The 122244-nt window shown below is 57.3% G+C and overlaps 4 protein-coding genes and 1 non-coding gene across 12 annotated transcripts; 3 read left to right on the forward strand and 2 right to left on the reverse strand.

The window, feature by feature from the left end:
• Positions 1 to 6583: 6583 nt before the first annotated feature.
• On the forward strand, positions 6584 to 49561 carry SCRIB (scribble planar cell polarity protein). Of its 7 annotated transcripts, none has more exons than XM_038744953.1 (41): positions 6584 to 6767; positions 9128 to 9245; positions 9449 to 9527; positions 9668 to 9757; positions 9982 to 10038; positions 10667 to 10730; positions 10823 to 10897; positions 11080 to 11224; positions 11322 to 11440; positions 11611 to 11810; positions 12131 to 12297; positions 12386 to 12507; positions 12599 to 12733; positions 13487 to 13732; positions 14264 to 14758; positions 19318 to 19380; positions 27174 to 27263; positions 27682 to 27759; positions 28109 to 28423; positions 29064 to 29144; positions 29571 to 29816; positions 30746 to 30856; positions 31141 to 31317; positions 31432 to 31548; positions 31683 to 31871; positions 32138 to 32257; positions 33090 to 33146; positions 35638 to 35721; positions 42086 to 42139; positions 43458 to 43508; positions 44081 to 44122; positions 44618 to 44737; positions 45065 to 45224; positions 45328 to 45502; positions 45720 to 45902; positions 46626 to 46746; positions 47128 to 47269; positions 47412 to 47449; positions 48445 to 48519; positions 48899 to 48950; positions 49178 to 49561. In XM_038744953.1, the coding sequence occupies exons 1-41, from the start codon at positions 6609 to 6611 to the stop codon at positions 49306 to 49308; spliced, it is 5343 nt and encodes a 1780-aa protein (XP_038600881.1). In that variant the 5' UTR covers positions 6584 to 6608; the 3' UTR covers positions 49309 to 49561. The 7 variants fall into 7 exon arrangements, with proteins under 7 accessions (XP_038600881.1, XP_038600882.1, XP_038600884.1 ...); XM_038744954.1 differs by having other exon boundaries at positions 12602 to 12733; XM_038744956.1 differs by lacking the exon at positions 48445 to 48519.
• Positions 49562 to 50522: 961 nt separating this feature from the next.
• On the reverse strand, positions 50523 to 73846 carry IQANK1 (IQ motif and ankyrin repeat containing 1). Its single transcript, XM_038745673.1, is given in 14 exon segments — positions 50523 to 50769; positions 50771 to 50810; positions 50933 to 51061; positions 51246 to 51380; positions 54181 to 54277; positions 54675 to 54807; positions 54918 to 55010; positions 55237 to 55291; positions 55497 to 55636; positions 55778 to 55903; positions 56614 to 56826; positions 56964 to 57128; positions 59700 to 59818; positions 73770 to 73846. Coding segments are annotated over 14 exon segments (1674 nt in total). The 5' UTR covers position 73846; the 3' UTR covers positions 50523 to 50616.
• LOC119927704 lies at positions 70430 to 70566 on the forward strand. Its single transcript, XR_005450682.1, has one exon. It is a non-coding gene; the product is annotated as a small nucleolar RNA SNORA7 (small nucleolar RNA).
• A 1332-nt stretch (positions 73847 to 75178) lies between the features above and the next one.
• FAM83H (family with sequence similarity 83 member H) lies at positions 75179 to 89251 on the forward strand. 2 transcript variants are annotated; one of them, XM_038745672.1, is made up of 5 exons: positions 75179 to 75210; positions 85046 to 85525; positions 85635 to 85799; positions 85970 to 86094; positions 86289 to 89251. In XM_038745672.1, exons 2-5 carry the CDS (start codon positions 85064 to 85066, stop codon positions 88903 to 88905), a joined length of 3369 nt encoding a protein of 1122 aa, XP_038601600.1. In that variant the 5' UTR covers positions 75179 to 75210; positions 85046 to 85063; the 3' UTR covers positions 88906 to 89251. The 2 variants fall into 2 exon arrangements, with proteins under 2 accessions (XP_038601600.1, XP_038601599.1); XM_038745671.1 differs by lacking the exon at positions 75179 to 75210 and adding an exon at positions 75528 to 75617.
• Positions 89252 to 94622: 5371 nt separating this feature from the next.
• Positions 94623 to 117138, reverse strand: MAPK15 (mitogen-activated protein kinase 15). The gene is made up of 14 exons (XM_038745989.1): positions 116992 to 117138; positions 113970 to 114068; positions 112282 to 112311; positions 111464 to 111554; positions 110264 to 110394; positions 108595 to 108758; positions 107119 to 107258; positions 100724 to 100781; positions 100293 to 100430; positions 100068 to 100173; positions 99544 to 99835; positions 98453 to 98619; positions 95664 to 95816; positions 94623 to 95428 (listed from the first exon to the last, which is right to left on the reverse strand). Exons 1-14 carry the CDS (start codon positions 117058 to 117060, stop codon positions 95201 to 95203), a joined length of 1866 nt encoding a protein of 621 aa, XP_038601917.1. The 5' UTR covers positions 117061 to 117138; the 3' UTR covers positions 94623 to 95200.
• Positions 117139 to 122244: the final 5106 nt, after the last annotated feature.

Raw genomic sequence — 122244 nt, forward strand, 5'->3', positions numbered from 1 at the left:
CTCCTCCTCCTCCCCTGCCCCCTCCTTCTTTCCCTCCCGCTCTCCTGTCCAGGAGCAGGGAGGGGGCTGACACCAGAGAAACAGCTTTTGCAGCAGGGAGAGCCACCTCCTTCTTCTTCTCGTCCTCGTCCTCCTTTTCCTCTTCTTCCTCCCCATTTTCCTCCTTCTCCTCCTCTTTCTTCTCCTCCTTTTCCTCCTCCTCTTTCTTCTCCTCCTTTTCCTCCTCCTCCTCCTTTTCCTCCTCCTCTTCCTCCTTTTCCTCCTCTTCTACCCCTTTTCCTCCTCCTCCTCTTCCTTCTCCTTTTCCTCTTCTTCCTCTCCTTTTCCTCTGTCTCCTCTTCCTTCTCCTTTTCCTCTTATTCCTCCCCTTTTCCTCCTCCTCTTCCTTCTTTTCCTCCTCTTCCTCTTCTCCTTTTCCTCCTCTTCTTTTCCTTCTTCTTTTCCTTCTCCTCCTCCTTTCCTTCCTACACCCTCTACTTCCCCCTTCTAGACTGTGAGCCCGCTGTTGGGTAGGGACCGTCTCTATATGTTGCCAACTTGTACTTCCCAAGCGCTTAGTACAGTGCTCTGCACACAGTAAGCGCTCAATAAATACGGTTGAATGAATGAATTCCGCAGGAAGCGGCTCGTGCGGCGAGGCAGGGTCCGAACCCTGTCTGCCAGCGAATAGGTGAGCCGGCCCCCCTCCCCTTGAGTATACACCCTGTATGGGGAGGAGAGGGCCATTCTGTGTGGCTTGCGGTTGGCAGTCCCTTAATAGAGCTGAAATTCGGGACGAGCCCTTCTGGGCTGGCATCGTGGGGCGAGCCCTGCCCCCATCAACCCTGAATCTGAGATCCGGGCAGGGAGGGGGCCCAAGATGTTTAGGGACCGCTGTTTGTTGGCTCAGGTCCCCGGCAGGGTTCAACTCTCCTGTGGAGATAGGTCTTCCCTTTCCCATCCTCCCCCAGACTGTGGCCGCAGGCCGGAGCTACTATAGAAACCTCGACCCATAGCGTCACGGAGCACAGAGAAGCAGCGTGGCTTTAGTGGATAGAACGGGCCTGGGAAGTCAGAAGGACCTGGGTTGTAATTCCGGCCCCACCCCAGGTCTGTTGTGTGACCTTGGACAAGTCTCTTATCTTCCGTGCCTCGGATACCTCATCTGTAAAATCGGCACGTGTGTCAGCCCCGTGTCAGATAGGGATCGTGTCCAACCTGATCAGTTTGTATCTACCCCGGTGCTTAGAATGATGCTTGGCACACAGTGCTTAACAAGTACCATTATTATTATCAGTGGCCTAGTGCACGGAGCCTGGGCCTGGGCGTCAGAAGGACCTGAGTTCTAATCCCACCCCGCCACTTGTCTACTGGGTGACCTTGGGGAAGTTGCTTCACTTCTCTGTGCCTCAGTTACCTCGAAATGTAAAAGGGGGATTAAGACTGAGCCCCTCGTGGGACAGGTACTGTGTCCTATGTGATGTGCTTCTATCCGCCCCAGCACTTAGAACGGTGCCTGCCACGTCGTCAGCGCTTAGCAAATAATATCACAATTATTATTACTGTTATTATCTCCGGGGGGGGCGGGGGGGGGGGGAGGCCTGGACCTCAGAACCCCTGTGGAGGACATGCTCCGGTCAGCCAATCAGTCCCGTAGGCAGTGTTCTCTGGAAGGACGGTGGCAGCCGGGGGTTGGGGCGGGCGTGTTCTGGCCCAGCCTGCTCCAACCTGTTAGGGCCGGGCAGAGGGAGGATGGGGAAGGAGGTAGACCTGGCTCCCTTTGGCATGACCCCTCTGCCCTCCCTGCTTCTCACACTGTCCTGACCCTGCAAACCCTGACTCCCCTTCCCTGCTCTTCTCTCTGGTCCGTCCGTCCCCCCACCTCTTTCTCTTCCTCCAGCATTTTCTGCCCAGTCTTCCCCCACCATGCCATTCTGCCTGTTTGTCATTCCTCAAATTCCTGACCCACAGAGGCGTGGGCAGACCCTGGCCTTCCGAGGGGTAAGGGTGGGGATTCCTGGCCCTTCCTCCTGATCCCTCCTCTCCCTTTTCCCCCCTCGTTCACTGAGATGGTGGCTTTGCTCTATTCCCGGTATGAGATAGGGAGGCCACTTAGAGACGCTCGAGAATCCCAGCAGGCACGCGCGCGCACACACACGTATAGGATGGGACACAACGGGTAAAATGATCGTTTGGTAGATAAATGGGCTTCGTAGTATGGGGGTGTTTATTGTACGGTACTTTCCCAAGCGCTTAGTACAGCGATCTGCGCCCGGTAAGTGCTCAATAAATATGATTTGAAGGTGCGATGGCCAAACGTAGCACCTTAGGGGGTTGGGAGAGGGACAGGTAGAAGATGGGGTCTACCCCGGATCTTTGACAGTCCGACGGGGGTGACGGGTGGCACTGAGGTGGTGTGACAGAAGGCACGGCCCTGGACTCAAGGGGGTGGCAGCCTGAAGGGTTACACCACCTGCACACCCACAACTGGGTCTTACGCTGTCAAGTCGCTTCCGACCCGTAGCAACTCCATGGACACATCTCTCCCGGAATGCTCCACCTCCATCTGTAATCGCTCTGGCGATGTATCCATAGAGTTTTTGTAGGAAAAAAATACACAAGTGGCTTACTGTGGCCTTCTTCCGCTCGGTAAACTTGAGCCTGCGCCTTCGACTCTCTCCCATGCTGCCACTGCCCAGCGTAGGTGAGTTTTGTCATGTAGCAGATTGCCGTCCACTCACTAGCCACTGCCCAAGGTAGGAATGGAATGGATATGCTTCCGCTTGACGTTGTCGAGACTGATAGAGCACTGGAAACTCTCCAGGAGCGATCCTGAGGGGCGCTACTGGTTTTGGTTTTCTTCATGGTATGTGCCCTGCACTGTACCGGGCACGGGAGTAAATTCAAGGTAACCACGTTGGACGCAGTCCTTGACCCATATGGGGCTCAGGGTCTTAATTCCCATTTTACAGATGGGGGGGATTGAGGCCCAGAGAAGTGAAGTGACTTGCCTAAGGTCACACAGCAGACAAGTGGCAGCACTGGGATTAGAACCAGGTCCTTGTGGGGAGTTCGTTTGGCCGGGGGCAGGCATGGAATCAGTCACTGCCGTCAAAGAAATGAACGGTGTGACGGGAGAAGACCGGAGTGAGGGCTACAGTAGGACCCCAAATGTCAGGGTGGGTGGGCAGGGACTTTGTCGGAAACCTTCAGAACTGGGGGCTCTTTCAGTGGGAATCTATATTCCCACTACGTTACGCCTATGCTTGTTGGGGAGAGCCGGTGGGATTGAAGACATCCTATAGGTCAGGGTTATTGTCGGGAGGGGGAGTAAATAATAAATAAATAATGATGGCATTTATTAAGCGCTTACTATGTGCAAAGCACTGTTCTAAGCGCTGGGGAGGATACAAGGTGATCAGGTTATCCCACGGGGGGCCCACAGTCTTAATCCCCATTTTACAGATGAGGGAACTCAGGCCCAGAGAAGTTAAGTGACTTGCCCAAAGTCACACAGCTGACAATTGGCGGAGTCAGGATTAGAACCCATGACCTCTGACTCCAAAGCCCGGGCTCTTTCCACTGAGCCACGCTGCTTCTCCTAAGCAGTAGGAGTAGCCAAGTTCATTGCAGGGAAATAGTATTCATTCATTCAGTTGTATTTACTGAGCGCTGACCGTGTGAAGAGTAGCGTACTAAGCATTTGGGAGAGTAGAATACAACGGTAAACAGATGCATTCCGTGCCCACAGTGAGTTTATAATGTATCGTGGTATTTGTTATGCACTGTGTGCCAAGTACCGGAATAGATATAAGATCATCTGATCCCACATGGGGCTCACAGTCTAAGTAGGAGGGAGAACAGATAGTGAATTCCCATGTTGCAGAGGAGGGAGCTGAGGCGCAGAGAGGTGAAGCGATTTGCCCAAGGTCACCCAGCGGGTAGGTGGCGGCGGTGGAGTTGGAACCCAGGTCTTCTGGCTTTACGCTGGGCCACGCCTAAAGGGGATTGTGGAAAGAGCGTGGGCTTGGGATCCAGAGAAGCTACTTAGGCAAGAAGAGCCTGGGCTTGGGGGTCAGAGGGCATGGGTTCAAATCCCATTCCGCCGCTCGATAATAATAATGGTATTTGTTAAGCGCTTCCTGTGTGCCGCGCGCTGTTCTAAGCGCTGGGGAGGTTACAAGGTGATCAGGTTGGGCTCAGTCTTCATCCCCATTTTACAGATGAGGGAACTGAGGCCCAGAGAAGTGAAGTGACTTGCCCAAAGTCACACGGCTGACAATTGGAGGAGCTGGGATTTGAACCCATGACCTTCTAGACTGTGAGCCCACTGTTGGGTAGGGACTGTCTCTATATGTTGCCAACTTGTACTTCCCAAGCGCTTAGTACAGTGCTCTGCACACAGTAAGCGCTCAATAAATACGATTGATTGGTTGATAGATTGATTGACCTCTGACCCCAGAGCCCATGCTCTTTCCACTGAGCCCCGCTACTTGTCAGCTGTGTGACCTTGGGCAAGCCACTTCACCTCTCTGTGCCTCAGTCCCCTCATCTGTCAAATGGGGCTGAAGACTGTGAGCCCCCCACCGTGGGACAACCTGATCACCTGGTATCCCAAGCGCTCAGTACAGTGCTCTGCACACAGTAGGCACTCAATAAATACGATTGATTGACCTCTGACCCCAGAGCCCATGGGCTTTCCAGAGTCCCGCTACTTGTCAGCTGTGTGACCTTGGGCAAGCCACTTCACTTCTCTGTGCCTCAGTCCCCTCATCTGTCAAATAGGGATGAAGACTGTGAGCCCCCCACCGTGGGACAACCTGATCACCTGGTATCCCAAGCGCTCAGTACAGTGCTCTGCACACAGTAAGCACTCAATAAATACAATTGATTGATTGACCTCTGACCCCAGAGCCCATGCTCTTTCCACTGAGCCCCGCTACTTGTCAGCTGTGTGACCTTGGGAAAGCCACTTCACTTCTCTGTGCCTCAGTCCCCTCATCTGTCAAATGGGGCTGAAGACTGTGAGCCCCCCACCGTGGGACAACCTGATCACCTGGTATCCCAAGCGCTCAGTACAGTGCTCTGCACACAGTAGGCACTCAATAAATACAATTGATTGATTGTAGCCCCCCAGCACTCAGAACAGGGCTTCACACATAGTAAGCGCAAAAGAGCCTGGGCTTTGGAGTCAGAGGTCACGGGTTCAAATCCCGGCTCCGCCAGTTTTCAGCTGTGTGACTTTGGGCAAGTCACTTCACTTCTCTGTGCCTCAGTTCCCTCATCTGTAAAATGGAGATTAAGACTGTGAGCCCCCTGTGGGACAACCTGATCACCTTGTAATAATAATAATAATGGCACTTATTCATTCAATCGTATTTATTGAGCACTTACTGTGTGCAGAGCACTGTACTAAGCGCTTGGGAAGTACAAGTAGGCAACATATGGAGACGGTCCCTACCCAACAGCGGGCTCACAGTCTAGGAGGGGGAGACAGAGAACTACGTGCAAAGCACTGTTCTAAGCGCTGGGGAGGTTACAAGGTGATCAGGTTGTCCCACGGGGGGGCTCACAGTCTTCATCCCCATTTTCCAGATGAGGTCACTGAGGCCCAGAGAAGTGAAGCGACTCGCCCAAAGTCACCCAGCTGACAATGGGCAGAGCCGGGATTTGGACCCCTGATCTCTGACTCATCATCATCATCATCATCAATCGTATTTATTGAGCGGTTACCGTGTGCAGAGCACTGTACTGAGCGCTTGGGAAGTACAAGTTGGCAACATAGAGAGACGGTCCCTCCCCAACGGTGGGCTCCCAGTTCTCCTCAGTGTCTCCGCCTGTCCGCGGCTCGGTCGCCTCACCTGTCGATTGCACGTAGTAAGCGCATGGTAAATGCCATCATTATTATTATTATTATTACTCTATTTATTTTACTTGTCCATCTCTATTCTATTTATTTTATTTTGTTAGTATGTTTGGTTTTGTTCTCTGTCTCCCCCTTCTAGACTGTGAGCCCACTGTTGGGTAGGGACCGTCTCTCTAGGTTGCCGACTTGTACTTCCCAAGCGCTTAGTCCAGTGCTCTGCACACAGTAAGCGCTCGATAAATACGATCGATGATGATGTCGAATGGCGGGGGGCGGGGGGGGGGGGTTAGACTGGGAGCCCCCCGTGGGGCAGCCCGAGGCCCCGGCGCCTCCCTTAGCACGGCGCCCAGCGAGGGCGGCGGGACTCCACTTCCCAGCGGGCAGCGCGGAGGGGGGGGACGGACTACAGCTCCCGGCAGGCAACGCGCGCGGGGCCCGGACTCGCTTTCCCGGCGGGCAGCGCGGCGGAGGAGTGCGTGTGCGCGTGCGCGCGCGCCGCCGGGGGAGCCAGCGCCGGCGTTCGGACGGACGGACACCGGAGATCCGAGCGCGCGTGCGCGCCGCCCGCCCCCCCCCTCCTCCCCGGCGGTGCCCATGCCCCGGGCACGCCCCCCTGCGGCGGGTCCGCGCCCCGCGCCGCCCCGGCCCGTCCTCCGCCGCCGCCGCCCGCCGCCGCCGCCGCCCGCCCGTCTCCGCCGCCTCCTGTCCGTGAGCGGGCCCGGGGCCCGGCGGCGGGGGCCCCCCGGGGTCCCCGGGGGCCGCCATGCTCCGCTGCATGCCCCTGTGGCGCTGCAACCGGCAGGTGGAGGCGGTGGACCGGCGCCACAGCTCGCTGCAGGCCGTGCCCGAGGAGGTGTACCGCTACAGCCGCAGCCTGGAGGAGCTGCTGCTCGACGCCAACCAGCTCAGGGAGCTGCCCAAGGTGAGACCCCCCCCCCCACCCCGCGCCCCCCGGGAGCACCGCCACCGCCACGAGGGAGAAGGGGCCGGGCGCCCACTCGATCGATCAATCAGTCAATCAATCGGATTTATTGAGCGCTTACTGTGTGCAGAGCACTGGAAGTACGAGTTGGCGACGGATAGAGACGGTCCCTACCCCACCTGACACCTTCCCTCGCGGCTAGGGAGGCACCAGCCGCCCGCCCCCCTCGGCTCCGTCTCCTCTAATCAATCAGTCAATCAGTCGTATTTATTGAGCGCTTACTGTGTGCAGAGCGCCGGACTAAGCGCTTGGGAAGTACAAGTTGGTAACAGATAGAGACGGTCCCTACCCTACAGTGGGCTCACAGTCTAGAAGACTCTAATCAATCAATCAATCAATCGTATTTAATGAGCGCTTACTGTGTGCAGAGCACTGGACTAAGCGCTTGGGAAGTGCAAGTTGGCAACATATAGAGACGGTCCCTACCCAACGGTGGGCTCACAGTCTAGAGGACTCCAATCAGTCAATCAATCGTATTTATTGAGCACTTACTGTGTGCAGAGCGCTGGACTAAGCGCTTGGGAAGTGCAAGTTGGCAGCATATAGAGACGGGCCCTACCCAACGGTGGGCTCACAGTCTAGAAGACTCTAATAATAACGAGGGTATGCGTGAAGCGCTCACTAGGTGCCAAGCGCTGGAGTAGATCCATCCCCGGATTCGGGTGACCTCCCCCTTAGACCCTCCCAGCGTCCCGCGGGGAGGGGGGGTCCCGTGTTGGCATCGGATGGGCAGCACTGGGCCTGGCGGGGGGGGAGAGATGCTGCGCCCCGACCTTCTCACCCGCCCCTCCGCTGCCAGCTCCAGGCCCATCCCCTCTCCGCCTGCGGCTCAGCAGGCCGCCGACCCCCCGCCACCCATCGTCTGGGCAAGGCCGAGCCGGACCGGGTTGTTGGCGGGACCCGGGCCGGGCCTGGCAGCGGGCCTTCCGTGCCCGGCCGCATCATCTGCCCCTTCCCGAGGAGGGGAGACGTTATGGGAGCTGGCGCCGGGGTCGGGGGGAGGCCATCAGATCCACACTGGCCTCACGGCGAGCCCCCATTTTACAACCGAGGGATCGGAGGCCCAGAGAAGTGGTCCCGATTGGGACTCGAGTCACGGTGGTCTCGGCTGCCCGGCATGTAATGACAACAGTGATGGTGGCATTTGTTAAGCGCTTACTATGTGCAAAGCACTGTTCTGAGCGCTGGGCGGGGATACAAGGTGATCAGGTTTGCCCCCCCCGGGGGTTCACAGTCTTCATCCCCATTTTACAGATGATGCAGCTGAGGCGCAGAGAAGCGAAGTGACTTGCCTCATCCCACCCAGCTGGGATTAGAACCCCTGACTTCTTGACTCCCGAGCCCGGGCTCTTTCCACTGAGCCACTGTATGGACCCGGGCCTCTGCTCCCGCCTTCCCCCAACTCCCGAGGGGCTGGATGCCGGACCGGCGGCCCTAGCAGAGCCCGCCCGCCCGGGTCGGGGTGGGGCGGGGTTCCCCTTCTTCAGATGCTGGAATGCAGATTTCCGGCCCCCATGGGCCAGGGTGGGCTGTGGTCCAGATGTCGGCCCCTCCCCCGGTGACCTCCACCGCCCCCGTTCCTCCAGGCTCAATGAACTAATGCCTTCATGCGAGGGTCACGTCCTCCCCCCGCCCCAAACCTCCAAGCAGGGATGTGATCCTGGGGTGGGGTCTGGCCGGATGAGAGGCAAAGGACCCCGGCCCCTACGGGGTCCCGGTTCTTTTGGGCTCTGGGCTGAGGGCAGCACCTGCCGATTGCTCGGGTGCCAGGGCATCCCTGTAGACTGCGAGCCCGTTTTTGGGTAGGGACCGCCTCTATATGTTGCCCACTTGTACTTCCCAAGCGCTTAGTTCAGTACTCTGCACACAGTAAGCGCCCAATAAATACGATTGAATGAATGAATGAGATGCGTCCCCGGGGAGCTGCAGAGTCAGTCTCCCTGACCTCCGAAGGCTTGGGGTTGGTTGGGGAGGGTGGCGTGGCAGCGTGGGAGAACCTGTTGGGTGGCTGGCAGGGCAGGGGCAAGGACACAGGTTCAAAACCGGTTTCTCCAGGGAGCGCGGAGGGGAGCCGTCCCCGGTGGCCTGGAGTCCCGCCGGGCGGGGGCCGGGGGAGGACATCACGGTGGTGGAGGTTCCCTATACGGTTGGAAAGCGGCACCCGCTCCCTCCCCACCAGCCCCGGCGTCCTTGGTCCGACCTGCAGTCCGTACTCCGTCCCAAGCCCCCAGCTTCTTTCCTACCTCTATCCCCTCTCTGCCCCCAACTTCTCCTCTGACCGCTTCTCTCTCGGGTCCCAGCCCTTTTTCCGCCTGCTGAACCTACGTAAGCTGGGTCTGAGTGACAATGAGATCCAGAGACTTCCGCCTGAGGTGGCCAACTTCATGCAGCTGGTGGAGCTGGACATTTCCCGCAATGGTGAGGGGGCCCCCACCCCTACACCCGAGATGGGCTGGGTTGGGGACAGACAGGGATCCCATGCCCGCCCTGGGGGTGGGCTCTCGTTTCCTTCCCTGGTGCTGGGCCGGACCCTGGCTAGGAGTGGTCGGGGTTGGGGGGGGGGGTCCAGGCTGAAGGCTAATGGACCGTCCGCTTTTGTCTCGTCCTTCAACTCTGTGCAGACATCCCAGAAATCCCAGAGAGCATCAAGTTCTGCAAGTCCCTGGAGATCGCAGACTTCAGCGGGAACCCTCTGTCCCGGTCAGAGGCTGGGGGGCGTGCCGGGGGTGAAGGGAGGAGCGCGGGGCCGACGCCCTGCACGCTGGGGCACTCGCGGGCCGGGGGAGAGGCAGAGGGCCACTCTGAGGCTCCCGTGTCGTCGTCCCCCACCCCCCCTCCAGGCTCCCCGACGGCTTCACCCAACTGCGCAGCCTGGCCCATCTGGCACTGAATGATGTGTCATTGCAGACCCTGCCGGGGGACGTGGGCAAGTGAGTGACCGGGACCCAGAGGGGTGCGGGGCCCTCCCCCTCCGAGGCGGGCTCGGTTCCGGCCCATACCGCTTGACCCGCGGTCGACCCAGCCCGGCCCTGGCCCTGCCCGGCCTGGACGGGATGGAGGAGCGGCGGGCAGACGGGAGGGGAAGTCCTCTCCCCGAAACGTGGGAACGCCGGGCCGAACTTCTAGTCCTGACTCCAGCCTGTTTCTGTTGAAGTTTGGCCAACCTGGTGACTCTGGAGCTGAGGGAAAACCTGCTCAAGACCCTCCCCACGTGAGTGATCGGTGGTGGTCTGTCTCGGGTCTGGTCTGCTCCCGGGTTCATCTTCCTGGGCCATCCTCCACTACCCCCCACAGTCATTCTCATCCCATCTAGGAGCCGGAGTCTCCATCAGTGTGACCCGCCACCGGTCCCAGGGCTGAAAGGGTCATTGAGAGGTCATCAGGGAAAGCCCCCTGCTTTAGGCCAACCTGCCCCTACCCACCTTGCCCCGGCAGCTCCAGGGATGTTGTGTTCGTCTCTGATGGGGGAAGGCAGTGACGGATGCGTTCCTTCTCCCGTTTGATCTCCCGAGGGCACCGGCCTTCACTTCCCCCCGCTCCCACTGGCCCTCCTCCCTCCCGCCTCCCGGCCCTGCCGCCTGCTTTGGGAAAGGGGATGGGCGGGTAGGGGTGCTGGCGGGGCTGGGCGGGTAGGGGTGCTGGCGGGGCTGGGGGAAAAGGACCCGCATGGAAGCGCTCCTGTCAGCGAGACCTGGCCCGCTCCTCCCCGCACTGCCGCACTGTCATCCTCAGCCTCAGACACTTGATCTAGGGGGGTTGGGGGTCCCCGCCTGTGGTCCCCAGGCCCCTCTGGCACAGCGTGGTCTGTGGCTCTAGGGGTCCCGCTCTCCCCCTCGCAGCTCCCTCTCCTTCCTCGTCAAACTGGAGCAGCTCGATCTGGGGAGCAATGACCTGGAAGTGCTGGTGAGGAGGGCCGAGTCTCGGGTGGCGGGCGGTGGGGGACTCCCGTGGGTGGGAGGGTGGGGGGATCAGGACCCGGTCTCTCCCTGGCACAGCCGGACACCCTGGGTGCGCTGCCCAACCTGCGGGAGCTGTGGCTCGACAGGAACCAGCTGTCCACTCTGCCCCCGGTGAGCAGGGTGGGTGGGGAAGCGGCCGCCGTGAGGAGCCTGGGAGGACGCGGGGGCCGGGTCGGGCCCGGGGGTCACGGGTGCTGGGTCGGGCCGCCCGGGTCTAGTTGTCCTGCCCCCAGGGATTGAACTGTGGTGCCTCTGCCCCGGGTTGCGTCCCTCGGTCCGGGCCGCCCGCACAGGAGCTGGGGAACCTGCGGCGCCTGGTCTGCCTGGATGTGTCCGAGAACAAGCTGGAGCGCCTGCCGGCGGAGGTCAGCGGCCTGGCCGTGCTCACGGACCTGCTGCTCTCCCAGAACCTGCTGGAGCGCATCCCCGACGGCATCGGTCAGTGGGGCTCCGGGAGGGCCGCCGCCGCTGACTGCCCCCCCCCGCCACGCCCCGGACTGGGCCCCCACCACTCTCTTCCTCCTCTCCCCTGCAGGGCAGCTGAAGCAGCTGTCCATCTTGAAGGTGGACCAGAACCGCCTGGCGGAGGTGACCGAGGCCATCGGGGACTGTGAGAACCTGTCGGAGCTGATCCTCACCGAGAACCTACTCACGGTACACGGCCGCCCCCCCCCCCCACCCTCACCTCATCCGCCCGGCCAGAGGCTACCCTCTAAGGGGCAGTTTTGGGGTGCAGTCTCCAGGGAGAGGGGTTGACCTTGGGGGCTGGCCTTGGTGGGGGAGGTGGCCGCGGGAAGGTCGGCGAGCTGGTCCCCGTCTGCCAGGTGCTGCCCCGCTCCCTGGGGAAGCTGCACAAGCTGACCAACCTGAACGTGGACCGGAACCGGCTGGTGGCGCTGCCTGCTGAGGTGGGCGGCTGTGCCAGCCTGAACGTCCTGTCCCTGCGTGACAACCGGCTGACCGCCCTGCCCTCCGAGCTGGCTCACAGCGCCGAGCTGCACGTGCTGGATGTCGCGGGAAACCGGTGAGGGGCCGCGGTCCTTCTTTGCCCTGTTCGGGGATTGAGGGGGCTGGGGAAAGGAAAGACTTACGAGGAGTTAGCCTGGGGAGGCTCCCTGCCCACCTCTCCCCACCCCCACCCTCCATTCAGCTCTCCCCAGCTCCCCCCAGGCCCAGCTCCCCCGGCCCCCCTCTCCCCCTCTCCCCTTCCAGCTCCCCGAGCTCAGACGCTCCCCACCAGGCCCAGCTCCCCCCAGTTCAGCTCCCCCCGGCCCAGTTTCCTCCCCGTCCCCACCCCTGGCACCCGGCCCAGCCTCCCCCGCAGCTCAGCCCCCTGCTCCGCAGCCTGCAGAACCTGCCGCTGGCGCTGACGACGCTGAACCTGAAAGCCCTGTGGCTGGCGGAGAACCAGTCGCAGCCGATGCTCAAGTTCCAGACGGAGGAGGACGAGGCCACGGGCCAGAAAGTGCTCACCTGCTACCTGCTGCCCCAGCAGCCCTCGGCCAGCCTGGGTGAGCCGGGGGTCCCGTGGGCCGAACCCCCAACAGCCGTCGCCCCGGCCCGGGCCGACGATCCCTCCCTCCTCCTTTCTCTCTCCAGAAAACCTTCTCCAGAGTAGTGTGGATGACAGCTGGACAGATGCCAACCTCAATCGGGTCAGCGTAATCCAGTTCTTGGAGGAGCCTCACGCGGCCGAGGATGAGGAGGGGGCCGAACGGCGGGTGAGGCCCCGGCCCCGGGGGCCTTGGGAAGTGGCGTTTGGGGCTCGGGGGCCCCAGAGCAGACTAACCCCGACTCCTCCCCCTGCCCCAGCAGGGTCTGCAACGCAGAGCCACCCCTCACCCCAGTGAACTGAAGGTCATGAAGAAAGTGATCGAGGTGCGGCGCCACGAGGCCTTCCCCGCGCCCTCGTCCCCCGCGGACCCACCGGACTCTCCCGCCGCCCAGGTGAGGACCGCCCACTGCCCAGCTGCCTTGGGCCACATCCCTGCCTGTGGTTTCCCCACACCCCCTGCTCCCCCACGGGCCCTTCCCCAAACCCGCAAACCCGCTGCCCAGGTGAGGCCCGCCCTCCCCCTGGCAGCCTTGGGCCACAGCCTCACCTACGGCTTCCCCTTGCTCCCCCACTCTCCTCTTCCCTGTTCCCCGCCTGTGAGGGGCCTTTCTTAGCTGAGCCTTTCCCCAGGACCCTGCTCCCCTCTCCCTCCCTTTCCGTTCTCCTTTCAGCTCTCCTTCCTCCCCTAACTCCCCTGTCCTCCCTTCCTCCTTTCCTTCCCTCTCCTCCCTTCCCATCTTCCTCATCTCTTGCTTCCCTCCATGCTTTCCTGGCTTTCTTTCTCTCTCTTTCTCTCTGTCTCCTTACCTGTCTCTGTCTCCCTGTTTCTCCCTTCCCTTCTCCTTTTGCTTTCTCTACCCACCCTTCCCCTGATTCCTCTCTTTCTTTTTCCTTCTTTGCTCTCCCTGTCCCACTTTCCCCGGTCAGAAGGGTCCAAGCCCGTCTCCCCAAAGATTTCGTGAGCGCTGTCGTTTTCCTTCCCAGGATCCCCTTGGGGATGAGAGGCAGGCTTTTTGCCCCCACCCTGCTGCTTTGACTCGGCCAGCAGCCCCCAGACGTGGCGGGTGGTGGCCCCACTTCCTCTCTGGTACCCAGACCACGCTGTCCCGGGGCGCCCCACGTGACCCCCAACCCCTTTACGGCAGGGCAAGAGACTCAGTGCCGGCTCCCAGCAGAGCCAGGACTCCCGGGGCTCTAGCTCCAGCACCGTCTCTGCGGGTGGCCTCGGGGAGCCCGAGGAGCCCAGGAGCAGGAAGTGGGGCCCGAACGGGAGCCCCGCGCCGGCCGGCAGCCACAGGAGGGAGGCGAGCCCCAGCGCCCAGCCGCCGGAGCCGGACGAGGTTGCTGGTCACCGGGAGGAAGAGGAGGAGCAGGAGATGGAATACGACGAGGTGGGGCTGCCAGGGGCGGGGCCGGTGGGGGCCCGGGAACCACCAGGGGCCAGAGGATTTCTGTCCTGAGTCCGGAGCCCTAGGGAGGACAGCAGGGGCCGGGGTGGGAGCCGCATCTCCCAGCCAAAGGCCCACAGGTTAGCCCCTTTCTGGCCCGGAGGGTGAGAGCGGCCTGTCTCCTGGCTGCCTCCATCTCCCTCCCAGAAAGCCGTGGGGGCCGAGCTAACGTCTCGTCCTCCTCGGGGCCCGTCCCATGGGGACAAGGGCCTTCCCTCATCCCCCCGGGGAGGTCAGGGGAGGTGCTCCCGTTTGTCCCCCGTGGGCTGCAGGAGGCAGGGAGGGAAGGAATGCAGCTGCTCTCCTGGGTCCGGGGAACGAGGGAGGAGCTGCTGTGGGAAGCCTTGCCGGAGGAAGGGATCCGGAGCCAGTCCCTGCCCCGGCTCCCTGCCCGTGCCCCTCTCCCCGCCACCGCCTGCCATCGGCAGCGCGGGCTCGGGAAGAACGGTGCTCTCCGGCCCTGTACCCTCCCAGCCCACGGTGCACTTCGCCGAGGACACCCTGCTGCCCGGCGCCGATCCGACGGGTGCGGCCGGAGAGCGGGAGCTGCACGAGCAGGAGCAAGAAGGAGGAGGGGGCGGGGCGCTGCTGGCGGCCGGCCAGCGCCAGAGACTCATCCGCAAGGACACCCCGCACTACAAGAAGCATTTCCGGATCACCAAGCTGCCCAGGCCCGAGGCCGTGGCCGCCCTGCTGCAGGGGCTGCGCCCCGACGGGACCCCGCAGGAGGGGGCCTTTCCTGTCGCCGGCGGGGGCCTGTGTACCAATGGCCCCCGCCCCCAGGACCAGCCGCCGGCCCCCTGGGGCCTGCAGGGGGCCGAGGAGGAGGAAGAGGAAGAAGAGGAGGGCCGAGATGAAGAGGAGGAGGAGGAGAACCGGGAGGAAGAGGAGGAGGAGGAGATGGAGGAAGATGACGACGACGAAGACGAGGGGAGGAACGGGGCTCAGGCCGCTCAGCCCGCCACCAAGGTAGGGTCCGTCGGTCGGGTCGGGGTAGGGGGAGCAGAGCGTCACTTTGCGGGGCCCCCGGCCCCCTGCGGCCACCCCCCGGGTGGTTTGCGTGAGGCCGACCAACGCCCCCCGACCCCCACGCACGCACGCACGCACGCACGCACACATGCACACCCCCAGTCTTTACAGGCTGAAGCCTCTGGAGGGTGGCGGAGAGGGGCCCGGCTGGGCTCCCCGCCCCCACGTTGGCAAGCATCAAGAGGGGGTGGGTCGTCCTGCACACCATCTGGCTCCGGGCTGACCACTCTCACAAGGGCATTCGGGAGAAAACCAGAGCTGTGTCCCAGCCCCAGGGTCATTGCCCCTCGCCCCCCGCCGGCACGTTGCTGCTGTCGTTCTCCTCCTGGCCTCCCGGCCCTCAGCTCGGGTGCCTCCCTCAGCTCTTAGTCTCTGGGCTCTGCTGGATGCCGGTAGTGCTCGTCCCCATCCATCCCTCCTCACCTCCCCGATACTCCTGCCTTCACAGGTGGGACCGGGGGTCCGGCGGGGAGGCTCCAGGTAGACACGGGTAACTGCCATGGAAGCTTCCCGAGCGGGAGGCTAGGTCCTAGCCTGGCCTGGACCAGAGCAGGTCCTGCAGATCCCCACCTCCCCTCCTCCCCTTGGGGCTGGGGGAAGAAGGGCACTGACCTACCGCCTCCTGGCTATGGTCTGTCCGTGGCAGGATCCCTTGCCACAGCCACCAAAGCAGGCTGTACCCAGGCTGGGTGCCGCCTGGTAGAGAGGGAGGCCCGGTTGGGTGCAAGAGGGGAAAGTGGCATGTCACCTGGGCCCTGTCGGCTGAGGAGGTCACGGGCAGGGGCCTCTGCTACCGCAGACAGAGGCCCCAGGGGTTCGGCTCTGGGGGACAGGGCACCCTTTCCATCGGGGTTGGGGTTACCTATCACTCCCACAGGGTCAGCACCGTGGGCGTGTAGACTTTGGCTCTTTTGGATCAGGGCGGGCAGCCGGAGCTTGCCTTGTCCATGTCGGCGGGCCACGGTTCCTCCCATGGGTTTCCTCTGCCCCGCTGGGTTCGGGTCTGACCCGGAAGCTCCTCTGCTCCCCGGGCCGCCTGGGCAACCCAGCCAGGTCCAGGGTGGGGTGGGGATCCGAGGATGGGAGCCCCATTCCTGCGGTTTGCTCGGCTCCCGGCCAGCAGAGCCGTGTCCACCGCCTCCTTGGGCCGAGCTGTGGCTCAGCCAGCTCGCTCCGGCCGGGAGACGGGCCCTCTGCCATTTGGCCGGTGCGGGGTGCCGGGATCCAGTGGACACTCTCCACGTCCTCTCGTCTGCCCCTCTGCCTCCTCACCCTCCTGCCTCATCCTGGCACCTACTTCCTCAGGCCCCAGAAAGGAGCCAGGGCTCTCCCTGCCGCTAGGGATCCTGACCCTGCTATGGGGGTGATGCCTCCTGGCTCCAAGCGGGAGCCAGACCCCGTGGAGACCCTGCCGGGCCCCACCCACATCGGGGCATCTCCTCTTTCCCAGCAGCCCCTGGGCCGACCTGGCCTTTTTGGGTAATACTCAAAATGAATTCTCCACTGGCTCAAAGCTCGGTCGTCTGTGGGCATCTCCTGGAGGCGGGGCGGAGAGAGCAGCAGTGTGGCTAGTGGAAACAGCTTGAGTCTGGGAGTCAAGGGGACCTGGGTTCTGATTATGCTCTGCCACTTGTCCACTCTGTGACCTCAGGCAAGCTACTTAACTTCTGTGCCTCAGTTACCCCATCTGTGAAATGGGGATACGATGCCCGTTCTCCTTCGTACTTAAACTGAGCCCCATGTGGAACCTGGTGATCTTTTATCTACCCCAGCGCTTAGTACAGTGCTTGGCACAAAGTAAGTGCTTAACAGTGCTTAACAGATAACATTAATTTTATTGTAATAAAATGGGGATCCAACACCTGTTCTCCCTCTAGACTGTGAGCTCCCTGTGGGCAGGGACCGTGTTAACCAACTGTGCAATATCATACTCTCCCAAGCGGTTAACACAGTGTTCTCCGCACAGTAAATGCTCAGTAAATGCCACTGATTACTTAAACTGCGAGCTCCGTGTGGAACAGAGACTGTGTCTGACTTGATTATCTTTTGTCCATCTCAGTGCACTTAGTAGTGCTTAACAAACAACCCGCGCTTTATTGTTAGGGGACTTCTGCCCTCAGAAGCCATGTCCCCGTGGACACCTCCCTGTGATGCCCTTCTGCTCTCCGGGCTGACAGTATGTCCCCTCGTCCCTCCCAACCAGCCAAGGGTGGGGGGGCCGCAGCATCTTATCTTCAACTAGAGCAACTCCTAGGCTATCCCCCAAGCTCCAGCCGGGGTCCAGGACCCCCCTCTGCCCTTTGAGGGGACCCATTGGAATTTCTGCAGCCTCCCTGAGACCCTCCTCTCTGGTCGCTGATGACCTTGTCATTGACCATTCCTCCCTCCGCCAATCTGTCTGGCCATGCAGACACCCCCCAGGGTCCTCTGTCGCAGACCCCCGTCCGCATGTGCCTTAACCCCTTGGGCCCTGTGTCTCAGGAGTCCCCTGGGTGACTGGAGTTCGTGCGGCCATGGTGCTGGGTTGCTTTGGGCCTTGGACAAAGGAGGAGGCGCAGGCTGGTTGGAGATTGGGAGCCCGGGGACGGAAGCCAGCACTCTGCCCCTCCGTCCTCCCACCCCCATCGTCCAAGGGATCAGGGTCACCGAGGCCAAATGTCCAGCCCTTCTCTGCGCCCGTCGAGCCCGTTCTGTCTCCAGGGCCGCCATTTCTGCTGCCCGTCAGTTGGCAGGGACCCTTCTCCCCGATGGCCGGCGGCTCAGCTGGGCTCGCGGTCCGGCTCCCACCGCTTCCAGCCGGGACCAGACACTTGTGTCCGTGGAGGTTCCTGCTCCTCCGAGTCGGGCCCGGAACCCAGACCCTGGCCCTTCACTCCCCTGCCGCCCGACCCGCATGCTTTTCCTGTACCCAGAATAGCTCCAGGGCATTGGGTTGGAAAGAGGGATGGACAGAAAGGCGCACCGGGCCAGCAGCGCCAACTAGTTGCCAGGATTGCCGGATCCAGAATGGCAGCCAGTCCCTGCCCCTACCCGGCCCATTCCTCCCGTGCCCTCCGGAGCGCGTTCCTCACTCCCTCACCCGTGCCCTTTCCTTTCCTTTCCTTGTCCCTCTGTCTCCCCCATCGATCCCCCTCCTCCCTGCAGTGGAAAGTCTTCCTCTACACCTGTCCAACACCCATTCTCTGTTCCCCCTGTTCCCCACCTGCTTTAACAACCTTCCAGGTTGGTGGCAAGGGTCTGTGTTTCGTCGAGGGAGAGTGCCTGTGGCCCGTCCCTTCCCTCTTTCGGGGCTGAGGCCTCCCTTCAAGGCTCCCCCAGTTTGGCGTCCATCCCTGCCCCCTCCAGGGCTGGGGCCTCCCTTCAGGACCCCACCAATCAGCCCTCTTGACCAGCTGCTGGCTTACTCCGCCTTGGAAGGCTGGCCGGGGCTGCCTCATTCTCTCATCTGCCCCGCTGGCCACGGCCGGGATCCTGAGCAACCCCTTTTGTGGCCCATTACCCGGTGGCGGTGACCTTCTGGCCTCCGTGCACAACCGGCTACTCTGCTTTAGTCTGGGGCGGGCCACCGCCGGGAGGGCTCCTAAGCCCCCTTCCCATCCAGTGGATCCATCTAATGGATGGGAATCCAATCCAATCCCATCCCATCCAGCGGACCCTAAAGTGGGAAGCCTCTCTGGTGACTGATGTTGGGGACACCCAACTGGGGTCCGGCTGAGACGTTTGTGGTTTCTAGCTAAGCGCTGTTATGTGTCAAGCACTGAACTGAGCACTGGGGTGACTGCAAGCCGATCGGGTCCCACGCCTTCTCTGTCCCACATGAGGCTTGCAGTCTAAGTAGAAGGGAGAACAGGAATTTAAACCCCATTTTTACAGACGAGGAAACCCGAGACCCAGCAGAGTGAAGTGGCTTGCCCAGGGTCCCCCAGAGGCACGTGGCCGAGCTGGGATGAGAACTCTGGTGGTCCACTGACTGGTGGCCGGGCTCTTTCCACTAGGTCTCACTGCTTCTGCTAGGCCCGGAAATGGCGGGGCTTCCTCACCTGCCCCTTTCCTTCAGCTGACAGAGGGCCCAGCTGGGCTCCATGGGGTGACAGGTTGTCCTCATCCCCCACCGGCGGGCAGCGCCGGGGGCTGCAGAGCTGGATGCGGGCGCTCTGCGGGAACTGGTGCCTCTCACTGGGCCTCCGGGCCTCCTGCTCTCACCTGCTTTCCTCACCTGCTCCGCCAGCCCCCGTCTCTCCCGGGGGAACGGGCTATGTGGGGGCCCCTTCGGGCAGGCTCAGCCCCGCTTCGGACCTCTTGGGACCCGTCTTGGGCGGGAGCCAGGGGCGTGCCGCCCCTCCCGCCCCCCTGCGTCTCTCTCGAGGTGACCGGCGAGGACGGCGTCCGCGGCGCCGACTCCAGACGTGGCACTTGCGCGGCTGCGGGCTGGGCTGGTGGCGGTGGTGGCGGTCTGGCTCCACTAACCTGCATGCCTCTGCCGGTTCCTGTCCTAACAGGGGGTGTCGTTTGATCAAGCCAATAACCTGCTGATTGAACCTGCTCGAATTGAGGAGGAAGAGGTGTGTACGGGGTCCCTGTCGCCGGCTTTTCTCTGCACGCTTCCCTGCTGCCGCTTGCCTTCTCCGTCTCCGCCTTCCCCTTCTCCCCCTGCCCCCCGGCCTGCCCTCCCCTCTCTGCTCCGTGCCCTCCCTTTGTCCAAAGCCAGTGGAGCTGAGGCTGTGGCAGAGTTTGAGGGGGAGGGGAGACAGAGCCGTATCCGTGGAGCAAGGAGAAGGGTAGGGAGAGAGAGAGAGAGGGAGAGGAGAGAAGTGTTTGGTTGGGAAAACAGCTGCCTCGTGGTTCAGGGCTGTCCTTTACTGGCCTGGGGCTGCCGTGCCTGGCTCAGGCCTAGGCCCCAGTACTAGCCTGGGACTGCTGGGACTGTGGCTCAGAGCTCTACCCTGGCACTGGTCTGGAACCGTTGTGGTGTGGGTCAGGGCTGGGCCCCCGCCCTGACCTGGAACTTTTATGGCTGTAGTTCAGAGCAAGATGCTGGCATTGGTCTGGGACTGTTGTGGCTGTGGCTTAGGCCTGGGTCCTGGCACTGACCCGGTACCGTCGTGGTTCATGGCTGGGCCCCGGCACTGGCCCGGGACTTTTGAGGCTGTGATTTGTAGCTGGGCCCTGGTGCTGGCCTGGGACTGTGGTCGGTCATGGCTGGGCTCTGGCACTGGCCTGGAATTTACGTGGCTGTGGGGATCATGGCTACGTCCTGGCTCTGGCCTGGGTTTGTTGTGACTGTGCTTCGTGGCTGGGCCCCGGCACTGGCCTGGGACTGTTGTGTCTGTAGCTCGTGGCTGGATTCTGGCACTGGCCTGGATCGTCTGTGACCGTGGTTCATAGCTGGGGCCTGACGCTGCTGAGGGACCGTTGTGGCTGTGGCTCATGGCTGGGCCCCGACGCTGGCCTGGGACCGTTTTGGCTGTGGCTCAGGGCATGGTCTAAGACTGCCACAACTGGAGCTAAGGACAGGACTTTAGTGTTTGGCTTGTACTGAGAAAACCCTCGGCAGCACATACTGTGTTGGGTGAGATCTCTTGGGAGGTGTGGGCATTGGAGCCTGGAGACTCAGGGGTCTTTGGGGAGAACCTCGAGAGCTGTCCTGCTGCCCGTGACCCTTCCGGACGTAACCAAAGGGAAGCCAAGACGCAAGAAGTCAGTTCAGGGTTTGTCCGTCCACCCGCCTGGACCAGCTGTCCCACCTCCGCCCCCGCCCCAAACCCACCCACCCTTCTGTGGGAGAGGGCGACCATGGAGAGCTGGCTGGGAGGGGGAAGAGGAGGGGGCTTCTTCTGGGCAGATAGGGGGGAGGGGACCTGGGGGCGAAGGAGTGGTAGGAGGTCGGGAAGTCTTGGAGGAAGGCAGTAATATTTTTATTGTCACTATTATTATATTCGTTAGGCGTTTACTCTGTGTCAAGCACCATTCCAAGTGTGCTAGGCTAGATAGCAGTTAATCGGATCGGACACGGTCCCTGTCCCGTATTGGAGCTCACAGTCTAAGTAGCCCCTTGCCCATATCAATCAATCAATCGATCGTATTTATTGAGCGCTTACTGTGTGCAGAGCACCGTACTAAGCGCTTGGGAAGTACAAGTTGGTACAAGTACAAGTTGGTCCCATCCAGTGCTGAATGGCACCGAGTGCGAGGTTAGTCTGATCCTGGCGGGACCAGGGAGTGTGCTTACCAACTCCGTTGTATCACTGGGAAGCAGCCGCGGCCTGCCGGAAAGAGCGTGAGCCTGGGAGTCTTCTAATCCCAGCCCTGCCACTTGTCTAATGTCTGACATTAGGCAGGTCACTTCATTTCTCCGTGCCTCAGTTTCCTCATCTGTAAAATGGTGGTGATTAAGATTGTGAGCCCCCTGAGGGTCAGGGACTGGGTCTAACCTGATTAGCGTGAATCTACCCCAGCACTTAATAATAATAGTAGTAATAATAATGATGGCATTTGTTAAGCGCTTACTATGTGCAAAGCACTGTTCTGAGCGCTAGTACAGTGCCTGGCACATAATAAGCACTTTACAAATACCACAGTTTTTACAATTATTACTCTCCCTAGTGCTCAGTACAGTGCTTTGCACATAAGCCCTCAACAATATGCCACTAATTGATAAAAAATACAGGTAATTGACCAGCTTAGTGTTTGTTCCAGAATGAACCAGCGTTCCTAGCGGACAAAGCGCAGGCTTTGGAGTCCAAAGGACTTGCGTTCTAATCCTGAATGTGCTACTTGTCTGCTATGAGACCTTGGACAAGTCACTCAACTTTTCTGTGCCTCAGTTCCCTCATCCGTAAAATGGAGATTAAGACTGTGAGCCCTTTGTGGGACAGGGACTGTGTCCAACCTGATTATTTTGTAACTACCCCGGTGCTTAGAACTTTGTGCCTGGCACATAGAAAGCGATGGACAAATACCACAATTATTATTATTATTATTAATAATAACTATCGGTTAGTCGTGGACGAGGACTGGTCAGCTTATCCAGTGGGACAGCTCAAGCTCTCAGCAGGGTTTGGGAATGGAATCCCAAGGGTTTGGCAGCAGTCCACAACCCAGAAACCTGGAAGATCGTCTGCAAACCTGAGGGGTTTCCCTGCACGCCCCCTCAGTTTAGGTCGGATGCCCCCGGGCCTGCCTCCTCAGCTGCCTTCCCGCAACATCGGTGGGAGTGTGGCTGGGGAGGGGACAGGTCACCCCAGAGTGACAGAAGGCAATAACCAGACGAGGAGGGTCCACCCTCTCGGTCAGTCAATCGGTGGTATGTAATGAGCGCTCACCGTGTGCGGAGCACCGTACTAAGCGCTTGAAAGAGTCCAATACAACAGAGTCAGTAGACACGTTCCCTGCCCACAGTGCGCTTACAGTCTAGGGGTCAGAGCTGGAGGGCACTGGGTCAGTTGGTCTAGGCCCGAGGATCAAACTGACTCTCCTTGAAGCAGGGTCCCTTTCTCCTCCACCCCCTGGCCTGCCCCTATCCCTGGCTGGGTCGGTAGAACTGTCCACCTGGGGCAGGGGGAAGACCTGGCCGAACTCCCACTCGGCCCGGTCCCAGACAGTGGACACTCCTCCCGGCATCTGGGATGGGCTTCAGCTGGGCAGTCCAGAGGGGTCAGCCAGGCCCGGCCAACCAGACCCCCAAGCCCCGGAAGGTAGGTAGGTCAGTCAAAGCAGGATCTCCGCTTTCAGCCCCGCCGCTCTGAACGAGGCTGTGTGCTGAGACAGCCTCCGATCCCACAACCGATGGCAGAGCCACCCGGCTCCGTGCCCCTCCCAGATCGGGAAGCGCGTGGTACCGTAGGAGACCCGGAGCTTTTCCTGGAGGAGCACGGCTGGACCCGCTGAGGTTGTGCTTGGTGGAACGGCGACCCAAAGCACACCGCCCGGATGGCTGGCTCAGAGCCGGCAGTCCCCGCTCAGGAGAGGCCTCGCAGTTGTCCTTCTCACCCAGGCTCCATCCAGAAGGGGAAACAAAGGCACGGAGTTGCCCCAGTGGAGAGTCAAGGGTAGGCCCAGATCTGGAACTCAGGGGGTGGTTGTGGCCGCTGCGCCTCAGGACGGACACAACGGAGCTGGAGGCGGCTCGGGGAAGGGCCACGGTGATGGCCAGGAGAATGGACGGAGGATCATCTGAGGAGAAGCTGAAAAGATCAGCCCTCCGCAGTCTGGGGAGAGGCTGGTGGGAGACCTACATAACCGTGAAGGGCGTGGATGGGCGAATGCAGAATTGTTCCCCAAGATAAGGGGACCCTTACAGAGCCTTGAAGGTGACAGGTTCAATTTGGTCAGAAGCAGTTATCTGCCGACCAGAATGTGAAAAGGAATGACCAAAATGAAGAAAGTGCCTAAAGCACGGTTGAGGACGCTAGGGATGCTAGATGCTAAGAAGCTGCCTGGCTTAGTGGAAAGAGCACAGGCTTGGGAGTCGGAGATCGTGGGTTCTAATCCAAGCTCTGCCACTTGTCAGCTGTGTGACTTTGGGCAAGTCACTTCACTTATCTATTCCTCAGTTACCTCATCTGTAAAATGGGGATTAAGGCTGTGAACCCCCTGTGGGACAACCCGATTACCTTGTATCTACCTCAGCGCTTAGAACAGTGCATGGAACATAGTAAGCGCTTAACAAATACCGTCAGTATTATTAGTATTATTATTAGATCCTCTTCCAGTAGAGGCAGAGATTGGTGCAGAGAATGTCCAGATCCTCGGTTTCCAGAACATTCCACAGTTTTCCAAGCAGCGTAGGGTGGTTAAGAGGATAGAATCCACTTCTACAGGAAACTGGGAGGAAGAAAATGCCGGCAGATTCAAGAGGGGTTCAGATAGGGTTGTGGTCAAATGATCCACCGTGGGGCTACTGGAGGGAGAGGGAGAGTGTTCGATGATCCATCCTTAGTCACGTGACCAGGGCCCAGGAGGGGCCACTCCCCCTCTGGGCTAAGTAACCCAGGGGCCAGAGATGGGATATTAGGCCAGAGGGCATCATTTAACGTTCTCTCCAGTGTCCCATTGACCTTTAGATATCCCCACCACCACCGGCAGGCCTGAAGGCAAGATGGTCTAACAAGTGGATGGGAATGGACAATCGGTCAAGTGTGTTTCTTGAGTGCTGACTGTGTGCAGAGCACTACAATAATAGTAATGGTATTTAATAATAATGGCATTTATTAAGCGCTTACTGCGTACAAAGCACTGTTCTGGGCACTGGGGAGGTTCCAAGTTGATCCGGTTGTCCCACGGGGGGCTCACAGTCTTAATCCCCATTTTACAGATGAGGTAACTGAGGCACAGAGAAGTGAAGTGACTTGCCCAAAGTCACACAGCTAAGTGGCGGAGCTGGGATTTGAACCCGTGACCTCTGACTCCAAAGCCCTTTCCACTGAGTGCTCTGAGCTCTGAAAGTGCTCATTCCACTGAGTCACGCTGCTTCTCATTTGTTAATTTGTTAATCAGTTAATTTCTCATTTGTATTTGTTAAGCACTTACTATGGACCAGGGACTGTACTAAGCGCTGGGGTGGATCCAAGCAAATCAGGTTGGACACAGTCCTTGTCCCATGTGGGGCTCACAGTCTCAGTCCCCATTTTACAGGTGAGGGAACTGAGGCGCAGAGAAGTGAAATGACCTGCCCGAGGTCACACAGCAGATAAGTGGCGGGGCCGGGATTAGAACCCATGACCTCTGACTCCCGGGAACGTGCTCTATCCACCCTGCCGTGCTTGGGAGAGTCCAGTATAACAGAGTTGGTAGACAAATTCTTTGCCCGCAACAAGCGTGCGGTCTAGAATGGACATTAGGAAAGGGGACACTGAGCCAGGCTAGTCAGTGAGGTGGAGGCTTCAGCCAGAGGGGTATTTGAGGACACGTTGCACCACGGCCGGAGCTTGGCTGGATGCCCAGCTTTGACGGGGGATTAGGAAAGTGATGGTGGAAACTCATCATCGTCCAGGTCGGGATTTGGTGAACACCTGAGAGCAGAGCGCTCTCCTAGGTAGGTGGGGGCAAACCCAATAGTTTGTACTGAGTCTGGCACTTAGTAAGCGCTTAACAAGTGCCCTAAAAAAAAAAAAGTAGGTGACACCACCCCCACCCTCAAGGAGTAGGGGAGACAGATACAAATTGCACAGTGGGAACGAGAGGGAAAACAAATGATGGGTAATATGAAAGTCAGCAAAAAAAAAAAAAATGAGCACATACTTGGAATGCATGAATGAGGTAGGACGCTAAGGATGAGAACAAAGAACAAGAGCAAGCTTGTGGGGATAAAATCAGGAAAGCTCCCATACCACTTGCTGGAGACAAAGGCCAGTTGAAGCCCCTTATATATTCCACACCCAAAGAGGGAGGGCAGGGCCCATTATCGCTTACTAATCATTCAGTTGTATTTATGGAGTGCTTAGGTGTTCAAAGCACAGTACTAAAGGCTTGGAACAGTAGAATATAACAATAAACAGACACATTCCCTGCCCAGAATGAGCTCACAGTCTACAGGGGGAGACATATTAAGATACATACATAAACATACATAAACAAACAAATAAGTAGTATATACATAAGTGTTGTGGGATTGGAAGGGGAGATGAATGAAGGGAGCAAGTCAGGCTGATGCAGAAGGGAGTGGGAGAAGAGGAGGGCTTTGTGAGGGAAGGCTTCTTGGTGGAGATGTGCCTTTAATAAGGCTTTAATATGGGGAAGAACAATTGTCTGAAATGAAGAGAAAAGCAGCGTGGCTTAATGTAAAGAGCATGGGCCGAGGTCATGGGTTCAAATCCCGGCTCCGCCAATTATCAGCTGTGTGACTTTGGGCAAGTCACTTCACTTCTCTGTGTCTCAGTTCCCTCATCTGTAAAATGGGGGTGAAGACTGTGAGCCCCACATTGGGCAATCTGATCACCTTGTATCCTTCCCAGCGCTTAGAACAGGTGCTTAACAAATGCCATTATTATTATTATTATTACTATTATTATAAGAGGGAGGGGTTAAAGGCCATTGGCAGGATGTGGGCAAGAGGTCGACTGCGAGATAGACAAGATCGAGGTACAGTGAGGTAAGCCGTAGAGAAATGAAGTGTGTGGTCTGGGTTCTGATAGGAGAGTAGCAAGGTGAGGTAGGAGGGGGCAAGGTGATTGAGTGCTTTAAAGCCAACGGTGAGGAGTTTTTCTAGACAGTATCTCTTTGCAAGCCCTGAAATAATAAGATAGGCAAGGGAGCAGTCATGGAGAAGTCCACCGTTGTAGTTTATTTTTATAAACGGGGCTTTACAGGGAGAAAGTCCCAACCATCCAAAGCCTGTGGCACGCAAGATGCGTGAGTGGGAACCCTGTGCTGAGACCACAGCTTCCAGAGTGGTCGGTGCCGCTGATCTAGGGTCAAGACTCCCTCCCCAAGCCCCTGCGGTAGTTTTCTGTCTCTAGAGGTGCCCCAGATGGTAACGAGGGACTCTGACCCGTAGGGTGAAGCTAGGACAAGACAGAGAGTTGGGTCAGGCCTCTTGGGGAAGCCCTGGGGCCGGGCCACTTGGGGAAGTGGAAGGGAGACAGGGCCAACTGGCCCCGGGAGGGCTTGGGAGCCTGGAGAGGGAGACAGGGCCGACTGCCCCCGATAGCCTGGTGGTGGTGGGCCTGCCCCTGCCCTTGCCCCCTGTGGTCTGCCCGCTCCCGCCCCCCGGGGTCTTGAGTTGGACCTCTAGCCTGGAGGCGCGCTTCTCTCTGCCCCCCTGGTTTGGAGGTGGGCCTGCCTCCGTCTTCCTGGCCTGGAGGTGGGCCTGCACCCGTCCCCGTGGTTTGGGAGGGGCGGGAACAGTTGTTAACCTTTGCAGCAGCCTCCAAGCCAGGCCCCCTGGAGTCCTCTGACTCGCCCTGTGTTGCCTGCCAGTGCTCTGCTTTGCCCTGTGCCGCCCTGTCCCCAGCCCTCTTCTCAGTGTCCCCCCTCCTCTCCGTCTCTCTCTCCTCCCCCGGCCCTGGGCCCAACAGCCACCCACTGCACTCACTAAGAGGGATCAGTCTCTATAAACAGCCCCCGTGGGAGTTCTGGGCCAGCTGCCCAGCCCTCCCGCCCAAGTGGCCAAAGAATTCCCGCACGCTGCTCCGGGGTTGGGGCCCGAGGGGAGGAGGGGCCGCGCCGGAGCCGTGGCGGGGGTCCGCCGTTGCCCGATCCCGAGGCATCTGGGGGTCCCAGGGTGGGGAGGAGAAGGGGACCGGAGGACGCTTTCATCTCTGTGCATCTCGGGGGCTGGGCTGCAGAGGCCTGGTCCCGCCCTGCGTCCCACCCTCGCCTCGAGCCCCTGTGTAACCTGTTTCCGTTCTGCTTCCAGCTCACACTAACCATCCTGAGGCAGACAGGGGGTCTGGGCATCAGCATCGCAGGGGGGAAGGGGTCCACGCCCTACAAGGGAGATGATGAGGTAAGGGGTGGGCGGACCCGGCCTCCCTTCCCTACCTTCCTTCCCTCACTCCCCATCCCCTCCACCGGCAGGCAGGGCCAGGCCCCCTAGGGAGGCAGGGAAGGGCTGTCGGGCCAGGCTTTGCAGGTCTGTGGTCCCTGCCCAGTTCCCCTTGCCTGGTGGCCCGTGCAAGCCAGGATGGGGGAGGAGGCTCAAGGCTCCGTCCCTTCCGCAGTGTCGCTTGACCGACCCAAATGGGCTGCCTTGTTTGCAGGCTGCCTCGGGCTGTGGGGGTGGGATAGGGGGATGAAAATCAGGCCTGCTCCATCCCCACCCTCACTTCCCTCCTCACTCTCCCCACTGCCCCTGTCGCCATCCTCGCTACCCCGCACCCCCAACCAGCCCTGGGTGCCCTCACCCCTCCTCTCTCCTCCCCCAGGGCATATTCATCTCTCGAGTGTCCGAGGAAGGTCCCGCAGCCCGCGCTGGGGTCCGTGTGGGAGACAAGCTGCTGGAGGTGAGAGCCCAGATGGGGAAGGGGTTTCTCAGCTCTGCTCTTGCCCTATTCCTGGCCCTGGCCGCTCAGCCACTGGAGGGGTAAAGGAGATCCATTTTCTTTCCACCTCTGACAGGGCCCCCCACCCCCATACACACGGAGACACACGCACGCACACAATCACACTGTGCTGGAGAAGGAGAAGAGGGAGGAGGAGACACAGAACTCCTTCCCGGTTCCTGGCTGGGCCTGGGGAGGAGGCCCTGGGGTTCCAGGGTGGGCAGGGGGCTCTTCCAGAGGTCCAGTTTGGGAGCCACCCCTGCCCTCCCCCCACACCACACACACCCGACCCCCACCCCCGGTTCCCCAGGTCAATGGCGTAGCCCTGCGGGGCGCAGAGCACCAGCAGGCCGTGGAGGCGCTACGCGGGTCCGGCCCGGCGGTGGCCATGACCGTCCTGCGGGAGCGGATGGTGGAGCCGGAGAACGCCATCACCGTCACCCCGCTGCGGCCCGAGGACGACTACAGCCCCCGAGGGGCCCGAGGCGGGCTACGCTTCCCCCTGCCCGCCTCGCCCAGCCCCGGCTGCCAGCGCTTCACCGCCTGCCTGATGCGCGATGAGAAGGGCTTGGGGTTCAGCATCGCCGGTGGAAAAGGCTCCACGCCCTACCGGGCTGGCGATGGGGTGAGAAGGGGGCCCTGCTGCCCGGGGGAGGCCGGGGGGACTCAGCCCGCTGTACGTTTGGAGGGTGGAGCCGAGCCCGTGGCCGGCTGGAAGGGACAGTCGGAGGCCCCTAGGACGTTGGGGAAGTGGGGGCAGGCTGGGGACCGGGAGCGAGGGAGAGATGGCCCGGCCAGGGGGACGTCGGTGCTGACCAGGGTGGCGGGTGGAGGAGTGGGCCTGGGGGGGTCTCCGGCTGAGTCTGGGCACTCCGAGACCTGTCCGTCTGTCCCTCTCCTCTCGGCCCGGTTGGCCGTCCTGCCTGGGAGCCGGAAGGAAGGGCGTGTCGTTCCCTGAGCCAGGCAGCGTGTGCAGGCAGTGCCCGGAATAGTCAAACTTAGGGACATCGGATCCGGGCCTTCCCCCCAGCCCGGCCCCTTGGGAGAGTTTTGGCCTGGAGTCTGATTGGCCTCTTCGGAGGCCCAGGCGGGGGTCCGGGAGCGAAGTGCCATGGTGGGGGAGGGTGGGCCGGGCCGGGCTGAGAAGTCCAGAGGGGCCCTTCTGGGCGAGTCAGCTCTTGGGGAGGGGTCAGTCTCAGAGTGGAACGCCCGGCGGGGCCTGAGGTTTGGGGCCGGGGGCCTGACTCGCTGCCCGACTCCCCTAGGGCATCTTCATCTCCAGAATCGCAGAGGGCGGTGTAGCCCATCGGGCGGGGACGCTGCAGGTTGGGGACCGGGTCATCTCGGTGAGCGGCACCCTTCCCGACTCCAAGCTTGGGCTTTGGGGGAGCTGGCTGTTTGGGGGCGGAGGGCATGGAGGCTGGGCTCCTGGGGGCCGCAGGGGTCTTGCCCACCACCGACAGGACTGGGCCAGGGGCAGGCAGTGTCGGGCTCCCCTCAGCGGTAGTCTCTCCCTTTATGGGATCCCTTCCCTGGCCCTCCACGGAGCTAGGGGGTGCCCCCCGGGGCGAGGCTGGATCTGCCTCAGTAGGAGCCAGGGTGGGCCGAGGGGGTCTTGGGATCCCACACGCAAGTGTCCCTGCCTCGGGATGAGCCCTCTGCAAGATCTTGCTAGTGGGGTGGGGCAGGGCGTGGGGGTAGTTCGCCCGAGGAGGGGCCTGAGCCTCACTGGCCAGTCAGTGTGGTGGTTTGGGTCGGGGGTGTCATTCCAGATCAGCGGCGTGGACATGACAGAGGCCAGACACGATCAGGCAGTGTCCCTGCTGACTTCCTCGACGGCCACCGTGGCTCTGCTGCTGGAGCGGGAATCTGACGGGGAGCCGGGAGCACCCGTCCGCCCCCGCTCTCCTCCCCCTCCCGCTGGCTCCCCTCTGGTTGGGGAGGTGGGGCCACTGGAGGCAAGTCCGATGCCCCGGAGCCACGACCCCCAGGTCCTGGAGGATGAGTACCCCGTCGAGGTGAGCCTCCCCGCCGGTCAACACGCGTGATCCATCGGCCCATCGGCTCATATCCCTGAAGCCGGGGCACCTCGGGGCCCAGTTTCCTCAGTCCAGCGGCTGCGCGTCCTAGGGCAGCATGAGGCTCGTCCCTGCCGACCCCCACTGGGCTGTGTACTGGTCAAGCCCCCGGGCCCGGGGTCCTTGTGACCGCTGACCCAGAGCCCAGCGGGGCCCTAAAGGGGAGGCGGACCTCGAGGCGTGGGAGAGGGATGCCGCTGGAAGGAAAGTGGCCCTGCAAGTGACCCAGGATAGAGGAAGATGCCCAGAAACCTCCGGAGAGGGAAGGGTTGTCAGCCGGGTCCCCCGTGCCAGGGGTTTGGGGAACGGATGTGGGATGCCCACCCGGCGCAAGGGTGGGGTGACATCCTCCGTCCCTCTCTCCGTGCCCCGGCCCGGCCGTTTCCAAGGTAGTGGCCGGGTGCTCCCACAAGCCTAAAGCGAAGCCCAGCCCTCCAGGGTTCCTTGTGCCGGGGAAGGGTTGAGCAGGGAGTCCCAGGTAGGGTGGGGTGGGCAGGGCGATTAGCTGCAATATGGGGGGTGTAGGGTCCAGTGATTTGGGGGTTCCTTAGGCCGGGCGAGGGGTTGATCAGGGAGCCCCAGGTAGGGCAGGGCAGGCGGGGTCCTGTGGTCTTGGCCGGGGCTGAGAGACTTCTGCCTCACCCCCTGTCATGCTCCTGAGCCTACTCCTCCCATGACAAACTGAGATCTGGCACCCCCACCACACACACGCACACACACAAACGTACGTACGCGTGCATGTGTGCATGCCTTCAATGGTCAGGGGAGAGACTCCAGGTGAGGATGGGCAAGGAGGCTCCCCTGGGCATTGGGAGTCCTGAGGAGCCGGGGAGTGCCCTCCTTCAGCTCTGGTGCCGGCCCCCCAACAGGAGATCTGCCTGGTGAAGGCTGGGGGCCCCCTGGGCCTGAGCATCGTGGGCGGCAGCGACCACTCCAGCCACCCGTTTGGCATCAACGAACCGGGGGTCTTCATTTCCAAGGTAGTGGCCCGTGGCGGGGTCAGGGGCTGTGAGGGCCGGAAGGGTCACTGCGCTGGGCTCAGCCGTGACCCCAAGGCCCGACACCCACCCCCACCCCATCTCTCACACACGCACACACACTCACGCACACACACCTGCGGGTCAGGTGGCAGAGTGACTGCTGGGAAGGGAGGGGAGGGCCCAGGGGCAGGGAGGGAGAGGGGCCGAACCCCAGTTGGGACATTTCCCTCTGGGTCCCCGGCGTGTCTGTCCCCGGGGCCACCACCTCCCCACCCCCCCACCAGGTGCTGCCGCGGGGGCTGGCACTGCGCAGCGGCCTGAGGGTCGGCGACCGCATCCTGGCAGCCAACGGCACAGACCTGCGCCACGCCACGCACCAGGAGGCCGTCAGCGCCCTGCTCGCCCCCACCCCCGAGCTGCGCCTGCTGGTCCGCCGGGACCCCCCGCCGCCGGGCATGCAGGTAGGGGCCGGGGAAGGTGGCAGTCGGTGGGGGGCGGACCACCGGGCCCCCACCACGGGGCCGGGCCCGACCCCGCTATCCGGGGACCCGCGCCCCATCTCTCTCGGCCTCCAGGAGCTCTCCATCGAGAAGGCCCCAGGCGAGAAGCTGGGCATCAGCATCCGCGGAGGTGCCAAGGGCCATGCGGGAAACCCCCTCGACCCCACTGATGAGGGCATCTTCATCTCCAAGGTGAGCGAGCCTTCCTACGCCCCCCTCCCCCACTAGCCCCAGGCCCCCGCCGGGAAGGGTGGCCGCATCTCCCTCCCAAGTTCGCTCCCTATTCTGCCGACCCCTGGCTGATCCCCGCCCTTTTTCTGCCCCAGGTCAGCGCAGTGGGTGCCGCGGGACGGGATGGGCGGCTGCGCGTGGGGCTGCGCCTGCTGGAGGTGAACGGGCAGAGCCTGCTGGGACTGACGCATCCGGAGGCCGTGCAGCTGCTCCGCGCCGTGGGAGACAGTGCTCTCACCGTGCTCGTGTGTGAAGGCTTCGACCCGCACACCGCCGCCGTCGAGGTCAGCCCGCCGCTCGCCCCCGCGGGATTTAGTCTGCCCTGTTTGGCCCCCAGGCTCCGCAGGCTGGGTGAAGACGAAGATCGGACACCCTCCCACCCCCCTCCTCTTGCCGGGCACCCTGCCTTGCCTCCCACCATGGGCAAAGCCTCTCCCCAGACACTCCCTAGACCCTCCCCAGTTAGTCCCCACCCGCCCCGGCCCCCTGACTTCATCCCCACCCGGCAGTCTCCAGTCCTGAGAGTCCTTTCCACCCCACCCCCACCCAGCTGTCCCCCGGCGTCATCGCTAACCCCTGTGCCGTCGGGCTCGGGCGGAGGAACAGCCTGGAGAGTGTCTCATCCATCGACCGGGACCTCAGCCCTGAGGAGCTGGACGCGCTGCAGAAGGTCAGCCCGCTGCCACTCCCTCCTCTTCCTGCTCCCCCTCCTCCTTCCCTTCCTGTCCCTCTTCGTACCTCTTCTGCTCCCTGACCTCAGTGTCCAGCGCCAGCCTGTGCCCTCCCTAAAACCAACCATCCCAGGCCGAGCGGTCAGGGCTGCCAGGCCGAGTGCCCAGTCCTTCTCCTCCCATCAAGGTAGCCCCGGCTCCGGTTCTGCCATCCCCGCTGCCCACTGGGCAAGGGCACGTCGTCCCCGGTGGCTGGGGGTTCAGCTGTGCTTGTGGCCCGGTCCCGGCCCCTTCTCGCTGGGACCGGCCACTTGTGTCCATAGAGATTTCTGCTCTTCAGAGCCGGGCCCGGGACTCTTTGGGGCGTAATCCAGACCCCAACCTTTCTCTCCCTCCACCCAGCCCACACTGGTTTCCCCAAAATCGCTCCGGGACATTTAACTGGAAAGATGACAGACTGACCGCTGGACCAATAAGCTACAAGCGTTGACCGGCCCAGCCTGTGGTCCTGTATACCAGGGCATGCCGGATCCAAAATGGCAGCCATTCCTGCCCCAGCCCCCACCGCAGCCCATTCTTCCCGGGCTTCAGCAACTCACTCCCTTCCCGTCCAGGCCTCCCCGCTTCCCACTGTCCGCATCCCCTGGGGCCCTTAGGACAGGGACTTCCCCAGCCCGGTCCAGTGCGCCAGTGCTTGGGGCAGCAGTCCCCACCTAGCTCGGGGACTCCTTCCCCTAGGCTCTGGCCCCCGTCTGATGACAGGGTACCTGTCACTGGTGGGGTTGAGAATGCTCCCCAGGCCACACTGATTTGCCTCCCACCTTCCACCAGGAGTTGGATTTGAAGAAAGAGACGACCCAGCGGGAGAGGGAAGACAGAGACCAAGTGGTGAGTGGCTCTGAGTGAGTCTGCCCCTCTTCTCCCCACCTGTCCCACGCCACCATCCCCCTAATCCTGGAGCGGGGCTCGCTCGTTCGAAGCCTTCCCAAGTCCGTAGCCTGGTCAGGACTATCAATCAATCTATCAATGGTATTTATTGAGCATGTAGTGTAGGTAGAGTACTGTACTAAGCACTTGGGAAAATATAATGTAATGAATTTGTAGGCCCCCATTCCTGCTCACAAGGAGCTTACAGCTTGCAGGGGAAGACAGGCAACAAAATAAATACCGAGTAGCAGCATGGCTAAGTGGAAAGAGCACAGGCGTCAGAGTCAGAGGACCTGGGTTCTGATTCCAGCTCTGCCACCTGCCTGCTGTGTGACCTTGGGCAAGTCGCTTCACTTCCTTAGGCCTCAGTTTCCTTATCTGTAAATTGTGGGTTCAATACCCCTTCCCCATCGTGCTCAGACTGATTGACTTGTTTCTACCCTAGCACTTAGTACAGTGTATGGCTTGTAGTAAGTGCTTAATCGATACAATAATAATAATAATGCTGATGAAAAAGGAGAAATGGGGGATTACATGGATATGGACATAACTGCTGTAGGCCTGGGGTGGGCCACCGTTCATTCATTCATTCAGTCGTATTTGTTGAGCACTTACTGACCCTACACCCTTCTAGGCCCTGCTGACCCCCTTTTAATGGCAGTATTTAGAGCTCACATTCTCCCCACTCCTCCTCCCCCTCCCCCTTCAAAACTCCCAGTCCTGGTCCTGGTGTCCTGAGGGTTATAGAGAAGAAGGAGGGTCAGACAGCCTGGCGTTGTCCACCCAGCCCATAGCTGCTAATGCCACTGTCCTTGCCCCACCCCTCATCCTGCCCACTGGTCAGTGTCGCAGGTAAGGACAGCAGCAGTTGTCTGGAGATCTGACTCAGGGCCTTTGGCCAAGATTGTGGTCTAGGGCTCCATGGTCATCTCCCCTGACACACTGCCAAGGGGCAGCAGCACCCAGGGGGTGGGGAGGCCCTGGTGTCCAGAAGAGCACTAGAAAGATCGGAACCGAGGTGGGGGGATTTATGGGATGGGGTAACTTGGGCATGAGACTTCCCCCTACCTAGGGGTGAGCATAGGGACTCTGATCCTACAGAGGGAATGTGGCAGCTGGAAGCACCAGTAGGCCCCAGGGGTTTAGGACAGAGCTCGGGGTGAGCAGTCCATGCTGGGGCAGCGGAGGGACGGTTTGGAGTGGAGGGGGGAGTCGGAGGTGTGGTACCCCCTCCCTTCTTGCTGGTCACAGAAGGGAGAGTCAGGGATGGAGTGGGAAGAGTTGGGGGTGTGCGCTGGGTCACTGGAGGGAGCCAGGGATGGAGAGGAGAGAGTTGGGGGTATGGAATGATCTGTGCCGGGTCACTGGATGGAGAGTGGGGGAGAGGGGAGAGTCCAAGGTATTGGATGATCCGTGCTGGTCATAGAGGAGAGAGTCAGTGATGGAATACGGAGAGTTGGGGTGTGGGATGGTCCGTGCTAGTCACAGAGGTGAAAGTTGGGGATGGAGAGGGGAAAGTCAGGGGCGTGGGGTATCTATTCTGGGTCACTGGAGGGAGAGTCAGAGGGAGTCAGGGATGGAGAGGGAAGATTCAGGGGTGTGGGATGGTCCAACCCTAGTCTTGAGGGTGGGTGCGCAGGAGGGCAGCTCACACACGGTTCCTCCGCGTGTCTCTGTGCCCCTGTTGGTGCTGAGTCCCACGCTGGACAGAGCCTGGACTGGTGGAGCCGGGCTGAGCCGGGGCACTATGTTCAGTGACTGCTGGGCTCTTGCCACCTGTGCTGTCCGCCTTCACTGACCCTCCGGCCCCCCAGTCACCTGGGCCGGCCTGTTTCTCCGGGGAAGGGAGTGCAGAGTCAGCTGGGTCAGTTGTCATCTGAACGTGCCCGGGAGTGGGGGAATGTCATCAGTAGCCCCATCTCCCTCCGACTCCCCAGGGCACACTAGAAGTTTTATTCACTCCATCCGCGGCCCCACAGCCCTTAGGTACGAATCCATAATTAATATTTAATGCCTGTCTCCCTCTATAAACTGTGGGCTCCTTGTGGACAGAGACTTCATAATAATAATAATAATAATAATGGCATTTGTTAAGCACTTACTACGTGCAAAGCACTGTTCTAAGCGCTGGGGAGGTTACAAGGTGATCAGGTTGTCCCACAGGGGGCTCACTGTACTCTCCCAAGTGCTCATTCATTCATTCATCCATTCAGTAGTATTTATTGGGCGCTTACTGGGTGCAGAGCAAATACAATGTAACTATAAACAGACACATTCTCCACCGGCAGTGAGCTCTGCACACAATAGCACTCAATAAATACAGTTGATGGATTGAGGGGGCTCTGGGTTGATTGGAGAGTCGCGCCCCCACCCATTCATTGCCACGAGGGTCCGGCCGAGCCAGTTGTCCTCGTTGGTTCTGGGCCCGGGCTGACGGTGGGTTCCTTTCCAGCCCCCGCCCTCGGAGCCCCTGAAGCTGGATTACCGCACTCTGGCAGCCCTCCCGAGCAGCAGCATCCAGCGGGTCAGCCCTCGGGTAAGCCTTCTCCCCCGCCTCCCAAGCCCCTAGGGCCTGTCGTGGCTGTCTGCCTCCACCGTCCCCCTTGGCCCGGCTGGAGCTCACTGGGCCCCGGAGTCTGAGCGGGGGGTTCTGCTGGCAGAGTCGTGATGGGCTCGGGCAGTCTGGGGATCCCCTCGGGGGGGACTGGGCCAAGACAGTGGGTACCAGGTACGGCAGAGGTGATTGTGGGGCGGTCCCTGGCTCCCCCGGGCTTGGCAAGGGGTCTGGGAGATCCTGAGCAGTGTGGGGTGGGAGAAGCAGCTGGAAATTGGGGGGAACCGGTGTCTCCTGAAGCGGTGTCTCTGTCCCCCTTCACTGTTTCCCTCTTCCATCCCTGATCCCCTTCCCCCTCTACCCACCTGAGGCTCCAGAAATCTTGCTGGATAAGGGGAATATGTAGGCGGTTTTGTGGGAGCGGGTGCTGTCCTTGGGTCTCCTAGTGGGTGATGCGTCCCGGCGGTCGGGGGTAGCCAGGTGTGAGTGAGGGGCGGGTTCGGGGAACTGCTGGCCACCTCTGTGTCTGAATGTGTGTGATGGGCTAAGTAAGCTCAGTTGGAGGGGAGTAAAAGTCTAAATAGTTTTCCTGTTAATATGGTCCTTGAGATCTTGTTCCAAAGTGGATTTTTTTTTGTATGGTATTTGTGAAAACACTATTTTAAGCACTCGGGTAGATAAAAGTGAATCAGATTGGACACAACCCCTGTCCTACATGGGGTTCATAGTCTGAGTAAGAGGAAGAACAGGAGGACTGAAGCACAGAGAAGTTAAGTGACTTGTCCACGGTCACATAGCATGGTTTAGTGGGAAGAGCATGGGTTTGGGAGTCAGAGGTCATGGGTTCTAATCCCGACTCCGCCACTTGTCAGCTGTGTGACTTTGGGCAAGTCACTTAACTTCTCTGGGCCTCAGTTACCTCATCTGTAAAATGGGGATTAAGGCTGTGAGCCCCACGTGGGACAACCTGATGACCATGTATCTGCCCCAGCGCTTAGAACAGTGCTTGGCACACAGTAGGCGCTTAACAAAATACCAACATTATTATTATAGCAAGCATTTGGAAGATCCAGGATTAGAACTCAAGTCCTCTGAAGGCCGTTGCTCTCTCTACTAGGCCATGCTGCTCTGTGACCTAATTCCAATTGATCTGTGGGCAGGGAGCACACCAAACTGGGACTGTAAAATCTCATTAATTTGAGTCCCCCACCCGAATCTGGAATTAGAGATCCTTTCCATGCTAAGATCTCCTTCTGTTTGCTCCCTTCCCCTTTTTCTCGTTGCCTAAGCCTAAGCAGGCAAGGTTTAATATAAGTAATGAAGGCGTTGATCTGCCTTGGGGAGTTTCCAAACCTCTTTTGCCCAGGAGTAGGAGCTAGGGGGAGGGGCTCCCTCAGTGGGGTGAAAACAGAGCACTTTTGTCAATGCAGCCACTCAAAGATAGATTGAAAAAGTCAGCCAGAGAAAGACCCCAGGAAGGTAAGACATAAAGTGTGTGACACACGCACGCACACACACACACACACATTACTGTAGTCCAACGTTATTCAAACAGAGAATGTAAGCCATACCATTATTTTATTTTACTTTTTAATGGCATTTGTTAAGCGTTTACTATGTACCAGGCACTGTACCCAGTCTTCTGACAGATTAAAGACAATCAGGTTGTCCCACTTGGGGCTCACAATCACATTTGGAGGGAGGAAGATTTAATCCCCGTTTTTCAGATGAGGTAACTGAGGCACAAAAAGTCAAGTGATTTGCCCAAGGTCCCTCAGCAAGCAGGTGGCAGGGCTGAGATTAGAACCCAGGACCTGACTCCCCAGGCCCGTGCTCTTTCCACTAGACCACGCTGCTTCCCGTTACTAGGGCCGTTTGCGATCCACTGGCCTGGTGTTCAGTTTCTGCCTGCGGTGACTGTTGGAGGAACTGCATGGTGGTGTATCCCTGGGAAAGACAACGGAGAGTGTTTTGGGGGTTCACCTGTTGGGTAACCTCCTAAATCCAACCCTTAGTGCCACAAAACAAGCCACCCTATCAGAATTTAGGAGGCAAGAAATCACTCTCCTGTTCTGCACTATCAATCAGTGGTATTTATTGAACACCTACTGTGTTCAGAGCACTGTACTAAGTACTTGGGAGAGTACGATGATAATAATAATAATAATAATGGCATTTGTTAAATGCTTACTATGTGCCAAGCACTGTTCTAAGTGCTGGGGTAGATATAGGGTAATAATCATAATAATAATGATGGCATTTATTAAGCGCTTACTATGTGTAAAGCACTGTTCTAAGCACTGGGGAGGATACAAGATGATCAGGTTGTCCCATATGGGGCTCACAGTTTTAATCCACATTTTACAGATGAGGGAACTGAGGCGCAGAGTGACTTGCCCAAGTTCACACAGTCGTTAAGTTGCGGAGCCGGAATTAGAACTCACGACCTCTGACTCCTAAGCCCGTGCTCATTCCACTGAGCCACGCTGCTTCTCTACACCGTAGGTATACACATTCCCTGCCTCTGAGGAGCTTACAGTCTAGAGCAGGAGACAGACGTTACTATAAAGAAGTAACTGAGGGATGCTGGGCAAAATTACTGATTCAGCCCACGCTCTCCCGGATTGCTCCAGTCCATCGATAACTGGGCTTTAGCGAGTTCCAGTGGGGTGCCAGAGCCCTGTGCTGAACACCCAGCAGCGGAGCCTCCCACTGAGGCGGACGAAAGAGGCTCAGACTGAGATTCCAGGACCGAGAGCCCCCACTGTACTAAGCACTTCGGAAAGTATAATGTAACATAATTGGTAGACCCCTTCTCTGCCCACAGTGAGCTTCCGGTTTAGAAGGGGGCTTGCCATTTAGAAGAAATGAGAGGATGTGATTTGAGGAGCAGAGCATTCATTAAGGAGGGCTTCCTGGAGGAAATCCAGGCTCCACCACATGTCTGCTGTGTGACTATGAGCAAGTCACTTCACTTCTCTGTGCCTTTTACCTCATCTGTAAAATGGAGATCGAGGCTGTGAGCCCCATGTGGGACAGGGACTGTGTTCAACCCAATTTGCTTGTATACGCCTCTGCACTTAGTACAGTGCTTGACAGGTATTAAGTGCTTAACAAATACTATTTATTATTATTAATAATAATATTAATGGGTTGACCGGAGGGCTTTGAAGATGAGAGAGCTGAGGTCTGACAGATTTGAAGTGGGGAGATGAAACCAACCATCTGAATGTGAAGGTTAAGAGATAGTAAGAAATCCAAGAGGACACCACGGCGTCAAGTTTCCAGGGCAGGGAGTATGCTGGGGGAGTGTTATCGAGAGGGATGCGGAAAGTTAGGAGGTGGGCGGGGAGAGGAGAAGTTCTGTTTCAGACACCGTCAAGTTTGACAGGATAGAGGATCATCTAGATGGAGATGTCAAGGAGGTAGGATAAAGTGATCAGGAGGAGAGAAGTTGGGGCTGGTGAGGTAGATTTGGGGTCCCCACGGGGTGTTGGGAGCTGAAACCACTGACAGAGTGAGGGCAGAGCTAGAATCAATCGATTGATCATATTTATTGAGTGCTTACTGTGTGCAGAGCACTGTACCAAGCACTTGGGAGAGCAAAATATTAGACTATAACAGACACATTCTCTACCCACAGTGAGCTTAGAATCTAGAGAAGGGGCCTCTGAGCCGAGCCTTGTGAGACACCCCCTCGGCCCCCCACCCTGGCTGGGGGGGTGAGAGGTGGAAGAGGAGCAAGAGGGAGGGGGTGAGAGATGACTCCTTCAGCCCTGACAAGGTTTCATTGTCATTGGTCTGGGCTCTGCGGGCATGGATGCTGGGAGCTTTGACCACTGGCAGAGGTTGGGGGTGGAGGGGGAGTGGGGAGGGTCCCTGGATGGGGTCGCGGGGGTGTCCAGGGCGGTGCCTGTCCGTCCTTCCCAGGGAAGGAAATAGGGAGGGGGCTGGGAGGTTTTCTTGCTGCTGGTTTGGAATGTGAAGAAGCCCTGGGTGGGGAGGGGTGGCCATGGCTGCACCCTCTCCCCCCGCTTCCCCCATGTGCCTCTCCGTGCGTCAGCTGCCGGGTGAGAAGTGACCAGCAGCCTGGAGCCCCCTCTGAGATCTGCTGCTCCAGGTCATGGTCCTCGTCACCCTCAACTGCCTCCAGGAGCTTGCTTTTACGGTGTTTGTTTTTTTTTTTTAAAAAATGGCATTTGTTTAGCACTTATTATGTGCCAAGCACTGTTCTAAGCACTGGAGCAGATCCAGGTTAATGAGGTTGGACACAGTCTCTGTCCCACGTGGGGCTCATAATCCAAGGTGGAGGGAGAACAGTTTTGGGTCCTCATTTTATAGGTGAGGGAATTGAGGCAGAGAGAAATGAAGTGATTTGTCCAAGGTCACACAGCAGGCAGTTGGCGGAGCCGGGAGTAGAACCCAGGTCCTCTTACTACCAGACCTGTGCTCTTTCTACTAGACCATGCTGCTGCTTAGATGGGGGCCGCACATTGGGTGTGGTGGTATAGTGGGGGCTCTGACCGGATCCAATTACATGATTCCCGGGGGTGGGGAACTGATGCAGAATCTCTCCCTCCCTTCAACCCTTAGGGTTTCTCTGACTCTCATCCCCTTCCCCTTTGGTCCCTTTCCCCCTCTTTTCCCATTCTTCCCCTCCCCCTCTTCTTCCCTGTCCATTCTCCCCCGTCCCCCTGCCCCACCACCGTGGTCCCAGCCCCCAACGGGAATGCGTCTCCTGCCTGGTTCCCTGGAAGCCCGGCCCAGGGATGGGGAGGGTCTGGAGGGGCCGGGCACATTGTTGCCGAGGGTTGTGTGGGTCCTCAGCTGCTGGGGCCGCCGTGCACTCCCGCGGATGGGGCTATTTTTAGGGGCGGGGTGGGGGTGGGGTGGGGGAGAGCTCTGGGGAGCCAGAGGCAGAACTCGAGCTGGTTTCTGAGCGGAGGAGGTAAGGCGGCCAGGGGTCTCTCCTGGCAGATTGGGGGTGGCCAGGTTGTGGGGGTGACCAGGACACAGTTGTTGAGAGGGCTTGATCGTGTGTTGTGTGTGTGTGTGTGGAGGTGTGCGGTGTGTGCCTGATTGAGGTGGCGGAGATGTCGATGGGTTTTGTAGTCAGGACCCCTGAGGGTGTGAGGAGGCACGAGCCCATGTTCACATGCTTAGTATTGAGTCGGGAAAGACGTCGGTAGCCGGGGAGGGCCAGGTGGGAGGTGGACGGAGAGGGGAGGAAAGCCATGTGGGTCGGCGGGATGGGGAGGAGGGCCACACGGGTGGGGTGCGGGATGAGGGTGAGAGCCAGGTGGGTGGTCGGGGGGCACCAGGGAGTGGGATGGTGGGAGCCCAGTGAGTACTGGAGGGTTGCGGAGTTGGGGGTGAATTGGGGAACGCTTCCTGTTCTGCCCCAGAACAGCCCCTGGCTTTTCCTTTCTTCCCTCCTCCCTCCCAACTCTCCCTCGCCATCCCCACTGCCTCTGCCTCCTCCTCCTCACCCCTCATTCAACTCTCTTTGTCTCTCTCTGTCTGTCTGTCTCTGTCTGGGCCCTGATGTTCTCCTTTCTCGGTCTCCCTCCCGGTCTGTTGGGAACAGGGAGGGATGGATAGGTCACGGGAGGTGCTGGGGGGCCTTGACTCCGGTGTGGACCAGGCAACGGCCCCTAGCCCTGGCTCCGAGGCCCCCTCCCGCCATGAGGCCGCATCAGCCCACCTGGCCCCTGGGCCACCGAAGACCCTGACCCCCGCCGCGGAGGCGGAGGCGGAAGTAGAGGAGCGGCTTGTGGTGTCCGAGCCGATCCCGTTCGACGAAAACCCCTTCGTGCTGGCCAACCGGCGGGGGGCGGGGCGGGGCTCGGAGCGGGGCGGAGCGCGGTTGGGGGGGCCTCCACTCGGCTACGGCCAGGGAGGGGTCCTGAAGACCCAGCTGGGTGTTCCTCAGGCAAGCCTCCCCAGCCCAGACCGCATGGAATCTGCATGCGGTCACCCCACGGGGGCCTGGAGGGAGGAGAGGGCCCGGCGGCACACCTCACCCTGGGTGGAGTTGCCGTGACCTTCCGAGTGCTGTGACCTCTAACCTTCCGAGTGACTTTGCCGTGCCGTGTGATCTCTAACGTTCCAAACATTTTCCCCACACCTTCCTTCCTTCCCCGCTCCCCCGGCCCTCGCCGCTAATGCTGCCCGAACCTTTTCCCCCTCGCTGTCTTGTGTGTGCGTGTGGTTGTGCACACGATCTAGTTAGTGTGTGTGACTGTGTCTCTCTGGGTGGGGGAACGGGGTTGGCGACCTGTGTGTCGCCGGCACTGCCCACTCCTCTCCACCTCACTGTCGGTTCGCTCTTTGCTGTTTCTTCCAGGCTGCTCCAGGGGGAGGCTTGCCCGGAGCCCGGCTCTCTCCCAGAGGTCAACAGGTAAGGGCTGCGTGGGGTGAGGGAGAGGGGAGGACTGGACCGGGCCACTGGGCTTGTGTCCCGGAAGTCCGGGTGTCCCCAGATGGGGACCAGTGCGGTCCCGGGTCAGTCCCTCCCTGAGCAGCCCCTTTTCTCAGGCAGCTGAGTACCCGGTTCCACGTTCCTCTCCCACCCACTGTTCCCCTCTCACCGGGGGCAGAGTCTGGTTGGGCCGAGGTTTGAGGTTGGGAGCTGAGGTGGACCAGGCGGCAGAAGACCATGAGCCACCAGCACTCTAGGCGAGCCCCGGGGTCCATCCGGCCCAGGACTCTGGCCCCGAAAGCAGGCCCCGGGGTCTCAGGAAGAGCCGTAGGCGGATTGCCCTCCTGGACGTCTGACCTCATGGCCATGGAGTGACCATCTGACCCTCCCTGTCTCCATCCTTGACTTCCCCCCGTGGCCCCCACTATAACCTGCCTGATCCACTGATAATGGGGACACAAGAACCCCAGGAATCAGCGTGGTCTAGTGGATAGAGCCCGGGCCTGGGAGTTGGAAGGATCTGGGTTCTAACCCCAGCTCTACCACATGTCTGGTGTGGGACCTTGGGCAAGTCACTTCACTTCTATCCCTCAGTTTCCTCATCTGTAAAATAGAGATTAAGTCTGTGAGCCTTATGTGGGTCATGGACCCTGTCCATCCTGGACTAGGTTGTATCTACCCCAGCGCTTAGTACAGTGCTAGGCACATGGCATAAACACTTAACAGATATAATAAAAAAAGGCCCCCTCCTGTTCTGCATTCCCCACCACCACCCCAGGGAAAGTGCAGATGATACCTAGAGACCCGATGGTGGGGGTGGTCAGTCAAGAAAGGTGCCCCAGGGGAAGAGGCTTTGACTAGGGAGCTAGAGGAGCCAGAGGGCTCCCGATTGGAAGGGGAGGGGAGGCGTTGGAACGACCCTTACGCATCTGGGCTGGGATGGAGGCAGGTTAGATAGGAGAAGACTATGTGCCTGTCCACCTACCCCATCTCCCTTTTCTGGGCTGGAGTGAATTTAGGATTTCTGAAACCCTCTCTCTCCCTCCTGCTTTCCCTCTCTGCCCTCCCCACCCCATTTGGCTTTGGCCCTGTCTCTCCTTGTCAACGCTCTCCCCCTTCCCTCCTCCGCCCCCCGCCCCCACACACTCCCCCAAACACTCCCACCCACCTGTCTTTTTGGGAGTCATCTAGTAGTGAGGGTCTGAGGCCCCGAGCAGCGACTGTGTTCTCTGATGTGCTCCTCTCTGCCACTGTCCCTGTCCCTGTCTCTCTGTCTGTCTGTCCTCTGTGCCCACAGCCGGCTGCATCTCCCCGGCCCAGCCACCTGGCGGGTAGAGAGACCCGCTTTGTGAGTGTCTGTTGGCGTGGGGAAGAGGGCGCGTGAGGGCCGCTGCCCCTGCTTGGGCTTTTCTGCAAAGCACTGGCACGGCACGGCCCACTCCCACCCCTCCCTACCCTTCCGTAGCCATTCCCTCCTACTCCCTCCAAGTCTCCCCCTTCCCTACTCACTCCCACCCCGCTCTTCCTCCCCCCTTCCCATTCCCATCCATTCCCACTCGTTCCCACCCACTTCTCCTCGTCTCCCGTTCCCACCTCTCCTGCCTCTGTCTGTCCAAGTATCTCCTTTCTGTCCTTTTCCTGCTCTGAGCCTCTGGGTGTCTGTCTGTCTCCGACGCCGGGGTGATGAGGAGCCCCTAAGAATTTGGTGGATGTCTCCGCCCCCAGCTGTGGTGTGAGCGCTTGTGGGGCGGGGCTGCTCCTTGCTCTGGGCAGTTTGGTTCATTAGCTCTGCTGACTGCTGACCCCGGGCCATTGAAGAGGGGGGAATTGGGGAGGGCAGGGACTGGCGTGGGCGCAGCTCCTGGAATTCCTTGGCCTCTTGCCCATCACCCACTTCCCCCTCTGTCTCCTTTCTTCTAGGCCTCCATCGGTTTCTTGCCCTGCCAGGAGCTTCCCAAGCCTGTGAGTACATTCTCCCCTCTCCCCGCCCTCACCCCCCACCTCTTCAGGAAGAGCACAGCATCCATCCTGCTTCTGGGCACGGGGTCTCACCCAATTCCTGTTTCCTCTCTGCCCCTCCACACAGCCTCTCAGTGTGTGGGTGTCACAGGCGAGGTCGGGGCAAAGCAGTGGAGGGGAGGGGAGCTCTCTCCTAAGAGGAGCTGGGCCTCTTGCCCACCGCCCCCAGAATAGGGAGCCCCCCCCCACACATCCCTCATCAATCAGTCCACCAAACAACCAACAAGTCAGGGGTATTTATTGAACACCTGCTGAGTGCAGAACACTTACTAAGTGCTTGGGAGAGTGCAATGGAGATAAACACACGGACTCACCCTTCACCTCCACTGTTCAATCAGGTCTCTCTTCCCTCAGCCTTCCCCAAGCTCAGCCCCTTGTTCCTGGTTTGAATTTCCCCACTAACATCTCTCTCACCATCTCTGTCTCCTCTTCCCTCAGGGAGGCCCCCCTGCTTTCTCCAACTCCTCACTGCCCCACCATGAGGTCCCAGGCAGCATCAAGCAGGTGGATAAAGAATCGGCCGCTGGGCCGGTGCCCCCTCCGCTGAGCGATCCAGAGGTAATGGGGTGGCCGGGCACGGGATTCAGACACGGGGCAAAGTCACGCCCTACCCCTAGGAGGCCCAGAGTGCGTGTCCATCCGTCTGTCTATCTGCCTGTTTGACTGTCTGTCTCTCTGTGTTTCCTGGGCCAGAGGAGGAGTGGTCTCAGTGGCAACCTTTCATCCCTAAGTCAGGTGCTGCTCTCTGCTCACCTTGTTCCAATCCCCCAGGTGCTTTGGCCCAGGGTGGGTAGGAAGAAGAGAAGCCACAAGGACTCTGGTTTGGGGGCACAGGGAACCCAGTGGCCCCTGAGATTCCCTGACCTCCTCCCCCCCCCACCCCAGGCGGGGTACATGGCTGCGCCCCCTGGCCCTGAGCGGCTGTCGTTCCGTGAGCGGCAGAAATACTTTGAGATGGAGGGGAAGGCGCCAGCCACTGGAGGACCCCCAAAGCGGGTGAACCTGGTGGGAGAGGATGACCTGAGGAAGATGAAGGAGGAAGAAGGTAGGGCTGGGGTTTGGGCTGGGAGTGGGGCCTAGGCGGAGCCAGGCGTGGGTCGCTCTGCAGCACAGTCCATTCCCTCACCAACTTTACCCCCCGCCCCAAGCCCGGAAGCTCCAACAGAAGCGGGAGCAACTGCTGGAGGAGGAAGAGGACGAGGAGGAGGAAGAGGAGGCGGCCGAGAGGGCCGACGGGCCCAGCCTGGGCGGCACAGTGGTCGAGGGAATGGAGTTCCAGCTGGAGCCCCTGGATGACCGGGAGCCCTCCGCCCAGGGCTCTGGGTGAGTCGGCTAGGAGGAGCTTCAGCGCCCCCCAGGACACTCCAACTGCCCAAGGGCCAGGGCACAGCCAAGGGCAGATGCACCCAGGCAGAAACCCCTGGAGGTTGGAGTCCAGGGGAGAAGGGTAGTGGGGCGTGGAGGGAGTGCAGTCAGGTGGGCAAGCAGGCAGGCAGACAGGCGTGGGCTGAGCAGGCCCTCTCGCTCTTGCCCCCCGCAGGCTGAGCCCCGTGTCTCCGGTGGGTGCCCCAGTGAGGACGGCCAAGGCTGAGCGGCGGGCACAGGAGCGTCTGCGAGTGCAGAGTCCGGAGCTGGTAGGGGCTGGGGCTGGGAACAAGGAGCTGTCTCCAGCCGAGCGCCGCGCTCTGGAAGCCGAGAAACGGGCGCTGTGGAGAGCGGCAAGGTGAGGCCAGGACAGACTGCCCCCGCCCTGGCCCCGGGGCGTCACAGCCGGGTGTGGGGGTGGTGCAGTAGGAGAGCCCTAGCCCGGGTCCCTCGGCCCTGGGCTCGCCCCCCAGCTGGCCAGGAGCTCCCCGGCCGGTGGGGGAATGGACGGCCCAGAGACCACGTGAACCATCCGTCCCAGGATGGCCTCCCTGGGATAGTTCTGCCGGAGCCGTTATGGGCTAGGGGGCTGCTCGTGGCTGGGCCTTATCTGACAGGCAGAGACCTGGCTAGGGCAAGGGCCGGAAAGGAGGAAGCAGGGAAGGCACCATGGAGGTGGTGGCGGTAGCTTTGACTTGCCGTTTACGTTTGGGGGCTGGCGGGGAAGGAGGGGAGGGGAGCTGCTACCTGGTGGCCGGGGCTGACTGATAGGACAGTGCTCTGCACCCAGTAAGTGCTCAATAAATACGATCGAATGAGTGAATGAATGATGAGTGGGGAGGGGCCGTGGGGTAGTCTTGCTTGATTTTTCTGTGCCAGGTCCCTCTCCTCCCCCCCCCCCCCCCCCCCACCTCTCCCGTCCTAACAGCATGTCTCCCTTCCCCACTCCCCTAAGTCCTCACTCTGTTTCTCTCTCCCACCCCTCAATTCCACTGTGGGACTGGTGACTGGGTCTTCTGTCTCCCTTTCCTGTCTCCCTTCCCCCTAAACCGTACCCCTCCTCCCCCCGCCCCCGCCGCAGACCCTCTGTCCTGGAGACCGGTGTTAAACTGGACAAGCAGGATCTGTCCAGAAAGCTGTACCGCTTCCGGCAGGGGCCAGTGTCCAGCCCCGGGGAACTGTCAGGGGCAGGAGGCCCCCCCCAGGTGGGCCTGGCTCCTGTTCCGGCTCCGGCTCCCAGCTGCATGTTCCGGCTCCAGCTCCGGCCACTGGGGAGGGAGGGGGGCGGTCAGGCAAGGGCCCCGGGGGCAGTCCCGAGACCCCCAGCGCCGGGCTGACCGCTTGTGCAGCCCCCGCCCCTCCCCGAGATGTGCGATCTGTCCTGCGCCCATGTCCCTCTGCCCTGCCGGAAGCGGGGCGGGAGGTGTCAGATGGGGGCTGGTTTGTCTCTTCTTCCCTCGGCCAGAGCCGGGCCCCAGCCAGAGCGGCGGGTGCTGGGCGGGGGCGGGGGCGGGCCCCCAGGGACCCGTCTCTGGGGCCAGGTGGGGCTCCACTGAACCCGGGGCCCCCTCTCTTTCCTCTCTAGGATGAAGTCCCTGGAGCAGGATGCCCTCAAGGCCCAGATGGTCATTGCCAAGTCCAAGGAGGGGAGGAAGCGAAGCCCCCTGGGCCAGCTGGCTGAGGCACCGTCCCCCGCCCCCACCCCTTCTCCAACGCCTCTGGAAGGTGAGGGGAGTCTGGAATGGCCACGAGGAGAGGCTCGGGGGGCGGTGGGCGAGGGGGGAAAGGGGTGATCCCGGCCAGGGCAGCAGGGCCCAGCGTCTCACTGGTGGTCGATCCCTCTGCCTAACCCTGTCTCCCCTCCCAGATTTCAGCCCCAGGACAGTCACCTCGCCCGGCCGGCTGGTAAGTTAGGGGCTGTGGGCTTGCACCCCCAGTCCTCCTCAGCCCCCTGCTCCTTCTCTTGCTTCGAGTCTCTCCTTCTCCCTTGGCCAGTCTGCCTGGCCCAGCTCCAGGCCCTTCCCGGTCCCCAGAAAGATGGCTCCGGGAGCCTTACTAGCGGTGTCAGTAAACAGCTGCCTGTCCCTGGGTGGTGCCCACGGGAACGTGGACTGACCAACCGACCGAGCGACGGACTTAAATCAGATTCCCTCCAAGCCCTCGGTACAATGGCCTCTTCTCTCCAACACACATCGCATGCCCAGGCCCCGCTCCCTGTCTTCTCCACGGTCTCCTCAGGTCCCAGCACTCATGCCCCCCCGGGCAAGCTTACCCAACTCGACCCAGCTTAGACAGGGACCACCTTGCACCTCTCCCCAGGTTCTGATCTCACACACACCATGGCCTCCAGCCTCCTGTTGTGCCCACACGTGATTCTTCTCCCTGCCCAGTCCCCCAGGCAACTGTGTCCTCTTGGCCCGCACTCCTCCTGGCTTGAGACTCCGGGGCCTTCTTGGGCCTGGGCCTGCTCCCCTGATCCTCACTCTGGCCTTCTCTCCCCGGTCTCCAACCCATAAGCTCTCCCCATTATCTCCAGTCCAACCTCAGGCCCCATCCTATTATTTCCCAGAAGCTCCTGGGGCTGGGGCTAGCCGGGTCAAGCTGGGGCCCAAGTACTGAATATCAGTCTGTCCTCCCCTGAGGCTCCCCCTTTCACTTCATCCAGGGGTCCTCCTCTCCGCTCCCCGCTGCAGGCTGGTCCCCTTCCAGACTCCAAGCTGTGCTCTGCTCACTCTTTCTCTCTCTCTCTCTCTCTCCCTCTCCCCCTTTCTCCCCGCCTCTCTCTCTCCCCCATCTCTCCTGTCGTCTCTTGTCCTGTCCCTTCCTCCCCTGGTCTCCTCTCCTCCACCCCCACCTGCTACTCCCACCCCCGGCTCTGACCCCCCTTGCTGCACCATCAGTCCCTGTCTGAGAAGAAGTTTGACTACAGAGCGTTTGCGGCTCTTCCCTCCTCCAAGCCTGTGTATGGGATCCAGGTACCGCCCCGCTCGGCCCTCCGGCCGGGCCCCTTGGGGGGTGCGGAGCCGGGGACTGGACGGGGCCAGGGGGCGGTTTGGCTGCCCAGTGTGTCTGTCCCGCCCCTCTTTTCTGCCCGCTCTTCTTCTGCCCGACTCTCAGGGTGGCGGGTGTCCTAGCTGCTGTGGCTGGAAATGGCATAATGCACTGTGAGGCCCCACCCCCTGCCCATCTTCCCTGGTGACTGCTCACCCCGAAGGGGAGGGGCGGGGGCAGGCCCTCTGCTCTGCGCTCCACCCACTTGACCAGCTCCAGGCCTCTCCCCCCATTTCTTCTCCCCTCACCCCACCATCCGTACGGGGAGCAGGTCATCTCTGACTGTCTCTGTCTTCCCCTCAGTCCCCAGACCTAGCTGAGCAGCTGCCCTTCCTGGATGATCCCGCCGGCTGCAGTGAGTTCCTCTGGGCCGGGGCCGCGGGTGGACTTGGGTTATGCCGTCCCGGCCCCTGAGCGACCAGCCTCGAGTACCCCGGGTGGCTGAGCCCGCTCCTCTCCCCCAGTCCCACCCAACGAGGAGCACAGCACGTGATCAAGGCCCTTCGGGTGGGCAGGTCCCCGAGTTCTCCCCAGCCACTTTCTGATCGCCCCCAGCCTGCGCCGCCTCCCCCTGTCCCGCAGGCCGTCAGGAAGACGGAGAGGTGGAGCAGGTGTTGGGGGTGCAGGAGGCCGCCCTCCCCAGACGGCCGACCCTGGAGGAGTCGGGCGTGTACAGCCACCAGCACACACTGGACACTGCTGTCCCCACATAGGGCCGCACAGCCCGGGACGCCACCACAACCCCCAGCTGGCCACCCACCGCCCGCTCCGGGGCCAGCCCACGGACCACGAGTGGCTGTGGCCCGCTCCCCTGGGCCCCGGCCCCGGTCCCTCTCTCGAGCTCTTGCCGGTGGGGAGCTGGGGGAGAGGGCAGGGGGCCAGGCCCTGCCCTTGCGTCCGTCCATCGGTGCTGAGTGACTGGGTTCCCGGCCCCCCCAGGCCTGGGACGGGGAGGGGAGGGGCGAGCAGGTGTTGGGCGGGTGGGGGGGAGGGAAGTGGGCGAGGGAGGGAGGGAGGGAGGAGAGGGCCGGATGGGGAGGGGCAGAGGGGACGAGGGAGCCCGAGAGGAGCAGCTGGACGGTGTAGACGAGGTGGGCGGTGGAGAGTCGGGGGGCGGGGGGGAGGTATGACTGGCCGGCAGGGCCCCGCCCTTGTCCAAGATCATAGAAGAAGAGCGCAGCTCCGGGGCTGGGGGGACGGATGGACGGATGGCAGGTGGGTGGACAGGCCCAGGGCTTCCTTCCTGACCGCTGGGTCTAAGTGAATGGATCAGTATGTTTGCTCTTACTTTTCTAGGATTGGAGGGCTGGAGGCTGGGAGACCCCGCCTCCTCCACCTCCTTTCCTGCCCTTTTTAACCCGGTTTTAGTGTTTTGCCTTTTAACAGGAGTTTGGGGAGATGGTTCAGTCCTGGTAACTAACTATGCGTGCGTGCCTGTGTGTGTGTGTGTGTGTGTGTGTGTGTGTGCGCGCACATGCGCACACACTCCTGCATATGTATACGTGTGCGAGTGTGCATGGGAATGTGTGTATGCGCATACCTGAGTGTGTGTGTGCATGGGAGAGTGTGGGTGCACATGTGAGAGCATATGTGTGTGTGTTTCTGAGAACCTCTGTCCGACCCTCTGTCCCGCCCCACTAGACTCTGGGGGAAATTAGCATCAAGACTGTAACTAGTGAAATTTGTACAACCAAAGAAATCTATTTTGTGTTCAAGGAAAATAAAATTTACTTTACATTTTATCCTTCCTTTTGTCGGTCTCCCCCGGGGAGCCTGGCAGCTCTCCCTCCTCCCCCCGAATGGGGAAGGTGGGGAGGGATCTGCAGGAAGCAGAGTTGCCAACACACCAGACGAGGAGCTCCATGGGGATGGAGGTGAGGGGTTGGCAGGTGCCAGGGAGAGTCTGACTGGGGGGGCCTTGGTGCGGTGGGGGAGGGGGGAATCGTCCCCCTTGCCTTCCCCTCCCCCCCCGCCAGAATCCCTGAACCGCCCCCCGGACTGTGGCCGGTCCGGAGGGCCCTTTACCGGCACCGTGGGGTGCCCCCGTAGGCCCCGGGGGGCAGGACCCACAGGGGCAGGAGGGCCCGCAGCTGCTCCTCCGGGGGCTGCCACACCTGGGTCAGGAAGAACAGCTTGAAGCCACAGATGGTGGCAGCTTGGAACTGGGGGGGGCGCATACTCCGGCCCATCCTCCGGCCGCACCAGGGACAGGAACCTGCCGGGGAGGGACCGTGGGAGGGAGGGGCAGAGGGAGGGGCGGAGAGGGGACCCCCAGCCCGGTGACTTGCCAGTAACGGGGGTTTCCACCACAGCGGCCCCTTCGCGCCGGGCCCCCACCTGTCCTGCTCCAGCAGGGTTTTGGTCAGCAGGGCATCAGCCAGGCCCTGCTCCACAGCCTCCAGCTGCCGCTTGACAGCCCCAAACATGTCCACTCCATGCATGTCCAGCACCAGGGGCTTCCCGTACCTGCGGCCAGAGGAGGCTCAGGCTTTGGGCTCTCCCCGCTCCCCCTGTTTGGGCCCTGCCCCGACCCGAGTTCCCCAAGAAGACCCCGCTCCCCACAAGGGCTCCTGGGAGACCCCACCCCTACCCGAGGGACCCTGGCAGACCCCACTCCTGCCCGAGGGCCCCCGGCAGGCCCTGCCCTCACCTGAGGGCCCCCAGCAGGCCCAGTCGCAGTGGCTCCAGCCCCAGGTGTGCAGGGTTCAGTGTGTCCAGGTAGTTTGTGTCCTGGTAGCGCAGGAAGATGGCGGCCTGGCCCGAGGGGTCGATGACCAGTGGCCACCTGAGGGGGAGAGTGGAACCGCCACCAGTCAGCCTGGACCGCATCACCAGGGTCTGTGGGAGCTGGGGGATGAATCGTTCAATCAGTGGTATTTATTGAGCACTTACTGTGTGCAGAGCACTGGACTGAGCACTGGAGAGAGTAATAATGATAATTATGGTACGTGTCAAAGGCTTACTATATGATGCCAAGCAATGTTTCAAGCGCTGGTGTAGATAGAAATGAATCAGGTTGGACAAGTCCCTGTCCCATGTGGGGCTCACAGCCTTACTCCCCATTTTCAGATGAGGTAACTGAGGCCCAGAGAAGTGAAGAAACTTGCCCAAGGTCACAGAGCAGATACGTTTGGCTGAGCAGGGATTAGAACCTAGGTCCTTCTAACTCCCCAGCCCAGGCTCTATCCACTAAGCCACACTGCTTCTACACTACGACAGAGAGGGGAGACGTTCCCTGCCCACAACAAGCTTACAATCCAGAGGGGGAGATAGACGTTAATATAAAGTGGGAATCCCTCAAGATTCAGTTCTGTGTCCCCTTCTATTCTCCAGCTACACCCATCTTTAATGTGGATGATTCCCAAATCTACATAATAATAATAATGGCATTTATTAAGCGCTTACTACGTACAAAGCACTGTTCTAAGCTCTGGGGTAGATACAAGGTAATCAAGTTGTCCCACATGGGGCTCACAGACTTAATCCCCATTTTCCAGATGAGGGAACTGAGGCACAGAGAAATTAAGGGACTTGCCCAAAGTCACACAGCTGAAAAGTGGCGGAGCCGGAATTTGAACCCATGACCTCTGACTCCAAAGCCCGGGCTCTTTCCACTGAGCCACGCTGAATCTCCAGCCCTGATCTTTCTCCCTCTCTACAGTCTCATATTTCCTCCTGCCTTCAGGACATCTCTACCTGGATGTCCCACCAATACCTCAAACTGAACATGTCCAAAACTGAACTCCTTGTAGTAAGGACACCCAAACCCTGTCTTCCATGTGTCTTCCCCATCACTTTAGATAATGCTATTATCCTCCCTATCTCACAAGCCTGTAACTGTGGCATTGTCCTAGACTCACTCCTCTCGTGCCACCCACATATCCAGTCTATCACCAAATTCTGTTGGTTCTACCTTCGCAACCATCGCTAAAATGGAGCGACAGAGAAGAAGCGTGGCTTACTGGAAAGAGCACGGGCTTCAGAGTCGGAGGTTGTGGGTTCTAATCCGGCTCCACCACTTATCAGCTGTGTGACCTTGGGCGAGTTACTTAACTTCCCTGTGCCTCAGTTACCTCATCTTTAAAATGAGGATTAAGACCGTGGGCCCCGTGTGGGACAACCTGATTACCTTGTATCTACCCCAGTGCTTAGTACAGTGCCTGGCACATAGCAGGCACTTTAACCAATGCCATAGTTATTATAATTATTAAAACCTACCCTTTCTTCTCCATCCAAACAGCTACTATGCTGATCTGAGCACTTATCCTACCCCGTCTTGACTATCTTACCCTGTCTCCTCCCCTCTCCAGTCCATATTTCACTCTTCTGCATGGATCGCTTTTCAACAAAAACGGTCAGCCCATGTCTCCCCTCTCCTCAGGAACTTCCAGTGGTTGCCCGTCCACCTCCTCCTCCAACAGAAAATTCCTCACCATCAGTTTAAAAGCCCTCAGTCAGCTTGCTCCCTCCTGCCTCAGCTCGCTCATCTACTTTAGCCCAGCCTGCACAATCCGCTTCTCTAGCACCAGCTTATTTACTGTGCCTCGATCTAATCTATCTAATTGCTGACCCCTTTCCCACATCCTCCCCCTAGCCTGAAACTTCCTCCCGGCCCATGTACCCCAGACCACCACGCTCCCCTCCTTCAAAGCCTTATTTAAATTACATCTCCAAAAGACCTTTCCTGAATAAATCCTCTTCCCGCCCCTCGGGCTCCCTCTCCCTTCTACATCGTCTGTGCGCTTGGATGTGTGACCTTTGGACATCTGAGAAGCAGCATGGCTCAGTGGAAAGAGCACGGGCTTTGGAGTCAGAGCTCATGGGTTCAAATCCTGGCTCCGCCAACTGTCAACTGTGTGACTTTGGGCAAGTCACATAACTTCTTTGTGCCTCAGTTACCTCATCTGTAAAATGGGGATTAAAACTGTGAGCCCCCCCGGGAAAACCTGATCACCTTATAACCTCCCCAGCACTTGGAATAGTGCTTTGCACATAGTAAGCGCTTAACAAATACCATTATTATTATTATCTGATATTCACCCCACTCCCAGCCCCACAGCACTTACATACAATCTTTAAATTATGTTTTATAAATTATTTATATCGACTTTCTCCCACTCTAGCCTGTAAACTCATTATGGGCAGGGAACGTGTCTGCTAATTCTGTGCTCTCCCAATCATTTAGTACAGTGCTCGGCACACAGCACTCAAATAGTGATTGATTGATTAAATAAATTTCGTTATGGACATAAGTGCTGAGGGTGGGGCTAATTTCAAGTGTTGAAAGGGTACGAAAAGCAAGTGCATAGCCCCACAGAAGGGGGAGGAAATCAGGGAAAAGAGGGCTTAACTGGAGAAGAAGCTGTTGGATAAAGGGTTTGGGAATGGGAGCACTGGTAGCAGGAAGAGCATTGGGAGCTAGGGAGCAATTAATGGTATTTATTGAGCGCTTACTATGTGGAGAGTGCCGTACTGTTTGGGAGAGTTGAACGCAACAGAGATGTTAGATACGTTCCCAGCTCACGAGGAGCTTATCGTCTAGAGGGATGGTTGCAAGGGCTGAGGGGAGAGCAGGGGCTGCTCACCGCTCCTCGGCCTGGATCCAGCCCTCCACATCACGCAGCAGCACGTCGTTGAGCTCCCGCACGGAGCAGTACAGTCGTGGTGGTTCACTGCTCCCCGCTGAGGACAGAGACCCTCATGTCCCGGAGACCCTGACCCCTGCCCGCCCCTCTTTATCGTCTTCATCATCATCATCATCATTATTATCACTACTACTATAATTGTTAAGCGCTTACTATGTGTCAAGCACTCTCCTAAGCGCTGGGGTAGATACAAGTGAATCACGTTGGATACGGGGAAGTGGGTCTTAATTCCCATTTTACAGCTGGGGAAACTGAAGCCCAGATAGGTCAAGTGACTTGCCCAAGGTGCCACGGCAAGCAATTGGCAGAGCTGGGATTGGAACCCAGGTCCTCTGAATCCCAGGCCCGGGCTCGAAATCCACTAAGCCGTGCTGCTTCTCCCGGCTGAATTTCAAGCCTGCTGGTCACCGTGGTACCTCCTCACTGCTGCTCACCATCCTGCCCGCGCTCCTGCCCGTGCTCCTGCCCCTGCTCCTCCAGCTGCCGCCGGGCCAGGCTCAGGTTTTCTTTCGTCTTGGCTGCCTCCAGGCGCAATCTGTCCAGTTGTTCTTCCAGCTCCCCGACGGCCTGGGGACGGCGGCACCCCCAGCCCGCACCGCTCACTGCCGGGACCCCCGCCACCCCATCCCCAGTAGTCAGCAGTTGGGGGGCAGGGCGCTGGGGGGGCTCGAGCCCACCTGCAGGGTCTCCTTCCCCATGGCTGTTGACTTCTGCTCTGCCTTGCTGCGCGCCGCCATCCTCTGGTTCAGCTCTCGGTAAGCCTGCTGCAGCTGGAGGGGGCCGGGACTATGGAGGCCACGTGGCCGGGCTCGGGGGGTGGTGGGAGGCCACGAGGGAGGGTGGGGGGGCTGAGGGATCACTGGATTAGGGGGTCTGTTTCCCTGCCCCTGCCCCTTGCCCCCTCAGCCGGCCGTGTCCCGTCCAGCCGCTGGGCAGACCTCAGCCCTGACTGGGCAGGGCTGAGGAGAGGGGAAGAGAGGGAAGGGATCTGCTGACCTCCTGGTGGCAGCGTCTCTGTTCCTCTTCCAGCTGCTGCACGTTCTCCCGCAACCTGCAGGAGGAAGAGACAGTTGGAAGGATGGACGGGATGAGGGGAGAGCGAGAGGGCGGTTCGGGAGCCAGCCTTCCTGGCTTGGGCTGAGGGGTTGGGATGGGGCCTGGATGACCACAGCAGGTCGTAGGGCCATAGGGAAGGGGGATAGGAGTGTCTGGGTATGCCGGATACAGCCCCCACCCCACCCTGGCCAGCCCCTCACTGCCGTAGGTTGACTTCTCTGTAGCGTTGGTCCTCCTGGGCCTGGCGCTGGTGTTCCGCCTCTATCTTGGCCAACATGGCCTCTGTGAAGCTGATATCCCAAGCCTGTAGCACGTCCACCATGCCGGCTGCACTGGCCACCTGGGTCAGGCCCGGTCAGCAGGATGGGGCCTGGGGGAATTGGGGGCGGGGTGGGGAGCGGCGGCCAGGGTGACCCGGCCCTTCCCCCACCCCCGGGGCCGCCCCACCCAGGTCTCTCCTCGACAGGTCCGCCCACCTCACCTGCACCGGGGTGCTGCCGTCGGCGGCGAATAGCCGGGGGTCGGCCCCGAGCTGCAGCAAGGTCTCCATGGCGGCCAGGTGCCCCGCAAATGCGGCTCGGTACAGGGGCGTCCGTCCAAAGGCACCCTGGCCCCACGGCGGACTTCAGCTCCCACCCTGAGGGGCGCCCCACCCTCCCTCCTTGCGCCCTGCCCCCCCACTCTCCCAAACAGCTGGGCAGAAGGGTTTGAGGGGAGACGGGGCCACCTTAAGGCCACCCCCATTTCTGATCGTTTGGGGTGCTGGCCGGCTGGCTGGTGGGCCTGCCTGGCTCCTTTCCCAGCCCTTTCTCTTCCAGGATGAAGCCCATGTTTCCAGCTGGGCTGGGCTCACACTGGGAGGGGGGCTGGTGGGGGGAGGTGGGGGTGTGTGCGGGGATAGGATGGCATGGGGTAATCTGGGACCGCCACAGGCTACATTAAGCTACCCCACCACCACCAAGCCCCTACCCCTCCCCAGCTCACACAGGCTCCCCCTTTCCCAGCCTCTCTCCCCCAGCAACCTCTCCCATGCCCTGCCCCTCCCCAACCCCCACGGGATCCCTTTTTCCCAGCCCTTCTCCCCTCAACCCTTCCCATGCCCCCATCCCTCCCCAGCTCACATGGGCTCCCCGTTTCCCCCTATCCCCCCACCCCTCTCTTGCCCCTGCCCCTCCTTGACTCACAGGAGCTCCTCTTCTCCCCGGCCCCCTTCTTTGGTCGCTTCCCCCAGCCCTGCCCGTCCAGTCCGCCCTCCTTGCTGGGACCACAGGTCCGCGCCCTGGCTCCCGGTGACCGCGGCCGCAAGTGGCCCCTCACCCTGCAGTTGGGGTCGGCCCCGTGCTCGACGAGCAGGCGGATGGCCGGGGGGTGACCGCCGCTCGCCGCCTCGGACAGGGGAGTGTTCCCGTGGACGTCAGTGCAGTTGACTAGGGCCAGGTGGTGCTGCAGGCCCCCGGCCGTCTCCACCCCGGCCCGTAGGTCCAGCTCCATTACCTGGGCAGGCCGGAAGCCAAAGGGCCGATGGGAAGGCTGGAAGAGGGTCCCGGGTCTAGCAGGGGCTGAGTTCCAGGGACAGAGCCCCAGCTCCAACACCGGCCTTTCCCAGCCCAGCCACTGCCCTGTGGCCCCCTGACCCCCGGGCTCTCCCGGCCCCCTGGACCCCTCACCTCTCTCAGCACAGCTGCGATCTCGCTCACATCTCCGTCAAATGCCGCCTCCAGGATCCGCTCTTTTCGTAACTGCTCCTCTCGCTTCTTTCTTCGCTTTTCTTCTTCCTTTTCCTGGGCCTGCCTGGCTTTCTGCTGTTCCCTCTTTACCACAGCAAGAAAGGCCTGGAGGGGCAGAAGGCAAATGGGTCAAAGGTCAGCAGCCCTTGCCTGCCCTCCCCCACTTGGTGGCAAGATTACCCTTCCCCCCTAGTGGGGATTTCGTGATGAATCAAGCGTAATAGATGGGATCCTTTTTTTTAATGATATTTGTTAAGTGATAACTCTGTCTTGGGCATTGTACTGAGCACTGGGGTAGATACAAGCTAATCAGGTTGGGCACAGTCCCTGTTCCACATGGGACTCATAGTCTTAATCCCCATTTTGCAGATGAGATAACTGAGGCTCAGAGAAGTGAAGGGACTGACCCAAGGTCACACAGCAGACAATTGGCGGAGCCAGAATTAGAGCCCAGGTCCTTCTGACTCCCAGTCCCGTGTTCTCTCCACTAGGCCATGCTGCGCCTACCGACCGGTGGTTGGGGATTGATCAGTCGGTGGTATTCATTGAGCGTTTTCTGTGTACTGAGCAGTGTGCTAAGTGCTTGGAAGAGGACCCTAGAGTTGGCTGGACACGATCCCTGCCCTCAGGTGGTTTCCAGTGTAAATGGCATGATGTTACTTGTTGTTGTTGTCTTATGCTGCCGAGTTGTATCCGACCCATAGCGACGCCATGAACACATCTCTCCCAGAACGCCCCACTTCCATCTGCAATCGTTCTGGTAGTGTATCTTGGTTAAAAATACAGAAGTGGTTTACCATCGCCTCCTTCCACGCAGTAAACAAGTCTCTGCCCTCGACTCCCTCCCATGCCGCTGCTGCCCAGCATGGGTGAGTTATGACTTGTAGCAGATTGCCTTCCACTCGCTAGCCACTGCCCAAGCTAGGAATGGATTGGTAACGCCTCTGCTTGACTCTCCCTCCTGTAGAGTACTGGAAACTCTCCAGGTGCGACCCTGAGAGGGATTGATGTTAGTAGGGATGTCAACAGCGTTGCTTGGCAAATGCAAAAATGCAAGAGGGGTATGACAGAGAGAAAATGGAGACATCTTGCAAAACATCAAGTCACATAAAAGACCAGCAATTACTATGGATCAGGAAATGTCAGATCATTCCAAAGTAGTAATGGGTCTATGTTTTAGTAATTGATTGTGGGACTCAGGATTCTACATTGACCTTTACACTCTCTCGCTCTCTCTTTCTCTCACACATATATACATATACACACACTCATGCACGTACACACTCACACTGATAGGGGAATCCCACCGTCCGCAGTTTAAGTCAAATATACATTTGCTACAATTCAAACTTTAAACATATGGATAAAGTGAGTAGCACTAGTCCATTCAAATTGTCCAATTTGGCTAAAAGTAGTATTTCATGTGAGATTATGGTAGAAAACAGGTCACAGTTTAGTGCTGAATTCAAGAAATGTTCTTTGGAATACAACTTGCTGTAGGTCTGGGCTACCCTCAGTTCATAGGGTGAGTCAAAAACAGGGTTAAAATGGTCAAGGGATTATTTTCCACAGCAGTAGACTCCTGCTGGGCTCCCACCTGGGGTCACTATATTATACTTTGATCGCCCCAGACTTTGGTCTGGCTATGGGGGGAGCCCCAGTTGTGGAAGAAAGTCCAAATGAGGCATCCAAACACACCAGGACAGAGACTGGGGACGGGAGGGCAGTGGCAGAGTAGGGTCACAAGAAAGCGTGGAGAAGACGTGGGCTGTGCCAGGCTGCTTGGATTTCAGGAGGCAGAAATGGTGAGGAGGGAGGAGGGTGGCCACAGAAAGTTGGGGTGGGGGGAGGAGTTAGGCTGTAAGAGGCCCCAAAGCCTGTGGAGGTCAAGGACAGCCGGGGGCCGGGGACGCCTGAGGACAGGAGGAAGGGCTCAAACTGAGACAGTGGTGGTGGGAAGACAGTTTTGGATAACGGGGCTGGGGATGAGGTCACCATTAACAACCCCTGGGATTTGGGATTTGAGGAGTGGGGATGCTGGCCCAGGATTCCTGAATCGCTTCCTCCTGGCCCTCTCTTGCACTCACTTTAAAAAAAAAAAAAATGGCCTTTGTTTTGGGCTAATAATAACAATGATGGCATTTGTTAAGCGCTTACTATGTGCAAAGCACTGTTCTAAGTGCTAGTGGATAGAGCACGGGCCTGGGAGTCAGAAAGTCATGGGTTCTAATTCCGACTCCACCTCTTGTCTGCTGTGTGATCGTGGGCAAATCACTTCTCCGTGCCTCGGTTCCCTCATCTGCACAATGGGGATTGAGTCTGTAAGCCCCATGTGGGTCAGGGACTGCGTCCAATCTGATTTGCTTGTATCCACCCCAGTGCTAAGTACAGTGCCTGGCACATAGTTAAGTGCTTAACAAGTACCATAATTATTATTAAACACTATGTGCCAGGCACCGAACTAAGCTACAAGCTAATCAGGTCAGACACAGCCCCTGTCCCACGTGGGGCTCACAGTCTTAATCCCCATTTTACAGATGAGATGACTGAGGCGCAGAGAACCTGGGTGACTTGTCCAAAGTCACACAGCAGACAAGTAGTGGAGGTGGGATTAGAACCTGGATTCTTCTGACTCCCAGGCGCGGGCTGTAGGCACTAGGCCACACTGCTTCTCACCTCCTTCTGTAACTGGTCCATCGTCGCTTGGTAAGCCGCGCGCTCCTGCTCCTTCCGGGCCTGCACCCTGCGGAAGGCACGCTGGAGAGTGAGGGCAGCCTGCTCTTCCCGGCTCTGTTCTACAGCGGGCAGAGGGGGAGACGGGGTCCGGAAAAAAGAAAATGTGATTAGGTAGGACCAGGACTGCAAAGAAGCCGCATGGCCTAGTGGATAGAGTACCAGCCTGAGAGTACTTCTGACCTGGGTTCTCATCTCGGCTCTGCCACTTGTCTGCTGTGTGACCTTGGGCAAGTCACTTCACTTCCCTGTGCCTCAGTTCCCTCATCTGTAAAGTAGGGGTTCATTCATTCATTCAATCGTATTTATTGAGCGCTTACTGTGTGCAAAGCACTGTACTAAGCACTTGGGAAGTACAAGTTGGCAACATATAGAGACGGTCCCTACCCAACAGTGGGCTCACAGTCTAGAAGGGGGAGACAGACAACAAAACAAAACATATTAACAAAATAAAATAAACAGAATAGTAAATATGTACAAGTAAAATAAATACAGTAATAAATCTGTACAAACATATATACAGGTGCTTTGAGGAGGGGAAGGAGGTAGGGCGGGGGGTGGGGAGGGGGAGAGGAAGGAGGGGGCTCAGTCTGGGAAGGCCTCCTGGAGGAGGTGAGCTCTCAGTAGGGCTTTGAAGGGAGGAAGAGAGCTAGCTTGGCGGATGTGCGGAGAGCGGGCATTCCAGGCCAGGGGGAGGACGTGGGCCGGGGGTTGACGGCGGGACGGGCGAGAACGAGGCACAAGTGAGGAGGTTAGGGGCAGAGGAGCGGAGGGTGCAGGCTGGGCTGGAGAAGGAAAGAAGGGAGTTGAGGTAGGAGGGGAGGGAGGTGATGGACAGCCTTGAAGCTGAGAGTGAGGAGTTTTTGCCTGATGACTGTGGTTAAGACTGTGAACCCCATTGTAGGACCAGGAGTGTGTCTGACCCGATTTGCTTGTAACCACCCCAGTGCTTAGTACAATGCCTGGCACATAGTAAGTGCTTAATAAATACCACAATTATTATTAGAGAGACCCTCTCCCCTGACTCAACACCTAGTGGGACCTGGCCTATAGAGACCTGGCTGGCTGGTAGAGGGCTCTCTCAGACAGAGAGATAGAGAGAGAGAGAGAGAGAGAGAGAGAGAGAGAGAGAGAGAGAGAGAGAGAGAGAGAGAGAGTGTGTCCTGTCACCTCCACCAGGTTGTCAGTTTCTGGAGGGATAGGGATTGTGCCTTCTTGGTTAAAATTAATATTGTTCTAGAATCTCTCGGGTATAAATGTTTTTGGGGTTTTTTTAGTCTACATGAACAGTTGTGATATCACGGGGAAGCAAGATGGTCTAGTGGAAAGAGCTAGAGTGTGTGTGTATATATGCTCGAGTGTGCGTGTATCTATGTGTGTGTGAGAGAGAGAGAGACGGAGAGAGTGTAAAGGTCAATGTATAATCCAGGTGTCACAGGAGCTAGGTTCTAATCCCCGGCTCTACCACTCGTCTGCTGTTTGACCTCAGACAAGTCACTCAGCTTCTTTATACCTCAGTTCCCTCGTCTGTAAAGCGGGGATTAAATTCTATTCCTTCCTAGTGAGACTGTGAGTCCCATGTAGGACAGGGACTCTGTCTGATCTGATTATTTTGTATTTACCCCAGCACTTAGTACAGTGCCTGGCATAATAATGATGGCATTTGTTAAGTGTTTACTATGTGCAAAACACTGTGGCATGTAGTAAGCACTTAATAAGGATCATAATAATAATTATTATTATTATCTATTAGGACTCGGGTCTAAACCCAGCTCCTCCACATACCTGCTGTGTGACCTTGGGGAAGTCACTTAGGTTCTCTGTGCCTCAGTTCTCGCATCTGCAAAATGGGGATTCAATACCTGTTCTCCCTCATACTTAGACACTGAGCCCCATCCAGGACCTGATTATCTTGTATCTACCTCAGTGCTTAGTATAATGTTTGGCATGTAGTAAGCAGTTAACAAGAGAGTCAACCTGATCACCTTGTATCCTCCCCAGCACTTAGAACAGTGCTATGCACATAGTAAGCGCTTAATAAATGCCATTATTATTATTATTATTATCATCATCATAATTATCTATTAGGACCTGGATTCTAATCCTTGCTCTGTCACGTACCTGTTGGATGACCTTGGGCAAGTCACTTAACTTCTCTGTGCCTCAATTCCCTCATTTGCAAAATGGGGACTCAATCCCTGTTCTCCCTCTTACCTGCAAGCCCCAGGTGGGACTCAATTATCCCTTATCTACCGCAGTTCTCAATAGAGTGCTTAGCACAGTAAGTGCTTAATAAATACTATTTTTATTATTATTATCTAGGAGCCTTTTCCAGGGGTTAGGGGTAATTTCCAGACCTAGGGCTTGCCCAATCTGAAAGATGATTTGTGATTTCAAAGCCTAAACCCCTGAGAATTCTGCTCTTCTGACCTTTCCCCCCACACCCCTCCAGGTTTGATCAATTAATCAATCGTATTTATTGAGCACTTATTGTGTGCAGAGCACTGTACTAAACACTTGGGAGAGTACAATATAACAGTTGGTAGGCACATTCCCTGCCCACAATGAGTCTCACAGTCTAGAGGGGGGATAGAGATATTAATGTAAATAAATAAACTATGGATATGTACATATGTGCTATGAGCTGAGGGAGGGGTGAATAAAGGATATGAATCCAAGTATCCAAGTACAAGAGCGATATAGAAGGGAGAAGAAATGAGGGCTTAGTCACACAGTAAGCGCTCAATAAATACAAATGATTGATCGATTGATAGGGAAGGACTTTAAGAAAAGGAAATGAGGGGCTAGTCAGGGAAGGCCTCTAAGAAGAGGAAAAGAGGACCTAGTCAGGGAAGACCTCTAAGAAGAGGAATTAAGAAGGCCTGGTTGGAGAAGGCCTCTAAGAGGAAATGATGCCCTGGTTGGGGGAGGCCTAGAAGAGGAAACGAGGGCCTAGTCGGGGAAGACCCAATCCCCAGGAAGAGACACGCAGACTTGGGGACGCATTCAAGCATCTACAGAAGAGGGTCCCGGGCCCCGCCAATCCCACCCAGAAACACAGCCACGGTGGGAGGCTTGGGCTCTCTCTGGTCTACTGGGTGGGGCTGGGGAAGGGGCCAGAGCCCAGAGTCCACTGAGCTCCCAGCTCTCCCTGGGCGCCCCTTCTACTGCCCCCAACCCAGAAACCCCAATGCCTGTGTCAGCCCAGCCTGCTGCTTCTTGCCCCCAGGGTGGGTCTGGTGGCCAGCATGGGTGCTGGGAGCGGGTCTAGGTTAGAGTGTGGAACGGCCTTCTCTTGGGTTCGGAGCGCTCCAAGCTTCACGCCAGTGCTCCGAAGCTTCCGGCCGGGAGCGGCGGGGCCAGCAGAGGGCTCGGTGGGGTCTCCCACTCCTCGGACAGAGGGCCGGTCCCCCTGCCCCCTGTCATGGGGCGAGAGGTGGGGGCTCACTCCCTCTGTATCCAGTTTAACCAGTTCCTGCTTCCACCCACTGGCTGGACTGCGGATGGCTCCCGTATCCCCTTCACCACTCGGAGGAGAGGGTAGAACTCTAAGTGGAACTGCCCTGGGAGGGGGGAAGGTATTTGTTAAGCACTTACAATGTGCCAGGCACTGTTCTAAGCGCTGGGATGGACAGAAGCAAATCGGGTTGGACACAATCCCTGCCCCAATTGGGGCTCACAGTCTCAATCTCCACTTTGCAGATGAGGTAACTGAGGCTCATAGAAGGAAGTGACTTGCCCAACATCACCCAGCAGACAAGTGGTGGAGTTGGGATTAGAACCCATGACCTCATCCAGACCCATGCTCCAGCCCTTACGTCATGCTGCATGAAGGGAGGGAGAGAAGCACGGTGGTGAGGGGTGTAACTCAGAACCAGGGACTTCGTGGTGCCAGAGCTCCAGGGTCTGCTGCCCCTTCTCTCTGCCCCGCACAGCTCCAGAAGGCCCCAGTGGTTGGCCATTCTGACAGGGCATGGATGCTCGCCCGTCCCTCTAATTAGCTGTTCCCGGGATTTACAAGTGGGCACAGCTATGTTTCTGACCTACCTTGCCCTGTTTGGGAGAAGGATGGGCAGGAGCTGGTGGCCACAGATCAATCAATCATATTTATTGAGCACTTACTGTGTGCAGAGCACTGTACTAAGCGCTTGGTGGTGGAGTGGCTAGAGCACTGGCCTGGGAGTCGGGAGGTCATGAGTCTAATCCCGGCTCGGCCACTTGTCTGCTGTGTGACCTTGGGCAAGTCACTTCACTTTGCTGTGCCTCAGTTACCTCATTTGGAAAATGGGGGCTTAGACAGTGATCCCCATGTGGGACACGGACTGTGTCCAACCTAATTTGCTTGTATCCACCCCAGTGCCTGCCACATAGCAAGCACTTAAAAAGTACCACAGTTATTATTATTATTACTAGAGGGGGAACTGAGCTGGGGGTGGCTAGAAGCTGTGAACAGACAGCTGAGGGGGGCTGGGGGGGGGCAGGGGGTTCTAGGGGTCTGGGGACCTGACTTGGTGGATTTTCTCTCCGTAGGCCGCGACCAGATGATTCTGGATCGGTCGATGCCCTGAAGTCCCCACCCTCCCTTCCTTGACTGGAGGGTAGGGGGAGAATCAGTCGCAGTACCTGGTGGGGGCGAGGGGGGATCAGCCACTCAGTGCCCTATCTTTTTCCAAGATGTCCCGGCCCTTGTTGGGGCGGAGGTGAGGAAGCCCCTGGCAGGCCAGCACACTGGACCCCCACCAACAGAACCCCCACCCAGATCCCACGTACCCACCCGGGGGTTCCCTCCGACCCTGCTGGGACTTGCCGCCCCCTGGGGAGTCCCCGGCCATGCTCATCCGGGGGACTACCAAGCTCATCTGGCTCGGTTTCGTCCCTGAAGGCAGGGCCTATCTACCTGCGGTCCCCTCACCCCCGCCCCACCCTCAGCGGGCCAGGTTCAGGACGAGGGCCAGGTTTCTTCCCCTCGGCTTGGAGTCAGGAAGCAGATGAGCATAACAAGCCGGGGCAGTGGGGAAGCCGGCCGCGCTCCACCGCCAAACCGGCCCGGCAGGAATCCCCACGTCAGCCGCGTTTCTGGAGTCTCCATGACTCAGCGCCAGCCTGGGGGAGGGGGGATGCGCCTGGAGTGGGGGTCAGGGGACACCCTCCTCTCCAGCTCTTCCGGTGGTCTGGGCTCCAGAGCCAGCTAAAGACCACCACCAGGCAGATCGGCCCATCAGGCCGCCAGTTCTTCCTTGCCCAGCTGGGGGTCTTCGGGCCCCAAACAGCCAAGCCCAAGTTGAGCTTGGAGAAGACAATTTACAGAGGGACAGAGAAGCCGGCTTGGGCTGGGTTGGGGGAATGACGTCCTCCTCTTTGAGGGCCCAGGGGGGCACAGGGGTGGGAAGGACCAGGAAGAAGGACAAGCCAGGGCCCATCCCACCTCCCTCCCTCTTTCCCTCCCTCCCACCCTGCCCATTCCCTCCCAGGCAGACAAGGCCTGTGAGGTTCCTGCCCAGCCAGCCGTGGCCACCAGACCTCACGGGAGGTCAGCACACCTCCCTCCGCCCGGCAGGCCAGCGGCCCCACGGCGGGACACTGGGACCGGAGGGCCGTGGAGGGGGCAGCCCCCCACCCGGTGGGCGGCCCGCCCGGGGACGGGACCAGACACGTTGCCATCGACAGTGAGAGCCCGGCTTTGAGGGTTCCCTCCCCACCTCGCTCTCCCAGTCTGGGAGACGGAGCCACGGGCCCATAAAGTCCCCGCCGGGCCTGCTCGTTAGTCACCAGCCAAGGGCTGGGGCTCCCACCGCCGGACCTGCTTCCCATAAACCGCCTGGCCCAATCCCCGGGCCGGCCCAGGGAGAGCCCGCCTGCCGGCCTCCGCCACTACAGGGTCAGGGGAGCGGCTGGAGGCTGCTTGGGGCAGAGGGAGGTGTGGGGCTCTCCCAATCGGCGGGTTCCTAGGACGCGAGGCCGCCCTCTGAGCCTCTCCCCGGCTGCCTCTCTTGATGCTCCCGGGGCCAGGCCGGGAGCTGCACCTACCATCTGGAAACTCCTGGGCCGAGCCTGGGCCTCTCCCCTCCGCTGCCGCCGGGTCTCTCAGGTCGGGCCTCAGGGAGCCCCCGTTGGCCTAGACCATTCCTGCTCTAGGAGGGGTTTGATCGGCGATCCCGGGCCCCGGACCCGCGGATCGCCAGTTGCTCCCCAGCTCCATCCCGGGCATGAGCGGGGCCCGCGGGGCGGGGGCAGCGGAGCCGAGTCCGGACCAGGAGGCCAGTGGGCCGAGCCCCAGCTTGGTCGGCGGAATCTGAGGGGCCGTTAGCAGGAGGGTCGACGGGAAGCCATGTCCGGGAAGCGGGGCCGACCGCGCAAGTCCCATGGGAGGAAGCGCGGGGAGAGGACTGCCAGGGCCAAGGGGCCGAGCGAGACCCAGAGAGTGGAGCCGGCGGCCGGCCGGAGCCGGGGCCGCGGCCAGGCCCCGCAGTTGGAGGGGCTCCCCGGCCTGATGGAGGTCGAGGCCCCGGCCCTGGCCTGGGGTGGGCAGGAACGTGGGCCTGGGGACGGGGCCGACGGGAGAGACCATGTGACCCAGGAGATTACACCCTTACTGGACCATCTCGGGGAGTCGGAGCCAGAGGCGGCAGAAGCAGGAGGCAGCGGAGTGCAGGAGCTGGTCCCGATGGCCACCGGAGCCCCCGAGGGACACGGCCAGGGGCCGCCCGGCTGCTTTGCGGGGCCCGAGCTGGAACAGGAGATGCTGAGGCTCCAGGAGGTGCAACTGTGCTTGGAGCGGGAGCGGATCCAGCTGGAGGAGCGGAAGCAGCAAATCCAGATCCAGATCCAACTGGAGGAGATGCTCTGGCTGGGGCAACTGGCACCAGCAGCCGAAGAGCAGTGGCTGCAGCAGCTGCATCAGCAGCAGGAGTGGATCCAGCTGGAAGGGTTGGAGCTGGCCCTGGAGCTGGAGCAGCTGAGGGGATGCGACTTCGTGGAAGAGGTAACTGGTTGGCGGTGAGGGGCTGGGGCGGGCGGGGAGGCAACGGGGTGGACGTCTGGCCTTGGGTCACCCCCGCTTTGCTCAGCAGCGAGGCCGGCGACCCCTCGGGGAGGGTGGACATCATTTGGAGGCACACACTGCCTGGGACACATGGGACCCCTCTGGGGAAGGATGCGGGCACTTTGTCCCAGAGGACTCGCGGGGATGACCAGATGCCACCTGTCATAGGGAGCTTAGTTGTTCTCTTGCTTGGAGATAGGGCGCTGAACCAGTTGACTTGCGTGCCCTTCTGGGTCTGGATTCTGCACACACACACACGCACGCACACACATGCTTAAATGGACACCCACCCAAAAGGATTCATTCATTCATTCAATCATATTTATTGAGCGCTTACTGTGTGCAGAGCACTGTACTAAGTGCTTGGGAAGTCCAAGTTGGCAACATATAGAGATGGTCCCTACCCAACGGCGGGCTCACAGTCTAGAAAGGATGCCCACAGGCCCCTCCTAGACAGAATTTGGTTCTGTGAGGCGTGTCCAGTTCACAAATGTGTGGGTCGGGCCTAAGTGCCATCTTTGCAGATGGGACGGGCACCTTCAAGGGGACGAAGCCTGGGAGGAGAACCGGCCTTGAAGACTTAACAAGCCAAAAAGCCGCCGTTTTGAGTCTTTTCAACCCTGACTGGAAACACTCAGATCCGGTCAGAGGCCTGGGATCCGCTGGCTCCGAGTCGGGATCAACGAGCCAAGGGTGCCATGAGCCCTGGCCCCCGTGGAGTAGGGGACGGCCAGCTGAAGGACAGGGGCCACTCGCCCCGACTGTCAGCCCACTCTGGAGAAGGCGGGGAGAGCCAGCTCAGGAGAAGCTGGGGGCTCTGCGCATGCTTGGGTGTGCGCACATGAGCGCGCATGCACACTCAGGGTCTTGGGTCCACATTGTTTACCTCAGTCTGTTGTTCTGCCCCTCTCTCTGTCAGTGGGACCCCCCAGGAGCAGACCTGGGTAGGGGGGAACAAGCTGAACCCCTGGCTCCCTCTGACCGACCCCCTCTGACCAACCCAGTAACGCCTTATTGTCCTCCCGCCAAAGAGAGAACATTGCGGAGAGTTGAAGGGTAGGACCAGGAATTGCTCAGTTAGTGGTTGGAGGCTTACAGCTTCACCCTAAACCAAAGGGTGGGGTTTGAGAGGTGACGGGGGACTCTGTGGCCCCTATATAGGGGAGGTGAGGCTGAGGACTCAGCTGAAGGGTCTGCAATCCCCCTGTGGGTTTGAGGAGACGGTGTGGTGGGTGGTGGTTCTCCCAGGCCCAGGGGGCATGACTCAAGAGTCCAAACAGAAACATTTTCTCGTTAAAATGTGGAAATGACAAGGAGAAAATGACCAGTCTCTTCTTCCGGCATCTCCCGGGGCCTCTTCCTGTAGGCCCTGAGCCTTGTTTACACACCCCATGTCTACCCTGGAGAAAGCGCTGCCAGGTGAACCCCAGAAGGGGCTGCTCGGCAGTATCCTCACTAGCCGGCATGGCCACGGCTACGGTCACGTCTACTCAGGCCCGAGCGATGTGCGCAGATAGCCAGAGACCCTGCCGATGGCCTGCCTCTCCAGCCAGTGTGGACACTCCCTGTGGGTCCCACGGCCTGATGTCCCAGGCTTCCCCCCTCTCCTTGCTGGTGGTCAGAATCGATCATGGGGTCTGAGATACAGAGATGGAGATGGGAGGGGTGTCCAGAGGAGAAGCTGACCTTTCCAGAAGCACAGCGTTTAAGCTAACCACTTCTTGTAAGTGGAAAGCCCCAGACAGTCTTGGAATCTTCCAGATCTGGGCATACCTCACACTTTCCACCTACTGAGGGGAGAGGCTAGGTTTGCCTGAAACCCTCACCTAGTGACCCTTGCCTTGGGGACTCCAGTAGCATTTTGGGATGGGGGAGAAGGAATGTGGACTAGTGGAAAGAGCGAGGGCCTGGGAATCAGGTGGGGGACCTTGGCCAAGGCACTTCTCTGTGCCTCAGTCTCCTCGTCTGTAAAATGGGGATAAGATCCCTTTGCCTGTGAGCCCCATGTGGGACTGGGACTGTGTTTATCCGTTAACATTACATCCTCCACAGTGCTGGGCACATAGTAAGTGCGAAGCCACGGTTGTTGTTCTTAGGAGAAGGAGGAGGGAGATGGGTATCAGAAACCCACCGTCCCCTGCCCAGGCAGCTCAGATCCATCTCTCTCTGCGCCAACTTCCTCGTTTAAGCAGGCAGTCCCCAGCTCCCGGGCGTGGCCGGGCTAATTGGGACTGTGCTGCCATGCTTTGAGATCTCTGAGGCATGCGGATCTGTGCTCATTATCCCCATTATCATGGAGGCTCTGCCTCAGCTGTTTGTTTGGGTGACATGGGCTCTGCCCTTTGACCCATAGCCGCAAGCTCTCCACACCCCACCTGTCCCACCCCGCATCTTAGCCCCCCTACCCTGGAGAGGTGGGGGCCACCACCGTACCCCCTTTCAGCTTGGTTGGAGGGGTGGGAAGTGGGGGAGTGCGCAGGGCTCCTGTAGGAGGAACTCCAGAGCTTGGGGGGTAGTTAGCACCGAGAGGACGGTATTTATTGATCGCCGCTGAAGTTAATGCACTGTTTGTTCTAAGTAGAGGGGGAAGTGGCATGGCCCAGTGGAAAGAGCACAGGCCCGGTAATCAGGAGACCCAAATCCCGACTCTGCGGCTTGTCTGCTGGGTGACCTAGGGCAAGTCATGTAACACCTCTGTGCCTTGGTTCCTCATCAATACTAGTTCTCCCCTTCCCTTGGCCTTTGAGCCCTATGTGGAGTGAGGACTGTGTCTGATCTGATTATCTTGTACTACCCCAGTGCTTAGTTAGTACAGTGCTTGGCACATAGTAAGAGTTGAACAAATACCACAATTATTATTGTGGTAGGACAGAGGACACCTTCCCTGTCCACAAGGAGCTTACACTCTATCAATCAGTCATATTTATTGAGCGCTTACTGTTTGCAGAGCACTGTGCTTGGGAGAATACAAAATAACAACATAACAGACATAGTCTTTGTCCACAGTGAGCTTACCGTCTAGAGGGGGAAACAGACATTAATATAAATAAATAAAGGATATATACATGAGTGCTATGGGCCTGGGACGGGGGGATGAATAAAGAGAGCAGGTCAGGGTAACGCAGAAGGGAGTGGAAGCAAAGGAGAAGAGGACTCTTGGAAGAGATTGCCTTCAATAAGGCTTTGCAGAGTGGGAGAGTAACTGTCTGTCAGATATGAAGAGGGAGGGCATCCCAGGCCAGAGGCGGGATGTGGCTGAGAGGTCAGTGGGGAGATAGATGAGATCGAGGTACAGTGAGAAGGTTGGCATTAGAGGAGCAAAGTGTGAGGGCTGAGCTGTAGTAGGAGAACAGTGAGGAAAGGTAGGAGGGGACAAGGTGATTGAGTGCTTTAAACCTGATGGTAAGGAGTTTTTGTTTGATTCGGAAATGGATGGGCAACCACCAGAGGTTCTTGAGGAGTAGGGATACATGGTCTGAGCACTTCTGTAGAGAAATCATCTGGGCAACAAAATGAAGTATGGACTGGAATGGGGAGAGATAGGAGGCTGGGATGTCAGCAAGGAGGCTGATACAGTAATCAAGGCCAGACAGGATAAGTGCTTGGATTAAAGTGGTAGCAATTTGGATGGCTCCTCTCAGGGTCACACCTGGAGAGTTTCCAGTCCTCTACCAGCCTCGGCTATGGGAGGAAGAGTAAGCAGAGGCCTAGCCATTCCATTCCTAGCTTGGGCAGTGGCTAGTGAGTGGAAGGCAATCTGCTACAAGTCAAAACTCACCCATGCTGGGCAGCAGCGGCACGGGAGAGTGTCAAGGGCAGAGACTCGGTTTTACTGTGTGGAGGGAGGCAAGGGTAAACCACTTCTGTATTTTTACCAAGAAAACTACGGATACACTACCAGAACGATTTCAGATGGAGAGCGGGGCGTTCTGGGATAGATGTGTCTCTGGTGTCGCTATGGGTCGGAAACGACTCGACGGCATAAGACAAACCATGACAAGTTTGGATGGAGAGGAAAGCACAGATTTTAGCAATGTTGTGAGGGTTGGACAGATGGGATTTAGTGATAGATTGAATATGTGGGTTGAATGAGAGAGGAGTCGAGGATAAAGCCAAGGTTACGGGTTTGTGAAACAGAAAAGGATGGTGGTGCCGTCTACAGTGATGGGAAAGTCAGGGTTTGGGTGGGAAGATAAGGAATTCTGTTTTCAAAATGTAAAGTTTGAGGTGACAGCAGGACATCCAAGGAGAGATGTCTTGAAGGCAGGAGGGAATATGAGAGAGATCAGGTCTGGTGATGTAGATTTGGGAATCATCTGCAAAGAGGTGCTAGTAGAAGCCATGGGAGCGAATGAGTTCTCCAAGGGAGCACCTGTAGATGGAGATTAGAAGGGGGCCCAGTACTGGACCTCGAGGGACCCCCACAGTTTGGGGGTGGGAGGCAGAGGAGGAGCCCACGAAAGAGACGGAGAATGAGCGGTCGAAGAGGTAGGTGAAGAACCAGGAGAGGACAGTGTCAGTGAAAGCCTAGGTTGGATAATGTTTCCAGGAGAAGGGGTGGTCGATAGTGTCGAAGGCAGCTGAGAGGTCAAGGAGGATTAAGATGGAGTAGAGGCTGTTGGATTTGGCAAGAAGGAGAAGACTGGTGACTTTTGAGAGGGCACTTTCTGCGGAGTGAAGGGGTTGGAAGCCAGATTGGAGGGGGTCGAGGAGACAATTAGGGGAGCGGAACTTGAGATAGCGGGTGTAGACAACTCGCTCAAGGAGTTTGGAGAGGAATGGTAGGAGGAAGATGAGGTGATAACTGGAAGGAGCCATGGCGTCAAGGGAGGGTTTTTTTAGGATAGGGGAAACGGGCACGTTTGAAAGCAGTAGGGAAGAAGCCATTGGAGAGCAAACAGTTGATGATGGCGGTCAGAGAGGGAAGAAGAGAGGGGGCAAGTATTTTGATGAGATGCAAAGGGATGGGACTGGCTGTACAGGTGGAGGGGGTGGATTTTGAGAGAAGGCAGGAGATCTCCTCTTGAGACACAGCTGGGCAAGATGAGGGATTTGAAGAAGGGTTGGGAGGAGGGAGGGACTGGGGAGGGGCAGGGAAGATTTGAGGGAGATCACACCTGATAGTTTCAATTTTCTCAATAAAGTAGGTGGCCAGGTCATTGGGGGCAAGAGATGGGGAAAGTGGGGGGACAGTGGGTTTGAGGAGGGAGTTAAATGTGTGGAACAACTGGCAAAGGCAATGGGCACGGGTGTCAGTAAGGATGGAGAAATAATTTGGCCGGCAGAGTTAAAGCACTCAAGGAGAAACTTCAAGTGGACCTAGATTTCTGCCAGCAGCGCTCTGTGGCTTGTGCACAGGAGTGAAGGAAGAGGACTGTGGAGGTGATCCAGGGCTGTGGGTTAGTGGTACAAGACTGACAAAAGGGATAGGGGAGGGGATATTCCCAACCTCCTTAGCTTTCCTCTGGGTTGACACCTTGGAAATTTGGGTGAGTTTCTGGGAGAAAAGGGGAGTAGGGAGAGGCCACCCTCTACCCCTTGATTTGCAGAATCGCTGTCCTGATGCCCAACTCCGGAAGCCCACTCCTGTTTCTGGGTCTCTGAAGCTGTATTCCACCAGATCGACAGAGACTGGTGGCCTTACCCAGGGTAGACACGGGCTGTGGACTGCCCATGGAGGCCCAGCCCTGGTGCGGGGGGCAGCTAAAGCCCCATTGTGTGTGAGAGGACAGATCCAGCCCCTGGGGTGAGGATGTATGTGGACATGTGAGCCCGGAGGGTGGGGGGAAGGGACAGGCATGGCCACGATGTGGGTCATGGAGACCTCGGATGACCTTCCTATTGCAACTGGATGGGGCTGGTGGGCACACCCAGAGCAGTGGGCTGACACGGATCGGGGGAGAAGGGGGCCGGCCAGAGCAGATGACTGACCCAGACCAGGGTGAACGGGGCTAGATGTGAGCAGAGGACTGACACACACAGGGGTGGAGGGGGCCGGTCAGCGGGCTGACAGGATGGGGGCAAGGGGGGCAAAGTAGTGGGCTGACGTGGGTGGGATGAAGGGGGCCAGCCGGAACAGAGGACTGACCTAGATGGGGGCGAAGGGGGCCAAAGGAGCGGGCTGGCACGGAGAGGGCCGACCAGAGCAGCGGGCTGGTGATTTGGAGAATGGCTTCGGGTTGTGATGTAAGAGCCAGCCCCGAGAAACAGTGTTAGGAAGGCAGAGGGGCAAGGGTCGAGGTAAACAGCAGAGCAGACCCCGGGCACCGGTCCGTACTGCCCCTTGCCGAGTCCACGTTATGCCTACAACCTGTGGCTTGGGCCAGTGTGATCACAGTTGGTCAGTCTCAACCGCCCTGCCTTGAGTCGGGTCACCCTGTCCACACTGCCGCGGCCAGGCCTGCCCCACCCTAACGGCTTCCAGATGAGGCCGTCCCGTCCACGCTACCCTCCAGGATCACCCTGTCCACACTGCCCTATTTAGCTAGATCCATCTTTTCCAACCTCCGGACCCCACCCATCGAGCACGGGCTAGGTCCATTCTATTCACGAAGCCCTGTCCACTCAACCCCATCCTCCTCACCTCGGGCCAGGTCCACCCTGTCCACACCACCCGTCCACCAGGCCAGGCCCACCCTCACCTCCAGCGGCGTACGACCCTGTCCACACCACTCCATCCACCTCCCCTCAAGCCAGACCCCCCGCCCCATCCTCATCACCCCATCCACATCATCTTGGGTCAGGCCCACCCTGTCCACACCATCCCCTCCACCTCGCCTTGGGCCAGGTCCACCCTGTCCACACTGCCCCCAAATGGATCCATCCCCTCCAGGCTCCAGCCCCCGGCCTGGTCCACCCTGCAATCACCCCCCCCCCACCCCGCCCCGGTCTACACTGCCCTGGGTGGGGGTCCTGGGGGATGGAGGTCGTGGGGGCTGGGGGTAGGGGCGGCCGCAGGCTGGACATCTCACCGGGGGGCCCAGGCGTGTAAGGGCGGGGACGGGGAGGCGCAGCGGCTCTCGGGGCTCCTTTCCTGCAAACGCTCATCGTGCCGGGGGCCGGCGGGGACACCCACCTGGCCCCAACGCCCCGCCCCGCCCCGCCCCGCCCCGCCCGTTGCCTAGCAACCGCGGCCCGCCCGGAAACGGCCACGGGTACGGGGGAGGCGGGCGACGGGACCCCGGAAAGCACTGCCCTGGCCCGGGGGAGGGGAAGAGGAGAAAGGGAGAGGAGAGGAAGAAAGGGGAGACTAAAGACTGTAACCAAGTTGTGGGCAGGGAATGTGTCTGTTTATTGTTGTATTGGACTCTCCCAAGCGCTGAGTACAGTGTTTGGCAAACAGTGAGCGCTCAGTAAGTACGACTGAATGAACGAATTAAAGGAAGAGAAAGGGTGGGGGCAGTCCCTCAGCCCCGCCCTCGACCCCCCCCCCCCCCCCCGGCTGCGGCCAGGCCGGGGAGGGGAGCAGTGGACACCCGCAGGACTCCCTCCCCCACCCCATCCTACCGGCACAGAAGACCCCCAGGCCCTCATTCATTCCATCGTATTTATTGAGTGCTTACTGTGTGCAGAGCACTGTACTAAGCGCTTGGGAAGTACAAGTTGGCAACATATAGAGACGGTCCCTACCCAACAGCGGGCTCACAGTCTAGACCCTCAGTCCCACCTAACTCCTTCCACACACAGACACATTCCCATATGCCACAACTCCCCCCCCCCCACATGACCACGTACAATTCCCCACCACCATTCATTCAATCGTATTTATTGAGCGCTTACTGTGTGCACTGTACTAAGCGCTTGGGAAGTACAACACATACATTCCCACGTGCAACAATTCCCCACCAATCAATCAATCAATCGTATTTATTGAGCGCTTACTGTGTGCACAGCACCGGACTAAGCGCTTGGGAAGTACAAGTTGGCAACACATAGAGACAGTCCCTACCCAACAGTGGGCTCACCACCACACACATACATTCTCATATACAACAATTCCCCACCACCACACACACATTCCCACATGCCTCAATTCCCCACATACAACAGTTCCCCTCCATTGAACACGCTCATTCCCACATACACCAATTCCCCACCACCACACGCACACACATTCCCACATGCAACAGCCCCCCGCAGGCGCGCACACACATAAACACACACACACACACACACACACACACACACACACTCTCTCTCTCTGACACACACTCTGGCTCCTGGCCGGCCTTCTCCTTCCCGGCAGGCCCGGGTCAGAGTTCATCCCGCTGAGCTCCCGTGCCCCCGCCTCGGTGGCTTAACTCCCACTTCCCCCCGTGCCCCCCGTGGGGTCGGGGGCCCGGGTCCCTGGGACGGGACAAGAGGGCGGGTGGCGCCGTCCTCTCTGCGGGGAGAGGGGCCTCCGGGTCAGAGGTGGGAGCCCCTCTGCCCCCGGGCCCGGTGGGAGCCTGGGGGGAAAGTGTCCGGGCCTCCTGGCCGTGATCGGCCCGTCCGTCCCCTCGGTCGGGTCCTGTCCCGTCCCGTCCCGTCCCGTCCCGTCCCCTGGCTGCCCTGGCTGCCCTGGCTCCCCTCCCCCGCCGGTGCGGGGCCTGGGTTACTCACCTCCCCGGGGTGGGGCCTGCCCAGGTGCGGCCCGTGAATCAGGGCTCCGGCGGAGGGAGGAGCAGGACCAGCCGCACCAGCCGGAGGAGGAGGAGGAGGAGGAGGGAGGGAGGCAGGCAGGCAGGCAGCGGGCCGGCCGCGCCCAGGGACACAGCGGAGCCCCCGGGACCCCTCCCCCGGGACCCCTCCGCCGGGACCCTCCGGGCCTCCGCGGCACGGTAAGGGGGACCCTCGGGCGGAGGGACAGGGGCGCCCCGGGGCCGGAGGGTGAGGGGGCCGGACGGCGGGGGGAGGAGGCCGTGCCGACCAGCCGGGTGACCAGTGGGCGACCATGTGGGCCGCCCGGGCCTCGGGGTGGGATGGGGCCGGGGGGCGACCGGGGTCCTCCTCCTCTTCGGGGTCCCTGCCCGGGAAGCGTCCGTGCACCGGCGCCGTCGGTCCTTGGGGGCGAGGGCCAAGGGCCTGGGCCGAGAAGGAGGGGGGGCGGGGGGCACTGATCCCGCGGCTACCAGCCCCCTCCTCTCCCCTCCGCGCCCCGGGAGGCCCTGCCGAGGAAGCCCAGGTTCCCTCAGGTGGGGGAGGGGAGGGCAGGGCAGCATGTCCAGTTATCCGTGGCCTAGTTGCCGCCTCCACCCAGGCCCAGCTCCTCTCCTGGCAGTGGCCCAGGCCCAGCCCCGTCGGCCGGCTCGGCCCGCAGGCCCGGGAGAGGGGTCCGGAACTCCGGAGCCAAGGGGGGCCGGGACGGGGCGAGGGCCTCGGGCCAAAGGCCTGAATCCCTAAACCGTGGGGGCCCCTTCCAAGCCCAGCCTGGCCCCGGCACCTCAGCTGGACTGAGGACACAGGGTGTGGGAGCTGCAATCGGTCGTACTTATTGAGCCCTTCTTGAGTACCTAGCACAGTGGTAACTGCTCCGGAGAAACGCAATATAACTTTAAGCAGACACGTTCCCTGCCCTAAACGAGTTTACAGCCTAGGCAGTCTAGAGCAGTGTTCCTGGGAGTCTGGAAGTGTGTGTGTGTATGTGGCGGGGGCGTGTATGGAGCAGCTTGGGATAATAAGATTTCTCAGCTGAGAAAGACGAGAGGTCACCACCACTGCCCTACCCTCGGCTACTCCATTCCCTGATTTCTAATGCTTCTCCTGCGCTACCTACCCCCTCCGCCGTGCCAGATGGGCAGCGGCAGGAAATGTGGAAGTGTGGACGTGGGGAGTGGCAGCGGGGTGGGGGGTGGTCGTTCCCTATCTTCGCTTCCCGGAGGCTCTGCCTTTTCAATGGAGGGGGATGTCCCCAGGAGAAAGGGCTGGCCGAAGCGTCGTGGGGTCAGATGCCGCGAGGTCACGTAACAGGAGCCAAGCGGCTTTAGGGTCACCTGATGGGGCTCAGAAGGTGAGTCCCTTGTCATTCCAGCAGTAGTGTTTCTTGCCCTCTTATTGTGTGTGTGTGGAGTACTTGTGCCAAATGCTTGGTGGTAGAAGACACCCTGCCCTGCCCTTGAGGAATTTAAAATCCGGGTTTGGCGGGGGAGGAGGGAGCAGGCAGAATAATCCGTTTCAGATTGGAGGAAGATGTAGGGGGCAGAGGGGTTCCCATATTTGACAGGGGCCTGGGCTACGGACCCATCCATCCCCGTCCCCACCCATCTCCTCCTCCCCTGCCGGGGGAGGGAATGGGACGGAGACAGGGTGGGAAGTACTTGGGAAGTTGTGCTCCCCTCCATGTGGGTCAGCTTACCTGCAGGTAGCAGTCAACCGGCCCGCACCCAGAGGTCAAACTTCAGAGTTTCCCTTCCTGGTGGAGATAGTGGACAGGACAGTCCTAGAGTTTAAACCTATTATGAGCAGGAAATATATCTGCTAATGCTGTTGTAGTCTTCCGAGTACTTAATACAGCGCTCCGCACACAGTAAGCGCTCAATAAATACCATGGATTGGATGACTGCTGACCTCCAGGGGGTGAACAAGACAAGGAGTGAGATTTAGGGGTGGGGGGAATGCCCCACATGCCTCAGACTCAGGACAGATAGTGGGAGGTCTGGGGGCCCCCATGTAGCTGAGCCCTGCCAGCTAAGCCCTTCCTAAGGAGGCTGTGGGAGCCGGGCTAACGGATGGGGTGGTGGGAGGGGGCCCACCCCTGGGGGTGGAGATGCAGGACCTCGGGGGAGGGCAGCAGCCTTCATTCATTCACATTTATTAAGCACTTACTGTGTGCAAAGCAGTGTACTAAGCGCATGGATGAGTACAATATAACAACAGACACATTCCCTGTCCACAACGAGCTTTTGCCTAGTGGATAGAGCATGGACCTGACATGACTTGGGTTCTAATGACCTTGGCTAAATTTCATCATTCCTCTGTGCTTCAGTTACCTCATCTGTGAGCCCCAAGTGGGATAGGGACTGTGTCCAACCTGATTAACTCCTCTCTACGTCAGCGCTCAGTACAGGGCCCCCGGCATGTGGTACGTACTGAACAAATACCATAATAACAGTAAAAAAAAAAAAAGTAGGAGAAACAGATAAGGCGGAGGTTGGGATGAAGGGGAGAGGGTTGGGAATGGGAGGAGAAAGAAAGTGACTTGAGCGTCACATCCATGCCTCCGGTGGCAGCCTTCCCCGGGGGCAGGGCTGGTTTGCGTGTGTGTCTGTGTGCTTTCCCACGGAGCGCCCGCACCTTTCGACTCCGGATCTGTGTGGTGCGTTGTGTGGTGCGTTGTGTGGTGCGTTAGTGCCCTGTCGGCGTGGAGGGCGGGCAGCCCCCCAGGGTCGGAGGGAGGGCTGGGGGGCCCGGGGAGGCAGGGGCCCTCGCGGTAGGGCCTGTCTGAGCCCGTTGTTGGGGAGGGACCGTCTCTCTCTGTTCATTCATTCAGTCATTCAGTCGTATTTATTGAGAGTTTACTGTGTGCAGAGCACTGTATTAAGCCCTTGGGAAGTACAAGCTCATTCATTAATTCAGTCGTATTTATTGAGCGCTTACTGTGTGCAGAGCACTGTACCAAGCGCTTGGGAAGTACAAGTTGGCAACATATAGAGATGGTCCCCACCCAACAACGGGCTCACAGTCTAGAAGGGGGAGACAGACAACAAAGCAAAATATATTAACAAAATAAAATAGAATAGTAAATACGTACAAGTAAAATAGAGTAATAAATATGTACAGACATATACAGGTGCTATGGGGAGGGGAAGGAGGGGGCTCAGTCTGGGAAGGCCTCCTGGAGGAGGTCTGCGCTCAAGACGATTTGTCCTTCCCGAGCGCTTAGTCCAGTGCTCTGCACACCGGAAGCGCTCCGTAAATACGATCGATTGAATGAATGAATGGGCCGGGTTCCCTCTCCTTCCTTCCCGCGGCCCTCCACCTTGCACGAACTTATTTCTCGTTCATTCAGCCGTACGCAGCGTGGCTCACTGGAAGGAGCCCGGGCTTTGGAGTCAGAGGTCATGGGTTCAAATCCCGGCTCCGCCAATTGTCAGCTGTGTGACTTCGGGCAAGTCACTTAACTTCCCTGTGCCTCAGTTCCCTCATCTGGAAAATGGGGATTAAGACTGTAAGCCCCCTGAGGGACAACCTGATCACCCCGTAGCCTCCCCAGCGCTTAGAACAGTGCTTTGCACATAGTAAGCGCTTAATAAATGTCATTATTGTTATTATTATTATTAGGGAGCGCTTACTGCGTGTCTCCCCCTCATCCCCCTCTCCATCCCCCCACCTTACCTCCTTCCCTTCCCCACAGCACCTGTATATATGTATATATGTTTGTACGTATTTATTACTCTATTTATGTATTTTATTTGTGCCTATTCTATTCTATTTATTTTATTTTGGTAGTATGTTTGGTTTTGTTCTCTGTCTCCCCCTCCTAGACTGTGAGCCCACCGTTGGGTAGGGACCGTCTCTATGTGTTGCCAACTTGTACTTCCCAAGCGCTTAGTCCAGTGCTCTGCACACGGTAAGCGCTCAATAAATACGATTATTGATTGATTGATTGCAGAGCGGTTAAGGAGAGTGCGCTGTAACCGAAGTCTCCCTGCCCCCGGGGGCGGGGCGGGGCGGGGCGGGCCGGGGGGCTCTGGACGGCAGCCCGCTCCGGGGCCTCCAGGTTCCGCCGTCCAGGCTCCGCTCCGCTCCGCGCTGGAAATCCGCTCCGGGTTTTACCGTTCCCCGAGGCCGCGCGCTCCCAGGTGAACGTCACCTGCGGCTGCGCGCCCCGCCCAGCCACGCCCCTCGGACCCTGACCACGCCCCCTGCCTAAGGCCACGCCCTCGGCCCCTGACCACGCCCCTGTCACGGGCCACGCCCCATCGGTCCCTGACCACAACCCCTTCCACAGACCACGCCCCGCGGCCCCTGGCACCTACCACGCCCCCCAGCGGCGGGGAGGGGACGGGGCCTGGGCTCGCCCCAACCTGGCCCTTCCCCGGCGACGCTCCTCATTCACTCACTCATTCATTCATTCATTCATTCAGTCGTATTTATTGAGCGCCTACTGTGTGCAGAGCACTGGAGAGTACAGTTCAGCAATAATAATTCGTTCATTCGTTCCATCGTATTTATTGAGCGCTTACTGGGTGCAGAGCACTGGAGCAACCGCTTGGAAAGTACAGTTCAGCAATAGTAATTCGTTCATTCATTCATTCAGTCGTATTTATTGAGCACCTACTGTGTGCAGAGCACTGGAGTAACCGCTTGGAAAGTACAGTTCGGCACTAATAATTCATTCATTCGTTCAATCGTATTTATTGAGTGCTTACTGTGTGCAGAGCACTGGAGCAACCGCTTGGAAAGTACAGTTCAGCAATAATAATTCGTTCAATCGTATTTATTGAGCGCTTACTGTGTGCAGAGCACTGGAGCAACCGCTTGGAAAGTACAGTTCAGCAATAGTAATTCGTTCATTCATTCATTCAGTCGTATTTATTGAGCGCTTACTGTGTGCAGAGCACTGGAGTAACCGCTTGGAAAGTACAGTTCAGCAATAATAATTCGTTCATTCAGTCGTATTTATTGAGCGCTTACTGTGTGCAGAGCACTGGAGTAACCGCTTGGAAAGTACAGTTCGGCAATAGTAATTTGTTCAGTGCTTAGAACAGTGCTCTGCACATAGTAAGCGCTTAAATGCCATTATTATTATTATTATTCATTCATTCGATCGTATTTATTGAGCGCTTACTGTGTGCAGAGCACTGGACTAAGCGCTTGAGAAGTACAAGTTGGCAACATATGGAGACGGTTGCTATCCAACAGCGGGCTCACAGTCTAGAAGGGGGAGACAGAGAACAAAACAAAACATATTAACAAAATAAAATAAATAGAATAAATACTTACAAATAAAGTAGAGTAATAAATACGCACAAACATATACATCAATCAATCGTATTTATTGAGCACTTACTGTGTGCAGAGCACTGTACTAAGCGCTTGGGAAGTACAAGTTGGCAACATATAGAGACGGTCCCTATCCAACAGCGGGCTCACAGTCTGGAAGGGGGAGACAGAACGAAACAAAACATATTAACAAAATAAAATAAATAGAATAAATACGTACAAATAAAATAGAGTAATAAATACGCACAAACATATATACATCAATCAATCAATCAATTGTGTTTATTGAGTGCTTACTGTGTGCAGAGCACTGGACTAAGCGCTTGGGAAGTACAGGTTGGCAACATCGAGAGACGGTCCCTACCCAACAGCGGGCTCACAGTCTAGAAGGGGGAGACAGAGAACAAAACAAAACATAGTAACAAAATAAAATAAATAGAATAAATACGTACAAATAAAATAGAGTAATAAATACGCACAAACATATGTACATCAATCAATCAATCAATCGTATTTATTGAGCGCTTACTGTGTGCAGAGCACTGTACAAAGCGCTTGGGAAGTACAAGTTGGCAACATATAGAGACGGTCCCTACCCAACAGCAGGCTCACAGTCTAGGAGGGGGATACAGACAACAAAACAAAACATATTAACAAGATAAAATAAATAGAATAAATATGTACTAATAAAATAGAGTAATAAATACATACAAACATATATACATATATACAGGTGCTGTGGGGAAGGGAAAGAGGTAAGATGGGGGGATGGAGAGTGGGACGAGGGGGAGAGGAAGGAAGGGGCTCAGTCTGGGAAGGCCTCCTGGAGGAGGTGAGCTCTCAGTAGGGCCTTGAAGGGAGGAAGAGAGCTAGCTTGGAGGATGGGCAGAGGGAGGGCATTCCAGGCCTGGGGGATGACGTGGGCCGGGGGTCGACGGCGGGACAGGCGAGAACCAGGCACGATGAGGAGATTAGATTCATTCATTTATTCATTCAATCGTATTTATTGAGTGCTTACTGTGAGCAGAGCACTGTACTAAGCGCTTGGGAAGTACAAGTTGGCAACATATGGAGACGGCCCCTACCCAACAGCGGGCTCACAGTCTAGAAGAATTCATTCGATCGTATTATTTGAGCGCTTATTGGGTGCATTTATTCATTCAATCGTATTTATTGAGCACTTACTGTGTGCAGAGCACTGTACTAAGCGCTTGGGAAGTACAAGTTGGCAACATATGGAGACGGCCCCTACCCAACAGCGGGCTCACAGTCTAGAAGAATTCATTCAATCGTATTTATTGAGCGCTTACTGTGTGCAGAGCACTGTACTAAGCGCTTGGGAAGTACAAGTTGGCAACATATGGAGACGGCCCCTACCCAACAGTGGGCTCACAGTCTAGAAGAATTCATTCGATCGTATTAATTGAACGCTTATTGGGTGCATTCATGCATTCAGTCGTATTTATTGAGCGCTTACTGCGTGCAGAACACTGGACTAAGCGCTTGGGAAGTACAAGTCGGCAATATATAGAGAGCACTGGACTAAAGTACAATTCAGCAATAATAATTCAATCATATTAATAATAACAGTAATGATAGCATTTATAATAATAATAATGGTGGTGTTAAGCACTTACTATGTGCAAAGCACTGTTCTAAGCACTGGGGTAGATACAAGGTAATCAAGATTTCCTACGTGGGGCTCACAGACTTAATCTCCATTTTACAGATGAGTTAACTGAGGCACAGAGAAGTGAAGTGACTTGCCCAAAGTCACACAGCTGACAAGTGGCAGAGCTGGGATTTGAACCCCTGACCTCTGACTCCAAAGCCCGGGCTCTTTCCACTGAGCCAGGCTGCTTCTCTACCCAGACTGCTTCTCTATCATCAATCGTATTTATTGAGCGCTTACTGTGTGCAGAGCACTGTACTAAGCGCTTGGGAAGTACAAATTGGCAACATATAGAGACAGTCCGTACCCATTAAGCACTTACTATGTGCAAAGCACTGTTCTAAGCGCTGGGGAGGTTACAAGGTGATCAGGTTGTCCCATGGTGGGCTTACAGTCTTAATCCACATTTTAATAATAATAATGGCATTTATTAAGTGCTTACTGTGTGCAAAGCACTGCTGTAAGCGCTGGGCACTGTTCTAAGCGCTGGAATAATAATAATGATGGCATTTGTTAAGCGCATACTGTGTGCAAAGCACTGTTCTAAGCGCTGGGGAAGGTTACAAAGTGATGAGGTTGTCCCACGGGGGGCTCACAGTCTTAATCCCCATTTTACAGATGAGGTAACTGAGGCAAAGAGAAGTGAAGTGACTTGCCCAAAGTCACACAGCTGACAATTGGCAGAGCCGGGGTTTGAACCCACGACGTCTGACTCCAAAGCCCGGGCTCTTTCAGTTGAGCCACTCTGATGAGGAACTGAGGCCCAGAGAAGTTGTGACTTGCCCAAAGTCACACAGCTGGCAAGTGGCAGAGCCGGGATTTGAGCCCATGACCTCTGACTCCAAAGCCCGGGCTCTTTCCACTGAGCCACGCTGCTTCTCTATTAATTGAGCGCTTACTGGGTGCAGAGCACTGGACTAACGGACTAACCACTTGGAAAGTACAATTCAGCAATAATCATTCAGTCGTATTTATTGACTGATAAATAATGATTATTTATCAAGCAGCGTGGAGAAGCAGCACGGCTCGGTGGAAAGAGCATGGGCTTGGGAGTCAGATGTCATGGGTTCAAATCCCGGCTCCGCCAACTGTCAGCTGTGTGACTATGGGCAAGTCACTTCACTTCTCTGGGCCTCAGTTCCCTCATCTGGAAAATGGGGATTAAAACTGTGAGCTCCCCGTGGGGCAACCTGATCACCTTGTAAACTCCCCAGCACTTAGAACCATCCCCCCAGCCTTACCTCCTTCCCCTCCCCACAGCACCTGTATATATGTATATATGTTTGTATGTATTTATTACTCTATTTATTTATTTGACTTGTACATATTTATTCTATTTATTTTATTTTGTTAATATGTTTTGTTTTGTTGTCTGTCTCTCCCTTCCAGACTGTGAGCCTGCTTTTGGGTAGGGACCGTCTCTAGATGTTGCCAGCTTGTACTTCCCAAGCGCTTAGTCCAGTGCTCTGCACACAGTAAGCGCTCAATAAATATGATCGAATGAATGAATGAATGAATTTATTGAGCGCAACCGTGTGCGGAGCGGTGTACTAAGTGCTTGGGAGAGGACACTATAACGATGACAGATACATTCCCTGCCCACAGTGAGTTTACAGTCTCGAAGGGGGGACAGACATTAATGGCAATAAATACATTACAGATACGGACCTAAGTGCTGTGGGGCTGGGAAGTGGGGGATGAATAATAATAATAATAATAATAATGGCATTTATAAAGTGCTTACCATGTGCAAAACACTGTTCTAAGCACTGGGGAGGTTACAAGGTGATCAGGTTGTCCCACAGGGGGCTCACAGTCTTAATCCCCATTTTCCAGATGAGGGAACTGAGGCACAGAGAAGTTAAGTGACTTGCCCAAAGTTACACAGCTGACAACTGGCAGAGCTGGGATTTGAACTCTTCACCTCCGACTTCAAAGCCCGTGCTCTTGACACTGAGCCACGCTGCTTCTCATAATAAAGGGAGGAAGTCAGGGTGACGCAGAAGGGAGTGGGGAAGGAGGAAAGGAGGGCTTAGTCAGGGAAGGCTTTGAAGTGGGGGAATCACTGTCAGATACGGGGAGGGATTGAGCATCCGTCAAGGGGCCCTGGTTTAACTGTGCAGGATCTGGGGCTCTGGGTGGGTGGGATGGAGTGGAGTGGGCCAGGTCTGAGTGAGGTCTGGAGCCTGGGCAGGATCTGGGGATATGGATGTGGCCTTACTGGGTGAGGCTGGTGGAGGGGAGGGGTAGGGGGGCTGATGGGTGGGGTTTAGTGGCCCTGATGGGCAAGGACTGGGGGTGGATGGAGTCTGGGGGCCCAGGTGGGTGAACCCACTCGTGCCTGGGGAGCGGTTCCTGGTCCAGGCGTGCTGGGACTGGGGATGTGGGGCTTTGGGATCCCCAGGCATGAGGGATCTGTAGGGAGGGTGGTCCACGTGGGACCCAGGGAGAGGAGACTGGATCCGGGAGGGTGGGGCCTGGGGTCTGGCGGTACAAAGCGTGGGGTGGACCTGTCCAGTCCCCGGCAGGGGAAACGATCGGGGTCCGATGGCCCTGGGCTAAACGGGCGTTGTCGGGCGGCTGAACCTGCCGGGGCTCGGAGCGGCCCCGGCCGGCGCCGGACACCGTAGCCACTCTGTGCCCCCCGTTCAGTCCCCAGCCCACGTCACCATGGCCCGCCGCTCCCAGAGTTCCTCCCAGGGAGACAACCCGCTGCACCCCGACTACCTGCCGCCCCACTACAAGGAATACTACCGCCTGGCGCTGGACGCCCTGACCGAGGGCGGGGCCGAAGCCTATCGCCGCTTCCTGGCGGAGGAGGGGGTGCCGGGCTTCCTGAGCGACTCCGAGGTGGAGCATATCACCCGGCACCTGCAGCAGCCGCAGTACGCCAACCGCGAGCCCAGCCCGCCCGATGCCACGCGGCCCCCGCCCGTCGACATGGACATGGACGGCTCCTCGGGCACCTACTGGCCCATGAACTCTGACCTCGCCGTGCCCGAGCTCGACCTGGGCTGGCCCATGACCTACGGCTTCCAGGGCACGGAGGTCACCACGTTGGTGCAGCCGCCCCCGCCGGACAACCCCAGCATCAAAGAGCAGGCCCGGAGGATGATCCGGTCGGCACAGCAGGTAGGGGAGGGGTGGCCGCGGGGTGGGGGGGGGTTGGGGAGCGGGAAAGACCATTCCGGGTGGCCAACGGAGGGAGGCCTCCGTGTGACCCCCTGCCCCCTTCCCCTAGGTGGTGGCCATCGTGATGGACGTGTTCACGGACGTGGACCTGCTGAGCGAGGTGCTGGACGCCGCCTCCCGCCGGGTGCCGGTCTACATCCTGCTGGACGAGATGAACGCCCAGGAGTTCCTGGACACTGCCGAAAAGTGTCGCGTCAACCTCAACTACGTGGACGTAAGCGGGCCGGGGGCCGGGAGAAGGGGCAGGCGTGAGCCAGCCCGGGGGGTGCGGGATGGGCACCGGGCCACCTGCCCCCTGTGGGATTCCCCCCCCGTACCCACCCCTCTGGTGGGAGGCCACTCTGTCCGCTCAGCGGAGTGACTTCTGATCCTTGTCCGCCCCAGTTCCTCCGGGTCCGCACGGTGGCCGGACCCACCTACTATTGCCGCACGGGCAAGTCGTTCAAGGGCCATGTGAAGGAGAAGTTCCTGCTGGTGGACTGCACGACAGTGCTGAGCGGCAGCTACAGGTAAGCCGCCCACCCGGCCCAGCCTCCCTCCTGCCCTGCCCGCCCCCGTCCCCTCCAAGTCCCAGCCCCGACCCCCCATCTCTCTCTTCCCTGACCTTGTGAGCCCTTCCACCCCGGGCCCCAGGGGGCCGGAGGGTGACCGCTCTGTCCACGTCCTGTCTCCCCCACCTCCCCCCCGCCCCTACCCCCGCCAGCTTCATGTGGTCCTTCGAGAAGATCCACCGCAGCATCGCGCACATCTTCCAAGGGGAGTTGGTGTCCAGCTTCGACGAGGAGTTCCGCATCCTCTTCGCCCAGTCGGAACCGCTGGTGCCCGCGGCCGGGGCGCTGCTCAGGCCGGACGCGGCCTACGCCCTGGCGCCCTACGGCGGAGCGGGCCCCCTCATGGGCCCCCTGGGAGGCACGGGAGGCTTCTTCCCCAAACGGCCTCACCTGCTGTTCCCGCCCCGCGAGGACGGGCTGGGCTTCCCGCCCTTCATGGACCGCGTCGACCACGACCGCCACTTCCTCTCGCCCTTCCACCGGGACGAGCTGGGGCGGCCCCTGGGGGAGGGCCAGGGCCAGGGTCTGCGCCTGTTCTCCCGGAAGCAGACGGAGCTGGAGGCCGGGCACGCCGGGGACCCCGGCCGCGCCTTCCTGCGGGCCAAGCAGCTGGAGCTCGACGCCTTCAAGCGGCACAGCTTCGCCGAGGGGACGGTGGAGAACTTTGCGTCGAGCAAGCAGTTCTCCCGCCAGTTGTTCCTCAACCACGGGACTGGCGCCGACGACTTCCGCTTCCAGACCAGCCACTTCCAGAAGGATCACTTCTACCAGTACCAGTTCGAGCCACCGGCAGGCCCGAGCCGGCCACACGGGCTCTTCGAGAAGATCCGGGCCGGGCGGCCGGGGTTCGGCGACCCGGAGGACTTCGGGGACGGGCCGCGGCCCACGGCTCTGGAGGCGGGCTTCGGGCGGGACGGCTCGCCGCCCCTGCAGCGCCTCGACTTCGTGCCGTCCAGCTCCTCCCGGGAAGTGCGGCGGGGCTCGGACCGGGCCAGCGGCCAAGGGGTCGGGCCGCTGGCCGCGGGCCCCCACCGGCGGCCGAACCTGGGCCAGAAGTTCCTGTGCCAGAAGTCGCCGACGCCGAGGCCCGGCCCGGAGCAGCAGCTGTTCTTCCAGGAGCCGGAGCCGGAGCCGGAGCCGGATCGGAGGAGCCTGGAGAACCGGGCCGGGCTGCGTAGCTGGCGCATCAACTCCTACCTGAGCGGCTACCAGTCGGACTCGGGGGGCGAGGGGCTCCCGGAGCCCATGGAGGCGGAGGGGGACGACGACGTGCTGGGGGGGGCCCCCGGGGAACTGCTCCCGTCCCTCCGGGCCCCGGGCCCCTTCGGGCCCAAGCCCTCCGGAGCCGAGGGGCCGGAGGGCAACCTGGCCAAGCAGGACTCGTTCCGCTCCCGCCTGAACCCGGTGGTCCAGAGGAGCTCCCGTCTGCGCTCCTCGCTCATCTTCAGCTCGTCCAAGCTGGAGGGGACGGGGGCCAGGGCGGCGGGGGCCGAGAAGGTCCAGCTGGTCCAGAAGGAGCAGACGGTCAGCGAGACGGTGGGCGATGGGGAGGCCGTGCGCACGGCCACCTCCTCCAAGGTGGCCGAGCTGCTGGAGAAGTACAAGAGCACCTGCCGCGGGGCCGGGGGCGGGGCGGCCGTCGTCCATCACGGCCAGGCCGCGTCCCGGCTGCGGCTGGAGGAGAGGACGCAGGCCGACGGGCAAAAGAAGAGCGCCGAGGCCGTGGAGTGCCAGAGCCTGGAGAGCCGGCTGCTGGAGCTACGTGACTCCTTCGCCTACAAGCTCCACGAGCAGGTGGAACGGGCCCAGGGAGCCGCCACGCTGACCGCCACCCAGCTGCTCGACTCCTTCGGCAAGGACGTCCTGGCGAGCGCCGGCAGGGGTGGGGGGGACGCGGGAGCGGCCTCGCACTTCCTCAGCGGGGACCCCAGGCCCCGCCCGCCCCTGCCCCTGCCACCGCCCGAGCGCCGGGGCAGCCCCACCTTCTCGGGGGAGCCTCCCGGCCGCCCCCGCCCCTGCTCCCCCGGGCTGGAGGGCGGGGCCCGGATGCCCAGCCCCGACGGCCACGGCTCCCCCAGGCCCGAAGAGGGGAGCCCGGCCCAGAGCCCCAGGGAGTTTTTGCGGAGGGGGTCCCTGCGGCTGAAGCAGCTGCTCAGCCCCAAGGCGGAGCGGCCGGCGGAGCCCGAGCCCGCCTCCCAGGGGCCCCAGGAGAACGGGCAGCCCGAGGGTCCGGGGGTGAGGAGGCCGTCCCGCGGGGGCAGCCTGGAGGGGGGCGACGAGGAGTGGCCCCCCGGCAAGGCCCACCTGGCCGCCCAGGCCCGGCCCACAAACGCCCTGTACAGTAGCAACCTGCGGGACGACACCAAGGTCATCCTGGAGCAGATCTCTGCCCACGGCCAGAAGAACCGGCCCGAGCTGAGCCGGCTGGCCCCCACCTCCGCCTTGGCCAGCGGTCCCGAGCTGGACGTGGGCCGGGCCCCGGGCATGTCGGACAAGGACAAGTGCTCGGCCATCTTCCGCTCGGACAGCTTCGGGGCCCCGAGCCGCTTCAGCCGGACGCTGCCGTCCAGCCTGGAGGACCGCGACACGCTGCTCCGCAAGATGGAGAGCATGCGCAAGGAGAAGCGTGTCTACAGCCGCTTTGAGGTGTTCTGCAAGAAGGAGGAGCAGGCGGGGCCCGGCGACGGGGAGGACGAAGCCGACGTCAAGGACAAGAAAGTGGGCAAGTTCATGCCCAAGATCCTGGGCACCTTCAGGGCCAAAAAATGAGCCGGGGGCCCGACGGACAGGGACGGCGTCCTTCCCCGGGCACTCCCCCTCTACTCCGTCACCCTTCCCGCTGCCCCGGTGACATGGTAGGGACGATTGTGCTGATTCCGGCAAGGGGAGGGGGCCCCTGCCTTGTACTGTGGCTCAGTCCACGGTTCGCCCCCGGCCCCCCGCCCCAGGGCTCTCTGGACATGAAGCCAAAGTTCTACCAGGTCCATGCTGCCCTCCCCGTGCTGCTCTCCCCACCCCTGCCCGGCATGCCCTGGTCTGGCCCGTGTCCTTGTCCCTGCCCCTCCCTCTGCCAGCGCTCCCTGGCCCTCGCCACCGGCTGTGTCACAGCTTCGTCGGGGACGTGGGTTTGCGGTGGGGGGGTGGGGCCGGGGGGAGGGCAGAGCGGCTTTACCTGAGGGAGAGGGTCTGCCCGGCCAGGTAGGGGGTCTGGACTGGTTCCCCGTGGTGATGGTGGTGATGGTATCGGAGGGGCCGGGGTCAGGGGGCACCTTGCACTTGGGTCCGAGAGGCGGCCGGCCGGAGGCCCCTACCACCCTCCGAGGAAGAGTTTCCCTGCTCCCCTCTCAGGGCCGCCCCCGCTTCCGGCTAGACGTGTCTCCCCCAAGCCTACCTCTTGCCCCCAGCTAGGCCCCCTAGTCTCCTCCCTGCTCCCAACTCCCTCTCTGCCCCAGGCCCAAGTCAAAGAGGATCTTGGCTCTGGTTCTCGGGGGCCTCCCACCTCCCGAGGCTCCTGGGGTGGGGTTAGGAGGCTACAGCAGCCGTCTGGGCTAGGGTGGCCTCACGCCACTGACCCCCCCACCACAAAAGGAGGCCCTCAGCTCCAGGATGGCTTAGAACCAGCTCGGAACCTGTGGAATTCGTCCCTAGGCTCTTCTCCCTCCCGCCCCGCCCCCGCCCCCCACCCCACGGAACTAGTGGCTGCTCCCCGCCTCCCCCCCACCCAACCAATCCTGCCTTCAGGAGCCCCAACAGTCGCTCCAAACAACCCCCGTGACACTAATGAAATAAATGATGTGCATTTCTCAGATTGGCCAATCGGTCTCAGAGTTTCTTTTCTGTGAGCTCCCCTGGGCACAAGAACATGTCTACGTGCAGGCACTCATTGCAACCGTAGTGCGTGTGCGCTGTGTTTCAATCTTCAAGAACATACAGGGACCCATGCACACTCGGTGGGTACGCCTGGCGGTAGACATTGTTCACATGGAGGGGCCACACGCACAATCACATACACGTAGACCCCCAGGGAGGCACACGTGCCTGAAAACACATGCTCTCCCCTATTCCCCTCCGCCCGACAACCCTTGCCACCTCTGCAGGGAGACAGGGCACAGGCGGACCGAGCAGGACTAAAGGAGCCTAGTTGGGCCGTGGTAGTGGCTGTCTTGAGATTGGGGCAGAGGGAGAAAAGGGGAGGGCTCCAATCAATCACAGAATGGTATTTATTGAGCGCTTACCAAGTGCAGTGTTATACCAAGTGCTTGGGAGCATCCACTGCAGCAGAATTAGCAGACAAGTTCTCTGCACGTAACGAGCTTCTAGTGACTGCTGGAGGCTGGAGGCCGCGGTGTGTGAGGTGGTCCCTCCCCGAGCTGGGTTTAGAGGAGAAAGCTCACTGGGGGGTGCTCTGGGACCCAGGGAGACCCCCGAGAGGACGGGGAGACGGCTGGAGGAAGTCAGGGGTGGGGGTGGGGGGTGGGCGTGTGATGCATGTCAGGGAGGAGGGGCATTGGACTAGGGTTGGGGAGAATTTTTTTTTAATGTCATTAAGCGCTTACTACGTGCAAAGCACTGTTCTAAGCACTTGACACATCAGTAGGTCCACGTTCCCATGTACACTGCCGGGCACGGTCCTGATGCCATAAAAAAACTGAAGTACAGTCCTCTGTCCTTAGGAGGTACTCAACAAATACAACCCATCAAGGGGCTTGACCTTGTGTGAGCCTGAAGCCGGCAGCATCCTGAACCGAGAGTGCCGTTTCCTGGGTCAGAGGTACGGGGGGTGGAGAGCGGAGGGCGGGGGCATCTCATCCTTTGTCTTTCCATACTCTCCCCGCCCTGGCATCTGTTCCTTCCTCACTCACCATCAAGAGACCCCCACGGGTTGCGTAGCTGATTCCTGGCTTCTCATATATTTGACTCTTTTTTTATTTATTAGCTTTGACAGCCCTTGCAAGTGATTTTTTATACTCCTTTTTGGCTCTGAAATTTCTCATTTGCACTTATTTTTTTATAGTATTTGTTAAGTGCTTACCCTGGGCCAGGAATTGTACTAAGCACTTGGGTAGATACAAGCTAATCGGGTTAGACACGGTCCCTGTCCCACATAGGACTCACCATCTTAATCTCCATTTTATATGTGAGGGAACTGAGGCACAGAGGAGGGAATAGACTTGCCCAAGATCACACAGCAGACAAGTAGCCGAGGCTGGATTAGAACCATGGTCTTTCTGACACCCAGGCCCGTGCTCTTTCCACTAAGCCACATTTCTTCTCACTGGACCTGCTACTCTTTTTGGGTCTCCTCCCTTGGGGAAGGGCTTTCCATCTTGTAATATTAAGACCTCACTCCCTTGGTGACCTCATTCACTCCCACGGCTTCAACTATCACCTCTACGCTGATGACACCGAAATCAATCAATCGTATTTATTGAGCGCTTACTGTGTGCAGAGCACTGTACTAAGCACTTGGGAAGTACAAGTCGGCAACACATAGAGACAGTCCCTACCCAACAGCGGGCTCACAGTCTAGAAGGCGGGCTCACAATCTACACCTCTGCCCCTGCTCTCTCTCCCTCCCTCCAGGCTCGCATCTCCTCCTGCCTTCAGGACATCTCCATCTAGATGTCTGCCCACCACCTAAAGCTCAACATGTTGAAGACTGAACTCCTTGTCTTCCCTCCCAAACCCTGCCCTCTCCCTGACTTTCCCATCACTGTTGATGGCACTACCATCCTTCCCATCTCACAAGCGCGCAAACTTGGTGTCATCCTCAACGCCGCTCTCTCGTTCACCCTTCACATCCAAGCCGTCACCAAAACCTGCCAGTCTCAGCTCCGCAACATTGCCAAGATCCTCCCTTTCCTCTCCATCCAAACCGCTACCCTGCTTGTTCAAGCTCTCATCCTATCCCGTCTGGACTACTGTATCAGCCTTCTCTCTGATCTCCCATCCTCGTGTCTCTCCCCACTTCAATCCATACTTCACGCCGCTGCCCGGATTGTCTTTGTCCAGAAACGCTCTGGGCATGTTACTCCCCTCCTCAAAAATCTCCAGTGGCTACCAATCAATCTGCGCATCAGGCAGAAACTCCTCACCCTGGGCTTCAAGGCTCTCCATCACCTCGCCCCCTCCTACCTCACCTCCCTTCTCTCCTTCTACAGCCCAGTCCGCACCCTCCGCTCCTCCACCGCTGATCTCCTCACTGTACCTCGCTCTCGCCTGTCCCGCCATCGACCCCCCGGCCCACGTCATCCCCCGGGCCTGGAATGCCCTCCCTCTGCCCATCCGCCAAGCTACCTCTCTTCCTCCCTTCAAGGCCCTACTGAGAGCTCACCTCCTCCAGGAGGCCTTCCCAGACTGAGCCCCCTCCTTCCTCTCCCCCTCCTCATCCCCCGTCTTACCTCCTTCCCTCCCCCACAGCACCTGTATGTATGTATATATGTTTGTACATATTTATTACTCTATTTATTTATTTATTTTACTTGTACCTATCTATTCTATTTATTTTATTTTGTTAATATGTTTGGTTTTGTTCTCTGTCTTCCCCTTCTAGACTGTGAGCCCACTGTTGGGTAGGGACCGTCTCTATATGTTGCCAACTTGTACTTCCCAAGTGCTTAGTACAGTGCTCTGCACACAGTAAGCGCTCAATAAATACGATTGATTGATTGATTGATTGATTGATTGATTGACCTCCTTTCCCTCCGATGGCCTCTTTGACTCTCCCGGTTCCCCTTGGTTTGCTCTGCAAATTCTGTTCGGTCACTTGGTCTGTCCTGTTTCAAAGCAACCTGTAACATTAGGACATGGTGATAAGAGCAGTCAGCCGAGAAAGGAGAGTGCCCTGTGTTTTCCACATCAGTGGCCTCACTGCCACGATGAGCCATGATGAAGAAGAGGGAAGTTTTTACCAGTAGAGAAGCAGCATGGTGTAGTGGAAAGAGCCCAGGCCTCAGAGGCAGAAGGACCTGAGTTCTAATCTCTGCTCTGCCACTTGTCTGCTGGGTGACCTTGGGCAAGTCACTTCATTTCTCTGCACCTCAGTTACTTCACCTGTAAAATGGGAATAAAGACTGTGAGGGCCCATGTGGAACATGGAGTTTTCCACGTTGTATCTGCCCTAGCATTCAGGATAGTGCTTTGGCACCTAGTAAGTGCTTAACAAATACCAAAAAAAGTCAATTCACTACTCTGTGCCTCAGTTCCTTCATCTGTAAAATGGGGGTTAAGATTGGGAGCCCTATTTGGGACATGGACTGTGTTCAACCTGATGAACTTAGTCCAGTTCCTGGCACATAATAAGAGCATAACAAATCCCTCCCTCCCTGCCACAATAAAGTCACTTCATTTTTCTATGTCTCACCTCAGCCCTTAGTAATAACAATAACGTGTGGTATTTGTTAAGCACTTACTATGCGCCAGGCACTGTACTTAGTGCTGGGGTGGATACAAGATAATCGGGATAGGCAGTCCCTGTCCCACATAGGGCTCACAGTCTCAATCCCCATTTTACAGATGAGGTAACTGAGGCAGAGAGAAGTTAAGTCACTTGCCCAAGATCACACAGCAGAGAAATGGCAGAGTCGGAATTAGAACCCAGGTCCTTCTGATTCCGAGGCCCGTGCTCTAACCACTGGACGATGTGCCCTGCACAAATTAATTGCTTAACTAATACCATTAAAAAAAAAATCTGCTTTCTGTCACTGGCAAGATCCAAGCCAGAGTCTTTTCAGGAAAGCACAGGACAGGATGGATTCACTTTCTCTCTCTCTGTTTCTCACTCTCTCTGTGTCTGTTTCTCTGTCTCTTTGTGTGTCTCAGTGTCTCTCTTGGTCTCTCTGTCTCTCTCTCTCCCAGGACTAAGTTCAGTTCCAGAATAAATCCTCCAGGGCCAGAGTTGTCAGAGGAGCCAGACTCCTCAGCACCCCCCGGGGCCCTTCAGCTCCATTCTGGGGGGCTTTGACTGGAGTCTGGCAAGGCCAGAGAAAAGTTAACATCCTGATCTGAATTGGTCAGACGCAATACTTGAGTTCTATTCAGCCCAGAGTCTTCCAAACAGACTAGGAAAGGCCGTTTGATGTTTTCCGGTCCCAGAAGGGAGCCGAGGGATCGGGTAAAGACTGTCGGCAGCCCAGGGAGCAGTGGAGGGGCAGAGGTCCTCTCTGGTGACGTCGGGCCTTCTGGCTCACCAGAGAGAGCTTGGTGGGCCTGAGAAAAGACTGGGGGGGGGGGTGGGGGTGTCTCCTGCCTTCCTAACAGTTGGGGCTGGGTGATTGCTGGGGTGCAGACTAGGTCTGAGAGGAAGCTTGGGAAGTCAGGGTCCCACCCCTCTTTCCTGGAGAGCACGTGCAGAGGGACCCCTGGCTTCCTGGTCTGAGGCTTGGGAAGGGGCTTTGTCTAGTGTCAGCCCCCCCCAGCACTGCTGAGAGGAACCGGCAGGTGGGGTGGAGAGGGGCCGGAGAGGGACATTCAGGAGGAGGCAGGGCTGAGAAGAGAGAAAATCTTTATTGTCTGGCAAGTCCAGAACAGGGGGGGACGGGCCGATGGGCTGGAGTGGGAGACTCTAGGAGGGGCAGGGCTGAGAAGACAGAGAGCCTTTGCTGAGGAGCCTCTGACAGGCCCAGAGCTAGGTGGCAATGGGGTGAAGCCCACAGGAGGTACAGACCAGTGGGGGGAGATGCCAACCAAGGGAGAAGACTCCAGCTGAGAGCCCGGGGCAGAACAAGACCGGGGAAGCTGTTTCCTTCGGGCCTCCGACCCTGACCACGAGGCCTGGGGAGGAGAACACCCCCACTTCTGGTTGGAATCCACGAACGTGGACGCGGTGGATGGGCGGGTGGGCACATGTGAAAAGGCGTTATATGGGAGGAGTCTGTGTTTGGTGGGGCCGGGGGTGGACGGGGAGGGTTGTGCATGTGGGGACAAGTGTGGAGGCGTGGGGCAGTATTGCGTGAGCAGACCTCGGGAACACACTGGAGGGGGAGTGGGTGGCTGTGGGCACACAGCAGGGAGGGAATGAGGGGGTGTGCATGTGTGGGGTAAGCGTCTGTGCACGTGTGCGGGCTCAGGGCTGCGCGGTGCCCAGGGCTGCGGCCGACGGGGCCAGGGCAGGGCTGAGGGAAAGGCCCCGCAGGGCGGATTGGCAGATGGTGCCGTAGGCCTGGGAGTAGCTGCCCAGGGTGGCCTTGGAGTCTCCAGTCGCCCCCCGATGGGCCGTGGCCTGAAACATTTTCCTACTGGGCTTGGGGCCGGGCTGGGCGTCCCTGTCAGGATCCACGGGCTGTCGAGGGTTCTGGGGAAGAAAGCCGAGATCCGTCAGAGGAGGGATGGGGTGGACCGGTGCAGGGCGCGGGCGGTGGGGGGCCGTGGGGCGATGAGGGGAGGGTGGGCCTGAGGAGGGGCCGGGATGGTGGGGATTTGGGGGATTAGGCTCTTGAGGGAAACAGCTAATGCTGCCAGCCAGTTGTGGGCAGCGCCATCTGGGAAGGCTGGGACAGTGGCTCCTGAGCGGGATCTCAGACACTGACCAGGTGGGCGGTTGTCGCCATCACAGGGCCCAGCGGAGGGGGATCCTTCCGGGTCAGGGGCTGGTTGATGATGGCGGCCTGGGCCTGGGTTGCTAAGGATTGGTGGGCAGGGCCGGGGGCCGACAATCCCCACATCTCTGCTCCTCTCGATGCCTGGGAAGGAGGTAGGGGGAGTCAGTCCAGCCGGGGTTGTCCCGGGTGCCCCATCGCCCTCAGACTGAGAGAGCGGGTGACCCCCGGGATATCAAGCCTGGCTAAATCCATGACCGTTCGGTTGAGGTCTGTCATGAACATGTCCGGAGGACATGTGCGGACAGCGTGAGCTGAGCTGTGCTGGCCCTGTGATTGGTCGGTAGGTTACCTGGGAGGAAGGGAGGGAGGGAAGGAGGGAGCGATGGTGGTCCAGGCACCAGGCAGGCTTGGCACAGGCTCAGGTGAGAGGATAATTAATAATAATAGTATATTCCAAGAATTTACTATGTGCCAAGCACGGTACTATGCACTGGAGTAAATAACAGATTATCAGGTCGGACACAGCCCCTGTTCCTCACGGAGCTTGTAGTCTAAGCAGGAGGGAGGAGAAGTACTGAAGCCCTATTTTACAGATGAGGGGACTCAGGAATCCCGAGAATCCTGGTCCTCTGATTCCCAGGCCCATGCTCTTTCCACTAGGATGGGAGCATTGGTTAAGAACACCACCACCCCCCACCCCCAGGTCCAGCCTGACCCTCCAAGGCCCCCCATTCCTCCCTTCCTCCCCCATGATGGCGGCAGAGCCTGAGAACCCTCAGATGTCGGGGGTAAGGTGGGGTTGGGGCCTCTCCAACTGGAAGGGGGAGGGGGAAGGGCAGGGCCTGTGCCCCAAGGGTAGAACTGGCAGGGACTCCTTCACCTCTGCAGGGGGATCAGGGAAGAGGCTGGGGTTCAGAGCCTGCCACAGGGGTTAGCAGCAGCCTGGGCCCTAGGCCCCGGGTCTTTGTTCATGAGCTCGGCTTGGCCCACCCCACCGTGGGCCTCTCCCCCAGCTCTGGACGCTTGAGATCAGCCACCCATCCTCACCCCTCCCTCCCCGACAACCACTTCTGTCTTTGCTGATGCTCTTGCTCCCAAAAATCTTCTCAGCTGGTCTTCTTCTCAACTCCACCTCCCACAAGGGCCAGAGAGAAGCTGTGGCGATGGAGAAGGATGAAGCCAGGCCACCAGGCCAGCAGCAGGCCCAGGGGAGGGATGCAGCGGGACCCCCACCCCTCCCCAGAGTGGGGCAGCCCCATTCCCATACCCCAGGACGGGGTAGCAGGAGGGAGAAGGAGGCAGGACCAGAGTGACATGGACTATGTTCTAGGCCCCAGGTGAGGAGGAAGTCATCATTATAGTCATTCCCTCCCTCCTCCTGCTCCTCTTCCCCCTCTCCCTCGCCCCCACCCCTGGGCCCTGAAACTGAGCTGGTGGGGATGGGCGTTGTTCTGCAAGCTGGGTGGGTGGATTCCAGGCCAGACCCCTGCTCGGTAGGCAGGCTCTGTGCCAGCCTGGCACGCTGAGACAGACCTCCCTGCCCTCCTACCAGCCTGCAGAGTCAGCGGCAGGGTGATGGGAGGAGGTGCCAAGCTTGTGGTGGGTGCTGGGGGCGGGGGGGTGGGGGCGGGAGAGGAGGGAGTTGGGAGCTGAGGAAGATCCTGCCTCGCCTGCCCTGGGATGGGTTCTGACACGTCCCGAGGCCCCTGAGGAGCCACTGCCCAAGCTGCTTCACAGCCTGCCGCACCCAGGGGAGGCTCCAGTGGATGAGGGACGAGAAAGAGAGAGACAGAGAGAGACAAGCATCGGACTGGGCCCTAGCCCGACCCACTGTGCTTTCCACCACATGGGGAGGGAAAGAGGGAATTGGGTGGGGAGGGTCCCAAGGGATGAGAGAGAGGGGAAGGAGGAACTGCAAACGGATGGGAAGGGAGGGGGCTGCTGGAGCCCCAAGACGGGTAGGCTGGGTTTATGGCTGGGCCAGGGACTGGCTGCCATTCTGGATCTGGTGTGCCCTGGTAAACGGGACCACAGTCTGGATCAATGCGGGCAGCTGGTTGGTGCTGCTGCCCCAGTCTAGCTTTCTGTCTGTCCATCCATCTGGCCAAATAGTCAGATGCCCCGGAGCGATTTTGGATGCCCCGGTCCAACCCTCCATCTGGTTGCTGATCCATCCATCCAGTCAGATGCCCGCGAGCGATTTCGGGTGAAGGAGAGCATGTGTGGGCTGGGCAGCGGTGGAGGAAGGAGGAGAAAGGAATGGGGCGGACTGACAGTGCCGATGTGATTGGAGCACTGGAGTGGCAGCCGAATGGTGAGGAAAGCCTGGGAGAGGCTGGCTTTTCCCGGCAGGGCCTGGGCCTCGCCTCTGCCATCACTCACCCAAGGGGCTAGTTTTTAGGCAACCACATGCCTTCCCCCAAGAGAGAGGGCCTGGTGATGAGGAAGTGACTCTCGGTGCTTGATTGCAGGAAACTTTTGGCTTAATCTGTCTCAGGAGGCCTCTAATCTTGTGTGGAAATTGTGTTAAGTTAAAATGGCTCCATTCAGTTTCAGAATGGGCATTTTCTAAAGTTGATTATGGTCTGGTAAATTGAGGGGACCCCGCCCACCGAGATCCCATTCATCTCTGCCCTACCAGCCCCGTTTCTCCACCCCCAGGAAAGACTGAAAGAAGGAAATGCCAATCAAATGACTCTGAGGCAGGGAGGTCAGCTCCCCCACCGGAGGTTCGCAGGGGGCTGGGAGGTAGGCAGCCGCGGCATGGACACACTCACCCAGGTCAGGCCATCGTGGTCCGCAGCGGAATGGTTGGTGACCGAGCTCTTGTTGGCAGGTGGCCTGCCCCCTCTCCCAGTGGCAGATGTGCCTCTCTGCTGCCCAGGCACAGGGGGAGCTGAGTTGTGCCTGGTCCTGAGGCCCCTTATGCCCCTGCCAGCCGTGTCTAATAGAGGAAAGGGCAGAGGTGAAGGGAGGGGAGGGGACTCCTGGGAGTCAGGGGTGATGAGGGTAAACCAGTTTGGGCCTGCCCTGAAAGAGAGCCAAATGTGGACTGGCTTGACCCCAACTCTCCAGGGGATCTCAGGCTTGGAACCACCTAGCGCCAGGCCTTACATTCAGACAGACAGACAGACAGACACACACGGACAGACACACACACACAGACAGGGACACAGAGAAAGACACACAGAGACAGACAGAGCAACCGAAAGAGACACAAGGATCAAGAGATACACACGCCCAGGGACTGCAGCACAAAGAGACACACAAAGGAACGGAGAGAGACCAAGGACTGGAAACAGGGTAGAGAAAGATAGAGCCTAAGAGGAACCAGAGTTGAGAAAATCGGAGCTCCAGTCCCAATAGGAAAGGTGTGGGGGTTGGGAGGCTGAAGGGTCTCTGGTCCCCTTGCAGCATAAGAGGGACGGGAGTCCCTGGGGGAGAACACAGCTCATGGCTGGTCCTTCCATCCCCAACCCCCTGACCCGGGGACGCCCTCGGATCCACCCTGTAAGGGAGCGAGTTGGACTGGCCTCCCTGGCTGTGAGGCCTGGGAAGACCCTCTACCCTCTATTCCTGCTTGCTGGAGTCAATCGGTCAATCCATCAAGGGTATTTATTGAGTGCCTACGGGGCGCAGAGCACTGGATTAAGCGTTTTAGAAAGGACAAAACAATACAGGTGGCAGACATGTTCCCTAGTTGTGGAAACTCAGGACGAGACCGGAGCCCCGACACGAGCCGACTTGGCCCGGGTCGCTCTTCGTAGGGGCACGACTTCATGCCCAGCAGGTCTGACGTCTCCTCCTCCTCCCCCGCTCCCTCAAGCCCCGTGCTGACCACTGCCTGCCCACGCCCTTACCCGCCTACCCTGGGTGCTGGGATGGGTGAAAGGCTTAGCTGCTGCCAGGTGGGTACTGGACGGCTGTTGCCGGGGTGTGGCCACCTCCTCTCTCCGGTCGGGGAGAGCACCGGCAGCGGGCGGGGAAGTGGCCCTCAGAAGGCGGGCCTGAGCCTCCCGCTGGTCACCACGAGGGGCTCCGGGGCCCACTGGGGCCTTGGGGCCGGGTGGTCTGGGCTCCGCCGGGCCTGCGTCGGGGATGCTTCCTTGCTGGGCCTCCTGCTTCTGGGGACGCTGTGCCCCTTTCCTCTCCAGGATCATCTGCGAGGAGAAAGTTGCTGGGGTGGGAGCTGCCGCTTGGGCCTAAGTTAGCCCCTCACCCCGTGCCCTGACTGTACCGCTCTGACCCCGGGGGGAGGATGGGAGGAGATCCCGCTGTTGGGTAGGGACCATCTCCATATGTTGCTAACTTGTACTTCCCAAGTGCTCAGTACAGTGCTCTGCACACAGTAAGCGCTCAATAAATATGATTGAATGAGCGAATGAATGGCACCTCATAGAGCTTGTTCCGATACTCGGCCACAGAGAGCTGTACGTCGTCGTCCACGGGGAGCATCACATCAGAGTCCAGGACGGGCTCCTTGGCCGGGCAGTGGAACCTATCGAGGGGATCCGGGGGGCTGGGGTTGGGGAGGGTGCCAGGCGGATGGGGGAGAGGGAAACTGGTGGCCGCCGGGGGCTCCCGCGCCAGCCAGTGTCCCTCCTGGGGGCTCCCCACCGTTTCACGTAGGGGTGTTGCAGGGCCTCGCCCGCCGTCAGCCGCTTGTCCGGATTAAACACGAGCAGCCGCTTCAGTAGGTCCAGGGCCTCCGGGGGCGTGGAGGGGGGCAGGATGGCGTCCAAGGACGTGCGCTGCCTGCGGAAGGTGGAGGGGGAAGTGGGGTGGCAGTACCCGGCCTACAATTAGTGCCCCACAAGTGCCTGCAGCTAGTGGGGGAAGGAACCATGCTGTGGCGAAGAGGCAGAGGGGAATCACTGGGCTTTAAGCCACAGGGGAGGGAGGGAGCAGGAGGGGGTATGTTAGGAGGGAACAGGAGTGGCATTGTAGGAGGGTGCAGGAGTGGCATGTTGGGGGGGTGGCGCGGTGGATGGAAGTGGGGGTGACACCGTGGGAGGGAGCCCCTTGCCCTTGTGCCCAGCACTACTCACTTCGGGCACATGCGGTTGATGACCGAAGCGCTGAAATTGGATTGGATAGCCAGGAGGTCTGTGGATAGAGTTGGGGTGAGAAATGAACTGAGCTAGGGGGTGGCAGACCAACCAGAGCCCTTCCTAGACCCCAGGAGACCCAAATCTCGCATCCTCAAAGACCCTGGGCACCCACTGCCCTCTTCTCCCACAGGGCTCTGGCCCGCCCCTAATCCCCTCATTAGCAGTCGGGCCGGGCACCACCCGGGGAAATTGCTAAAACACTTTGGCTGCCCTGAGAAATTCACCAAGATCCTAAGGCTGCTCCACCATGGAATGGTGTGCAAACTTGGGAAGTCATTTCACTTCTTTGTGCCTCAGTTCCTTCATCTCTAAGCCCTGTGTGGCCAGGGATTTTCTCTTTTTGTTGCTGAATTTTACTTTCCAAGCACTTAGTACAGTGCTCTGTACACCATAAGTGCTCAATAAATATGACTGACTGAATGAATGAATGAATAAAATGGGGATTAAGACTGTGAGCCCCATGTGGGACGGGTATTGTGTCCACCCCGATTACCTTATATCTACCCCAGCACTCAGCACAGTGTCTGGCCCATAGTAAGCACTCAGGAAAGTACAATACAGTAGACTGGTACGATCCCAGATCCAAAGGAGCTTAAATTGTGGCATTTGTTAAATTCCTACTATGTGCCACCCACTGAACTAAGCGCTGGGATGGATACAATCCATACATAGATCGGACACAGCCCTGTTCCACATGGGGCTCACAGTCTAAGTAGGAGAGGGAACAGGGTATTGAATCCTCATTTTGCAGAGGAGCTGGCCCAAGAGTGGACTGGATAAGGCTGAAGGCAAGGGAGACCAGTGAGGAGGCTGATGCGGGAATCTAGCTGGACTATGATGAGGACCAGGACCAGAGTAGTGGCCTTTTGGATGAAGAGGAAGGGGGTGGATCTGGGAAATGCGGTGGAGGAAATAGCAGCTGGATTTTACAGCAGTCAGAGTTGCAAGCTTCTGGGCGGTCCTGTATGATTGAATGAATGGATGAATGAAGGAATGCTCTGCACATAACAAGCGCTCAATAAATACCATGGATTGACTGGACTCTATTTCTAAGAGACCATTCAACTCATATCTCCCCACTCTGCAAAAACTTCCAATTGTTATGCATCATTCATTCATCATGCTGTCTGATCTTGGGCAAGTCACTTAACTTCTTGGTCCCTCAGTTCCCTCACCTGCAAAATGGGGATGCAATACCTGTTCTCCTTCCTATTTAGACTGTGAGTCCCATGTAGGACCTGATTATCCTCTATCTCCCCCCGGGCTTAGTACTGTGCTTGGCACATAGTAAGCACTTAACGAATACCACAATTATTATTATTCTTAATTAATAATCTCTTTTAATTCTTCTTCTTCTTGACCTTTGGTTTTAAGGCACGCCATCTGATCTCTTGCTTTTTTTCCAGCTCTTCTCCCACTACCTCCTAGTTTGCATTCTTTGACTCTCCAAAGCTAACCTTTTCACTGGGCCTTGGTCTCAACTCTCCCACCTTGAACCTTTCCTCCTGCTGTGAACTCCTCTTCTCCTTCAAATAATAATAATAATAATGACATTTATTAAGTGCTTACTATGTGCTTTGCTGTACTGTTCTAAGTGCTGGGGAGGTTACAAGGTGATCAGGTTGTCCCACGGGGGGCTCACAGTCTTAATCCCCATTTTACAGATGAGGTAACTGAGGCACTGAGAAGTTAAGTGACTTGCCCAAAGTCACACAGCTGACAAGTGGCGGAGCTGGGATTTGAACCCATGACCTCTGACTCCAAAGCCCGTGCTCTTTCCACCGAGCCATGCTGCTTCCCCAAATCCACCAGACCACAGCTCTCCCTGTCTTCCAAGCCCCCCCACCACTCTGATGACTTTCCCAGCAGCCCTTAACAGTTACATTTATTTATTCACCTACCCTTAGTACTTTTTTAAATGGTATTTGTTAAGCACTTAGTTTGTAAAATGGGGATTCAATACCTGTTCTCCTTCCTGCTCACACTCTGAGCCCCATGTGGGACAGGGACTCTCTCCAACCTGATGAGCTTGTATCTACCCCAGCACTTAGAACAGTGCTTGACACATAGTAAGTGCTTAATAGATACTACAGTTATTACTATTATTATGTGAAAGGCACTGTACTAAGCACGGGAGTAGATACAAGTTAATCAGATTGGACACAGTCCATGTCCCACACGGGGTTTACGGTCTTAATCCCCATTTTACAGATGAGGTAACTGAGGCACAGAAAAGTGAAGTGACTTGCCCAAGGTCACACAGCAGACAAGTAGCAGAGCCAGAATTAGAACCTAGTTCCTCCGTCTCCCAGGCTCAGGCTCTTTCCACTAGGCCACGCTGCTTCTCTTCTGCAGATTCTCGATTCATAGTTTACACTGGTTCATTATTGATTCTTCTGCGGTAGTTTTGTTTCTTTCTCCTCCTCCACCTGTCTGTGAATGGTTTGTCCGTCTGTCTCCCCCATTAGGCTGTAAGACCCTGGAGGGCAAGAATCATATTTTGACTTCTATTGTACTCTCCCAAGTACTGTGTGCAGTGCTCTGCCTAGAGTAGGTGCACGGTACAGTGCTCAGCACCCAGTTCAGTATCCCGCACAGCAGCAGATGCCCAGGATGTTCTTGGCATAAGTAGGTACCCGGTAGTTCCTATTTGTTGATTGGCTTCTGCCTCCTTGTTGCTTAGCATACTGATGGGCTTGTGGAAGAGTCAGCCATGTGCTATTGTGAGAAAACTCTCTTAGAACTTTGTCTATTTACAGAACTTTGTTTATAGAGATAATAAGAGTTTGAGGGTTTGCAGAAGTTTGTGGACTTGGGGGTGTGAGTCACTGCGATGTGATTTAGGTGGGTTTTTTTTAAATGGTATTTGTTAAGTGCTTACTAAGTGCCAGGCACAGTACTAAGCGCTGGGGTAGATCCAAGCTAATCAGGCTGGACACAGTCTCTGTCCCATGTGAGGCTCACAGTCTTAATCCCTATTTTATAGATGAGGGAACTGAGGCCCAGAGAAGTGAAGGGTTTTGTTTTTTTAATGGTATTTGTTAAGCACATACTACGTGCTAGGCACTGTAATAAGCGCTGGGGTAGAGGCAAGCTAATCAAGTTGGGTACAGTCCCTGTCCCGCATGGGGCTCACAATCTTAATCCCCATTTTACAGTTGAGGGAATTGAGGCCCAGAGAAGTGAAGTGAGTTGTTCAAGGTCACGCAGCAGACAAGTGGCAGAGGCAGGATTAAACCCCAGGTCCTTCTGACTCCCAGGCCCGGGCGGGCTCTATCCACTCGGCCACGCTGCTTCTCTTCCTGGATACTAAAGGGAATTTCCCCTGGGTCTCAGTTTGGAATACTTGGGTCTATCTACTAGCCCCCTGCCTGGCACATCAGTCAATCATATTTACTGAGCGCTTACAGTGTGCAGAGCACTGTACTAAGAGCTTGGGAGAGTACCAATAACAAAGTTGGTAGACAGTCTCTGCATATAGGAACATGGGCACAGAATAAGTGTTTACCCAATTTAACCAATACCATTAAAAAAAAAGAGAGAATGGGTTTGGGTGAACGTGGGGGTGATGGTGTTTGGATTGTGGGGATGACTCATCCCCAAACCCTGAGTACAGAAGCGATGGGGCGAGCAAAACTTAAAAGTCACCTAACTTCTCTGGGCCTCAGTTACCTCATCTGTAAAATGGGGATTAAGACTGTGAGCCCTCCGTGGGACAACCTGATCACCTTGTAACCTCCCCGGCACTTGGAACAGTGCTTTGCACATAGTAAGCACTTAATAAATGCCATTATTATTATTATTATTGTTATTAAAACAACTGCCTTTTTTACGCCAATGGCCTGTGTTAGGAGATTTCTGGGAGTGGCAGCGACACCCAGTGGGTGCCCAGGGGGACGCCAAAGTGAAGGCATCTGGGTGAGAGGCGCAGAGAAGTCACGAGGAGCGCCATGCCCAGGGCAGACAGTCAATGGTATTTATGGAGCGCTTTCGATGTCCCGAGCACTGGGCTAAGCACTTGGGAGAGGTCAGCACAACAGAACTAGCAAGAGGGAGAGGCCCTGGAACCCGACCCCCGGGCTGCTGGGGGAACGCCTCAAATCTCAGAGAACGGAGGCCTCATCACAGGGGAAGCCTGGGGAAAAAAAGGAGGCACCCTGGGCCTGGGTTCCATCTTGTGTTCTTGTGATCGACCCAGTGCGGTTGGAGCCGTCCGATTTTCCCTGGGCCAGTCCTCTCCTTTTATCCCCAGGAAACAGCTTTTTAATCTCTTGTCCTCCGCACAGTGAAATACAGTCAGTCCTGTGATAACGCAGTGGTGGGGGAGGGAGGGAGAGGCGAGGGGGGTTGTGTTCTGGAAGAACGGCATGTAAGAGAAATCTGCCTTATAGCCCGCCGTGGCTGACATTCATTCATTCATTCAATCGTATTTATTGAGCGCTTACTGTGTGCACTGTACTAAGCGCTTGGGAAGTACAAGTTGGCAACATATAGAGACGGTCCCTACCCAACAGTGGGCTCACAGTCTAGAAGGGGGAGACAGAGAACAAAACAAAACATATCAACAAAATAAGAGTAATAAATATGTACAAACATATATACATATATACAGGTGCTGTGGGGAGGGGAAGGAGGTGAGGTGGGGGGGCACTACACACACACACACACACACACACACACACACACACCCCACTCCCCCACTCCCACCCCCACCCCCATTCAGTGGAAAGAGCACGGGCTTTGGAGTCAGAGCTCATGGGTTCAAAATCCCAGCTCCACCAATTGTCAGGTGTGTGACTTTAGGTAAGTCACTTAACTTCTATGTGCCTCAGTTCCCTCATCTGTAAAATGGGGATTAAGACTGTGAGCCCCCCCGTGGGGCAACCTGATCACCTTGTAACCTCCCCAGCACTTAGAACAGTGCTTTGCACATAGTAAGCACTTAATAAACGCCATCATTATTATTATTATTCCGCTGCTACATAGCTCTGCATCCCCTGAGGTCGGGAGACCGTTTCCCATTTCCCTGGCAGGGCCTTATCCAAAACGTACGGTGAAAACCTGCGTCCCAGCAGACCTGAGCACCCCTGTGCACTTTGCATCCCCACTGTAATCTCCCTTCCAAGGAAGGGTCCCGGTCACCTCCAACCCCCTGGGGGCAGCTGTCTTTCCGGGCCCTGGGCTCAGCTAGGGGATGAACCCGAACTTTCTGCAGGGCTGGTCCACGGATTCAAGTCATGGCAGGTGTGGGGATGGGGTGGTCCACCCAAGGATCATTCCCAGTGGGGAGTGGAAGGGTGAAGAACCCTGCCTGGTTCTGCTTGGGGGAAAGTCTGGGTTGGCTTAATGAATATAATAATACTAATAACTGGGGCATTTGTTGAGGCCTTACTGTGCTAAGTGTGGGAGTAGAACAAGATAATCCGATTGGACATAGAATTGCATGTCTGAGGCTGGGGGAGAACAGGCACTTCATAACCATTTTACAGATGAGAAAACTGAGCCTCAGAGAAGTGACTTGCCCAGTGTCACATAGCAGGAAAGTGGGATTAGAATCTGCATCTTCTGACTCCCAGCCCTGAGTTCTTGCTGCTAGGTACCCTGCCACAGGCTCAGGGGTTCTTTGGGGTGTTTCACCACAGAAAACCCCATAACTATCACTCCTTCCACTCTGCCCAGGGATCAGTTCTTCCCCTGCTCCCAGACCAGACAATCAGTCACTGGTATTTATTAAGCGCTTACTGTGTGCAGACCACTGTACTAAGCTGATGGGAGAGTACAACAGAGTTGGTAGACATGTTCCCAGCCCACAAGGAACTGACAGCCTAATTTTTTTATAGTATTTGTTAAGTGCTTACTATGTGCCAGACACTGTACTAAGTGTTGGTACAAATATAAGCTAATCAGGTTGGACACAGTCCCTGCCTCACATGGGGCTCAGAGTCTCCATCCCCATTTTAAAGATGTGGGAACTGAGGCCCAGAGAAGTGAAGTGACTTGCCCAAAGTCACAAAATTGACATGTGGCAGAGCCAGAAGTAGAACCCAGGTCCTTCCGACTCCCAGGGCCAGGATCTAGCCACCAGGCCACGCTGCATAGATCCCTCAGGACTCAGCCCACCTCAGATCCCGCCCCCTACTTCTGCCAGGGGCTTGGCCTGGGCTGCCCAAGAGGATGTTTCTGCTTTCCTCAGCCCAGTTTCCTGCCCGCCTGCACTAGGCTGGACTTCTGTCTCCTCCCTGCTGTGGAGTCCTCCTAGACAACCTGCTCCCTGTCTCCCCGTCTCCTGTGCCCTCCCCCTGCGGGGTGCTCCACCCCCCTGGTCCACTCACCCTGCTGGGAAGGGACCGGGATGACCCTGAGGATGTGTTCCAGCTGGTTGATGGTGGACGTCCCGGGGAATAGTGGTTTCCCCAGCAGCATCTCCCCCAGGATACAGCCAATGCTCCACATGTCCACTCCCGGCGTGTACCTGTGGGGGCCGGGGACTGTGGCTAACAACCCAGCAGCTTCCCCCCTCGTTCCTGTCCCCGCCCCTCCTACCTACTGGTGGCCGTGAACGGCTCCTCTATCCCGATCTTCCTACCGGAACACTCAGAGCCACCCCCATGCCCCGCTTGCGGAGGATTGTGGGAATTCCCAAGTGGCTGAGGGAGAAGGGACATGCGTCAGGCACCCTGCGCTTCCCAAGGCGCAGGGGGGCTCTCCCCTCTTCTAGGGAGGTTAGGGTAGGAAAGCGTAGGCTCAACTTTTAGGCCCAGGCCAGAGACAGGGTGAGCTTCCCTGTCCCTGGGAATAGGCAAGGGGAGGGGAGGGTGATGATAATAATCACTGTGGTATTTGTTAAGCGCTTCCTACCTGCCAGGTACTGTACTAAGTGCTGGGGAAGATACACAGAGTCCCGGTCCCATATGGGGCTCACAGTCTCAATCCCCATTTTCCAGATGAGGAAACAGAGGCCCAGAGAAGTGAAGTGACTTGCCCAAGGTCACCCAGCAGGCAAGTGGTGGAGTTGGGATTAAAATCCAGGTCTTTCTGACTCCAAGGCCTGTGCTCCAATCATTAGGTCATGTTGCTTCTCAATGGAGGTCTCTGTCCCCTGAGAGAGAAAGACTTCCCCTGAGAGAGCTCCTCTGGGGAGAGCTAGGAGGCAGGAGATGGAAAGGATGACCTGTTAAGGGCTTAGCAAGCTGCGGGGAGCTTGGGTTAGAGGGTGGAAGGTACTGAGATTGAAGGACTGGGGTAGCGCCAAGACCAGAGAGTAGTGTTCTGCCCCCGGGAGCCTGCTGTTAACCCAAGACCAGAGAGGTTCTTCCCTGTATCCTTAGGCTTGGCATTTCAACCCCAGGCTGCCCTAGGCTGGACTGGGTAAGGACATAAGCCAGACTTCTGGGGATTTCTGTTGCCCCCTCCCCTCCCCTCCCCTGGTGACTCCAGCCCGGGAGCCGGCCCGTTCTTTAGCCTGCTCCGGGGTCCGGTCAGCTGGCCCAGAACCCTGCCTTCTGGCTGCAGAGAGCTGGGACGACTGTTGGGGGGACAGCGGCCGCCCCCCCCCACCCAGGGCCACCACATTTCCCTCCTTCCCACAGCCCAAGCCAAGTCACCAGGGACCGCTCAGGTAACACTCTCTCTGTCCTGCACTGTGGTGGAGGCGACCCCCGTCACCCCCATCTGCCGGAAGCTCCAGCCTCGGAAAGTTGGGGCTCCCAGATCCCGATCCCGGTCCATCCCCCGCCTCACGCCCATGGCCCGCCGCAACCACCTGACCTCCCCGCCTCCTCCTGAGCTTGCCCCAGGCCCGGGCTCACCGAGGGGATGACAGGAGGATCTCGGGGGCCCGGTACCAGCGGGTGGCCACGTACTCGGTCAGGGCCGGGCTGCCTGGCTCCCGGTGCAGCTGGCGCAGCGAGCGGGCCAGGCCAAAGTCACAGAGCTTCACGGAGCAGGCCGCGTCCAGGAGCACGTTGGAGGGCTGCCGGGAGGAGGCAGGACCTTCAGCTACCCTTCCTCCCGGGCCCTCTGTCCGTGGGGGGAGACCCCCCCCTCTGACAGACCAGGCTGGCACCAGCCTTTTGGGGGGGCCCGGGGAGGGGCCAGAAGAGCCAACCGCATGCTCAACAGGTGACAACACAGTCTGGCTTTTTTTTTTACTTTAGTGGTACTTGTTAAGTGCGTACTGTGGGCCAGGGGCTGTGTTAAGCACTGGGGTAGATACAAGCTAATCAGGTTGGATACAGATTACATCTCATGGGGGGCTCACGGTCTTCATCCCCATTTTACAGAAGAGGGAACTGAGGCACAGATGAGTGAAGTGACTTGCCCGAAGCCACACAGCAGACAAGTGGCGGAGCTGGGATTAGAACCCAGGTCCTCTGACTCTCAGGCCTGTGTTTAGTCCACTAGGCCACGCTGCTTCTCCCAAACAGGACTTCAGGGGTCAATAATGATCACTGTGCTAATCACTGGAGGAGATACAGGAAAATCAGATTGGCTCAGTCCCTGAACACAGGGCTCATAGTCTAAGCAGGGAAGAATGAAAAGCAGTGTGGCCCAGTGGAAGAAGCCTGGGCTTGAGAGTCAGAGGACCTGGGTTCTAATCCTGGCTCCGTCACATATAAGCCAGTCACTTCACTCCTCTAGACTGGGCAGGGAATGTGTCTGGTAATTGTGTTGCACTGCACTCTCCCGAGCACTTCATATAGTGCTCTGCGCAGAGTTCACGCTCAATAAACGCCATCGATTGACTGATTGAGTCTCTGTGCCTCAGTTACCTTATCTGTGTGATGGGGATGGGTCTTTAGTGCTACCAGTGGCCACTCAATTGGACATCAATTGAATGAGACTGAGGAAGACAGTAGGGCTGGGTGTGTGAGGGCACACCGTAGCGTGGCCAAAAGCAGGGTCTCTTTCTGGCATCTCCTCTAGACCGGAAGCTCGTTATGGGCAGGAAAGGTGTCTGCTACTTCTGTTGTGTTGTATCAATCAATCGGATTTATTGAGCGCTTCCTGTGTGCACAGCAGAATATTAGTGCTTGGGAGAGTTCAATATAACAGACACATTCCCTGCCCACACGAGTTGTCTTCTATCAAGTGCTTAGTTGACTGACTGAATAAAATGGAGATTGAGGAAGGTTCTAATCCTGCCTCTGCCACTTGTCTGCTGTGAGACTCTGGGCAAGTCACTTCACTTCCAGTGCTTAGAACAGTGCCTTGCACATAGTAAGTGCCTAATAAATGCCATTATTATTATTATTATTTTCTGTACCTCAGTTGCCTCATCTGTAAAATGGGGATTAAGACTGTGAGCCCCATGTGGGACAGGGACTGCATCCAACCTGATTAGCTTGTATCTGCTCTAGCCCTTAGTACAGTGCCTGGCACACAGTAAGTGCTGAACAAACACCTTTAAAAACAAAAACGCTGGTCTGCCAGCCTCAGGGGCGGGGGTGAGGGCAGGGGGCCAGGACTCTGGCTTACCTTCTGGTCCCGGTGAATGACGTTGCCCGAGTGGAGGAACTTGGAGGCTTTCAACAGCTGGTACAGGATGTAAGACTTATGGATGTCTTTCAGCAAGGTCCCCTTCTTGATCACGGCATGCAAGTCTGTTTCTGCCAGGCACAGAGCAGCCGGGGAGTTCAGATCCCACCGTTTTCCAGCTCAGCGGCTCACTGGGCCTCAGCAGGGATGCCTTGAGTAGCCCCACCGCCACACTGTGAATTCAGGGCCCCTTCCCGCCGGTTCTCGGAGTCTCAGGGCGGGAAGGGACCTCCAGAGGTCAAGTGTCCCGCCCGCCTTTAGTTCCTAATGGAGTCTCTCCTGTTATAATAATCAAGATAATTGGGGTAGGCATTGAGCGCTTATTATATGCTGAGCACTGTGCTCAGCGCTGGGGTACAGACAAAAATCCCTATGCCACAAGGGGCTCCCAGTTTAGCGGGTAGGAAGAAAAGGTATTGAATCCCCATTTTACAGGTGAAGGAACTGAGGCCCAGACAAGTGATGTGACTTGCCCAAGGTCAGACAGCAGGCAAGCGACAGAGCTGGGATTAGAACCCAGGTCCCCCCACTTTCCTGTAGGGCACCCTGCTTCTCGCAAGCCTCAGGGAAGAAGAGACTCCCCCATTCCGGGGTCCCCCCATAACTCCAGCTTCTTTTCCTGCTCGCTGGCCCAAAGACAGGCCCCAGAAGCAGCCCCAGACAGAGTGAACACATGTCCTCTGACCCTATTCTCTGCCCAGGGGTGTTACACCATTCAAATGCCTGCTTCCCATCGATCCCCTCCACTCAAGAAGTAGTGTGGCATAGTGGAAAGAGCCCAGGCCTGGGAGTCAAAGGACCTGGGTTCTAATCCAGCCTCCACCACTCGTCTCCTGTGGGACCTTGGGCAAGTCTCTTCAGTCCTCTGGGCCTCAGTCTCCTCATCTGTAAAATGGGGATTCAGTACCTGTTCTTCTGATCTGTTACACTGTGAGCCCCATGTAGGACAGACACTGTTTCCAGCCTGATACACTTGTATCTACCCCAGCGCTTAGAACAGTGCTTGGCACACAATAAGCAATTAAGAAAGACTATAACACTAGTAATATAAGCCCAGAGCCGGGAGACAATCCCACCCCCAGCCCCGCTCCGCCCTCATCCCCTAGAACTCAAGGAGATGTTTGGGTGTTTGGGCCTTACCCATAGTCTCAAAGACAAGGTAGATGTCTTTGTCGTTCTCTGCCCGGATGACATCTAAGAGCTTGATGATATTGGGGTGGTCTCCAAACTCCTGTGGGGACAGACAGGGTCCCCACAGGTCAGGGGGCAGAGGTTAGAGGTCAGGAGGTTAGAGGAGCAGCGTGGCCTAGAGGAAAGCGTCTGGGCCTGGGAGTTCTAATTCCGCTTCTGCCACTTGCCTGCTGTCTGACCTTGGGCAAGTCACTTAACTTCTCTGTGCCTCAGTTACCTCATCTGTAAAATGGGGTTTAAAGCTTTGAGCCCCACGTGGGACACAGCCTTCTACTCTGCCGTTTTTCCAATCTGAGATTTAATTGTGTCTTCCCCTGTAGATGAAAGTTCGTTGTGTGCAGGGAATGTGTCTGCCAACTTGATTGTACTGTTCCCTCCCAAGCATCTAGTACAGTGCTCTGCACATAGTAAGCGTTCAACAAATACCATTGATTGATTGGTTGACTAGGCTGTGCCTGTAGACTGTAAGCTCATTGTGGGCAGGGAACTTGACTCCTAACCCTGTTGTGTTGTATTCTCCCAAGCACTTAGTACAGTGCTCTACACATAGTGCTCAATAAATACTACTGATTGGTTGACTGACTATAGACCGTCCCTCTAGACTGTAAGCTTGTTGTGGGCAGGGAATGTGTACACCACCTTTCTTATATTTTCTTGTCCCAAGTGCTCGGCACACAGTAAGCGCTCAATAAATACCACTGATTGATGAGTCAGGGAAGATGGTGGGAACAGGAGATCCCTGGAGGACTCTCCCAGCAGCAGCTTACCTGCAGGAACATGATTTCCCGGAAGGTTCTCTGGAAAAAAATGAAATGAGTCAGACCTAGCAGCAGACGTCATCTTCCGAGGGCCACAATTCTCACCTCTCTGAGGCTCTCTTTTTCTTTTTTTCTTTTAAATGATACTTGTTAGCACTTTCTACATGCCAGGCACTGGGGTATATACAAGCTAATCAGGTTGGACACGGTCCATATCCCTCATGGGGCTCACAATGTTAAAGCCCCATTTTACAGATGAGGCAACTGAGGTGTAGAAAAGTGAAGTGACTTGCCCGAGGTCACACGGCAGACGAGTGACAAAGTCAGGATGGGAACACGGGTCCTTCTGACTCCCAGGCTCAGGCTTTAACCACTAAGCCATTCTGCTTCTACAAGGTTCTCGCCCTGGGACTCCTTGGATGGGAGATTTCCTTGGGATTCCAACACACCCAGGAACACAACCTGAACAGCAGCGGGAAGCAGCGTAGCCTAGTGGCTAGAGCCCGGACCTGGGAGCCCGAAGGACCTGGATTCTTATCTCGGCTCTGCCAACCGTCTGCTATGTTACCTTGGGCCACATCACTTGACTTCTTTGGGCCTCAGTTCCCTCATGTGCAAAAGGGGGACTGTGAGCCCCATGTGGGACAGGGACTGTGACCAACCTGACTAGTTTGTGTTCACCCCAGTGCTTAGTGCAGTGCCTGGCACATAGACAGCGTGTAACAAATACCATTAAAATGAATAATAATAATGATAATAATAATGATAAAAAGGTTAGCTAGAAGACCCTGCCCAGCAGCGAGGTGTGGGGGGGGTGGGTTCGATGTATGGGCCTCTCAGGTGTGTGTGTGGCAGGTGCCCAGGGGTCTTTGCCCACAGAGACAGAGAGCAGCTGTGTGTGCTCTGCAGACCTGGCCTTCTGGGCTAGAGTTGCTCAGGACGGTGGAGCTGGGGTCACTGAGGAGACTGAGAGGAAAATCACAGTCGGGAAATCTACAGGCTCGGGAAATCTACAGGCTGAGGTGAAACCATGTTGAAGTTTAGAGAACCATGGAGGGCATGGGCAGGGCCAACGTGGAGGTGCTTCGCACATAGTAAGCACTTAAATACCATAATTATTATTATTATTATTGTCATTCACCAAATTCTACACTGGAATGCACAAACATCCTCCTATAGAATGTAAGCTCATTTTTTTTTTGGTTGTTGTTGTTGCTGTTTTTAGGGTGCTTGTAAGCACTTATTATGTGCCAGGCGCTCTATTAAGCGCTGGGGTAAATACAAGATCATAATAATAATAATGGTATTTGTTGAGCACCTACTATGTGCCAAGCACTCTTCTCATCACATTGGACACAGCCCCTGTCCCACATGGGCTTCACAGGTTTAATCCTCATTTTACACGAGGTAACTGAGGCACTGAGAAGCTAAGTGACTTGCCCCAGGTCACACAAAAGATGGGCAGGGAACATATCTACCAACTCTGTTTTAGAGTACTCTCCCAAGTGAGTACAGTGCTTTGTGCACAGTGAGCACTCAAATACCATTGACTTGATCCATCTACGAACTCTAGTGTTTTGTACTCTCCCAGGCACTCAGTACAGTGCTTTGCATATCACACCCTCTTTCCTCCAGCCCCACCTCACAGACAGTACTACCCCATCTAGAAAAGCCTAGTTTATAAAAGGAGCCCTAACCTGGGCATCTGTCCTGTTTCTGAAAGCGTCATAGATCTTTTTGATAGCCACAGTCTCTCCCGTTCTGCGGTCCACGGCTTTCCAAACGATGCCATATGCCTGGAGAGACAAGAGAAGGGCATCATGGTGGGTAAGAGATATGTCCGTTTATTGTCGTATTGTGCTCTCCCAAGTGCTTAATGCAGTGCTTTGTACACAGTAAGCGCTCAATAAATATGACTGAGTTGAACTGCTTCAGTGTGGGCAGGGAATGCATCTGTTTTTTGTTCTAGTGCACGTTCCCAAGAGCTCAGTACAGTGCTCTGCAATCAATCAATCATCAATCAATCGTATTTATTGAGCGCTTACTGTGTGCAGAGCACTGTACTAAGCATTTGGGAAGTACAAGTTGGCAACATATAGAGACGGTCCCTACCCAACAGTGGGCTCACAGTCTAGAAGGGGGAGACAGAGAACAAAACAAAACATATTAACAAAATAAAATAAATAGAATAGATATGTACAAGTAAAATAAATAAATAGAGTAATAAATACATACAAACATATATACATATATACAGGTGCTGTGGGGAAGGGAAGGAGGTAAGGCAGGGGGGTGGAGAGGGAGAGGAGGGGGAGAGGAAGGAAGGATGAGTGCACCTCTGCACACAGTAGGTGCTCAAAAAATACAACTGAATGAATGAATGGATGGATGAATGTCACAGGAAAGGCTACAGGGGCTAGGGACAGGATGGGGCATGCAAGGAGATGGATGATGGGCAGGGCAGAGGGTGGGGGGCAGTGGGGACGGACTGTTTGTTAGAGGACACGGTGGGGGGCATCGGGCAGGAAGGGTAGGGGGTGGTGCAGGATCATGGTGGGCAGGCTTAGGTTGGGTGAAGTCCCCCAAACCCAGTCCCTACACTATTGGCTTCAAACCTCTCCATCACCTTGCCCCTTCTTACCTCACCTTCCTTCTCTCCTTCTCCAGCCCAGCCCGCACCCTCTGCTCCTCTAACGCCACTAACCTCCTTACTGGGCCTCGTTCTCGACCGTCCCACCGTCCACCCTTGGCCCACGTCCTACCTCTGGCCTGGAATGCCCTCCCTCCTCACATCCGCCAAACTAGCACACTTCCCCCTTCAAAGCCCTACTGACAGCTCACCTCCTCCAGGAGCGCTTCCCAGCCTGAGCCCCCCTTTTCCTCTGCTCCTCCTCCCCTCCCCATCACCCCCACTCGCTCCCTCTGCTCTACCCGCCTCCCTGCAGCACTTGAGTGTATATGTGTACATATTTATAATTCTGTATATTTTTATTAATGATGTGTACAGATAATAATAATAATGGCATTTGATAAACGCTTACTATTTGCAAAGCACCGTTCTAAGCGCTGGGGGTGGGGGAATACAAGGTAATCAGTTTGTCCCACATGGGGTTCACAGTCTTAATCCCCATTTTACAGATGAGGAAACTGAGGCACAGAGATGTTAAGTGACTTGCCCAAAGTCACACAGCTGACAAGTGGCGGAGCTGGGATTAGAACCCATGACCTCTGACTCCCGAGCCCGGGCTCTTTCCACTGAGCCACGCTGCTTCTCCAAAGATCTATACTTCTATATATTTATATCAATGGATGCCTGTTTGCTTGTTTTGATGTCTGTCTCCCCCCTTCTAGACGGTGAGCCCCTGGGTGGGCAGGGATTGTCTCTCTTTGTTGAACTGTACTTTCCAAGTGCTTAGTACAGTGCTCCGCGCACAGTAAGTGCTCAATAACTACGAGTGAATGAATGAATGAATGAATTTGGTCTCTGACCACACCGATTATAATAATGGCATTTATTAAGCGCTTACTATGTGCAAAGCACTGTTCTAAGCGCTCCCCTCACTCCCCCCTTGGGCCTCATCATTGATCCCACCCTCGCACCCCCTTACACACTTCTTACCCTCACACCCCCGCCCCCCTTTCTGAGCGGACCACACTGGAAGTGATGAGAGGAAGACCTCCTTCTCCAACCTCCTCCAGGAGGCCTTCCCAGACTGAGCCCCCTCCTTCCTCTCTCCATCCTCCCCTTTGTCCTCCCCACAGCACCTGTATATACGTTTGTACAGAATTATTACTCTATTTATTTTACTTGTACACATTTATTCTACTTATTTTATTTGGTTAATATGCTTTGTTGTCTGTCTCCCCCTTCTAGACTGTGAGCCCGCTGTTGGGTAGGGACCGAATCTAGATGTTGCCAACTTGTACTTCCCAAGCGCTTAGTACAGTGCTCTGCGCACAGTAAGCGCTCAATAAATACGATTGATTGATTGACTGCACACAGTAAGCGCTCAATAAATACGATTGAATGAATGAATGAATGCCCCTTCTCTTCACACACACACAAACACCCCCAACCCCTCCACCGGCCTGCCCAATCCCGGCTCCGCCACTTGTCAGCTGTGTGACTTTGCCAACTTGTACTTCCCAAGCGCTTAGTACAGTGCTCTGCACACAGTAAGCGCTCAATAAATACGATTGATTGATTGATTGACTGGGCAAGTCACTTAACTTCTCCCCCTCGTCCCCCTCTCCATCCCCCTCATCTTACCTCCTTCCCTTCCCCTCAGCACCTGTATATACGTATATATGTTTGTACATATTTATTACTCTACTTATTTATTTATTTTACTTGCACCTAGCTATTCTATTCATTTTATTTTGTTAGTATGTTTGGTTTTGCTCTCTGTCTGCCCCTTCTAGACTGTGAGCCCACTGTTGGGTAGGGACCGTCTCTCTAGGTTGCCAGCTTGTACTTCCCAAGCGCTTAGTCCAGTGCTCTGCACACAGTAAGCGCTCAATAAATACGACTGATTGATTCTCCGGGCCTCAGTTCCCTCAACTGTCAAATGGGGATGAAGACTGTGAGCCCCACATGGGACAACCTGATCACCTTGTACCCCCCAGCGCATAGAACAGGGCTTGGCACATAGAAGGCGCTTAACAAATATTATTATTATTATTATTATTATTATTATTATTATTATTATTCTTACTGACCCCCTTCCCCAGCCGCCGGCGGATCCGGTATCGCTGCGCGATGTGACCTTCCACCTCAGCCACGCTCATCGCGTCGACGGCCTCTGCCCGCGGCCTCTGGGCCGGCCCGGTCCGGTTCGGTCCGGTCCTGCCCGGCCGGTTTGTTGACGGCCGTTGCTATGGAGCCCGGAGGCCGCTCTGCGCCTGCGCACGGCGGCACCGTCGGGACCCGGATGGAGGCTCGCTCCTTCCCTCCCTTCCTCCATCACCGTTGCGCGCTTCCATCGTCCCTGGTGCGCAGGCTCGGAGGGGCGGGGCTGGGGAGGAGTCCATCTGCGCAGGCGCAGCACTGCCCTCTTTGGGCCCTCACACCCCTGCCCCCAGTAAGCGCCCCATAAATAATAATATAATAATAATAATAATGGCATTTGTTAAATGCTTACTATGTGCAAAGCCCCTTCTAAGCGCTGGGTAGGTTACAAGGTGATCAGGTTGCCGCACAGGGGGCTCACAGTCTTAATCCCCATTTTACAGGTGAGGGAACTGAGGCCCAGAGAAGTTAAGTGGCTTGCCCAAAGTTCACACAGCTGACAACTGGCGGAGCCGGGGTTTGAACCCACGACCTTTTACTCCAAAGCCCATGCTCTTTCCATTGAGCCACGCTGCTTCTCCATACGATCGGATGAACGAATGGGGCTCACAGCCTTAATACCCCTTTTACAGAGGAGGTGACTGAGGCACAGAGCGGTGAAGTGGTTTGCCCAAGGTCACATAACAGACCTGTGGCGGAGTGGGGATTAATCCCCCTTTTACAGAGGAGGTAACTGAGGCACAGAGCGGTGAAGTGATTTGCCCAAGGTCACACAGCAGACCTGTGGCGGAGTGGGGATTAATCCCCCTTTTACAGAGGAGGTGACTGAGGCACAGAGCGGTGAAGTGGTTTGCCCAAGGTCACACAACAGACCTGTGGCGGAGCGGGGATCAGAGCACGGGCTTTGGAGTCAGAGGTTATGGGTTTAAATCCCGGCCCTGCAGTTCCAGATGTGGCTCAGTGGAAAAGAGCACGGGCTTTGGAGTCCGGAGGTCATGGGTTCAAATCCCAGCTCTGCCAATTGTCAGCTGTGTGACTTTGGGCAAGTCACTTAACTTTTATATGTTGCCAACTTGTACTTTTTTTTTTTGATGATATTTATTAAGCGCTTACTATGTGCAAAGCACTGTTCTAAGCGCTGGGGAGGTTACCAGGTGTTCAGGTTGTCCCACGGGGGGCTCACAGTCTTAATCCCCATTTTCCAGATGAGGTAACTGAGGCACAGAGAAGTGAAGTGACTTGCCCAAAGTCACACAGCTGACAATTGGCAGAGCTGGGATTTGAACCCATGACCTCTGACTCCAAAGCCCGGGCTCTTTCCACTGAGCCACGCTGCTTCTCAAGCACTTAGTACAGTGCTCTGCACACAGTAAGCACTTAATAAATACGATTGATTGATTGGTTATAGTATATTGTATCATTATTAATCATAAGATTAATCATTATTAATCATAAGAATCGTTTTGAGTGCTTACTGTGTGCAAAGAACTGTACTAAGCACTTGGGAGAGTACAATATAACATCAGACACATTCCCGGCCCATAACACGCTCACAGTCTAGTGGGTACTGTATTGCATTGTACTATATCATATTGTATTCTCCCAAGTGCTTAATAAAGTGTTCTGCACCCAGTAAGCATTCAGTAAATACGATTGACTTGACTGGCTGACTGCCCCTAACTGCCCTGGCCCCTGCCCCTCAGTAGTCCAGCCCCCGTTTTTTAAGTGGCTTGCCCAAAAGTCACACAACAGACAAGTGGCAGAGTCGGGATTAGAACCCAGGTCCTCTGACTCCCAGGCCCAAGCTCCTAATCATTTGTTTTATTACTGCTGATGACTTTGGTATCTACCCTAGCACTTTCATTCATTCATTCATTCAATCGTATTTGTTGAGTGCTTACTGTGTGCAGAGCACTGTACTAAGCGCTTGGGAAGTACAAGTTGGCAACTTATAGAGACGGTCCCTACCCAACAGCGGGCTCACAGTCCAGAAGGGGGAGACAGACAACAAAACAAAACATATTAACAAAATAAAATAAATAGAATAGTAAATAGCACTTAGAATGGTGCCTGGCACATAGCAAGTGCTTAATAAATACCATTAAAAATAATGGAGAGAAGGAGAGCAAAGCCGGTTGAAAGAGAAGAAAAGCCTCCCTGCCCCTAAAATGGCTTCTCTTATCAATGCTCTCCTTATCAGCAGTAGAGAATGTAGACTAGGTATCCTGTGGGAAGAGAGGGTGGGCCCCTGGTGGGGGGCTGTGCAGGGGGGAAGCCTCCTGAGCCAGCTGAGGGGTGTGGGGACAAAGAAGACCCTGCCAAGATGGGTAGGGGTTGTGTTGGGACCACCTATCAGGAGCAGTGTGACTTCTATAATACAGAACATGGGCCTGAGGATCAGAAGGACATGGGTTCCAATCTCATTCCACTCCTTCTCTGCTGTGTGACCTTGGTCAAGTTACTTCACTTCTTTGTGCTTTAGTTTCCTCATCTGTAAAATGAGGGTTATAAAAAATTATGGTATTTGTTAAGCTCTTACTGTGTGCCAAGCACTGCTCTAACTGCTGGGGTAAATACAGAGTTATCAGGTTGTCCCATGTGGGGCTCACAGTCTTCATCGCCATTTTACAGATAAGGTAACTGAGGCACAGAGAAGTTAAGTGACTTGCCCAAAGTCACACAGCAGACAAGTGGCAGAGCGGGGACTAGAACCCATGTCCTCTGATCCCAAGCCCGTGCTCTTTCCGTTAAGCTCCATGTGGGATAGGGACTGTGTCCAAACCAATTAGCTTGTATCTACCCCAGTGCTTAACACAGTGCCTGGCAAATGCTTAACAAATGCCATAATAACAAAAAGAGTAGCCCCGGTACCCATCGAAACTGAGAGACTTCCACTTTATCAGGTTGGTCCTAGGGATCTGGACAGTCTCTTGCCCAACCAACGCCTGGAAAGTGAATGAGCACAGGCAAATGTTTATCTCACAGCCAGATCAATTCTCTCTGATCGGTCAACTGGATCAATTATCATGTGTGCTTGCTCTGTATCCTGTCACCGACCCTCTCCCACGTCCTTCATCAGGCCTGGAAAGAACTCCCCCTCCATTTCCAACAGTCCACCACTCTTCCCACGTGGCTCAGTGGAAAGAGCCCGGGCTTTGGAGTCAAAGGTCATGGGTTCAAATCCCGGCTCCGCCAACTGTCAGCTGTGTGACTTTGGACAAGTCACTTCACTTCTCTGTGCCTCAGTTACTTCATCTGTCAAATGGGGATTAAAACTGTGAGCCCCCCATGGGACAACCTGGTCACCTTGTAACCTCCCCAGCGCTTAGAACAGTGCTTTGCACATAGTAAGCGCTTAACATATACCATCATTATTATTATTCAAAATCACATTTCCTGCAAGAGGCCCTGACTAAGCCTTCGTTTCCCCTGTCCATCCTCCCTTATCATTCACGATGAGTAGGAGCTTGGCCTAGTGAAAGGAGCATGGGCTTGGGCATCGGAGGACCCGGGTTCCAATTCCGGCTCTGCCACTTGCCTGCTGTATGACCTTGAGCAAGTCACTTTATTTCTCTGTGCCTCAGTTCCCTCGTCTGTAAAATGGGGAATAAGATTGTGAGCGCCAGGTAGGACAGGAACTGTGTCCAACCTATTTCCTCTGTCTGGACTTTATTTTCGTGTCAGTCTCCCCCTGTAGAATGTAAGCGCCTTGTGAGCAGGCATCATGTCCAACAACTCTATTATGTTGCATTTTCTCAAGTGCTTAGCATAATGTTCTGTACACAGAAAGCGCTCAAGAAATACCATTGATTGCACCTCCTAGATTCTTCACTCCTATGAAAGAGTAAGACCCTAAAAAGATTAAGAACATTCCCTGCCCTCCAGGAGCTGCTGATTCAATAGGGGCTGCAGCACTGAAGTGGGGCTGGGAGTGACACAAAAGTTGTTTACAGACACTGAAAGAAACTAATCAGGTTTTCATAGTCCCTGTTTCACATGAGACTCACAGGCTAAATTCCCATTTTATAGATGAGGCATAGAGAAGTGAAGTGACTCACCCAAGGCTACATAGCAGACGTGGTGGAGCTAGATTAGAATCCAGCTCCTTCTGACGCCCAGGTTTGTGCTCAATCCACTAGGCAACACTGCTACTGACTGTATCATTTGCTCCTAGCAGGGCCTGGTGTCCCCTCTCCTCTGCCCTCCTCTTCCTGCCAATGCGGGCCTTGTGTAAAAGTTTCTAACCAAGAGTGCAGAACAGACAAGGCTGAAGAGGAGAAGCTTTCACCGTGATCTGTTATTTTTGTTCATTGCTTGAAAGATGACAGGAAGGAATAACAAGGGAAACAAAGTAGGGTATACTTAGCTTGTAAGACCCTTGAAGATAGAGTCTTTTAGCTTTCTTTTAGGTGAAGCACTGTGGCCTAAGTAGAAGGAGCACAAGCCTGGGAGTCAGAGGACCTGGGTTCTAATTCTGACTGTGCCACTTGTCTGCTGAGTGACCTTGGGCTCGTCTCTGCACCTCAGCTCCCTCAACTGCAGAATGAAGGTTGAACTCCTGTTCTCCCTCCTACTTAGACTGTGAGCCCCACGTGGGACCTGCTTATCTTTATATTCATTCGATCGTATTTATTGAGCGCTTACTGTGTACAGAGCACTGTACTACCCCAGCGCTTAGTACAGTGGCGTATAGTAAGCACTTAACAAATACCACAATTATTATTGTTATTCTTATTATTATAAAGGCCGAATTCATGGATCTGCAGACAGTCAATTCTGATGACTGAACAAAAGTAGTGACCACCAACAGTATTGAATGAGAGTCCTGACAGTATGGATAAAGCCTTCAGGGTGGGGGTTCCTCAGGAAGGTATTTTGGAATGGAGTAAATGGATTTTCCCAGAATATTTGCCCAGTGGCTTGATTGACCTGCCAACTCTGTTATATTGTACTCTCCCAAGTGTTTAGTACAGTGCTGTGCACATGGAAACTGCTCAATAAATACCGTTGATTGATTGCTGGATGAGAAAACGCTAATTTTTTACACTCAATTTTCCAGTTGGCTTGGGTAAGAGGTAAAGACTCAAGAACTCCTGGGTTCTAATCCTGGCTCTGCTGTGTGACCTTATCCAAGTTACCTAACTTCTCTCTGTGCCTCAGTTCTCTCATCTGTAAAATGGGAA

Source organism: Tachyglossus aculeatus, chromosome 4 (assembly GCF_015852505.1).
Source record: "Tachyglossus aculeatus isolate mTacAcu1 chromosome 4, mTacAcu1.pri, whole genome shotgun sequence".
In the NCBI taxonomy this organism is placed as follows: Eukaryota; Metazoa; Chordata; class Mammalia; order Monotremata; family Tachyglossidae; genus Tachyglossus; species Tachyglossus aculeatus.

Excerpts from the sequence above, each read along its gene's own strand:
- SCRIB (XM_038744953.1), top strand. The coding sequence starts at position 6,609 with ATGCTCCGCTGCATGCCCCTGTGGCGCTGCAACCGGCAGGTGGAGGCG. Across the intron at positions 10,039-10,666 it reads CTGCTCAAGACCCTCCCCAC|CTCCCTCTCCTTCCTCGTCA; the intron begins GTGAGTGATCGG and ends TCCCCCTCGCAG. Across the intron at positions 44,738-45,064 it reads CTCCGCTGAGCGATCCAGAG|GCGGGGTACATGGCTGCGCC; the intron begins GTAATGGGGTGG and ends CCCCCACCCCAG.
- FAM83H (XM_038745672.1), top strand. The coding sequence starts at position 85,064 with ATGGCCCGCCGCTCCCAGAGTTCCTCCCAGGGAGACAACCCGCTGCAC. Across the intron at positions 85,526-85,634 it reads TGATCCGGTCGGCACAGCAG|GTGGTGGCCATCGTGATGGA; the intron begins GTAGGGGAGGGG and ends CCCTTCCCCTAG. Across the intron at positions 85,800-85,969 it reads TCAACCTCAACTACGTGGAC|TTCCTCCGGGTCCGCACGGT; the intron begins GTAAGCGGGCCG and ends TGTCCGCCCCAG.
- MAPK15 (XM_038745989.1), bottom strand. The coding sequence starts at position 117,060 with ATGAGCGTGGCTGAGGTGGAAGGTCACATCGCGCAGCGATACCGGATC. Across the intron at positions 100,431-100,723 it reads ATCAACCGCATGTGCCCGAA|GCAGCGCACGTCCTTGGACG; the intron begins GTGAGTAGTGCT and ends CACCTTCCGCAG. Across the intron at positions 95,429-95,663 it reads TGGCGACAACCGCCCACCTG|AACCCTCGACAGCCCGTGGA; the intron begins GTCAGTGTCTGA and ends TTTCTTCCCCAG.